Raw genomic sequence first — 144,179 nt, 5'->3', positions numbered from 1 at the left:
GCTGCACTGTTAAAGCCTGGGGCCATGGTGGGAGCTGGCAGGGATTTGAGAGCACTGTTTTCTTTCTTTCTCTTTTCTTTTTCTTTTTCTTTTCTTTTCTTTTCTTTTCTTTTCTTTTCTTTTCTTTTCTTTTCTTTTCTTTTCTTTCTTCTTTCTTTCTTTCTTTCTTTCTTTCTTTCTTTCTTTCTTTCTTTCTTTCTTTCTTTCTTTCTTTCTTTCTTTCTTTCTTTCTAAAAAAATATATAATGTGAAAACCTACCCTCAACACATTTTTAAGTGCATAGGACAGTATTGTTAACCACACACATAGAGTTGTATTGTAGATCTTTAGAGCTTTTCCATCTTGCATGACTAAAGCTCTGTATCTATTGATAGCAACCCTCCATACCTGCCCCACCACCTCACCAGGCCCTGGAAACCATCATTCTACTTTCTACTTCTATGAATTTGACTATGCTAGATACCTCACATAAGTGGAATCATTCAGTATTTGTCCTTCTGTGGCTGGCTCATTTCACTTAGCATAATGCCCTGTTTCCTTAGGTGGGGTTATGGTCAGGGCAGGTCTTTATGACCTCCATAGGATCCCTCTATTTGGCTAGTACTATAGGGCCCAAGTGGAGGAAAGCTGTATTAAGGGTTTATTTCTATGATAGAGGCTTTCTACACATTCCCTATTTTGAGTCTCTTAAAATCCTGAGACCTACATTTGATGATCAATGTTTGAGGACAAGGAAGAAACAGAACCCAGAAAGGCTGTGTTGCCTCATTGCAAGTCACATAGCCAGGAGGTGGTGAAGCAGATTTTCTATAGGTTTCTCTTACTCTGAAGTCTGTTTTATTTTTTAAAATTTTAAAGAGATTTATTTATTTATTTTAGAGAGAGATAGAGCACACAAGCAGGGGGAGGGGCAGAGGGGGAGAGAGAGAGAGAGAGCATCGTAAGCAGACTTCTCGCTGAGCATAGAGCCTGATTTGGGGCTTGATCTCAGAACCCTGAGATCATGACTGAGCCAAAATCAAGAGCTGGGTGCTCAGCTAACTGAGCTACCCAGGTACCCCTAACTCTGTGTTTTAAAACAGTATTCTCATGCTGCTTTTTGGTGGATGTCTGAGTCCTCTAGTTTCTAGCTATGAGAAAAAGACGTGCATGGTTTCTAAATTCATGTGTCTTGAGATGTGCCTTTGAAAGTCAATGATTTAAGGCACCACCCACAGCAACTGCCTCCCCCAGAGACCTAGGATTCCTATTTGACTCCTCTCTTTCTCCACATCCAGTCCATATCAAAACCAAGCAAGGGCTATTATTCACTTTGACAGACTAGGCTAATGTTGGATGGTTGACTTCACATGCTTCCTAAAGTTAAATTTCAGCTTTGTAAGTGAGACCATCCCAGGGGTAAAGTCAATGCTCTTCTGATCATGGATGGGAGGAAGCAGGCTATTCACAGGCCCACTCTTCACCCTCCCTCAAGCCCCCAGCCCTCTCCCAACCTGCCTGGCGTTTTCCTGACCACCAAGCTTCCTGGCCTGTGGAAGAATGGATCAGCTTGTCCTTGTAACGGGTGATGGCAAATTGCTTGGCCCCTTGTACATGAGCAATAGCAGATATGGTGGCTCATTACCTTTCCTTTTTATTTCCTGAAAATTTCTTCCATTAAGCATTCTGTTCTCCTGTCAAAATTCAAAGTATGCTCCAGCAGCCCCTGTGTAGCCAAATATACTCTGGGTCCATTCATTTAGCATATTGTCGTTTTCAGACTTTATGTCCTGTCAGAGAAAGACACTCACAGAAATAAAACAAAAGAACAGAAGTCTCCAAATGAATGGGCTTGCTTCATGGAGGAGAAAGTTGAAGTATTAAAATCGCTCATCAGATGTTCTGAAAAATCATTTCAGCTGCTCGAAAAAAAAAAAAAAAGAAACAAAATTTTATTTTGAAGGATGTGTTCCAAGAACTTCCCCTTTGATTTTTTTTTAAACCATCTGTCATGTTTGTTTCATTCCAGCCTTGAAGTAAATAGATTTAGAGAGTATACGGCGGCCATTGAAACCTTCCGCAGAAGAACAGAAACAGCCTGCTCTGTCAGTGCCCTTCTGGTATACTTTAATCAAAAGGCTTTGAAATTAGAAAAAAAAAATCCATAGACATTTTTGCTTGAGTTGGAATATGGTGTGCAGAACACAGAATGTTATTTTGACCTATTGTGGAATGTCTCAAAACTTTTTCTTTTACTTTGGGCAGCAAGGAGACACTAACACAGAGCGACTTTTTATTGGCACCAAGGAATTTGTTTTCCCCTTTTATACTCTGGTTGAGCCCTCGGAACATGCGACTTCATTTTCCAATAGAGGTGAACCTTAGGAGTGCAATTCTTCACCTAGAATGAAGAAGCTTGGCTTTTCAATTCATCTTGTCTACTTAACCTCATGATATAATTTTTACTTTTTCACTGACTCCACCACAATGAGCTTGTACTCCTCCATAAGAATCCCCAAGGTATTTGGACACTTTTCTTGATGATTTCTTTTGAACTCGATGCTTTTTGTTTCTTAAACACCACCTGGAAAGAAGACCCATGGACTGGGTATCACTGCCTCCTATAAGACAGAATAATTATTCCCTGGAATGAGGGGGCTTTCATAGATCAATAACTGCCTCAGAGCAGGAAAGACAACAAGAATGTGAGAAACTCATTATAATATAAAAATATTCTAGATAAATAAATGGCAAGTACTAACATGCTCAAAATAATAGTGTGGAAGTGACTGACAAAGTGCGAGCTTGTAAACTCAGATACATAGCTGTGCAAAAGCTCCGTGATGATTAAAAATGATGATTCTTATAGACTATTTCAGTGATAATTTGTTTAAAATAGATGGGCCAACTCTACCACTTATAAGTGTTGATAGAATGAAAATTAGCATACGCTGTAAGATGTGAAGTAACCTGATTAATACTTAAAAATAACAGGGATTCATTAAAATGTAAATGAAATGTAAAACCTAATGTGACAACACTGTAATATTTACTGAAGAAATGATATAATGTTTGGGATTAGCTGCAAAATAATCTAGCCTATGTGTTGGGGAGGGATTGGAGATTCGGATTCAGAAGAAACAAGATAGACTAAGCATTGCTAATCACTGGGAATGGGTGAAAGGTACACAGGGGTGCAATATATACTCATCCTACTTCTGTATATACTTGGAATCTTCCAGAAGAAAATTAAAGCATAAGGATTGGGGAAGAAATCAATGTGACAAATTGAGGGGTTTGGGGGTATTGGAGTGTTTCATCAAAGAGCTTGAGGTAGAAAAGCATAGTGTGTAGGCAGTTATAATTTATTTTATGATTTTCCCTTACATGTTGATAAATGAGAAGGTCGAGACATTCGAGAAGACAATAAGTGATTCTGGTGCCTTACTCAGATCAAAAAACTCAGGAAGGAAAGAGAAAGATGCTGCAAACAATTTTTTTTTTTAAAGAATGATGTCTTGTAATTTGGATATTTGAATGATTGGTTTTCCCCCCTAATAGAGGGGGTTACCTCATTTCATGAATAACTTTATACCTATACCAGGATTATGCACAGAGTGTTGTCTGCAATCAACCTTAGTAATGGTTTGGATATTAGCTGAATTATAACTTAAAAAATGTATATCTGGTTGAACATTTCAGATTCACAAGGTGTGCGTAGCTGCCTTATAACAAATAAATGTACCCAAACAATGTTAAAGCTGGATTACATGTCGTTGTTTTTATTGATAAGTAAGAAGAGATGAATGAAAAATTATATCTTTTTTTGCTATCCTCACTCCCCCACCCTTTTATTGGCTCTTGGAATGCCCTGTGCTTGGTTTACATCAGCCAATATATATAATTTAGAGATGCTTGACACAGCAAGTTCTCATTTTCAAGCTAAACTGAAGGGGATGGCTTATGTCACTGACAGATCCACGAGAGTTAGTTTTTCTAAAACAGTATTCTGTGAAGCCTTCAGATTTTTCAAAACGCTTTCAATTTGGTGATGTTGTTGGAAAAATATTTGCTTCCAAATCAGTGTGCAGCGTAAAACAGAAGGGCTCAGGCCTCGCTGCTTTGCATTAGCAGGAATGAGGAATATTATTACTGTCTCAATGCCATAGTAATTCCTGCTGCTTTGGAAGCTGAGTGGTTCCCTGAGAAAACTATTGCTAGTGTTTTTACAGCACTTGAAAATACCAAACCTGCATTGTCACAGTGGACACACTGATACTTTGATGAATATCTTGATTTTTTTGCATCATTTCTGGGGTAAGATTTGAAAAAAGAAATTTGCATATTTGTAATAATTCTATTATGATGACAGCACAAGGGATCCTCAACCCACAGCCAGGCACATGTTACTATTTCTGTAGAACCTCAGGGACCAGCTGTATCCTTGGAAGTCTGCTATTTGGCACCAAATAGAAGCCAACTACAATCTACTTTCTATTCTCAGGAGGAATATTCTGGAAGGATCAGAAAGGAAGAACTTTTATGAGTAGTCTTCTGAGCAACATTCAGAACAGGGGTTAAAATCAGGTATTTTTACTTCCTATTGTATCACCCTTCCATACTGAGCATCCTTGAAGAAGCTACCCAATTCTCAATCCCAGGCCAGGACAAGATCCTCAGAGGGAAGAACCAGAGGGAAGGGGATAGGACAGAGCATGGCCATTCTCTGCATAAGTCTCAGAAGTCAGCCTGGGGTTCTTGATGGCAACTGTTTTCAAAGGAAATACTTATGCTTCCTTTAAAAAGGATAAGACAGCAATGACTCAGGGAGTTTCACTTAAATTACATTTTAAAAGGATCCAATAGAATTTTTACTTTCTGTCTGGAGATAATTGTGGACCTGACTCATTTTCAGCAATTCAGGGAATTTCGACTTGTGAATCTAATTGCTCGGACTGGACTCAAGATCTTTAGGTCTGGAAAATTCCTCTCAGAAATAAATGTTTGGGAAGAAGAGGTAAAAGATGCTCTCCTTAGTTTCCTCTGGGAAGTAGGTGAGACTTATCTCTTGTGCTTCCCCAGTTTCCTCTTTCTAGACCTCATCGCATCTCTTTCCTCTCCTCTCAACAGCTCCCAGTCTTTTCTCTTTTTCCTTCTTCCCTCTCGCCCTTCCCCTTTTCTCACTCCCTCTTCCTGGCTTCCTTTCTCACACACAATCACATTCTTTGTTCTTCTTATCAAAACCTACTTCCTGATAAGGGTCTGATAAAATTTCACATGTAAACAAAAATGTTACCCCTCTTTGAAGCAAATATGCTTGAGTTATTTGAAAAGAAATCAAAATATCAAAAAAAAAAAAAAAGAAGAAAAAATGAAGCCTTAGAGTTTGAGCCATCGGTAGTAACAGGTGTGGGAGGATATTCTGGGGTGGAAGAGTTGTCCAGGAGGCAACCGCCTCCCCGAGAGAGCTTAGGGTGTTACACTGCTGTTGTCCATGGTTCCAACCTGGGAGATGCTTATGAACAGCTTAGGAGGAAGGGCAGCCTGAAGGGAAAGTTGAAAACCAAAAAAACCAGACTTGAGAACATGTCCTCAAATGACTGGCAAACCCTAATGTGTAAGGTGTCTTGTTTTGTTTTGTTTTTAAATGAAGCAATTTACAACTAGCTAGCAAAGAACAAGTGAAGTTTGAGTCCAAGTAGCTGAATGGCCCTTCCAAGTTTGCTCTGTGTTTGGCCACACCCTCTGGGATTTCCTACCCAAAAGCCTGGTGCTCAGAGTTTTAAACCTGTTGACAAATGCACCTCAGGGCCTGGTTAACACATCTGCTCAGTCTATAATTTGTAAGGCAAAATTAGAGCCAAGAGCACATTTGGTATTCTGCAAAACACAGATGAAAAACCCAGAGTTTCATCCCCAGCAAGTTGGGGTATGACAGCCCCTGATCCTCCTGTTGCCAGTACCGTAGTTTTGATTTTAGTTTCTAAGGCTGAAAAGGCTCCTTAACCAGTGGGAAGCAGGTAGCGCTGTTAATTGAGAACCACATCCATGCTCGTGCTTGGGAAAGGCTTTAGAGTCAACTCATTTCAGAGAAAACTCAAAATTTGGAAATTGAAAAAGAGGGAGTTGGGTGGTTTCCATAGCAACTTTGCCATCTGCCTAGAGCATCATGGGGTGGCCTTTCCCCACTTTTTACAAGAAGAAACTTAGGTATTCTTAGTGGAAATCCCTAGGCTTTAGCTTCAATTCAGGCAAATTCAGGTCTGGGTAGAGAAGGCGAAGTGGGCAGAGAAGGCAGACACGTGATCCACCGAGAAAGAGAGAGCAGAGGAGCTTTATTTAGACTGAGAAAGTACCGGTTTGAAGCAAGAACTGAGATCTACAAAATTCCACATTTAAATAGGCCTTCCTTTAAAAGCTAAGAGTTCCAATACCTGATTCACTATGACCTAAGGCAGAGTGGGAGGGTGCAAGGAACTCCGGAATTTTATCTTGAGCACTCTCTGACCATTTCTGACTCCGAAGGTTTCAGAAAAAGCAAAACTGATGCTCAGGGGGAAAAGGAGGACCAGGTGGAGGACCAGGAGGAGGAGGAGGAGGAGGACTCTGACACTTACTGAAGTCTTCCCGGTGGCAGCTCTAAGAACATAAAACCTCTGAAACCAAAGGATTGAGTGTGAGCAGATGTTTCACAAATTCCACCAAACTTGTTCTGTGGGTAAAGGGCAATTCTTGTAAGTTTTGGGGTCCCCCTTCTCTGATCATATTACCACTCATTTTGGTAGTAATGTTTAGACTATGGGTTTGTGATGTGCAAACTTTGCAATTAAAATATATTTCTGCTTTTATTTCTCCTTCCACTTGTGTTGAGATGCCTACGATCAGCATCTAGCCATGTCTATTAAGTCTGCCTTAGACTCTGCAACATATTTTTCTTAAAAGACAGTAGAGGGCCATTAATGGGCTTGCCAGTTACAAGGGGGAAAACAAGCTCAAGCCCTGGAATTAATCAATAAAGATTTCAGAATTTGTCTCTTTATACTAGCTAAGGAAAAGGAAGCTTTAGAATCTCATCCTAAGAATTCTAAAAAGAGGGAACCCTCTTACACTGTTGGTGGGAATGTGAACTGGTGCAGCCACTCTGGAAAGCTGTGTGGAGGTTCCTCAAAGAGTTAAAAATAGACCTGCCCTACGACCCAGCAATTGCATTGCTGGGGATTTACCCCAAAGATGCAGATGCAATGAAACGCCGGGACACCTGCACCCCAATGTTTATAGCAGCAATGTCCACAATAGCCACACTGTGGAAGGAGCCTCAGTGTCCATTGAAAGATGAATGGATAAAGATGATGTGGCCTATGTACATGACGGAATATTCCTCAGCCATTAGAAATGACAAATACCCATCATTTGCTTCAACATGGATGGAACTGGAGGGAATTATGCTGAGTGAAATGAGTCAATCGGAGAAGGACAAACATTATATGGTCTCATTCATTTGGGGAATATAAATAATAGTGAAAGGGAACAGAAGGGAAGGGAGAAGAAATGGGTAGGAAATATCAGAAAGGGAGACAGAACATGAAGACTCCTAACTCCGGGAAATGAACTAGGGGTGGTGGAAGGGGAGGAGGGCGGGGGGTGGGGGTGAATGGGTGACGGGCACTGAGGGGGGCACTTGACAGGATGAGCACTGGGTATTATTCTGTATGTTGGCAAATTGAACACCAATTAAAAATAAATTTATTATTAAGAAAAGAAAGAAAAAAAAAGAATTCTAAAAAGAATAAATCCAAAATTCTTATTACAAAAGGGATTGTAATAAAAAATAGTTACAAAAGAATTTATAATTGAAAGTCACATGTCAGTCTTTTACTTTCATCTTGATGAACCTTGTTTTGTTAGGTTGCTAGTGGGATCCTCAGACATGGTGTGGGGCATTTCCCTTTTTAATCCCAAACTTACCTCCTCCTATTAAAATGAGCCCCTCTATAATATAAGGTGGTATTTCACAAGGGAGAACCACAGAAACTGTATGGAAGAGGTGAGAACATCAAACAGCATGGAGATTAAAATCACCTATTTAAATTGTGGGATGGAGTTATTGCAAACATCAGCAATTTTTCTCCAAGGTAGAATGATCTATAATGGAAAAAAAAAAAAGGGTTGGGGGGTGGGTGGGAGAGACTGGTCAACCACATTCCCACCTAGAAATTTTTTTGCATGAAATGTGCTGGTAATCCTGGGGACCCCCAAGTGGAATAAAGGAGTTTGAGTCCCTGTTAACATAAGTCAAAAAGCCTAATGGATATTGTATGCTTATGAGAAATAAAATTGAATGAGTTATATACATTTACTCAGTGTAGTGATCTTGTTATTACGCTATGATCTAGTTATTAATGGTTGTCTGGGCCTGTAATAACTCAAATGTTGGAAAATGAGTTTGTTTTTGTTTTTTTGTTTTTTGGCTGAATAATTTTTTGGAAGGCTGTAATTTTAAAAACACAGGGTCCCTAGAATAAAACATAATTAAAAAGGAAAATGTGAGTTTCTGTATTCTAATAGGTCATTTTTCATTAAGATTTTTGGCTGTATAGTGCCCCAGCATTTATAGTTCTTTGACTTTTATGTCAAATAAAAACACAGATATCAGATTATATTCTCTAATTAAATAATTAAGATGGCTATCCAGTAACATTTGGAAGACAACCAACTAGTGGACCCAGCAAACCAGCCTGATTGCATAGTATGCAAATTTTAATCATCCAAATTTGCAATAGCATTATATAAAATATTAATGACTTTATGTACAGAAATAAACATAATGTGAATTCCAAGAAAGGTAAAAACCTTAAGAAATGCTTCTGTAATTTCAAAGCTGGGGGAGCTGAGTGATTTATAAACTGAATGATGCAGTTGCCACTTGGTAAACTCACTTGAGCTTGAGATACAGAGTCATTATGCTTTTTACCTTCTTAGCAACCTCTGTGAGTGATTCTAATGACAACTGTACTATTATTTTAACATTTGCCATTATTTAAAACATTATTTGATTTATTTATTCGTGAGAGACACAGAGAGAGGCAGAGACACAGGCAGAGGGAGAAGCAGGTTCCCTGTGAGGAGCCTGATGTGGGACTCGATCCCAGGACCCTGGGACTACGCCCTGAGCCAAAGGCAGATGCTCAACTGCTGAACCATCCCGGTGTCCCAATATTTGCCATTATTATAATTTAAAATCTTCTGCCTAGAACATGTCTGATTCATAGTTGGTGCTTAATAAATATTTGTAAATGAATAAACAAGTTAACATTTTACCTCCTATATGAGCATCATCCGAGCATTCATTAAATGGTGGTGGTACTGCTAGTCTCGAAAAGTACTGAAAAAATAATATGGTAGTGAATTTGTGATGAATACTATTATCGTGTATCTATGATTTTGATTGTATATGTATGAGAGAGAGAGGATAGAAGAACGAGAGAGGCCGTTTTAAAATTTGATATCAAAGCAAAAAGAAGATACAAGGGCTGTAGATTTTTGTATCTTCTCCTGTTTATTCTTACTTATGAAAGCCCAATCTTGACAAGTGTGAGTTTTGATTCCGTGAGGTCTTCAGCCACACATTCTTTTCATAAAATGTATTTGTCTGGCATATAAAGTTGTTTAGAAGAGTCTAGCTCTCCCAGGAGAGGATGTTTGGAACAGATGTTCACTCTGTTGAACTTAAGGCAGTTACCCCTTCCTTTGTGTACCTTTGAACTGATGTAGAGTTTTGAGCAAATTGCTGACTTGTACCCCAATTCCATGTTTACGGTACTTGGTGATCTTTTGTCATCTACTTCTTCCTTGATATTGTTATGTAAGATACAACCATGTTAGCAAAGCAGAACTGTAAATTTGGCAGCTCCTAAAATCCAAGATTATGTTTTTTAAGCATATGGAATAAATAGAAGAAAGAGGTCAGGCTTAAATGAAAAGCTTTTTCTTACATTGTTATTGAGGTCCCTGAGGATGCTGAAACAGTATCTGGCACCATTTTAAAACTAAACACTGAAACTGGGGTAGATGCTATTTGGAAGACAAACATCATTATTAAAGATAGCAAGGCAGAGCATGGATCTTTCTTTACAGTCTAAATGGAAATTCAACTAGTTCCATTTTCAGTAGCTGTCTATTTCTCTTTCAGGGAGGAGCATGCAACCCATCAGCCATTTGTCCATCTTCTTGGCTCCTCTTCGGGTTGAGGTATATAGGGCGTAAGGCCAAACTTGCAGACTTTCAAGATAACATTCAAGTTGGGAATTTGAGTCCATGGAGATAGTACAGGAGGCCATTTCACCCATTTCTGGGCGAGAGTTTGGAATGTCTTCATGGATATTGGCATAGATTAACAAAATAATTGATCCTAATTAGACCAAACTTTAGATCACTCATCTATGGTAACAACTCTATTCAGTGTCCATAGAATGGTCTGAGATCTAATCTGTGAGGCTGATTTAACTTATTAAGATAGTGTGTCTTCTGCAATGTGATAATTCTCCTTGTAAATTATTGTAAGTAATTTATTTAGGAATTTTAGTATTCAATTAGTAAACTACAAAGCTTAAAGCTGTCCTGTAAAAGAAGAGAATATTCATAACTCAGGTTTTCTTAATTCAACTGCTTCAAGAGCCCAGGAAATATGTACTTGCAAATCTGTTTAGCAAAATATATATGTGTATTTATTTAAATAGAACCTAGATTATAATAGTAAACATTCTTTAATATCACAGTCACATTAGAATTTTTGCAATGGGAACAGTGGTCAATTTTAATAATCCTCAATTCAAATGATTAGCTATCCACTTTCTGTGCTTGGCTATTTAGACTTTGTTTCATGCTGACTTTGTTGTCATCAGTGTGTTTGGATGATCATCAATTTTGCAGAGCTTAACCCTTCAAGATAAAAATCCTTTTGCCTCTCCCCTGCGTGGTTAAATGGGAAAATCTGCCAGGAGTGATGAGCAGCCCATCAACTATACATGGTGAGCCACAAAAAGACTATAGAAAAGATTATAAACATCTATAGTATTAGTTACAGGGACATTATCCATAAAGCATGTAATCCTATCCAAACCTTCCTATGACAGTTTCACAGTGTGCCAGAATTTTTAGGATATTTTCTATTTTCAACCCGTGATCCCGTGTAATACATAGTCTTGGCATTTCTTATCACTGCCAACCATGCATTTCTCATTTTTAAAAAATGTTTGTTCCAAATTTCAATACTGTGCATCCTTTTTGCCTTAGACCAAATGCCTATCACACATTCTCATCATTTTAATTAAACTCGGGCCAATCCAGGGCAAATGTTTGATTTTGACTCAAAAGGTGCATGCAAATCACAAATTCTATGCAATTCAGAATGGAAATACTTGCTGTAGCCTTCTTGCAGTGTGTGGAATGAAACAGTCTGCCGGATTTGTGATTGCACATCGACGGAGAAGACCTGCTGATTCAAAAATAGAAAAATAAACCCATGTCCACCTGATAAGTAAGCTTCATGTGTCTGTAGTTGAAAGATCATCAATCTAAAGAAAAGAAAAGCCTGGGCCTGGAATGAAGCAGTCCTCAATTTTTAACCCAGCATCAGGTGAGCAAAGAGCTAACTGGCCACACACATGAGAATCGCTGGGCCCTGGGAAATCATACATGAGATCAGCAATCAGGAGCTCTGGAGTTCCTTTTCCTCTTCCAGCACTCTCTACATGGACTCTGACAAGGAAATTATTCCTTTTCCTGGCTTACAAAGCAGAGGAAACACTAAGGAACCATGCCTATTACACATTTTTCACAGCTTGTATGGTCAATTAGAGCCTTCAAAGAGGCAGTTCTATAATTGCTGAATTCATTTTCATGAATCAAGATTTTATGTAAACATTGATAACTGGAAGCTCAACAAAGAGAAATTCATTAATAAAGAGTGTCATCAAAATAGGTGCCTTAAAATCCCTTTTGGTCTGTTTGTTGCCATAGTGAGTTACAGCAGCAATACAAAAATAGTCTTTTTTGTGTGGGGGGGACAAGGGTTCTGCACACATGAATTTGGGATATACTTGTCTGTTAAGCACATCCTACAATTCAAATTCTTACAAGCAAAGTTTTTGGGCTTTCTAGACTTTATCTATGTCTAAGAGGAGGGGTACTGTAAGATTTGTGGGGACCTGAGTTTGTAGCATGGGCTACAAATGTTAGAGCAAGGAAGAGGCGGGTGCTGTTAGTGTTCACAGAATAAACCCTTAGGGTGGTTACAGCTTTAGCAGTAATGAGGAGAACACTAGTCCTTGAGTTTACTTGAGCTTCCTTCTGACCCCATTCATCAGTACTGCTGAATACTTAAGTGTCTGTATGCCCTGAATGAAGTGCCAGTGTTAGCCACATTTACATAATACTATTATTTAGCAACTTGTAATCAACTGGCTCAACCTTCCATCTAGTGCAACAGTTAGTTCAATAACGTATTGTACCTGCTTTGTGTCATTACTAGTCACAACATATCTATGATGTAGATGCTATTATTGCCTCTGATTTTTAGATGAGAAAATCAAGACTTCTAATCACTCTGATAACCATCTTCATCTTCCTAAACAAGACAATTGTTCCATTATTAGGCAACTCAAATGAGAATATTAAGCTGAAATCTTCCTTCTTGGCCTTGTTCTGTACTTTACAGTAACAGAGGATTAAGCTAATCCTCTAACAAAGGATTAAGACCACTCCCATGCTTTCAGTGCTTCAACAACGCATCTTGGGCCTCTGCTATCTTCTGGGCCCACTGAAAATTTAAGTTTCTAAAATTATTGTCACGTGTTTTTAAAGGAGTTCTTTTGAGGGATAGCTGAGAAATAATAAACTACACATATTTAAAATGTAAGTTCAATAATTTTTGTGTATATCTGTGAAATCATCACCCGAATCAAGATAATGAACATTTCTACCACCCCCTACCAAAACTTTCTTGTTCTCCCTATATTTAATCTAATTTGAACTGTTTTGAGACTTATCCATGTTGTAGAGTATTGATAGCTCATTTTGTTTTATTCCTGAGTAGCAATTCGCTGTATGGATAGATCATACCTTTTTTATGGACATTTGGGTTGTTTCCAGTTTTTGCCTATTATGAATAAAGTTATATTAACATTAATGTTCAAGTCTTAGGATGGACATATGCTTTCATGTTTCTCTGATACAAACGTAGGAATTGTTGGATTGTATGGAAGGTGTATATTTAACTTGAAAAAACTGTCAATTGTCTTGACATGGTAGCATGTCTTCCAAAACATGCTACCATTTTGCATTCTCATCACCAGTGTGGTGTTGTTCTAGGCGCTTCACATCCTTGCCAACATTTGATACAGTCTTTTTAGTTTCTAATAAGTATATAGTCATATCACATTATGGTTTTACTTAGCATATTTCTTTTTTTTTTATTTTATTTTTTTTTTATTTTATAAATTAATTTTTATTGGTGTTCAATTTACCAACATACAGAATAACACCCAGTGCTCATCCCGTCAAGTGTCCCCCTCCGTGCCCGTCACCCATTCACCCCCACCCCCCGCCCTCCTCCCCTTCCACCACCCCTAGTTCGTTTCCCAGAGTTAGGAGTCTTTATGTTCTGTGTCCCTTTCTGATATCTCCCACACATTTCTTCTCCCTTCCCTTATATTCCCCTTCACTATTATTCATATTCCCCAAATGAGTGAGAACATACACTGTTTGTCCTTCTCCGATTGACTTACTTCACTCAGCATAATACCCTCCAGTTCCATCCACGTTGAAGCAAATGGTGGGTATTTGTTGTTTCTAATGGCTGAGTAATATTCCATTGTATACATAAACCACATCTTCTTTATCCATTCATCTTTCGATGGACACCGAGGCTCCTTCCACAGTTTGGCTATTGTGGACATGGCTGCTAGAAACATCGGGGTGCAGGTGCCCCGGCGTTTCATTGCATCTGAATCTTCGGGGTAAATCCCTAACAGTGCAATTGCTGGGTCGTAGGGTACTTAGCATATTTCTGAGATTAATTACACTGAGCATTTTAGCATGTGTGTATTTGCCATTGTATATCTTTTTGGGGTAAGGTATCTGTTCAAATCACTTACGTATTTAAAAACTTGGATTATTTTCTTATTGAGATTTAAGAATTATTTTTTTTAAAAAGATTTATGTATTTATTTTAAAGAGAGAGAGATCAAGTGAGAGAGAGCAGGGGGAATGAGCAAAGGGAGAGGGAGAGAAAAACTTCAGCAGACTCTATGCTGAGTGCAGAGCCCAACTGAGGACTCGACCTCAGAACCCTGATATCAAAAACTGAGCCAAAGCCAAGAGTTAGATGCTTAACCAATTGTGCTACCCACGTTCCCCGAGATTTAAGAATTCTTTATATATCCTAGATACAGGTCCTTTGTCAGATATATATACCACAGATATTTTTTTCCAGGCTATTGCTTAAAGGGCAGATGTTTTTAATGTTGATTAAGACCAGTTTTTTTTTTTCTTTTATGGATCATGGTTTGGTGTTATATCTAAGAAAACTTTGTTTAATCCAAAGTCACAAAGGTTCCCCCTATTTTTCATCCAGAAATTTTATAGATTTAGGTTTTACATTACCTTAATGATTTATTTTGAGTTAATTTGTGTAGATAGTATGATGTATTGATCAAAGTAAATTTGGGGGGTATATGAATATCCAGTGATTCCAAAAGCATTTGTTGAGAAATTTGTCCTGTCTCCACTGAAATGCCTTTGCGCCTTTGTCAGAAATCGGTTGTCCATATATATGGCTCTATTCCTGTACTCTTTATTCTGTTCCATTGTCTTGTTCTCTATTTTTACACAAAGAGCACATCATCTTCATTACAGTAGCTTTATAATAAGTCTTGAAATCAGACAGTGTTGTTCCTTGAAACTTGTTCTTTTTTAAAGTCATTTGGTGCATTTTCTATCCTTTGTATTTTCATATGAATTTTAGAATCAGCTCATCAATTTCTACAAAAAAGATTCCTAAGATTTTGGTTGGTATTGAATTAAATGTAGAAATTAATTTGCAGATATCTGACATCTTACAATATTGTCCTGATCCATAAACACAAATATTTTTCTTTTAAAAAATAATGTAATTTCTCTCAGAAGTATTCTTTAGTTTTCAGTGTACAAATCATTCATATTTTTGTGGTAATTTTTCTTGTTTATTTTATATTTTTGATGTTATTGTAGCTGATCTGTATTTTTAAATGTCAATTTCCCATTGTTCCTAGTGTGTAGAAATACAATGAGTTTTTTATCTGATTTTCTAAGATACAGCCTTCCTAAATTTATTTACTAGTTCTAAATTCTCTTGGATTTTCTACAAGGACTATCATGTCATCAGTAAATATAATTTTACGTTTATCCTTCTAATCTAAATTCTTTTTATTTCTTTTCCTTGCCTTATTGTATTGGCTGGCATCTGCAGTAAAACACTGAAGAGAATATGTGAAGGAAGAGGTCCTAGTCTTCCTTCTGATATTTGCATGTGTCTTTCTTGTTTTATGTTCTACAAGGTCAGCCTAAGTCTTTTGTGTTTCTAAGTGCAATATTTAGGACATAGCAGATAGTAGCAAAGGGTGATTAACAATTAATGAAAGAAGAATAGGATCCATTCCCTGCCCACAACTTAATGGGTGAGAGAAGAGAGATAGACATCGGCATGCAAAATTTTACTATAGCATGAAAGTGTTTTTGAGGATGATGATAAGGTGCAGAGAGGAAGACTTTTTGTCATCTGCTTGTGGCAGGGAGAGAAAGGGAAAAGGGGCTCCTGGAAGATTATCTGGAGAAGGTGATGGTGAGTTGGATTGGAGGAATCAATAGTCAGGAGAAGAAGAAAGAGAACCTTAAAGTAGAAGATATATTAATAGCTTATAGTATACTTGGGAAAAGAGAAGAAATGCAATATGGGGCGCCTGGGTGGCTCAGAGGTTGAGCGTCTGCCTTTGGCTCAGGTCATGGGCGTGGGGTCCTGGGATCGAGTCCTGCATCGGGCTCCCTGTATGGAGCCTGCTTTTCTCCCTCTGCCTGTGTCTCTGCCTCTTACTGTGTGTCTTTCATGGATAGATGAATGAAATCTTTAAAAAAAAGAAATGCAATATGGAAAGCTTTCAAAAATTTGAAATTTGGCTTTCATATTTCCTTTCTCCCCTATTCTGTCTCCAGACTTACAGTCCCAGTGCCCCCAACTCTGCTTCTCATGAAATAATTCCTGACTCACTCACCACTCTGGAGCCTTTCAGTTTATCTGCATGTCCTACCTCAAAAATATAGCCTCCAGAAATGAATCCAGTTCCAGGTGTGACTAACCAACCAAAGTGCAGGTACATATTGCTCTTTTGGTCTGAACGTTGTAATTATAGGATCCAAATGCAAGTGACCCACTTACCTACACCTGCTTTCTCCAAATATAATTTTAATGTTTTAAGGGAACTAAACCTGGCAGCAAACTCTGTGCCACTTTCATAACATTTGATTCAAAAACCCAAGGGGTCTTGTTCATCTTAATATTTCTTGTTATGCAATCTAGCCAGAGTCTAAGCATACATTTCTTCTCTCATTTAAAATAAACTGTTTTGACTTTTGGGGATGAAGAAGACTTTTACTTCAGTGGGAATTTCTGGGAGATATTTGCATGAAGAGGGGGCCAGGGAATTGTCCTGCTGTTTTTAGGGAACCTTGAATGGAGTCTGGTAGAGTCCTATATAATTGTTTTACTCCATACAATGAGAAACTGATATTAAATCCTTCTGATAGAAAATAATTACAAAAGATCAGCATCTAGCATTTGTCTCGATAATATAGTATCTAAGGGACCAAATATCTGCCCTATAAATTATTCTTGGCAAAACATACTTTTAAATTCTCAAAGCTAAGCAGGATGGATGATAAGGTCCTATTTCATTACTATTCATTATTTCTTACTTACTTTTTTTCTCTATGAAGCTTGCAACCCAGCAGGTAGTCCTTTAAAAAACTAACACCCATATACCTTCCCTGTATGCACATGTGCACATTCATGTGCATGCATATGCACTACACACATTCAGAGAAGTGCCTATTTATCTATTAGCATAAGCTAATAGGTCTTTTTAAAAAAGATTTATTTATTTATTTTAGAGAAAGAGAGAGAGAAAGAGAGGATGAGCAGGAGGGGCAGAGGGAGAAGGAAAGAACATCTCCAGCAGATTCCTCGCTGAGCCTGAGGTGGGGCTCAATCTCAGGACCCTGAGATTACAACCTGAGCCAAAAACCAAGAGCTGGACTGCTCCACCAACTGCTCCACTCAGGCACCCTTAAGCTAATGTGTCTTAAGAGAAGTGTGCTCTCTTATCTTTTCCTTGCCAGACACCTGGGTAGATTCTGAGGTGGGAGGAGTTTCTCATAAAGGGCCTCTGAAATAACATTTCAGAGGAGCTGCTTTGTTTTGTTTGAAGGGAGATAAATTTGTAAACATCAGCTCTTCATTGACATAAAGTCATGGAAACACATCTCAAGAGTCCATTGCAATGGAGAAAAATAGAGAAAAGTCAGTAGCTGACTAGTTGTGTGATGGTAGGTGGCGACCTCTACAATCCTTTCCACTGCTTAATTTATATAGGATATTTAACATGATCAACTATGTTTATGTATCCTGGCCTATCAGGACACAGCAAGGAAGCAAGGGTACTTAGGACAGCAAGACTGACCTTCAAATCAGGATCAGATAGGGGAGGCCCCATAAGCAGGCAAAGCTTTGACAAAGCTGTTAGTAGCCATATCACCCTATAGAGCAGTGAGCTATCTGTTCAGCCTTGAATGTTCTTACTTTCCTCTTCCCATTCTTCTCTAACCCTAAAAATTGAATCAAACTGTACCAAATCAAGTTGAAGACCTGTTGGCTGGTCTTGAACCAGCCTTTTTTTTTTTTTTTTTTTTTTTTTTTATTCCTCATGCTGTAAGTTTAGTAGGCCATGTGGAACTAGAACTTTTTTGGCCTACTCTCAGCCATTGCTTAACCTCATATTTCCTTTATAATAGTGGTTTCTCTGTCTTTTGGGGGGGACCTCAGGAATAGATGTCCCTTAAGTAGCTAGAGACTTGTGGAGCAAAGCTAAGGAGGAGATGTTCCTTAGCTATAATCTTCTTGGTATTGGGCTATCCCAAACCTATTGCATTTTTCATACTTGTGCTGTATTGTTGCCTTCTTCAGCCAGGTCTCGACCCTACTTTTTAGAGCTGCAGAAATGCCTGGATATAACCACTTTCCTTTCTGGTATACTTAAGATTCTTTTGTGTTCTCTGGGAACATATTTTCTCCAGCCATGTCTAAGAAGACAGTGTTCTACCCTGCTACACTATGGAATTTTCTCTGACTTTAATAGAACAAGAGTGGATTAATTCAGGAAGGAATTACAACTCTCTCACCTCCTGAGCCCTCTACTAAGTTACTACAGTCTTTGCTGAACACACATGGGATGCCTTGCCGACATTATTCTCATTCTTTTGCCAATTAACAAGAAGTGAAGGAATGTTATGAATCTAGGGATACTGTTTCTAACTCTTTAGCAAAGAAAAGCCCTAAATTCACTAGGGCAGTGATACAAACAAATGACAAGTGGTGACTTTCATGAACCTCAACCAACCACAGCTGCATTAAACTAATGACCCAAGAAGTCTGGTATTTTGTTATCATATAGGATACAGCCCAATATCAACACTCTGAAGGAAAAACATGTGTGAGAGAAGCAACCCAGCTTCTGCCAAACATTGGGATAAAGGCTAAATAAGCAGCTGGTGATTTAAAACAGAGATACAAAAAACACAAGTTTGATGATTCCTGACCATGCATCTCTTTGCAATAGGCAGAGTAAACTCAGAGACAATTCCTCATCACACAGAACTCTACCACCTTCTCCATTAAATTAGAGAGCAATGTATTTCACAATCAACTGAGAGGCAAAAGCTCCTGATTGGTGGCACATAGTTTAATTTGGGGGATCAAAGTCTGGTTTGGTTCAATTCAGTTCAGTTCAATATAAAGAAAAGCATTTATGGAACCCCTACCAGGAACTAGACTATGTATTATGAAGAATGTGGAGATGACTAAATTTCTGCTTTCAAAGAATTTAGCATATCTTAGGAAAGAGTATCTCAGGAAGAGATAGAAACATTTAATTATGAAAGGAGAGCTGTGTTATAGACCATCTGATGGATTGACAAAGTGCTGTGGATCCAGCAGAGAAAACTAGTATCTAGAAGGAGAAAAGTGAATTGGGACTTCATCACTGAGTAGAATTTGAGCCAGTGCAAGTGGGAGGAGGTGTGGAGGCATGGTAAGGAAGAGTGCTTGGGAATTAATTAATGGTTTGATAAAAAGCATTGAGTCGTGAAGTTCATTGTGTGTTTAAGAAATGGACTCATCTGACATGGCTTGTATAGAGTGTATTGGGAGATAAGCTACCATAACAGGCTAGGGCTAGTTGTGAGGGATTTTGGATTATATGCAATGAGTTTGGCTTTCTGATTGATTGAGAAATTCACTCATTTGATGAGCATTTCTTGGAAATCTACCATGTAAAGGTTTACATTGTTGATACAATGGTATATGAGAGACAAGCTCTTTTCTCCTACAGGGCTCCTATTCTAGAGGGGGCTAGGATGTTGAAAAGTAAGACAAATGAAGAAGATAATTTTATTTTTTTTATTTTTTTTAAGAAGATAATTTTAAAGGAATATAATTGCTGGGAAGGAAATAAGGCAGGGTGATGAGAGAGAGACAGAATGATGGTGGTCCAGGGTAACCTCTCTAAGGACATGATATTTGTGCTGAGACCTGATGAAAAGACATTAGTCATACAGAGATGAGGGAAGAGAGACAGTTTCATGAAGAGAAGTAGTAAACAAAATCTAAGAGAAGAATATGTTTGGGGAACAAAAAGATGAGGGTATTGAGATCATAGAAAGTGAAAGGATGTGGCAAGAGATGGGTTAGAGATGGGGGCAGAGCTTGTTCATTTAGGGCCTTGCAGGCCATATTAGAATGTGGGCTCTCTTCTGGGTGGAATAGGAAGCCTGGGTGGGGTTGAGGCAGGGGAGTAGCATATACTTGCTTATGATTTGCTCTGTCGTGAACTGATGGTAGTGGAAATGAAGAGAAATGCATGGAGAGGCTCCCAAAATTTGGGTGAGGTGTGATGGTGACTAGTATGAAGATGGTGCCACTGAGAAGAGGCAATGAACTTGGCATATATTTTAAAGTTAGTTCCAACAGGACTTGGTGTTGAATTAGATATGTTGGAGAGAGGTGAAGAACAATCAAAATGGCCCTGAGAGTTTTAGTTGGAACAGGTGGTTGTGTCATTTGCTGAGATGAAAGACTGGAGAAGAGATGGAGTGATTTGAGGGATACATCGGTATTTTTTGGCTAGATTATTAAGTTTGAGTTGCCTATCAATCATCAAAGTGGTGATGTCAAGTGAGTGGCTATCATGTGAGTTGTTATTCTGATATCAAGTTAAAGATCATGATTGGAAATAATAAACTTAGGCAGGTACTTAGCATAGAGGAGTACATAATGTGGACTGATTTCTAAAAAGCTGTGTGTTTTTTAGGTTTCTTACTAATAATACTAAAGGCTCTGCAAGTATTGATACCTCTGTGGAAAAGACTATTTAATCATTGACCAAATTTCCAAGCTTAAAAATACTGTTACGTCAGTAAGGAAAACATTAATAAAAATAAACATATTGACTAATTGTAAATTTTCAAGGCCTTGTGTAGTGTAAATGCCTGCATTTGCTGCTATGGATTCACTTTATCACAATGAGATATGGAATGGTGTCCAGTGGGTATTTTCTGGATCAGTAAATTTTTGTAAACTTGGACATTGAGAGAAATCTTATTGCTTATTCATGAAATATTTTAAGCTCATTAGGAAAAGTAAACATACTAGCCCAATCATGACACTGCTTAAAAAATTCAGAATTGAAGTTTTCTTTTAACAGTCTCTGAATACCTAATTTTTGGGTCACTAGATTCATGTAAGAAAATGATTAAGGAATATATTCAAGATGCCTTAGGAGAGAAGACAATACCATATAGAGGTTCTTTAAAGCTGAGGATATCATAGGAACACTTCATCCATGTTAAATAATAATTACATCAATAAGAACAAACTTTCTCAACAGAAATTTATTAGATCTTCCAACTCCATGTGAAATCTTTCAAAGGATTCTTTATTCAGCTGCAATACTGTCTTGCATGATGGGCAAATGAGGATGAAATAAAGCCTGAGAATGTGGTCAGGGAGACTGAAATGGAATAAACAGACCAAAAAATATTGAACCAAAAAGTAATGCATGAGCTGAAGTACATCTGGTGAGTATGCATACCGTTGCTGTACGCTAGAAACCATTACAAACCATTTGGAGTGATCAAAAAAAATTGCTGCCCAGGTGCAGCAGTTTATATTTTGAAAATGAAATAAATCTAGTGGATACTGTGGACGAAGAACTTGCAAAATCTTATTAGAAAAATAAATCTGTTTTGAGTTAGAAGAGTGAAAAAAATCCCAACAAATTACTGGAGAAGAAGTGTTGCAAAACTCAATATATTCATGTTTATTCAATAATCACACACATGTTCCATTAAGAAATGTAGAAAAAAGTGCAATAAATATTGACTTTCACAGCAAAATGTAGAAGTATATGTGCAAGGAATAATGAATCCTTTTCATGACAGTTTCAGAAAAAATAGAAACTTTGAGGCATTTACCCTGGTTGAAGAATAAGAAAGCTGTCCTCTTTAGTAGCAGGGGAAAAAAGCATTTCAAGTTAGTTGTAGAGATATGATTCATTTGACTTGATTCTTTATATATAGTAGAATGAATTTGTGTTTGGTTGTTTCTTGAATGTAGGAAATCATGGGAAGACCTGGACTTGGAGCCCCTTTGGTTTGGGAGGGGAGCAAAATCATGGGCGGACGTCCCCTCCTATGCTGTTGATTTTTCTGAAGTTCCCTACATCAAGACTCAAATTCAGTGTTGCTTGCCTTAATGGGTTTGGGGCTTTGGTGGAAACTGCTCTGTGTTCTAAATATCTCATGTCACCCCCTGGCAATATTTCTATCCAGAAAAAAATCATGTTAAACTGAATTTAAAAGCAAACTTGAGTATGAGGGGCGATGACTGTAGAACATTTTGGAAATACTTGTGCTTTGCTAACCAGAGCATAGTGTACAGTCTTTTAAAAGGGGGAAGTGACACACTAAGTAATGTGTATCAAAGACTTTTAAAATGTTCATAGCCTTAATCTATTAATTCCATGAGATCCAAAGAAAACAGTCAGAAATATATGTGTAGGACAGCTTCCATGCAAAGGCATTTAGCTGCATTGTTTATAATAGTAAAAACTTGGAATTGACTTAAATTTCAAAGTGAAATGATTTAATAAATTGGGTTATGATTCATGGTAGAGTACTGTGGAACTTTTGGAAATTATATGACAAAGAGGTATTTATTTACCTGCAGGACTATTCATGATGTATTGTTAACTGTGAAAGCCAAAACAATATATATCACAATATGGTTTAGCTTCTGTTGTGTTACATGTGTGATATTGTTTATATGTAAGCCATATAGAAAAAAGACTGGAAGAAAATACTTGAAGAATGTTAACTGCTTACTTGTAGGGGCTGGAATTATGTATGATTTAAATGTTCCTACCTTTGTGCTTTTGTCTATTTTCAAGATTTCTGTGCTGATAGTTGCTTTTATAGTTTTAGAAAAAACTTTGTGTTATTGAAGAGAAAACAAGCAAAAGGTTAAAGGCAGAGTTCTGCCCTAGTTACTGTGAGACAAAGGCAGAACCTCAAGTTTTGTCTTACTGAATCAGTGGGTGAAAGCAGTCCTGCCCACCCTGTCTCTACGTGGCCAACAGTAGAGTGGAGTCTTAGAATGGGTCCAATTTCAGCCAACAGTTCTAAAATGTGAAGTATTGGTTGGACCTGAAAAGAATATCCATTTATTCAACTGCAAGGAGCTAATCTCTGGAAGCATCCAATCTGCTGTGTGATTCCTGGTGGGACAACTGAACGGCAGGCTCCACCTCCAGAAAATCGCTTAACCCCTAACCCCCTACAGTGCAGAGCTCCCACTGGCCCCCTGCTGATTTCTCAAGAGTTCCCAGGGTTATCATCAGCTTGGTGGGGCATAACGCAATAAGAGAAATGGGCCCTGGGTTTTACAGCTCCATGTGCAAATGTGGACACAATCACTTGCCCTCAACATTATAAGATCATATAATGATGCTTGGTAAATTGCTTTGAGATCCACAGGCAAGACTGTAAAATTCCATTACCAGTCTTTAATCAGTATTTGTATTCACTCATGTAGGAACCATTGAAAATCATTGATCCTGAACTTGATGTAGTCATCAGCAAGTGAATCTGGGAAAGTTTAGGTGCCAAGATCTTAGCAAACTAACAAGATAAGCAACTATAATAGCATTAGGCAGATAAAGCCATGTAAACCATTATTTATTAAGATAGAGGAAAATTATTAAGGAAACAAATCTGCTGAAAAACAAGGCTCTGTGAGAGCGAATCAAAATTAATGGGAATGACCACTACTGATCTGGACTATCATTTCATGTCTCCTTCTATTGGAATGGTACCTGAGAGTTGATTTTATCATCAAGAACACTAATTTCCCATTTTGAAAGTTTTTAGCCAATATTTCATGCGACAGTGTGAGCATTTTAGCTAATTATTAATAACAGTTCAGAGGAATCCTTTCAATACTTTTTGTCTATGTCATATTAACATCTATGTGAGGGTGGCTTGTACTATCAATTTCATTGGTTCTACTCTGTTCATCAGAATGTCAAAGTCAGCCATCCATAGTGCTATTGGAGCTCTACTATGAGGGCATGGTGATACATTCTGTCAAGGGTTTCTGTTGGTTTTGTATGTAACTATTGATTTTTGAGAATTTTTCACTATTGCTATGTGCCTTATTTGTCAGTTAATATAGCACTGGAGCTATATTAGTGCTGTAGAGCTAGTTTTGTAGACATCCATCCATCCATCCACTCATCTACCTTTCTTATGTCTTGTGTCAGGGACAATTTCAGATGCCTTATAAAATATAAAATTAAGTAGTAATGGTTAAGAAAAATAGGACAAAGGCAGAATAGTAAGAAAGATTAAATAAAGGCAAGAGTGAATTTAGTAAGTCATGAGTTCTCTCTATTTTCTAGAAGTGGGCCAAACTTCTAGTGGCCAATGCAGAGAGAGAGGAAGAGAGTCAGAATCACCAACCCTTGTTTCACACAGCCCTTAGCTTCCCAGGAGGTAAACAGTGGCAGGTACAACAGATAAGTCTAGGGCAACAGTAAAGCTCCCTCCATCCTCCTGCTCAGCCAGAGGAATTCTGAGTTGATTTTATATGGTATGGGTTCTGTGCAAGCAAGATTTAAGATCAAAAGATTCTCTTCCACTAAAAGAGACACTCAACAACCACACAATTCATAGTGGTCCAAAGAGTAAAACTGACCGATGTACAGGTAATGCACATCCATTCTTGGTACCAAAGCTGAAGATGTATCTTCCATGGAAACTCATGGGCAAGATGATGATGTTTACAGTGAGCAATGTAGTCAATTACACCCTCAAAGAGAATTATGGAAGGCTAGTATATGTTCCTAGTTGAAAATTTAAGTATCACATTCATCCATTCGGCTATTTAACAAATATTTATCAAACACCTCCTATGTGAATTGCATGCAGCCTGAAGGAAGGAGGTAGGTGGGTGGTAGCTGGTACACTACTGAATATAAAGTATGTTTTCTGATTTTTTTTCTGATTTTGAGAAATAATTCTTTTTGGTATTAGCCATTTATGAAAAGTTAAACAATAATGTAGATAATAAGATTAGAACCATTAAAGTAAGACAGTGAGAGCTTTGTAAACAGAGAATAGAAAATGAGTTTTGCCAGTTATAGAATCTTCTTGGAATGAGGTCAGCCTGAAATTCTTTAAAAAATGTCAAGGGTTTCTATAAACAGAAATGAGAATGGCATGCAGGTATGTTGGGGTGCTGTACACATAGCTCACTAGAAAGAAAATAAAATTAAAACTATTAAGAAAAAGTGCTGAGCATGACTTTTTGATTGGAGAGAGACAATGAAGAAAGTGAGGAAAGTTTGCAACTTCTGTGTAAAAACCCAGAGGTTGGGATGCCTGAGTGGCTCAGTCAGGTAAGCATCTGCCTTCAACTCAGGTCATAATCCCAGGGTCCTGGGATGGAGTCCCACATCCAGCTCCATGCTCCATGCAGGGAGCATTCTTCTCCCTCTGCCTATGTCTCTGCCTCTCATTCTCTCTCTCTGTCTCTAAATAAATAAATAAATAAATAAATAAATAAATAAATAAAATCTTAACAAAAATTCTAGAGGTTTATTGATATTCTGCTGTGGATGATATTGGTATCTGCCAATGTGAAGGATTGTATTTTCTACCTTGGCATAGACCAGTGACATCTATTGTTGAATTTTTGACTAGAGAAGGCATGAAGACATTCTAGAGGGAAGCAAGGGTGAGAAAAAGAGAGCAGAAGGTGGCTTTTGAGATCAAGGCTATCCTTACCAATAAGTTTTGGTAAGTCATTCTCATTTTTCCAAAAAAATCCAGCATGATCCCATGTTTCATTAGATATATGATTTTTAAAAAGTCACCCTTCTGGAATTGGTGTACTGTGTAGGAGAGTAGGGATTGGAATTCTAGATATTAACTGTGTTACCTAGAGTAAATAACTTGGCTTTCTTTAGTTGTGTCATTTCCTTCATTTCCAAAATGGCGATGATAATCAGTCATCTCCCTGAGATGAAGATTAAGTCAGGGTTGTATTTATGAAAACTGGTAAGATTTTCATAGCTTTAGAATATCCTCAAAATTTGAGCAGTGCTTTTGAGCTAGCTACAAAGTCACAATGGCAGAGACAGTGTAGCTCCCAGAGCCTAAAATATTTACTATCTGGCCCTTCACAGAACTAGTTTGCTGACTCCTATTCTAGATGTTATACAACGCTTTATAGTATAAAGTTATCTTCTTCTCCTCTTTTGAACAAGTTACACTTTAACATCTTTATTTTCTCTCTCTCTTTCGAACTGAAGAGGGATTTTAATTGATACCTTTTACTACATACCTGTTCCATTTTATTGACTGTGTAAAGGTGACAGTTTGATGCGGGTATTGCAGTCAGCATGCAGAAAATCAAGAGACATCTATGTTCTGCTGAAAGACTGATCCAAAATATAATTAAAATAAGCATCATTTAGGCACAATATGGGCTGAGACAAATGGTAATTCCCAAGTTTTAAAGTGACAATGTTGGAGATTTTCCAGAGTTTTGTGGCTTTTGCTTTGCCCCCCCCTTCCTTCAGATTACAAATAACATCTTAGACAAAAAGAGATTGCTATCAAAATTTAATCTGTCCCTTTTGCCCCTTGCACCAAAAGAAGTTAGTAAAAGAAAGACACACAAAACCCAAAACCAGTAGGAGGAAGACAATAATAAAGATTAGAGTAGAAATGAATGAAATAGAAAACTTAAAAAACCAAACAAACAATAGAATGGATCAATGAAACCAAGAGCTGGTTCTTTAAAAAGATCAAGAAAATAAAAAAAAAAATCAAGAAAATTGACAAACCTTTAGCCCAATTCATTAAAAGAGAGAGAGAGCAAGAGGGAGAGAGAGAGAGAGAGAAGACTCAAATAAAATCAGAAATGAAAGAGTAGAAATAAAAACTGACACTATAGAAATACAAAGGATTATAAGAAAATATGAAAAATTATATGCCAACAAATTGGACAATGTAGAAGAAATGAATAACCTAGAAACATATAACCTCAAGAAGAAATAGATTCAGGAAGAAATAGAAAATTTAAGTGACTGATATCAGCAATGAAATTGAACCAGTAATAATAAGAAAAACCCAAAAAAACAAAAATCCAGGACCAGATGGCTTCACAGGTGAATTCTACCAAACATTCAAAGATGAGTTAATACCTATTCTTGGGACACCTGGGTGGCTTTGAGCATTGAGTGTCTGCCTTTGATCCCGGGATCAAGTCCCACGTGGGGCTCCCTGCATGGAGCCTGCCTTCTCCCCCTCCTTATGTCTCTGCCTCCCTCTCTCTCATGAATAAATAAATAAAATCTCTTTAATGCCTATTCTTCTCAAACTATTATAAAAAATAGAAGAGGAAAGAAAGCTTCTGAATTCATTCTATGAGGCCAGCATTATCCAGCATTATCCTGATACCAAAACCAGATAAAGACATGACAAAAAAGAGAACTAAAGTTCAATGTGTCAGATGAATATAAATGCAAAAAGTCCTCAACAAAATATTAGTAAACCAAATCCAACAACACATTAAAAAAAATCATTGACCACAATCAAGTGAGATTTCTTTCTGCAATGCAAGGGTAGTTCAATATTTTCAAATCAATGAATGAGATACATCAACAAGAGAAAAGATAAAACAACATGATCCTTTCAATAGAGGCAGAAAAAGCATTTGATAAAATACAACAGCTATTCATGATAAAAACCATCAACAAAGTAGGTTTAGAGGGGACATATCTTACCATAATAAAGGCAATATATGTAAAGCTCACAGCTAACATTACACTCAATGGTGAAAAATTGAGAGCTTTTAAGATCAGGAACAAGATAAGAATGTCCATTCTCATCACTTTATTCAACATAGTACTGGAAGTCTTAGCCACAGCAATTGGACAACAAAAAACAATAAAAAAAACATCCAAATGGGTAAAGAAGAAGTAAAACTTCCACTGTTTGCAGATGACATGGTATTATATACAGAAAACCCTAAAGACTCCACCAAAAAACTACTAGAACTGATAAATGAATTTGGTAAGGTTGCATGATACGGAACAATAAAAGGAAATTCTTTCTATACACTAATAATAAAGTAACAGAAAGAGAATTTAAGAAAAACAGTTCCATTTATGATTGCACCATAGGTAATAAAATAGGAATAAGCTTAACCAAGGAAGTGAAAGACCTGTACTCTGAAAAATATGAAAGAAACTGAAGATGACACAAACAAATGGAAAAATATTCCATGCTCATCGATTGGGAGAACAACTATTGTTAAAATGTCTGTATGACCCAAAGCACTCTACAGATTTAATGTGATCTTTATCAAAATGCCTTGTCAACACCATTTTTCACAGAACCAAAACAAATAAAAACAAACAAAAAAGAACTAAAAAAATTATTCTAAAATTTGTATGGAACCCCAAGACCCTGACTAGCCAACACAATCTTTAAAAAAAACAACAAAACTGGTAGTTTCACAATCTAGGATTTTAAGATATACTATAAAGCTGTCATAATCAAAACAGTATGGGACTGGCACAAAAAAAGACACAGATCAATGGAACAGCATAGACTGAGCCCAGAAATAAACCCATGATTATATGGTCAATTAATACATGACAAAAGAAGAAGAACGTACAATGAGGAAAAGACAAATCTCTGATAAATAGTGCTGGGAAGATCGGACAACTACTTGCAAAAGAATGAAATTGGACCACTTTCTTACCCCATTCACAAAAATAAACCCCAAATGGACTAAAGACCTCAGTGTGAGACCTGAAAGCACAAAAATCCTAAAAGAGAGCACAGGCAGTAATTTCTCTGGCATTGGCCATAGCAACGTTTTTCTAAATATGTCTCCTGAGGCAAGGGAAACAAAAGCAAAAATAAACTATTGAGGCTACATCAAAATAAAAAGCTTCTACACAGCAAAGGAAACAATCAACAAAACTAAAAGACAACCTACTAAATGGGAGAAGACATTTGCAAATGACAAATCTGATAGAGGGTTAGTATCCAAAAAATAAAAAATAATTTGTATCACTAAACACCCAAAAAACAAATAACCCAATTAAAAAATGGGCAGAAGACATGAACAGACATTTCTCTAAAGACAACATACAGGTGGCCAACAGACACATGGAAAGATGCTCAATATCACTCATCATCAGGGAAGTGCAAATCAAAACCACAATGAGATATCACCTCACACCTGTCAGAATGGTAAAAATGAAAAACACAAGACACAAAGTGCTGGTAAGGATGTGGAGAAAAGGAACACTCTTGCCCTGTTGGTAGGAATGTAGACTGGTGCAGCTACGGTGAAAAACAGTATGAAGGTTCCTACAAAAGTTTGAAATAGAACTATCCTATGATCCAATAATTCCACTACGGGGTATTTACCCAAAGAATATGAAAACCCTAACTCAAAAAAGGTATATGCACCATGTTTATTGCCGCATTATTTATAATAGCCAAATTATTAAAGCAACTCACGTATCCATCAATTGATGAATGGATAAAGACGATGTGGTATATATGCACAATGGAATACTACTTGGCCATAAAGAGAATGAAATCTTGCCATTTGCAATAATGGGGGTGGATCTAGAGCGCATAATGCTAAGTAAAATAACTCCTCAGAGAAAGACAAATATCATATGACTTCACTCAGGCGTGGAATTTAAGAAACAAAACAAAGGAAAAAAAAAAAAGAGACAAACCAAAAACAGACTCTTAACTTTAGAGAACAAACTGATGGTTACCAGAGAGGAAGGGGGTGAGGAGGATGGTTGAAATAGATGAAGGGGATTCAGAGTTCACTGATGATGAGCACTGAGTAACGTGTAGAATTGTTGATCCACTCTATTGTACACCCGAAATTAATAAACTAATATGACACTGTATGTTAAGTATACTGGAATTAAAATTTAAAAAAGAGACATTTAAATTCTTTTGCACCTTGCCTGCAAATTAGAGATGATACTATTTCCAGTTCATGTATACCACTCGGGGACTGGGGGAAAGGTAGGTTGGTTGGTTGGTTTGTTTATTTATTTATTTATTTATTTATTTATTTATTTATTTATTTATTTATTTCAAGGTTGTATTTCTCATTGCCATCTCAGCATCATCGTGATCAGCAACACCAGCAAAGCTTATCAATCCCTACCAGTTATTGAATGCTTGTGATCATGTATCAGGCATAAATATGGAGAGTCATCCAGAGAATGGTCATCCTTCCCTCCTTATCCTTTCCTTTCTCTCTTCAAAAAAAAAAAAAAAAAAAAAAATCATTCCAGGGACACCCGGGTGGCTCAGCGGTTGAGCGTCTGCCTTCAGCCCGGGGCGTGATCCTGGGGTCCTGGAATCGAGTCCTGCATTGGGTTCCCTTCAGGGAGCCTGCATCTCCCTCTGCCTGTGTCTCTGCCTCTCTCTGTGTCTCTCATGAATAAATAAATAAAATCTTAAAAAAAAATCATTCCGGGATCCCTGGGTGGCGCAGCGGTTTAGCGCCTGCCTTTGGCCCAGGGCGCGATCCTGGAGACCCGGGATCAAATCCCACATCGGGCTCCCAGTGCATGGAGCCTGCTTCTCCCTCTGCCTGTGTCTCTGCTTCTCTCTCTCTCTCTCTCTCTGTGACTATCATAAATAAATAAAAAATTAAAAAAAAATTAAAAAAAAAATCATTCCATTCCCAGTGTTTTTGGCAGCAGTTATTTCGTTTGAGGCATATTTCCTTAATGCTTTAGTAATGCCTGACCTGCAGTAGTGATTAATACAGGGTGGATATTATGTTTTTAGTAACTTAGATGAAAGGGATACTGATACTATATTCCCACTCAAATAAGCAGTCCATCTTCCAGTTTAGGATTTTTAGGCTATCATTACAGTAACTTAAGTCAATACGTTAAAAAAAAAATCAGCTAACAACATTTCCAATGTTACTACATGAGGAAAATCAGAATATCAAATACAATGTTTATTATTTCTTCATACAAAAGGGAAAAACACAAATTCTTTTAATTGTATTTTTAATAATAAAAAGGAACATAATCATTACTGGCAGAAGATGTATTACTTTCATGGGGCTCTGCACGCCAGCATTTTGTGCTATTCTCTCTTATAGTCACAGCATTAATTATTGGGGTCTAATTAAGCAAAATTACAATATAGACCCTAATGAAGTCTCTAGATTCCCAAAAAAAAAAACCCCAGCTATCTTTCTATATAATTTTAAAATTAGCATTAGTAATATAAGTCAGCCTAGCTGACTTTTTCTGCTCAGTTTATCTTTGAAATACTTTTTTTTTTTTTTTGGTCTACTGGTGGAAGTTTGGGAGTTGGTTTTTAATTTTGTTTTGTTTCTAAATCTATCTCAGTGTTTTTAAGGAACTATACACTAAAAAAGATTCTGAAGCAGAAACGAAAGGAATAGGGTGCTCGAGAGGGGACTCAGAAGGGTTTATTTATTTATTTTTTATGAGAAATTATTTGGGAAGCTGAAAGTAGAAAGATACCAAGAGACATTAAATATGGTGCATCTTCTCCTTTCTAAAGAAGAGGGGCGGCATATGTGATGGAGACACTTCATCATTCTCTTCTTTTTTTCACTTATCTACTGGCCTTCAGACCTCTGTGTGTTTGCTCATTCAGCCTTTCAACAGTCTGACTGGGGTGCCCCATGGGTCAGGCCTGCTGGGGTTTGTCTCCACCTGCAGCCACGCATAGGCTCAAGGGTAGGCATCCCCACACACTCTCTTAGCTCGTTCTGTGGGGTCTTCTGGCCCTTTCCTCTAGACAGGTTCTTTGATTAAAGGCAGTTACAAGTTTCTTCTCTTCTGGGAGGTACCAGCCCTGGATCATAACCATTTGTAGTCCTCTTATAAGCCTAAAATAGTCTTATATTCAATGTTGCCACTTGCCTGTCTCCTTTTCTGGATTCTTCTGAATGCCTTTTCCTTTCCCACACTTCCCAACAGGCTCATCCTTGATTGTCTGTGTGTCTCTCCTGGCTCTCTTTCCCTTGGTATTCACAGCATATCTGGCCATTAGTCCTGCACTGACAGTTCCAGATTTGATCTCCTTTTGGAGTGCTCTGCTTGCCCACAGGGCATCTCTTCTTGGAAATAGCTTCACAAAGCATAGATTTTATCTGCTTTATTTACTGATGTATGCCCAGCTCCTTCTTTTCCTTCCTCTCTTCCTCTTCTGTTCTCTCATTTCTAGCCCAGTTTAATCCTTGCCCTCCTTACTGCCCCTGAATTGATCTAGCCAGGGGCACAATGACATCCATCTTGTGAAATCTCTGACCCAACCTCTCCCCTGTTAAGACCTTTTCTTCAGAGCACCATGATTTCTAATGTATGTCATTCATTGCTCAATATCTCTTCCCACATTAGATCATGAACTTCATGAAGTCAGGACTAGATCTGCTTTGCTTACCAGTGCTGGACAAATAGTAGGTGCCCAACAAATATTTATTGAGTAAATAAATGCATAAACTCTCTATGTAATGGTTAAGTGAGTATATTTTAAGTTATTTATTTATTCTTGGTATTATAATCCATATGTGTACAATGGTCACAATTTTCGTAAGCCATCACATTCTTCACATGGCTTCTCTACTGAAAAAGCTCCAGTGACCTCATTTTACTAGTGAAATTAATGCATTCGATTACCGCCCCTGGCTTGTGAGGCACCCAGCCCAGAATAATCCTTTAAGAGTTTGGCCACAGGGTAGTCTATACTGTTGCACAAGGGAAATCTCACCTGACTGCAGATCATCATATAGACCCACTGACCCATTCCAGAGTTTGTTCCTATTCTCTGGGCTATCCAGCTGACTTCAGGTTTCACAGTAAGTGGTCATCTTGTCCCACCCCTTGGCTTAATGCCCATTCCTGTCTCTGGGTTCGAACATCAGCTGCCCTCTGACTAAGGGTTTGTGTTGTTTTAAAACCAAGCTCTCACAGTGGTCACTATCCAGGCTATCCCATGGTGGCCATCCATCCGAGCTTGTCCAATCTCTTTGGCACAAGTGCCTCCAGGGTTGGGACTGCATACCTAACTTGCCATTACTTTTGACATAGTTTCTGTGCTAAACAGAATATAGAAGAATCCATGCTCATTCCTGCACTTTTGTTCATTTTGACTCCCTCTTCCCTCCCAACACAAACTCCTCTCTTTTGTTTACCTCCCTGAATCCTCCCTGTTCCAGTTTTTTCATAAATATAGGTCCAGCTTCTCAGATCATTCTGAAAACTGTGCTTGACCTGTATGATCCATGCTGGTCTCCTGTTCAGTGGCCTGTGCTTTCATTTAGACACATCCTGCTTGTTATGTATAGTTACAATCTAAATGTCAAGTTAGGATCCTAACAATTCTCATTGTAAAGTTATGAACAACCCTTCCTACCCATCCCCCACATGCTGGAGATTACCCTATGTTGGGGGATATGCTGTGATGAAACTTCTTGATGAGGTGCATGAAACTTCAGAACCTAGATGTCATGTCTGGGTTTGGAAAAGTGGAGCTGAGGGAAGATGTGGTAGAGGACAGAGGGAGAACTGATCTGCTCTGGTACAGAGGTGGGGAGAAGGAGAGAAACTGCATTGGGGAGGAACAATTTGAACCAGAGAAGTGATAAGTAAGAAACTTCTTTGTGAAAGACTATTGGTTTATTCTTTCTTTCTTTCTTTCTTTCTTTCTTTCTTTCTTTCTTTCTTTCTTTCTTTCTTTCTCTTTCTTTCTGTCTTTCTTTCTTTCTTCTTTCTTTCTTTCTTTCTTTCTTCTTTTTCTTTCTTTTCTTTCTTCTTTCTTTCTTTTTCTTTCTTTTCTTTTCTTTCTTTCTTTCTTTCATTTATTCATGAGAGACAGAGAGAGAGAGAGAGAGAGAGAGAGAGAGAGAGAGAGTCAGCAACATAGGCAAAGGGAGAAGCAGGCTTCCCCGGGGGAGCCTGATGTGGGACTTGATCCCAGGACCCTAGGATCACACCCTGAGCTAAAGGCAGATGTTCATCCATTGAGCCACTCAGGCATCCCAGACTATTGGTTTCTTAATACACAATCTTTAATCAAGATTATTTCTAAAAATCTCACAATACTTAGTGTCATAACTTTCATGTGGTCTGAGTGCCATATAATGTGATACTTATAAAGAGTTATTTTAACTAAACACAGTGTTACCTCACACCTGTATGAGAGGTACTTAGTAAAACAGAAGGGAAGTGAGGCACGGGAGCAAGTTGCATGGACCATGTTTCATGCTGATGTGCTGGCAAACATCTTTAAAAATGAATGCACAAAACCTGTTAAAATCACACACAGAAGTTGTAGGAGAAAAAGATGGAATTTAGTTTATTTTCTCTCATCACGCCATTTATGCATATATATTATAATGCCAAACTAAGCTTTTTGTCAGAAGAATTAAAAGCATTATTTTCAATAATGCAATTTTCTTCTGTGCATGCTATGTTTAGTGAGAATGGCAATAAGAAAGCACGCATCCTATCCATGCCTATATTCACAGTCTTCACATCTTATTCCATCTAATCCCATCCACTTGGCTTCTCCGCTGAGACATCATTGTTCTTATCATAATGTTCTGGCCTCACCTATTCAACTACATGCATGATCTAGTCTCTTCTTGCTCCTTTGGATTCCTACCTTTACATCTCCTTGGCTCAGGATCCACTTAATTGCTTATGACACAACACCTTTCCTGTGTTGACTGGTTGCTAGGAACTTCCTTTCTTACATGCTACATCTGTGGGCAGCCCTCTACCTGGTCTATTGTTTTACAGACCCCATATCTTACTTGAGAGGGTGTTAACTGTTTCTGAAGGAGGATAACTGTAGTAGCAGGTCAGCCATGATGGGGGGGTAATGACTCTAATGCAGGGACCAAGACATTGGTGGTAAAGGAACTGGCACCCTCTTGAAAAAGTTTGTCACTGCTCATGAAATAGAGCAGTTTGAATCAAAGGGAGCAAATATGGAAAAAAATTTATGTATCAACCCTAAGTGAAGTGGAAAGAAAAGTTTTCTGGCTAGTGTGGGCAAAAACTTTTCTTTTTCATTAATATGGGGTCACCATCTATATTGCCACAGATATTCTCTCAACATTTGCTTTTTAATTGAAATCTTCTGAGTTATTATTATGTTTTTTTCCCTGCTTGGATTGCTAATAGCCCTAAATAATCACCTATATTGGGTTCATCTTGTCTTTTTTGGAGGCCTGTGTAAGCTCAGGCACCCAGAGATTTAATTACAGAGCTCTCAACCCTTCTTTGTTATTTTCATTGACTGGCCCCTGTAATCAAGCCAATCCTTGGCAACTCTTCACTGGAAACTCCTTTGACACCCATCAAGTCATTCTCTTCATTAATACCTTAATAAGTCTTCAGAATCAAAGAATAACTGAAAAATAAACATAATTTCAGAAACTAGAATAAAAATGAGCCTTAAATGACAGGGTGTTTGATATGCCACGAATGGGAACAAGAGAAGGATTGATTAGGGGTACAGGAAGGGATCAGTAAACCTCAAGGGATATTAGAGTGGTGGTGATCTCCACATTTTGGAACTTCTAATCCCATGAAAAATTGAAATTTGGGAGATTTGTGTAAACTTAAAGGTTAACCTCTAAACTACCTGGAATATTTTTACTACATTTAGATTTAGACATTTCTGGAAAAGCAGAAAATTTTGAGAGACCACCTTGCAATGTTTAGAATCTGAGTGATTGCTTGAAATTACATGGGCAGTGAAGTGTTGTAGTAATAATTGAAATGCTGCATGACATTGCCAAACCTCTTAACAAGACCCAGGAAGCTGTACCTTGAGTAATGTAGTCAGATCAGAAAGTTATTGATAGTGTATTTAAGCCCAGTCCTTCTGAAAATGTGATTTGAAATTGTGTTCATGTGGCTAAATGAGATTATTTTAGTAAACAAAAAACAAATGCTACCCAGACCCAAAACAAACTGATTGAATTCAGTGAAGCAAGCCTTTAAAAAAACTTATGTGATATTTAAAATACAGATTGACAAGGTTTTTCTTTTCTTGTTATGATCCTGAGAATATAAGCTTAGAGTTTTTGATCTCACAAGAAAGATATCCTCAAGTAAGAATTTACTTCTACTATTATTTTCACTTGCAAGTAAACTCGCCTTTTATTCCAAAAGAAAAGAAGCCATTTTAAAGGAGTTCCCCTACCCACATGCCCAGACCATCTTTTTCCTACCAGATGTACAACCTACTAGAATCTGCATCCATCCTTTCCTCTCAACCTTCTGTTGGAATAAGGAGTTATTCTTCCTCTTATCTAAAGCTACCTCCTCTTCTTGTGTTCTAGATCTCATCCACTCTTGCTTTTTCAGCACCTTTCCCTCTATAATCTCTCTTCTCTGTTGCCATGATTTACCTTTCCATTAGCATTTCACTACTCTAGTCTCATCCATCTTAAAATCACCCTCCCTCCCTCCCTTAACTATACCTTATCTTTTAGCTCCTGTTCAATCTCACTCATTCTCTTATAGTTAAATTTCTTGTTATTCATTTCTCAACCCGTTCCAATCTTCATTTAATTCCCCTAACTTTATTGAAATGACTCATTTAAGGTCATTCATGACCTTCATGTCAATAAATACAATGAACATTCTTCAAATTTCATCGTAGTATCTTTCATAAATGTTGACTGTTAGCACTTTGAAACATTTGCGTATCTTTTACCTCTTGATTTCTATTTTGTATCTTTGGCTAGTCCTTACCAACCCCTCATATTGGGTTATCCTCCTTTACCTGCCCTTTGGATTTTGAGGTCCCTCAGGTTTGGGTCTGCTCTTTTCACTGTACATTTTTTCCTTAGATGGTGTCTATCACATTTGAGACTTCAGTTACCACTTATGAGTCAAAGACTTCCAGATGTTCAGAAATCCTTTCTGACCTCCAAAGTATATAGATAACTGCAATCTTGTCACCTCCGCTGGGAGGTCCCAAAGGCATCTCAACCTCAGTATGGCTAAACCTATACTCATAATCCCATTCTGGAAGCCTGACTCTTCCCTAGTGTTCCCTTGTTCAATGAAAGTCACTGTCATCCACTCACTTGTCCAAGCTAGACACTTAGGAGCTCTCCTTCCTAACTTCCACTGCTGAATTCATCTTCAAATACTGTCAGAACTTCTGAGTATCTCTAAAATCTGCCCATTTCTCTCCATCTCCATTTTCTCCACTCTCATCAAAATATTGTGATTTCTTGCCTAATAGCCTCCTATCAGTGATCCTGTTGCCCTCTAAACCCTAGCCAGAGTCAAAATTTCGGAATACAGAATGGGTCATACCACTCTGTAGCTTAAAACTCTTCAGTGGCTAGTTGGAAGGACATTCCTAATCTGAGTTTGACATTTCCCTGGACTCCTTTTCCACCATCCTTTCCTTACTCTTTGCCCATCAAGTATAATGCTTTCTTCCATGGTTTTCTGTTCAACTCCTAGACATCCTTTGGATCGCTGCTCAAATACCACTTCCTCAACGGTGTCTTCTCTATGCTAGAGTCTATCTCTCCCACTCTATGCTTCCTTTAAAGGAATTGCTGCAGTTTGTAATGATGTATATGTTTGCATACTTATCAGTAAATGTCTCTCCTCCAGAGAATCTGCTCAATTAATATCTATTGAATAAAGAGGACTGAAACATACTTAGCAAACTATGTGTGTGGATGGGAAATTCTCTTTCCACTCATAGGTAGTGAGAGAAGCAGAAGGCAGGAGAAAGCACAGCCTGGACTCTGTAGCTTAGGACAGGAGTGAGCCAAGTCCTAGTCTTAGCTTAAGGTTGAAGGTTACACAGAAAAAGTTAATAGTTATACAGTCTGGAAATGTTCCAGGACCATTAGTTGGGAAGTCTCTGAGAGAATGCAGTGGTTAAATTTGTATGTGAAATGGGACACTGAAGAGCTGGTCACTCCATTGCAGCTGGACTCTCCCCCTACCCACCCCCTTGACTCTACAGTCAGTATGTCATCCCTTGTAGCCCCCACAGATCCATTTTGCAATCAGTTTATATCTCCTAGCTGGGACTCTTCTCTTGATACTGATCCTGAAGTGACTGATTGCAAATTACAAGCCCCCAAAGGTTTTTCAAATTTGGGCTAAAACAATTGAGCACAATTTAAGATGATTGAATGGTAAGGAAAGCATGTTCCATAGACTGTTAGAGCTGAAAGAGAATATTTAGTCCAATGTTATCATTTTGTAGATGAAGAACTAGGGCCAAGAATGATTAAGTAATTAGTTTAAGGTCTCATACTAGTTTTTGGAACTGGTAAATCCAGAATGCAAGTACACACTGGCTTTGCCTGCTGCCCTTGCTAACCTTCAGACTCATTTTCATAAGTGTTCAGGGGAAGAGCTTCAGGTTTCAATTCAGTTACGGCTAAAGTCTGGACTCTGGTCCTGTAACAAAGAAAAAAATAAATAAGGTATGAGAAAATTCATTAAATCAGATCTATTTAACGTCTATTTTCAGTTATAATTACTTGCCAGCTTTAAAGATAGTATCTTGTGTCTTTAGTTATTGTTAGTGGTAATGTATGCGAGTTGTACAAGAATGTGATCTTCATGCAACTACATCTTGTATTTAAAAAAAGGAATCAGGCTTGTTAAATATCTCCATTTTTTTCCAATGAATGTATGGATTTTTATGTAAGCTCAGAGAGATTTACCCTTCATAGTGTAAGTGAAAACTTGCCCTCAATTCATGAAATTGCTAATTGTTTGACTCTCCTTGTAGGCAAGGCCATACTTAAAAAGTGATAACCTATTTGGAGACACGTGTGCAGTGTCATGACAATTAGTTTCTACTACACCAGCAGTTAAGACCTTCTGTTTCAAACCTAGAAGGCAGCTGCCAGTGACTAATTGCTTGTTTTTTTCTTTTTGAAGTAAATGGACTCTATGATGGTCCCTGATAATCCCCTCCTCCTGGTATTTGTGTTCTTGTGTATTCCCATCACTTGCATGAGGGTGGGACCTCTAACCTGTTTCTAACTGAAAGATTACAACAAAGGTGGTAGGATTCCACTGCCATGAACATGTTATATGAAATTGTAACTTCCATCCTGCCCGTAGATTCTTTGTCTTGCTGGCTTTGGTGAAACATGCTGCCATATTGTGAGCTACCCTCTGGAGAATCCCAGTGGCAAGGAACTGTGGGGACCTCTGGCCAGCAGCCAGAAAGTAACTGAGCACTGTGAACAGTCACTTGAGCTTGGAGCAGATTCTGCTCCAGTCAAGCTTTCAGATGGGACTCCAGCCCTAGCTGACACCTTGAACGCAAGCTTACAAGATACCCTGGACCAGAGGATGCAGGTAAGCTGTGCTGAACTCCTGACCCACAGAAGCTGTGACGTATTGTATGCAGCTTTAACAGCTAAATTTGCTGTAAAATTATATATAGTGATAGAAAAGGAATATGATTTTCTTTTGGCTATAATTGCTATATCCTAATTTTTTTAACCACATAGTAGTAAAAATTAGGACAATTCATGTCACACACATAAGGGATCCTTATGTCCACCAGATCCTTATAATATCACAGCAAAGCTTCTTGGTTTAGCACGTAAAGCCCTTTACCATTAGTTTTTTTTTTTTTTAAGATTTTATTTATTTATTCATGAGAGACACAGAGAGAGAGAGACAGAGACAGAGACACAGGCAGAGGGAGAAGCAGGCTCCACGCAGGGAGCCCGATGTGTGACTCAATCCTGGGTCTCCAGGATCATGCCCTGGGCCGAAGGCAGGCGCTAAACCACTGAGCCACCCAGGAATCCCCCCACCATTAGTTATTGACTAATTTTTCCAGCTTCTTTTTTTTTTTCTGTTATGATTCTGTCCTTTCTCCGCCTTCCCTGCACACACATCCATATAACTTCTTCTTCCTTCTCATTCTTCCCACGATATTCCACAAAGCTTCTCCTTTCCCTGGAATGTCTTCTTTATGTATACCCTTCCTTACCTTCTAAGAATTAGCTCACTGATTGCCACTTCTCTAGATTACTGTGTCCTCACTTTTGTATATTTAATAGCACTTTATCAATGTACATGATACCATTTACCACTTTATATTATAGTTTATACAGGTAGCAAGGTGATCTTTTATGTTAACTTGGATTTTGTTTTCCAAACTTTCTCTTTCATTTTCTTTTTAAATAGATGGACACAATATTGGCATTCCTTTACTTTGGGGATTTTTCGCAGGGTGGAAAGCAGAAGATCTTTGAAGTTTTATGACTTTCCTGTTTGTCTTTCTTCAAAACCAAATGTGTTGAATAGATTGTGCTGGATATTTGGAAGAGGGAGGAGAAGAGGGCAGAGTGCCTTTGAAGTATTGAAGGGGAGCGTTCCTTGGAGTGGACAGAGGCATGACTCTGTTGCAGTGCTCCAGGGGCGAGGAACTGACCTTGGGAGGTAGGAGAAAATAATAGGCCTGGGGAGATAGGTCCCATCTTAGAGATAGGAGCTCAGGCACAGGACTGTGACTGGCCGAAGAGTCCCATGTGCCAGGCACAGACTGAAAGTAGCATTGGCTTTGAATAAGAGCGTTAGGTATCACCATGGCAACTAGGGCATGCCAATGACCCAAGACTGGAGAGGCCTCCCCATCTGTGTACCGCCCAGAGAACATCCCCTCTCCAGTGGGGGAAGGGAAAATAATGACTATGATTGAATTTCCCACAATGTGTTGGGGAAGGGTTGTCTCTGAGTTAAATTTAACTTGAGTTAAAAAATTTTTTTTTGATATTTCTTGCACACCTGTTTGTAGATTAAGATTCATACCAGTATGAATGAGCCCTAAGCACAAGAAACATGAAGAAAACTATAGCAAGGCACATCATAATCAATTTGTTCAAAACCAATGATAAAGGGAAAATCTTAGAAGCAGCCGGAGAAAAAACAAGCATTACGTACAGGAGCAAAGATAAGGATGACTGTAGATTTCTTGTCAGAAACAATGCAAGTGAGAAGGCAGCAGAGCCACATCTTTACGGTGCTGAAAGAATAAAACTATCAGCCTAAGATTTTCATTGGGGGTGGGGAAATCTCTCTCAAAAATGAAGGAAAAATAAAGGTTTTTATCCCCTTAGAAATACAAAGGCTGAAAGAATTTATCAGCTGCAAATCCACAGCATACAAAATGTTAAAGGAAGTCTTTCAAGAAGATAGAAATGACACCAGATGGAAATGTGGATCTGCACCAATGGTTCTCAACTGGAGATGGTTTGGCCCCTCCCCACCCCCTGGGACATTCAGCAATATCTGGAGACATTTTTGGTTGTCACAACATAAGGGAAAGGAGGGTGGAAGGCTCCTAGCATCCAGAGAATAGAGGCAAGGAATTCTAGTAAGCATTCTACAATGTATGAAGCTGCTCCCACCCCTCTTCCCTGCCCCCAGCAAAGAATCAGTTGTATGATGTTGAAAAAAATGCTTATCAAAACAAAGGAATTACATGGGTATGTGTAAATATTTTTCTTCCTATTTAAATCTTAAAAGACTATTAGTCATGTAAGCAAAAATAATAACAATGTAATGTGGGTTTTAGAACAAATAGGTAAGTAAAATATGAGGCTGACAGCTGGGAAAATCAAGTATATTATTGCACACTATGCATCGTACACCCTATGGGAAGTAGTACGCCATCCTTTGGAGGTAGACTGGGGTAAGTTAAATGTGTAACTATAAACCCTAACATAACTGCTAACATAACAAAAAAGAAAAGTGGTTGCTAGTAAGCTAGTGAAGGAAAGAAAATGAATCATAAAAAATAATCAATACAAAAGAAAGCAGAGAAAGAAAAAGGGGGTGAGGATAATGACAAAGAACAGATGAGAAAAAACATACCAAAAAACCCCCAAATAATATGATAGACTCAAACCCAACCATATCAATAATGATTTTAAATTTAAAGCCCAAATACATCAATTAAAAGGTAGATATTATCAGATTGGATTCCAAAAAGACCCAGGTATACACTACCTGCAAGAGACTCACTTTAAATAAAAACACAGGTAGAATGAGAGGTAATTAAAACATACAAAACGTGCCAACACAAATCAAAAAAAAGATTGATATTAACTATAGTAATATCAGAGAAAGTAGATATCATAGCAAAGAATATTATCAGGTAGAAATAAGACTCCCTCATAAAGATACAGTGTCGATTCTTCAGCAGGACTTACCAGTTCTAAGGGTTTACAATACTAATAATAGAACTTTCAAATGCATGAGCAAAAACTGGTAGCGTTTCAAGGAGAAATAAAGTCACTATTATAGTCAGAAATTTCTTTTTAAAGATTTTATTTATTCATGAGAGACATACAGAGAGAGAGGTAAGACACAGGCAGACAGAGAAGCAGACTCTTAGAGGGGAGCCTGATGCAGGACTTGATCCCAGGACGCCAAGACAATGCCCTGAGCCAAAGGCAGGCGCTCGACCATTGAGCCACCCAGGCGCCCCTATAGTCAGAGGTTTTTGATACTGTACTCTTAATAACAGATGGAGCAAGTAAGCTGAAAATCAGTAAGGATCACACGAAAAAAAAAAAAAGAAAGAAAATCAGTAAGGATATAGAAAACTTGGACACTTGCTCAACTGATGTGACCCAACTGACATTAGTCGTTTAAAGAACACTCTAACCCCCAGATTCAGAACACAAATTGTCCTCAGGTGCACACAGAACATTTATCATATTCTAGGTCATAAAACAAATTTCTAAACATTTAAAATGTATAAGTCATTCAAAGTGTGTTCTCTGGCCATGATGGAATTAAATTAGAAATCAATAATAGGAAGATCTCTGGAAACTCCCCAGATATTTTGAAATGAAATAGTGCACCCTGCCTGTCTTTGGGTCTAGTGGGAAGTAGCAGGTCACATTATTCTTCTGCTTGGGATTTGAATAGATAAGCCAGTAAAGACATCAGGATGATTTAGATTCAGTCTTGCCTTCCCAGGAACAGTGGAAAGAACAATTTGATCCCCAATGGTCTTTGTAGTCCTAGGTCTTTATGCACAGACAATAAAATCACATAAACTCTTAGAGAGGAAAAAGCTGATTTAAATTTCTAAAACATACTGTAATATAATAAAGACCAATATAATTTTATTGCCTTGGAATCTAATATATGGTTATTTAGCCAACCATTTTAGGTAGCACACTTTGAGAGGTTGTTTTTAAAAACATATAAAATATAAATATAAAAATATTTTTAATGCTTTATAATTAGTATGGTCTTCATAAGTTTGCTTTAGGAAAAAAATATAAAAATGCTTTACAACCAGTATGGCATTCATAAGTTTGCTTTAGAGAGTAGACAAGAATGTTTATAGGTAAATGGATGCCTCCAATATGTTCATATTAATATATGAAGATTTATAGTATAAGCAATTTGTTCTTCTAAATTTAATACGCTAAAAAATATATTATGTTTCAAAAATGGCCACAATGATATTCCAGTCTCATTTATTTTTCCCCAGGACTTTGACCTCAGGAGGTGGAGTCTGATCCTCCTCCTCTTGAATATGGACGGGCTTTAAGTCACTTGCTTCTATTGACTAGATGGGGGTGGAAATAATTCTGTGAGCTTTCCAAAGCTAGGTTGGAAAGGTGATACAGCTTCCACCTGGCTTTCTCTCTCTCTCAGGTTGCTTGCTCTTAGAACCCAACCGCCATGCTGTAAGAAATCTGTGGAGGGACACCACGGGGGTGCTCATGTGGAAGGGACCTGAGGACCCAGCTCACAGCCAGCAGCAACTCCCAGACCTGAAAGTGATGGAGCTTTCAGGTGATTTCAGCCATCAGCCTCAAGTCTTCCAACTGTTCAAGGATAAGTTGTTTCCACTATGGTCTAACTTTGGACCCAAGAATTCATGGGTCAAAAGTGGTGGTTTTATGACACTAAATTTTGGGGTAATATATTACACAACCATAGTTATTGGAACACCAATACCATCTTATTTACTGTCCAGTTTGTTTAATAAGCCCACTTTAATTTCATGTTCTTCATAAATAATCACAAATTTTGAGTCTGAATTCTTAAGGTTTTAGTATACATGGTGGTTTCTGTATAGAATGTAAATACAGTAACTATATGGTTATACTTGTATAATTTGATACATTTCTGAATATCTTAATGAATGGAGAAATATTACACATGGATCTCGGAAAAGACCACAATCTCCTATGCAACCAGTGTGTGAGCAGATCACTTATCTCAGAAATAAGGCCAGATACACTGTGGAGTCTCCCCACCAGGATCCTGGAGCCAGCTGGGACTGGGTTTGAATCTCAGTTCTATTGCATAGCAACTGTGTGTACAAGAATAAGTTCTACAACATCTCTAAGCCTTAATTTCCTCATTTGGTTTTTTTGGAATAATAGAAGCATCAATCATATAGGATTGCTATGATGAATAAATGATGTAATGCACATGGGAAGATTCATTAAATGTTGGCCTCTAGGGTTATATGTATGAAATCTGTCCATTTAAATGCATGCCTTGTCGTACTACCTTAACTTCCAAATCTGGAAAATTTCCTCCAAGGACCCACTGCTGGGCAGAGCTTGTAAAATTGACTTTTACGGGGACTCACTGTGCTGTTAATTGGGGTGACTTTTCAGGGACTGATCACTACTGTTGTGCCCTCGGGACACCCCTGGAAAAGTGCAAAATGTCCCCATAGGACCCCGGGCTAATGTCCACTGGCTTCCAGGTAAGCTGATTTGTGTCTTTGTGGATTTCAATTTGGTCCAGAGATTCCCTTCTCCTGACTTGCCTCACCGAGAGAGACACAGGAACAACTTTGCAGGATGATAATTTCCTGCAGACTTTTTTGAGAAGTTCCACTGTTTGTTTTGGAAAACAGTGAGGGTAAAATAAAACCAAAAGATTTGCTTTTTCCTCTGACAGTCTGGCTGGGTTGACTTAGTGGCACTCACTTTGGGGACATGCCCCCGTCTCTCTCCCTCAGCCCTTCCAGGGAGAACAGTCTTGTGTGATTTTAATATGATCATGTCTTTACCATGTGGTCTATCAGCTGTCAGTGACAGTGTGCTTCAGAGTGTCTAGAAGGGGTTTTAATTGGCAAGATCTTTAGTAAATTTGCAAATTAGTGATCTGCCGGCTGATGTTATGACAATGTCTAAACACTATCAGTGCCATTTTAAAATAATCTTTCATCGATACAACATTCATCTTAATTAGCCAGAAAATGTTGGTCCCAGAGGAAGCTCTTTACAGTTTTGTGGATTCGGCGTGGGGCTTGGGGATGAGGTTTGCTGAACTTGATCTTTTTGGAAAAAAGAGATTTATTGCAGTTATTTGTATTTTATTCAACTTATGAGGTGCTGGGCAGTATTCTGAATTATTGGAATGTAGACCCAGGGATGGGCCTAGATGTTCTCATCTATATAATGAAGCAGTTGGACTAGATGATCTTTTGCTTATAGTTTAGAGAGCTATGTAGCTTACACACCTGGATTTCTGCGTTGTTGAGTTCCTTCTATTGTGGCTTATATTCTCATGAAACCTGGCGGGTCCTTGTAGTACCCTTAGGAGGGTACCAAATTAACGCCCTGGTACTGATTAAGTGGATTATCAGCCTTACAAGGACCACTTGTCTTCAGGTTAATACTGGACTGGACATGACAACTTTTCTCATTAGCTTGTAGACATGATTCATGTCAGCCAAAAAGGCCACCATTTTCTTTCATTTCAGGGATATCAGCAAGTTCCTGGTAGTGCTCAGCGCCCTCCAGGTGCCCTATCAGTGATTACTAAGTCCACCTGATTAATATCCTTCATAGTATCAGCATAAGGGTCATTTAATTTAAATCTGAACAAATTCTTGGTTCTATCCAGCTGCACAAAAATGCATTAGGGAATATTTTTCTGGTATGAGTTTCTGCCCCAAACCATGAAATTTAGTACAAACTCAGCCCAGGTTACAGGATAAAGATGCCAGATGGCTGTGAAAATGGACCTTTGCTTGGCCTCTTCTCTTATAAAAATAATTTATGACCTGCCGCTCTGAACTTCCGATAGTGGGCTTTGTAGGCACCCTGACATTTTTCTCCCACATTGGTAACTACCCTACACTGCCTCTAGGATAACGTTGTTCTTGGCAGCAGCCTTAAAATATCATGAGAGAGGATCATCAAGATCACTTGGCATTCCAGCCTCCTCATTTTACACAGTGTTGTTATTATTTAGAGACAACTCCAGGAGATGGACTGTCAGAACTCAGGACTTCAGGTTTCTGTAGGGTTCAAGGCATGAGTTGAAGGCTTTATTTGTAAAGTGGGAATGGTCATGCCTGCTTTTCAGATACTTGATGGATTACATGAAATGGGTTTTCTGGCTGTATTAGTTTCCTAAGGCTCTGTAACAAATTACCACAAATTTGATGGCTTTATTGGCACACAATCTGGAGGCTAGAAGTCCAAAATCAAGGCGTTGGCAGAGACATGCTCCCTCTGAAGGCTCTAGGGACGAATCCTTCCCTGCATCTTGGCATCCCTTGGCTTGTGGCTACAAAAAGTCTCTCTGCCTCTGTTGTTGCATGGCCTTCTTCCCTGTAAGTGTGTGTCTGTGTCCAAATTTCCCTCTCTTCTCTCTCATAAGGATTACAGTCATTAGACTTAGGGCCCATTCTAAATCCAGGATGATTTCATTTTAAGATCCTTAACTGATTATATAGCTGCAAAGAACCTATCTCCAAGTAAGGTCACATTCTGAGGTTCTGGATGGACATGGATTTGGGGGTTGGGGGACACTGGTAAATCCACAATACTGGTTTCTTCTTGGGAAACCTTGAAGTTTCCCGAATAGAGTGAGAATGCTAAAAATATGCTGGGCAACCAAAAAAGCTTGATAAACAGATAAGTTAAGGGAAGAGAGGGTAATGCAGGGGGCAGGTGGTGGTCGGTATCCTATAGCATCTGTGTCAGAGAAAGCTTTTCTGCAGAGGTAATAAGTGAGAAAATGTTGGATGCAGTGGAGGAGTGAGCATTCTGAAATGCTTTGAAGAGAGCTTTTCAGGTGGACAGAGCCACGAATATCAAGATGCTGAGAAGGGAACCAGGTGATATGTTTTGAAGAACAGCCAGGAGGCCAGAATGGTTGGAGTTGGCATGAGATGAGAGGAGATGAGGTTGGAACAGTAAATGGTGGTCTGGCCATTTGTAGGCCATTGTAAGACTTTGGGCTTCATTTTAAGGGTAATGAAACACCAGTGGGAGTTTCTGAGCATGAAAACAGGCTAATCTGATTTACATTTTCAAAAAAGTCACTTGGGTTGCAGTGTAGAGATTAGACACAGGGAAAGTGTAGGATCAGGTCAGTGAGCCTGAGGACATGCCAGTCATTGAGGCAAGAGATAGCGGTGCTTCAGAAAGTGCTTGTCAGGGTGAGTTGTTTCAAAATTGAGGCCAGCAAGATTTCTCGAAGGCCTATACCCCTGCTGGTAATCCTTGGAGCCCCCTCTACTTCATCTCCTCATTCCTGCTTATCTTTGCAAGATTATTCTTCGTGGCCCTGGTAGTTTCAGTGTCTTGGGTTTGAGATCAGCTATCCGGCCAAAAATTCATCGGTTGTCTTTCTCTTATATTTCTGAAGGCTTTGGAACAGGAAGCAGGTTCCTCCTGGAAAGTCCCATCTGCTATGTTCTTGTTCTCTACTTGTGGATTTGCTCTGTGTACCTGGAGACAAATGAGGCACGGATGGCTGAACGGGCCTGTCTTCTCTGATTCACAGTCTCGTTCCTCCTCCTGCATCCCGTGTCTGCTCAGGACATATGGCTGGAGCAGCCACCACACCTGCGCAAGCACTTGCTTTCACAGACCCAGCTGTCTGGGGCTCACCTGAGCACACCTGTTACCCTTTCCTTTGAAAAGCTGGCCATTGATTTCTGACTTCAAAGCTTCAAATCATATAGGGGAAAACTAACGTATTTATCTGCCCCCAAGTGCTCACATTCCAAAAGGCCTTAGTCGGCCTGGATTCTATCTTTTGCTTTTGGATAATTTGCAATTCGGTGGCATGAGAGAGTTTGGGAAGCAGGCGTGCCTGGGGAGGGGTGCTGAGATGCCTGACTCCACTAACCATGGACTCCGCTGCTACCACCTGATCCCGTTATGGGAACTGAAACCAGACCTATTGAAAGTCTTGATGGATGCGGCATGTGGGGCAGGTGGGAACTGGTTAGAAAAAAAGGAAAAGGGGAACAATGCACATTCAAGTGTGACCCACCACACATTTAGTGTTGTAAATGCTTCATCAGATTCCTCTTACCCATTTTTGGAAAACTTGGCTCACTTCCCATTGTAGCAAAGATGTATGTTTCTCTTGGACACACATGTCCGCGTGCGCACGCGTGCACACACAAACACAGAGCTTTGCTTCATACCAGGTCTGTGCCAGCAATAACTTCTTATTAAGTACTTCAGATTTAGGATAAAAGAATATGTAAGAACAGGAACATTTTTTCCCCCTGAGCTTGAAAGAACTTTGTGCCTGTAGAATATGTACTGGCTTGCATTCAAACATAAATATGTACCACAACACAATTCCCTCCAGCTCAGAGCTGGGTTGCAAGAGAACCTTGGATCTGAATGAGCCGGTGCCTGAATTTTTATCCCATTACCCAATGAAATCCCATCCCAACTCAGTCTTATTCCCTGTATAAAGCAGCTTAGATAACTCCTGAGTTTCCCTCTGAAGCAGTAGATTTTGGCAGATAACTAATTCCTCTGGTTTTGTTATCAAAGCCGCTCCCCTCCATCTCTTACTCATTCTCCAACAGCTAATCTTTCTCCATAAACTGCCATTTTTCACTCTTTAATCTGCCTATTCTTCCTTTCTGTGTTTAAAATGCAAAGATCTGTCCTAGCTGGGTGACAATAACCTCCTTTCTGTTCCCCGACTCCTCCCTTCCCCTGCTGTGAGTACAACAGGCCCAGGTTTCTTTTGTCTGCCTCGTGCAATAATGACTGTCGCTATTGGCCACTTGAGCTTTTCCAAGCGTAGAGGAAAATCCAGCCTCAACCCCAGTCCGGAGTGCTGGGGACCCCCAGGTAGTGACTAGAGACTCAGGTAGTGACTAGAGATTTATAGTCATTGCCTCCAGGGAGACACCTAAAGAGACCAAAGAAGATACTCCCCTTAGCAGGCACCTCAAGCCCCTGAGAGTCTGTGTCTGTGCCGGTGTGCATCTGTGTCCTTGGCCCCTCTGGGCCAACCCTGCTGAGCCATCGTGGAGGTCCTCACCAGGCCCTTCTGTGTGTTCCTATAGCTCCACACTATTCCCCACTTGCATTACTTATCAGACATGGGTCTGGGAATCATCTGTTGTTTCCCTGGACCCTCTGTCAGGGTTGGGGCTCATTGAGTCACTGCTGCATTCTAGCGTCTAGAACAAAGACTTGCACATTCAGGCACTTAAGCTACATTTGCTAAATTCATTCATTTATTTGGTCAGTCATTTGTAAATATTTTTTCCTGTTCTATGCCAGACACTGTTCTAAGTGTGGAATAAATGAACAAATGAGTAAAAGCGGGTAGGATTCCCACTGTCCCCTCAGGCTGCTGCCCCTTTGGGTTCCTCTGGAAGTTTATTTTAAAATTATTTCACTTGGCTAGTTAACAAACAAATGAACTGTAGCAGGGTATTGCGCTGGTGAGAGGTGAAAATCGTCTATGTCGGGAAGGGGTGTCCAGGGGCCTCCCTCCCCAGGACTCTGCTCCATCCCCATTTTTATAACTGTCTTCCCTGAACCTAGTCAATCATTTTTGTTGGAAAAAGAATTTGTGCCATATTTATGATTAGGAGATGGACATATACTGGCATGTCTGGTGACCAGGCAGGGTAGGAGTAGAAAAGGCCAGAAACCAGAATACATTGAGACAGTGGGGAGTCCTGGAGAGAATGTGTCCCAATGAGAAGACTTGAGGCCAGCTCCACAGGGGCAGGGCCTTAGGGACATCTCTCTAAGCTCGGTACCCATTGAAATCTGCAGCTCGGCTAAGGGATCTCTCTAATAGAGTATTATGGGCTAAGTATTTGTGTCCTTCCAAAATCCGTATGTGGAACCCTAACATCCAAGGTGATGGCATTAGGAGGTGGGGCATTTGGGAGGTGATTAGGTCATGAGGGTGGAGCCCTCAGGAATGAGATTGGTGCCATCCCGAAAGAGACCCCAGAGAACTCTCCTGTTCCTTCTGTAATATGAGGACACAGTAGGAGGAAAAGTCACCATCTATGAATGAGAAAGTATGCTCCCAGCAGACATCAAATGTGCCTCCACTTTTATCTGGGAATTTCAGCTTCCAGAACTGTGAGAAGTAAATTCCTTTTGTGATCAGCAGCCACCCAGCCGGTGGTATTCAGTTAGAGCAGACTGAACGGACTCAGACACAGAAGTAACTATTTATTTATTTATTTATTTATTTATTTATTTATTTATTTAATCTCAGAAGTAACTTTTGGGGCTGTTGGGTCACAAGGATAAAAGTATCCCCCTGTGGGACAATGGACCCAAGAATGGAGCAAGAAGCAATCTGACTCCTCAGGAGACTCCTTAGGAGACTCCAGGTAGCAACTCGGGTCTAAGGTGGAGAAAGTCCTCAGAGAGATGTAGGCCTTGGAGCCACACTGTCAGGGTTTATGAATAATAGAAATAATTTTTGGGGGACTGTGACCCTTTGCATACCTGCATGCAGGTGGACACTCAGGACATTCTTGTTTCTGGCCTTTTAGATTAATTTTGCTCATAACCTCCATGGACAGGCCCCAATGGCAACTACAGCTTGTGTCTCCAGCCCTGGCCCTTTTTGGTTTTGCACTTGCCCATGTCAACCTGCCGTGTCTCACTTTTATTCTCACAACCTCCTGGACTTGATTCTTTGGCTCTCAGGCCCTCCTGGATGCGGCCACCTATTTGGGAAGATTGTTTTTCAACTGTTGAAAATCTGCCGCTGTAGGGACTCTGTCTCCCACATCTGGATCTAGATAGCACGGGGCGGGCGGTGCCATCCTCATGCCAGGAGACTCCCATCTGCACATTCTTCTGGCATGCCCAAAGCATCAACTCCTTCTTTTCTTCCCTTTGCAAAAGAGCAGATGAGTTCATTTGGACATCTCAGTCCTAGGAGCAGATTTGCCTTAATATATTGTTCCTTTAGAGTGAATTTGCTATTTAAAGATGAAAAAAGCATGGGTAACCCCTGTCCCATGGATCTTGACAATAGGCATTTTGGGCAGGAGTGACAGGTCGGCGGGGGAAGGCTTTGTGGTGTGGAGAGAGGCCTCTCATAGGATGCTTATGATCAATATCAATGTGTACATGAATCTCTGGGGATCCTGTTCAAATGGAGATCCTGATTCGGTGGCTCTGGAGCAAACACTGAGATTCTCTTTTTCTAACCAGCTCCTAGACGGTACCCTGAGGCCACACTTGGAGTAACAGGGCCTTAAATCACAGGCACCACCCAGGCAAAGTTCACTCTTCTACACCTGCGGTGTCTTGGGGTCTAGGCAATGACATCCCTACTCAAAATGTTGAATGAGCTTTTTCGGTTGGCTAACTAGAAAGAGGAAGGGAAGTTTCTTATAACTGAAAAGGAACTCCTTACAAACTGGAATTCAGTTACATAAACAAAGTTCTGTGAATGATGTTCGTGTTCTCTTACAACTGGTATTAATACTGTTTCAAAAATCCCACAAAGAGGGTCAGGGAAGCTGCTGTGTGTGTGGAGGGGTGGGTGGCTATCATTAAGGCCAACCATACACCGGGTAGAAATTATCCCTTTAATCAGAGAAGCTTCAAAACACGCTGGGTCTCTAATGTGGAGCCAGGTTAGGAGACTCGACAGATGTAAAAAAGTAAGTCCCTTGCACAATCAGAGGGGGGATTACCTGCTCCCATCTCTCCATTCTGCCGAGGGCTTCCAGGGGCATGTGCCAGCTTGCCAGAGAGCCTGGGGGAGGGGGTGGGGGAGGGGCTTGCCCCACCTCCTGCAGATGGCTCTCCTTCAGGGCAGGAGTGGAAAGGGGGTGGAAGGACTTTGGGTTTCTTTTCTTCCATCTGTGTTTGTTGCCTAGGGTGTCCTCTGGGTGATGCTAGAAGATAAGTTCTTGTCATTACTGGAGCACTGTGATTATCCCCCTGCAGTACCAGCGGGGAGCCCAGCCACAGCAGCCCCCCAACCCCCACCCCGGCACTGAGCTAGGCCCAAGGGGGGAGGCGGATAGCAGAAAGAGCTGCTTCTTGCCACTGAGGATCTTAGAAGGTAGCTGGGAATGGAAGAGCCACATTTTAAAGATCACTAACCACATTCAGCAGGAAATCGTAAGTTCCAAACGAGTGACACGCACAATAAGGATGTGGGCTGATGAGGGCATGGGGAAACTTTTAAATGAGGTGATCAGAAAGGCTTCATCGAGAAGGTAGTAATTGACTGAGTCTTGGAAGGGAAGGAGGAATTGAATAGTGCCTGGGAGGTCTGAGACAGTGCAGTTTCCAAAAACATCCTCTTGCCCGGATCCCTTTTTGGCAATGGCTTGGGGAGAAGAGGAAAGCTGTGCATTGATAGAGTTTGATGGTAGAAGGTGCCAGTGGCCCTAATGGTGGCCGACCTGAGTGTTGTCAGCCAGGGAATGCACAGAGCACCTTGCTAGGTCTCTATCTCCTGCTTGATGCTACCTCGAATCTCTGGCAGATTAGGCTACAGTTAAATTCTATCTTCTTCGTTATTTTCTTAAAAACATGCTTTATGGGGAGAGGCTCTAATCGGGCACTCCAAATATCTCTCTGTATTTCAGAAAACCCTTTAGCACCTGGTTTTCAGCTTTAAAAATTTTCATTTACATTTTAAATCCCAAAGCATTCCTTTTTTAAAAAAATTGGCAAATATAGATTAATAATGTCAGGGCTAGAAAAAGTCTATAATAATCTTAAAAAAAAAAACAAACAAACAAACCAAAACTCCAACAATACTAAAGCTATTTTTTTTTTAATTTTAGAGTTTAGGCTTCACATTTCAAAGTTTTATCAAACTAACCCCCCCCCAATAATTTAAACCATTGTTTTCCAAGGGAAATTTAATAATAAGAGCCGCCATGTGTTTCTGCTTAATTTTGGAAGCCTGTGTTATGCAGTCAAAGATTCTCATTTGAAAATAATTCCTGTCCTTATTCTAAAACTGCCAGGGGAATAAAATTTAAAAAACATGTTGCAGCTCTCAAGTTTATGTTTTGCCTAAAGCCAAGCAGTGCTGAAAGATCAAAGTTTGGAGTGCAGTTCTAAAGTTAGAACCACAGCCTTGCAAGGCGCTCGCAAACTGAGAGCCGGGGCCCAGCAGCTGCCTGTCTAGGTCCTCCAGTAATTAGCTCTGGTGCAAACAGAGGCCCCTGCTCCTCCCCTGGGCAGGCCCTGGCCTCAGGGCCCCGGTGGCCTGGGAAGTGGATCCCCAGAGAGATGGGACAGGCAGGGTATTTTTAGACCACATGTGTGCACTATACAGGCCTCGTGCATTCCACGATTTGCATTTGTGAGGAGCGGGAGCAAACACTCTGCCCATGCTTGCTGGCTGCTGGGTTTGCGCTTAGTGGGGGCTATTTGTCAACATGACAGATTCATCTAATAATATTTAAGGATGGGCAAACTGGGGCATGTTTGCTATTCTCAAGCTGTCTCTTGTTCTCTCTCAAAAAATGAACATAGGTGTGTGTGTGTGTGTGTGTGTGTGTGTGTGTGTTTTCTCCCTAAGCCCCAAAGATCTGTTTTCCTGCTCCCTTATCAAATCCCTAACTTGACACTTTTGAGACCCTGTAGAATTGAGGATCAATTTAGGATTTCTTAAAACACCAGAATGACTCTCAGGGACAACAGGAGACCCTCCAAAGGCTGTCCACTTGTCTCTATTCACCTCCCCTGGGGAAGTCCTACTTATGAGCGGTGAGCCAGGCTGAAGGGTCCAATGGCCACTTCAAGTGTTACGGTTCTAAAATTGTAGGTGTTCAAGTAGATACGTGAATTGGGCATAAATGTGGCTCTTTACGGAAAAGGTGCCCAACCTGGTCCCCCTGAAAATGAACTTGACCCACAAACACACCTTTGGGTAGCTAGAAATGGCAGTGAACTTTGGAAGACTGTCGAAAGACTCTGGGAAGCCCAAGCTTTCCTCCTCCGGGTGGAATGTGCTGGAATGCCGTTGGCGGCACGTATCCCTGGTGCATTCCCTGACGTGCTCCTCGTACCACCGAGGCTTCCCGTGCACTGCCATTCCCCTGGCAGCTGTGCAAGGAGGAGCCTGCGAAGCAGCTATTTCCAATCCGAGCGAGCTCCCCACCACTTCTCAATTTCAGATAGGCGGTTTTTACACAGAGCCTTGGTTTTACAATGGCTTCTAACTTTGCAGTCCTTGATGCGTCCCCGTGTGCAGTTGATAATAGGAAAAACAGGTGAAGTGCTAAGTCTCACTCAAGCTGTCCACTTAGCTATTTTTACCCTCAGTGAGCTGAATCAGCTCTCCCTGTGTTCCTTTCCTAGAACAGAGGAAATCAGCACCTTTTGAACAAGAGGCCAGAGGAGATGCATTCTCCTTCACCACAGAGGCCTACCCACTTCATCCCTCTAGTTTTGTGCAGTGGTCTTGGGAGACACACACTTCCTTCTCCCAGAGGAGTTGCTCTGAGCTGTGGAAGCGCCTTGGAGAGCCTCACGCCTCTCCTGACATAGCCCAAGTAGCCAAAGCTGCTCTCCTTGGCCTATAAACCAGTTTTAGGTGAGAATGACGGATTATTTTAATCCCTCTTCACCTCTTCACATTCCAGCCCTAAAAGCGGCTAGAGGTAGAGGCCTTGGAGTTGATGGTGGAAGGGTTATGACATTTAGGGCTGTTGGGATGGAGAGAATGTATTTTGCATGCAAGGAGACACAGATTTGGTGGGGAGGATGTTGGGTGTTATGGGCTGAATTTGGCCTACCCCTCAGCACCTCATAATCTGACTGTATTTGGAGATGGGGGGGGTCTTTAAAGGGATAATTAAGTTAAATAAGGTCATTAGGAGGGGTCTGGATCCAATATGACCAATTTCCTTATAGAAAGGGAAAATTTGGACACAAAGATGGGTAGAGGAAAGATGATATGTGAAGACACAGGGAGGAGACGGTGGCCGTCTCCAAGCCCAAGAGAGAGGCCTCAGAGGAAACCAGCCCTGCTGATGCCTTGATCTTGGACTTTAAGCCTCTGGAACTCTGAGACAATAAATATCTGTTCTTTAAGCCACCTGGTCTGTGGTATTTTATTACAGCAGCCCGAGCCAACTAAAACAGTTTTCCGTACAGCACAAGTGTGGTACAAGGTCACACCAGAGAGAACTATTGGACAAACCACTCTCTAAAAATGTACCTGGACAGGTGTCCCTACAATGATAGGGAATAAATACAGCCTATTTTTATTGGGTGTATTTTATAAACCTAACTCTTCGGAGGATTCATTAAAGACTAAGGAAAGGAGACTGATGTACCCTAAGGACATGACATTGTGCAGTTTTTATTGTGGGGGAAAAAAGCACGACACCACCAAACTGGCAATTTCTCACAATACCAGGTGCGTTACAGATTGGTGTGTGGGCTTTTGTGAATTGGTTGCATATAAATGAGGAACATTTAAATAAAAAGGAGATCTAGAAACTTTCACTAGTTTGGGGCTTTTATTTATAGCTACTTCTGCACAGTGCTTATTTCCCTTAGCCTGTGAGTCTTGAGCCATGGCAATCCAAGAGGCTTTTGCATGAAGTGCTATTGGTTTCAGTGTTCAGATAGGGAGCTGCAAGCCCCTCCTTTATGTGGAAAACAGAGAGAATGGCCTGAGAAAGTGGGGATGCTGGGAAATCTGGTTTGCAGAGGGTATGATTTAGTGGAAAGAGAATGGAACCCCATGAAAGCCCGTGCTGAATCCAGCCCAAGTAGGACGATCACGGTATGTTAAAGCATTCTTTAGCTTTCTAGAACCACTGTGTCTTTGGCTTCAAAGTGAAGGGCTGGACTAGGAGAAGGCTAAGGTCGCCTCCCACTCTGATTCTAGGGATTCAGGAGGTCAAGAGTCAGTGCTAGCCATGGCTTTTGGAGTGGGAGAACAGAGCCCCAAACTGCCCTATCCTAACCTCCCCATTTGACCAAGTGATATTGTCTTCTCCTTAAATGGTCTCAGGGGACATCTCTCTCAGGGCACTTGCCAGCGTGGTGCTGTCTGCATGCAGTTCCCAAGCCCACTGTCCCCCTTCTGAGCCGTACCACTCCTTTGCCTTCTTTACTGCTCTGCTCAGATATTTGCTGTTCGGTGCCCTCTTTTTGGCTCTGGGAACCAGTCACAGGGGAAGATTTTAATCCTGCAGTTTTGTTTTTGGGTCTTTTCCTCCCATGTTCTAGGAAGATCAGACTGAGAGTATGTACTACCATCTTGCATTAACTCATTTCTCTCATCTCTGAATGGATCGGATCGTGATATGATGATCAAACTGCTGGATAGTGTAAAGGAGATGGTGCAGATACTATCAGTGCGGTGAGCACCTAGTAAGCACTCATATGTTATGTTTCTTTCTCCTTTGCAAAACTTCTGTACTCATTATCTGCCCCACATATTAGTAGGTCTTATGTTGCCAATACACGTTTAACAACTAGATAGTAAACTCCAGGTTAGGCTCATGTCAGACTTGTTTATATTGTGACTCCACGACAAGTTACTGTTTTGCATCACCTAGAGTAGGTCCTGATTGATTAATTCTTGGTTTGTGATCTTCATCTAAGGGCTATTCCTTCAATGAATCCTTGGTTTCAGGGACTGTCAAGATTTAGACACTCATCATTCATTCTCACTGTTGGTTCAGATTTGCCTCTGAGCCTTCTGAGCACCTCCCTTTGCCATGGAAATTTTAGACTCACTTCTAAGATGTTCACACCTATTGATGGTACTTACTTATTTTTAAATAGATGTGACAGTGTTTAACATGCATCTGAAATCAAACACTGAGTGTTGGTTGTAGACAAAATCAGCCCATATCCAAACAACCCATTGTTAATGATGTTAGGAAGGAAACTGGGATCCTTGGGATTGTTACGAGGAGGCAGAGATTTTCTAGGGGCGTATAGACCCAAACAAGTAGAATCACAGGAACATGATTGAATTTGTATTTTCCCAAAGGTACATAAAAAATAAGCCATGAAAAGTAGTGCTCTTCAATGGAAATTTATAGAACACATGGATTTGGGGAGAAGTTTGGGGCTACTAGGATTCAGTGAGACTGCTCTATTTCCAAGGGCTTATTTAGGAGAGGGATGCTCGGACCCATGAGTTGACTTGGACTCAGGCTCCTTGATTTAAAGCTGAGGGAACTGGGGATGGTTAGCATGGGGAAGAGAAAATTCTGGGTTACAAGGTAGTAGTCTTAAAATATCTGAGAGCCTGTCTTGTGAAAGAGGAAATGTGTTTGTTCTGCATCCCCGTGACAATCACAGGGGGTTCACTTTGCCATCTCAAGCAGCCTGGCTTCCTTTCTTTTTTTTTTAATTTTTATTTATTTATGATAGTCACACACACACACACACACAGAGAGAGAGAGAGAGAGAGGCAGAGACACAGGCAGAAGGAGAAGCAGGCTCCATGCACCGGGAGCCCGACATGGGATTCGATCCCGGGTCTCCAGTATGGCGCCCTGGGCCAAAGGCAGGCTCTAAACCGCTGCACCACCCAGGGATCCCCCTGGCTTCCTTTATCACATCATTAACAATAGATTGTTTTGATATGGACTGGTTTTTGTCTGCAATTTATGTTCAGCACCCATCAGCAGAACTACAACCTATGGGTGAAAGGGGCAAGAAGAAAGATTTTTGTACTGCTTTAGGCAGAGCTTTCTAACCATGAGCTGAGGCGTAGATGGAGTCATTGGACAGGGTGAGTGGAGAAGAGGAGTTTGGAGTCGGAATACCACCAGGGCTCCTTCTGGTCCTGGGATCATGATTCTTTATATCTGAGTCTGTAATTTTAAAGAATGGACTCAATCATAAGTTCAAAATTTCAAGGGCAAGCGTCTGAGATGATTTGAAATAGAACAAAACTAGGACTGTTAGCGGAGTTGGTTGTAAAGTTTTTTTTGGTTTCTCTTTAGTTCTTGGACTAGAAAAATGTCCAAGAATCAATCACATCCCCAAAGGTAAGCTAAGTCTGTTGAAGATCTCAGAGTTCTCTTTGTGGAAGACCATGGACTGAGAGTATCATGACTCACCCAAATAACATAGAGAGGTCTCTACAAACACACCAGTAGGAGGGCAGGAGGCAATTATTTGAAGAATGAGGCAAGAAAGTGGTAGCTTAGCCTTGAGGGAGCCAAAAATTATTCTTCATATGGCACTGAGTGAAGTTATCTGCACCTTGCGTAGTCTTTGAAAATTCATTTACTGTTTTCTGTTCCATCTGTGACATGGGGACAGTAAAATCTTTTACAAAACCACTAGGAGGATGGTATTGAGGGTTTATTACCTGGTAATTCTATACCTTGTGGCATGAAAATGGCTATCAAAGTAATATAAGGGAACAACAAGATCTTACCCGTGAGAGCATACATGCGGCAGTAGCTAGTGAAGTTGAATTGTTTGCCCTCGTAATGGAAAACAAACAAATAAGCAAAAAATAGTATGGTAGGGCCAGGGATGTGGTTCTCCTCTGTTTGCACAAATACAGCTTGGTATTTTGATAAGATTCCTTCTCTTGGGAAAATATCAATGATTTGGTCCCTTGGAGATTTAACACAAAATGGAATGCATGCAAGTAAGGTGGGTGCAGCCTTTATTTGTTATGAAACAGCTCACTCAAAGCACCAATTAGAATTAATTCAGCTGAATCTACTTAGCTGCTCACAGTCCATTCATGAAAAACCACACTTTGTCTCACTGCTTGCAACTTCAGACTTCTCCGTTTAGATAAGACGGTGTTCTAGTTCCAGCTACCCAGGGACATGGATGGAGAAATGAAATCTCTTTGACTCTTCACTTTTAAGATGGATCTATCAGGATGTGTTTTGCTGCAAGCGACAAGAACCCCAACTCAATGCATCATAAACATGAAGGTAATTTGTTGTCTCACATAAAGAGAAGCCTTGAGATAGTGTTAACTCTGTACTCCACGATGTGCTCCATGGAGAGACCCTTTTCATCTTTTGGATTGGCATCCTTGTGGGGTGGCCTTGTGCCTGGGCAGGCTGGCCTCATGCCTACAGCATAGCTTCGGCAATGCCGGGCTTCATATCTGGTTATTCTTTCATATGAGCAAATAAACCTCATAAGCGACTAGGAGAACTTCCCTTTTATCTGACTGGTCAGACTGACACCATCTTTAAACCAATTACCGGCAGGGTGAACAGGATGAAGATGATTGATGTAGAACCGACATTGGAAGACTTTTCCTTAAAGGGCCAGATGGTAAATATTTTAGGCTTTGCTGGTCATGAGGCAAAATTGAGGACATTACGTGGGTGATTATATAACCATTTAAAATATAAACATTTTAAAATTTAAAAACCATTTAAATTTTCCAGAGAAACAGAATTTCTCTGTTTTCCAGAGAAACAGAATCACTGGGAAGGTGCATGTGTGTGTATATCTCTCTCTCTCTCTCTCTCTCTCTCTCTCTCTGTGTGTGTGTGTGTGTGTCTATGTATCTATCTATACAGAGATTTATCTTAAGGAATTAGCTCATATATTTATGGAGGCTGGCAAGTCCAAAATCTGCAGGGTGGGCCAGCAGCCTAGCAACCCAGAGAAGAGCTGATGTTGCAGTTCAGAGCCAAAGGCTATCTGCTGGCGTAATTCCTTCATGCTCAGGGGAAGTCAGTTTTTTTATTTTTTTCAGGTCTTCAACTGACTGGATGACGCCCACTCACATTATGGAGGGCAATCAGTTGTATTCAAAGTCTACCAATTTACATAGAAATCCCATATAAAAACACCCTCATAGAAACATGTGCAATAATATCTGGGCCCTGTGGCCTAGCCAAACTGACACATCAATTAGCCATCACACATGCTTGGCTCCAGGCCAGGGAAAAATGGGTAGCAGGGTGGATTTGGTCTTGGCTACCCTTTGCCAAACTCTGGCTTCAGCTGACACCTGAGATGGGAGTAGGATCATTTTTCTTAAGAGTGGGAATCTGAACAAAACAGCAGTCAGTTAACAAAGAACAAAGATGATGGGTAAACAACCAATCCTGCTATGCTGGTCCTACCTATTTAGCCTAGATTTTGATAGAATAAGAAAGAAATGCATTAAGAAACTTGAAAACATTGCATTAGAATGTAAAGCAGAATTCCTGATCCAGCACTTTTCCTCCTCAAGTTTTTTTTTTAATGGGTGACTCAATATTTCTATTTGTCAGTACATGTGTTGCCCTGTTCTTCTCTTCCTGTGCAGGAGGCAGGCCATCCTGCTCTCCAGGCATAAGAGAAAGGCAACCTGTGACTGCTTGTGGAAGGAGTGGGACGGGCTGTGAATATTGTTTCTGTAGGTGGTAAGTACACCCATTGGGTGCAGGCAGATGCCCTCCATGTAAGAGGAGCATTTCAAGGATAACGCGCTGTGGGTTTTGGCAGAGGTGAGTTGCATGGTTCTCTCCCAGCAGTTGAGGTGGGAGCAAACTCCAGTCACCCATTAGGCCAATTAGCATCCTGATGTGCTAACTGTCCTGCCCAGTCTTGCAGGGCTCTTTTTCAATTCAGAGCAAATGACTCTAGTCATTCTAGTGCTGGGTACTGTGCTGGGCATTGGGAATGTAGATTTGTGTAAGAAAAGGTGCTGGCCTTCCTGAGGAGGGAAGTTAGGAGGTGGAAACAGATACCAACTATTGTATGATCCTTGACTGTGATGGGGTGGGGAGGGGACACTAGCTTCTGAGTGCACATTTGCAAATGTGGGAGGGATGATTTTGGTTTCCACAAAAACTGGGGGATATCTGTGACATTTGGTGCCTGGTTGCTGGGGTGTCAAATGTCCCACAGTGCATGGGATGGTCACATGTGACAAAGGATTTGACACACTTAAAGTACCAGTAGTCCGTGGAAATGAACTAAGGGATTGGGTGATGATCTTTCATTTGAGGGAAGTAAAAGGAAGCTGTAACAGCAGCCCCTTTCCTCCTTCCTACCTGAGGGGCATGACACCCACAGGACAAGAAAGCTGGAATCTGCTGGGCTTCTTACTTTGGATAAAGCTCATGTTTCTGCTGAAATTCAGGAAAGACCTAGGAATAGCTTTGGTGAAATAGGGACTCCACTTGTAAATTGTGAATTGCACAACTCCAGGGGGAGCCATTCATGTTTCAATCACTATTGATTCATGTAGCTATTACCAGCTTTTCCTGGCTGCTGGCAATAGAGTATCTTAAGAAAGGGATCCTTACTAATTTTCACCGAGCCAGTGGCCGGGCTGGGCTGTTGGGTGGAAGAGAGAGGGACATGTAGGCAGCTTCCCGTGTGGAGAAGACCAGGTGGTAGGACTCGGGCAGCCAACCATAGTAGTGACAGGGGCCAGGGAAGGATTCTGGTCTCTGGTCCACCTGTCGTGGGCGCAGTGAAGCGGCAGGCCTCCATCAGGGTTCAGTGGTCAGGGGCAAATTCAACTTTCCACTCACAGTGAGAGAGATGCCCAAGGGTCTTTGCTCTCCTTCACTGACTGGTATGGGAGGGATTGTGGTCTCGAGGGGAGGAAAACACATTGTTCTGACAACTTGTAGAGGCAGATGGGCCTTCACCCAAATCTGGTGCCCTACGCACATCAAAAGGGGATGAAAAGGTGTGTTAACTCCCCTGGCACGCCAGCTTACGTATACAACTCTCCCCAGAGCCTGATTCACTTATGCTCAGGATTTGTCCACCACAAAAATGGGTTCAAGCTTTTGAGCTTCAGTTTGGCACTTCATGCTTTTCTGAGTCTCAGGGGGATAGCAGGGCAGGTCCCTAATAACCTCCCATGACATTGGGAAGGAGCACGCTGTGGTGACAGCCCCTGGGCACGGAGGCTTGCAGTATTTGAATCTCTTCCAGTGCCAAATGAGAGAGTACTCAGAAAGTACTCAGGATCTCCTGACCATCTTGCCCCATGTGGGGCACCACTAGAAGAGGGAGGGGTGAGACTTAATAGCTGTTGGCATTCAAAACAGTGGACTCAGAAGGTGGGAAACTGAGGCGAGCTTAGCTTAGGGAGGCATGGGGTCCGGTGACTCTCATGAAGTTGGGTAACACAGGACTCACCAGGGCATGTTTGAGCCAGAATCATTGAAACTGATAGAAGATCTGCTTTAGCTCTTGAGGCCTAGAACATTTGCTGTGGTCAATTCCTTGGGCAGATCCTTTAACGAGAGCTGAACATTTTCTGGCGACAGGATCAGGGTGATGTGCTTAACCAGGGTCCATATTAAGAAGTGCTGTGCTGAGGCTTGCTTTCCACACTTTCCCAAAACGAAAAGTGGTACCGCTCTTAGCTTTCCTCCGGAGGCTGGAAAATAAAATGATGAATTGAACTCTAAATGTATTGCAAGCTAAATACACTCGGGGATAGAAGCGAACAAGAAAAGAAAGGAGGCAGAGTTATTGAGGCAACAATTCAGATTTAATTGCATTTGATATAGACCACCCTTTAAAAATAGTTTGGTCGGTTAAAGGCTGCAGTAATTTATGGAACTATCTTACTGCTTCCAGGGAAGTTGACAAGTCTGGACTGAATCAGGAGAATCAGCATAAATCTCAGCCGATGCCTAATTTTAGAGATGTCTGGTCCTTGAAGGAGTCTTGCCACAGCCAGATGGGGTGGGAGACAACATTTGAGGAGGGAAAAGCATGAGGTGCCAAACTGAAGCTCAAAAGGTTAAACCCATTTTTGTGGCTGATAAATCCTGAGCAAAAATAAATCGGATTTTGGGGAGAGTTGTGTATGTAAGCTGGAGTGCCTGGGGGAGGATGAGGGAGTCTTGAAGGATCACAGGGAGTTTTGAAAATTCCTCCAGGCCTGGATGTTTTTCATCTGGAAAAAACCGAGCTCATTCTCCCCAGGAGCTGCCCCAAACACGGTAGCGGGGTGACCGTGGGCTCGCCAGGACTTTGCTTCCTTCTGTGTCCAGTACAGAAATGCCCTTCTCCTCTGTTAGCAAAACTTTGATGTCCTGCTGAGGTTCCTCCTGGTCGCTAAGATGCTTTCCTTTTCACGGCCTGGAGAAATGAGGCCCCTCTTCTGGACCATTCTTCCACTCTTGTGTTCTCTGTTGCATGGTGTTACATGTCAATGTGTTTCCATCTCTGCTTCTAAAAGTTTTCAAAGGAAAGTCTGTGTCCCATTCATCTGTGAAGAGCCTGCTGTATCACAGCACGTGGTACTTGCGAAGAGTTCCATTAAGATAGGAATTGGAGCTGGACCCAAAGGATTAGGCTGCTGGTCTTAATGGTAAATTATAGCTCTTAGGCTCTATGATTTTAAATCCAACTCACTGAGGCTGTATGGAGAAGGGTATGTGAGTGTTGACATGGCCTTTGTACTTCTCAGAACATTGGTTTTACTGCACTTGTTATTAGGATTGTTTATTATTATTATCATTATATTATTCAGAGGAAGGGACAACAGGAGCAGAGAGACTTTCTGTAGTGGTTGAACAACTGCTTATTCATTTAGGGGATTGTATTGCCAGGAACCAAATCACTGAGGATCATATTATCATACATTTGAAGTTTAAGATTGTGATGGATTAGGGGAGTGTTTTTCGAGAGTTTGTTCCCAGACCATCTACATCAGAATCTTTGGCTCAATGGATATCCCTGGGTTCTGGTCCTAGACCTACTGAATAAGAATCTCTTCGGGGGTGCTGAGGAATCTTCACTTTAAACAAATTCCCTGGGTGACACCAATGTACACTAAAGTTGTAAAATAACTTTGGTGGGCTTGGGGATGGGGGAAATTTAGCCCAAGCAGCACAATCAGGTGTGGATTTGTTGTGGTACCAGGAACAGAGCAGTCTTTGAAGTCTGAAACTTCTTTTTTTTTTAAAAGATTTTATTTATTTATTCATGATAGACATAGAGAGCGAGAGAGAGAGAGGCAGAGATACAGGCAGAGGGAGAAGCAGGCTCCATGCTGGGAGCCCGATGCGGGACTCGATCCTGGGACTCCAGGACCACGCCCTGGGCCGAAGGCAGGCGCCAAACCACTGAGCCACCCAGGGATCCCTTGAAGTCTGAAATTTCTGCATGGAAATCCTCAGTGGAATGCTTGTTAGTTTCATAGCCACCAGCAAGTGATGTCATCTGTCTTGGCTTCTCTTTCTCCATCTGTGAAATGGGGATACTAATGTCTTCCTTGTTGTAAAGATTAAATCAAATATATGTAAGGGACCTGGTTGTAGAAGGTGTTTAATCGGTGGTACGAGATATAACTTTCGGTAATATCCATCAGAATGATGTCATCCTAGTTTTAATGGGCATTTACCTGTTGGGAGAAGAAAGAGATCTTCCTAGTAAGATTCTTTACAGGACGAAGATGGATGGGGATGAGATGTGTAGAATAGAGAGAGATTTAACTATTTTGATGACGTTGCTAAGACTCTCAGAGAATGTTTCTCAGCGGATGCTTCTGGCACATTTTCATCAGAATGATTGCTACAGTGTTTCTAGTATGTCAAGAAATTAAGGAACATCCATTCCTTCTTTTAATTTTATTCATTTTTAAGTTTTGGAAAACATTTCATCATATAAAATTTCAAGTTTTATGTGAAATTAGATGAGTATAACAAACTCCTACATGCCCATTGCTCATGTTCAATGATTTTCAACTCTTGGCTAATCTCACTATACCCACTGCCTCCCCTGAATGGATTATCTTGAAGCAAATCCCTAACATCACATCATCGCATCCATAAACATTTTAGGATGTAACTCTAAAAGAGACAAACTGTTTTTTTTAAAAAGCAACAGTAATACTATTATTAATCTAAGAATTAAAAATGTCTTTAATATCATCAAACATCTGCCAGTGTTCAAATTTCTCCAGTTGTCTATAATCTTTTTAATATTGTTACTTTTTGCTAGTATCAAGGTCCAACTGAAGTTCCTATATTATAATCAACTCATGTCTTTTAAATGATCTTTAAAGATTTATTTATTTGAGAGAGAGAGAGAGTACATTTGAGTCTGGGGGAGGGGTAGGGGGGAGAGGGAGAGAAAAGCCCAAGCAGACTCTGGGCCACCTAGGCACCCCTGTCTTTTAAATTTTTAAAAAATACATTAAGTTTCTCCTCCATATCATTTTGTTCGCTTTTTTTGTTTTCCACAATCGGGATTTTGCTGATTACATCCCTATGGGCTGTATTCTGCATTTTCTAGAACTAGCAGTGAGATCTAGAAGCTTGATTGAATTTAGGTTAGATTATTTGGCAAGAATACTTCATAAATAGTAGAATTTCTTCTATTGGTAGGCATAGAATGTCTCTTTTTTTTTGTGATGTGAACAGACATTGATAATCATTACCTAGATCCATTAATTTACTAGGGTACTATTATAAGTTTATTTTATATTGTTAATTAATTATCTAAAATACATCTTCAGAGTGAAACTTCACTTTATCAACTACTTAGTCATTCAGATGTATAGTTTCTATAGGAAAGTCAGTATAAATGCTCTATTTTTTATATATATTATTTTTCAGAATAATTTATTGGTTCTTTAGCATTCTACAGTTATTGACTTTTAAAAAATATAAACTCATGGTTTTAAACATTTTTTATGTGTTTCAATCCATTGGAATTACTACTAATATTCTGATTGTGTTATGCTTGGCCAGTGGTAGCCTCTTCAAACTGGCCCTTAAGAGCTTCTAGTATGACACTAATAGATTTTGCTTCTTTACTTCAGACCTGAAATCAACTATTTTCACAGAAAATGGCATTTAGTGGCCATAATCTGGGGGTTAAGAGTGCTCATTGCTGCTATGTTGGTTATTTTTTCCAGGCTTTTTCAGTGGATAGAACTAGAAAATAAATATTTTTTAGCATTTCATGATTCTATACTGATTTTTGGTTCATATTCAGGACTAAAGGATTTTTCCTTACCTTCTTCTGTATCTCTTTCCCTAATGTCTAAGTCTTGAATCTCAATGATGGCAAGTAATTATTTGTTTTATCCTTATACAAAAGAGTTTTGAAATAAAATACCAGGAAAATCATCAAAAATATCTGGAAAGAGTTTAAGATTGTTTTTCAGCTCTTTTGTCCTAAGGATGTTTTCCATTAGGCTGTAGAGTCAATATCTGTGTTTTAAAGTCACGGACTACTGTTTGTATGGTTATATTACCTCATCAAAACACAGATTCACGTGTTTAATTTTGCTTGTAAATGTCAGGATTTTCTTTTTTACACTTAATTTTCTTGATAATTATGTAAATACTTACATAGTTTCAAACTTAAATCTTCAAAGCCAGGTATAATCATATAAGTCTTGTTTCTATTCTTATTTCCTCCACCCTATTTCCTTCATCTACCAAAGATAATCCATTTTATGTATTTTAATGGTTTATATTTCTATTTTTTAAATAGAGGAAGATTCATGCACACACACACACACACACATGCACATAGACATATATCTATATTAGTGTTTCTTAACCCAGATGGGACTGACATTTTGGACTGGATAATTTTTTGTTGTGGAGGGTCACTCACTCTACGTATTATAGTATGTTTAGCAGCATTGCTGTTCTCTACCCATTAGACACCAGTAACATATCTTCAATCGTGACAATTAAAAATGTCTTTAAAAATTTATTTATGTATTTATTTGGGGCAGGGTGGAGAAAGAGAAAGAGAGAGAGGGGGAGAGAGGGGGAGAGAGAATCTCACCTAGATTCTGCTCTGAGTGTAGAGCCTGACACAGACTCAATCTTAGGACCCTGTGATCATGACCTGAGAAAAAATCAAGAGTTGGATGCTTAACCAACTGAGCCACCCAGGTTCCCCCAGAATGTCTTTAGACATTGCCTAATGTCTAAAGGGGCAAAGTTTTGATTGAGATTTACATTTACATTTATGTGCATTTGTAAATATGCTTATGTATATATTTATTTTCCCCTCCAACTTCTTAGATATACAGCAGCAAATTACATCCATTTTCTTCACCTTACTTTTAAAAATTTTATTTTTAGAAAATTTTCTTTTTTTAAAAAATTTTTATTTATTTATGATAGTCACAGAGAGAGAGAGAGAGAGAGAGAGAGAGAGGCAGAGACACAGGCAGAGGGAGAAGCAGGCTCCATGCACCGAGAGCCCGACGTGGGATTCGATCCCGGGTCTCCAGGATCGTGCCCTGAGCCAAAGGCAGGTGCTAAACCACTGCACCACCCAGGGATCCCAATTTTTAGAAAATTTTCAACAAATTTCAATATCCAGATGAAAATCAACAAAAATATTTTTTACTTAAAGGTGTTTCAGAATACATGGTTCTAAATGATATATATAAAACATTCTATCCAAGAAAAATAGAATACACATTTTCCTCAAGTACACATAGAAACCCCTGGTTTGCAACATTCGTTGCAAAAAAGAGACAACGAATATTACAAATTTAAGAAGACTGAAATCATACCTAGTATACTTTCCAACCAAAAAGGTACAAAACTGAAGATCAACAATAAAACAAAGTTGGAAAATCTACAATGTAAGTATTAAATATTTAATATGTAAATACTAAACAACACATTATAGTACAAGCAATGGGACAAATAAGAAATCAAATGGCAAATCAAAATATTCTCAAAAGAAAACATAATATTCTAAAATCTATGGGATGTAGCAGAAGCAGATGTTAGAGTGAAATTTATGCTATAATGCTTGTATTAAGAAAAAAAGTTCAAATAAACAACATTACACCACAAGGAACTATAAAAAGAAGAATCTTAGCTGAAAAATTCAGTAAAGGAAAGAAATAACAGAAAAATCAGAAATAAATAAAATGGAGACCAAAATAAACAGTAACATAACATTGAAAACAATGATCAGTTTTTTCAAAAAACAAAAACAAAATTGGCAATGCTTTAACTACATTAACAAAAAAAGAAGACTCAAAAACTGAAATGAGAAATGGAAGAGAAAAAAATACAACAGCTAACCACAGAAATACAGAGCATGACAACAGATTACTATGAACAATTACATATTAATGAATCAGATAATTCAGGGGGAAAATCAGATAATTCCTAAAAATGCACAGGTTACCAAGATTGAATCATGAAATCTTGAATTCAAGAACTAGGAAATCTTCTTAGACCAATAACAAGAATGAGAGTTGAATTGGGAATCCACCTGACTTTTTTTGCTCAACAAAATATATCCTGGGGATTACTCCTGAGTAGTATATAGAAATAGTTTTCTTTCCTTTTCCCAGTTGTATAGTATTCCACTGTCCCATTCCTTCCTATATTTTAGCATTTTTTCAGCTTTTACACACAGGTATGCAGAATAGGTCCATAACTATTTGGGCTAGTGCCCAGAGAGAGATTCAGGTGTCCAAGTGTTGAGAAAAATTGGACAACACACTTTATTTTTTTAAAGATTTTATTTATTTATTTGAGAGAGAGCACAGAGTGAGAGAGAACTTGAGCAGAGGAAAAGGCAGAGGGAGAGAGAAGCAGGCTCATCCCTGAGCAGGGAGCCTGCCATGGGGCTCCATCCCAGGACCCGGGGATCATGACCTAAGCTGAAGGCAGATGCTTAACCGACTGAGCCACCCAGGTGCCCCTGGACAACACACTTTAAAAAACAGAGTAATTACCTTCCTCTTGCTCCATTAGCATTTTGTTTAGTGTGACAACAAGTAGCACCTTCCCCATCAAAGACTATTAAAAAAAATTGGGGCACCTGCGTGGCTCAGTCGGTTTAGGGTCTGCCTTTGGTTCAGGTCATGATCTCTGGGTCCTGGGATCAAGCCATGTGTCAGGCTCCCTGCTCAGGGGGGAGTCGGCTTCTTCCGCCTCACACCCTCTACCCCCCCACTCATGCTCTCTCCCTCTCCCTTTCAAATACATAAATACATAAAATCTTTAAAAAATTCTATTCTTAAAGCTCAAAGTTTTTCAAATTTAAGAGAAGTACATTTCTGGCATCTCTTAATTATTATCATTGTCTTATCATTTCTGAACCTGGATCTAGTTATGTTCTTGTTTGCTAATCTGCAATTTGGACTTCTAAGCTGCCCAAAGCTTTATCATTTTATTTTTCAATTTTTCCTTTTCACAATGTTTTGGACTTTTATCTCATTGTACCAAGGAGAGTGCTCTGTTCGCTATGGTGGTCCTCAATCCCTCTCACCAACTGCAAGGATCAAAGAATTATTCCAAATTACTAAATGGGATTAAATTTAGGAATTTGGAATTCCCAGTCACTGCTATCAAATAGCAACTCAAAATGTTGGTTTCCTCTGAAGATCAGTGGGCAGAAGAATGTTACAGGATATGAGGTGGGACAAGGAGCTCCCTTGGTGCCCAAACAATCCTCAGAATGAGGATTCTGAGGCCAGCCTGAATGGAGTCCCCAGCTGGGCCAGAGGAAATTAGACCTCAGCTTCGATCGGGGGAGAGAGAGGAGCCCTGAGATTTTCAGGGATGCTGGGCTGATTCTTTTACCATTTCACAGCAGCCTTGGACTACAGCAACCTGTTCTCCCTGACAAATGAGAAGGCCAGGCTCAAATTAATTATTTTGGCACTATTATTATACAGACCAATTCAGTACATTTATTTAAAGCTGAATATTAAAACCTATTTATTTTCTCTTCTAGCTCATAAGCTGCCCCCCTGCCCCTGCCCCAAATGGGTTACATTATGAAAGCTGAAACTTCAGGAAATTCCTCATTTCCATATGAATATCTCATTCTGCAGTTTGAAAAAGTACAAAAGTATAAAATGTACCTCATTTTGATGTGGCCCCCGGGAGAAAGAGTTAACGGAGGTTTTGCTAAGGGGTGTGTGTGTGTGTGTGTGCTGAGTCGGCAGAAAGGAGACCATGCAATAAAGAAGGTGATCTTTCCTATTTTTAAAAGGAAATACTTTGTAAGATCGAGGCACGCAATCTGCTAACTCACTTTAGGATGTCGTTTTCCCAATGATCCTCAAATTGATTCATCAAAATCTTTTCCCATTTAATCAATAAACCCACCTCTCTGAACAATTTCTTATAGAATTGCAAATTTCTTAACTTTCGTTTTTAGGATTATTCCTTGTCTACTAATAATGGGCCAATGATAACACATGCTCAAGAGCAAAATCCAAAATACGATTTTGTATAATGAAAAGAAGAGACAGATTTTTTTTTGGCCAGTTAAAATACCAGCTCGAACAAATTATTTGCCCTTCAGTATTTTTTTAAATCTTTTATTTCTCTGTTCTTGGGCTCAAGACGAACATATCTGCTTACTGCTGTTTTTTGCTTGTCTTTAATCATACAAATAGCATCTAGCCTCTTCCATCTCCTTACTGCTCCCCCACCCTCCTTCATTAGAAGGTTCCCTCTGTTCTCATTTCCTCCCTTACTTCATTGTGAGCAGCTGGGCTATGTGCTTACAGCAAATTAGCTGTAAAATAAAGCAGCCTTTTTTTTCCCTTTTATTTTTTTTCCAGGGTGTTGTGGGAGAAAAGGTGGTTAGAGAAATTATCCCACAATAAGCAAGTGTGGACAAGGATCAAATAAGCAGAAGAAATCAGCCTGTTGGAGGGTTCACTCACACTGATGAACCATAGTTTAGTACATTCCCCTCCTGGGGGGTCTCTCCTGCGTCATTCTGGATGCTTCCCCTCAAGTCCTTTATGCGAAGGCATTTTCCCCACTGTTCTTGATTGCCACAGACATTCACCAAATGAAGTCCCGGTTGGAATGTGTGTTCTTTAAAATATTGAAATCCAACTGCAGTCTTAATGTTGTTGGCCTCACTTTTTGTGTATGTTTAAAAATGCAACAGCAATTGTCACAGCCATTCATCAATTTAAAAAGGCAGGCAGGCACTGAAATTGTGTATGGTCTCGGGAGGAAAATTAGTTCTAAAGGTAAGGAAGTCGAAATAAGCTGGATGAGAGAGAAAGCACGCGACAGACGTGGTTAAAGCCCTAGCGACTACTCCCTGGCTTCTGGGTTCAACGTCTTCAAGGTGGGCTTTGTGGTTCATCAGGGTCTGCAGGTAATGGGCAAGCACCCCCCGTAAAGATAAAGGTGCGGGTGACCACACTCAGGATGATTCTTTGTAAGGTCAAGTAAAATCCTCTCTGCTTGGTTTTGAGCACATTGACTAGAAGATGCTAAGTATCCTCACTTGGCCTCTCTCCTGGTGGCAGGTTCAAATGTAACATGTTGTCACTTTTCTCTCTATCCTAGCTTAAGTAGCACAGACCTACCTCAAGGGGGATGAGTGGAAAGAACACTTAGTTGGAGGCATAAGGTCACCCTACACCTTGCTGGACACTTCATTATTATATGCGGTGAGTGTCAAACTTTTTTTCTGAAGCAGTGAAATATTTTCTTTCCCAAAGGAAGCATTACTTGGCATTTAAGTATGCAAAGCAGCAAACGGAACATTTGAGTACCTTAAGCTTATATTGCAATTTACTAATTTATGCATCTGTGATTTTAACCTTTATTTATTTTAAAGGCACTCAAAGAGAATTTTTTTTTTTCAAAGAGAATTCTGACGCTGTTTGGTTGAATGCAAAAAATTGAAATTGGGGATTAGGGGTAACTCTTGCCATTATAACAGCCTCAACTTCCTAATTCTACTCTGCTTATTTATGATTTTTTTTTCTTTTGGTTACAGAGTAGGGAGGCAATTTTGATGCAGACATTTAAGTAGAGAGATATGGTAAGATTTTTGTTTTTTTTTTTATTACATTTCCTTTGTGACCTCGGAACATTCCCCATTTCCTAGGAGATGATTGCAGAGGCAGGATTGCAAAGTTGGCAGAAAAACAAGTCAACCTGATAGTACCAGGTTACACTGAGTGATCTCACATTTGTTCAGATCACTTGAGTGTTTTAAATTACTGTTTAAGAGTGGTTAAACATATTTACAAATGCAACCCTAATTAAATGTTTGCAGAATCTCTGAAGCACCGTGGCAAACTCAAGAGTAAAGAATGTGGTTTGGAAACCATTGCATTGAGAGCATTTCCAGAGATTTCAGATCGCCAGCAACAGCAGCAGCATTTTGAGAGTAAAGTCACCAAAGTTGGTGAGTCAGGAGTGTGTGTGCCTCCTTAAGAGCCATAAACGCTCTAGAGGGGACGTGTCATCTCTTTTGGATTGTTGGAACAACTTTTCAGCCCCAAGTTTTGTTAAAGCGGAATTTCTCTAGTTGGTTCCATGCAAATGAGAGGATGCTAGAGACAGGAGCCTGGAAGCCCTTCCTGATTCTAGAGCTTTCTTTGGATCTCACTTTCTCCTCCATGGGGGCAGTGTGGTAGTCATCAGCCACATGGGGCTGCTTACATTTAAATCCTTATCCTCAACTAAACTTACATAAAATTAAAAACTCATTTCTGCAGCCTCACCAGCCACATTTCAAGTATATCATATTGGATAGGACACATTTGGACTTTCTTGCAATCACAGAAAGCTTTATGGGAAAATACTGCTCTAGAATGTGAGCAACTCATCAGTCTGATGGCCATTTTGAGGTTGGTCTTGAAAATAGCTTATAAATCTGCATAGGATCATCTTTCTAGTCAAAGCAAGCATCCCCTTCATTTTGCTGAAACCCATTTAAATGAAAGATGAAGGGGAAAACACCTGGCAACATCCTCTGATCCCTCTGACAGTCCTCTTTCCTAATGGCCATGACAGAGTTAGAGGGGGAGTACATTGAGGCTTAGATTCGGGAATTCCCACGAAAGACCATAAAGGGCAAACAGAGTGATTCAGAGAGAGAACTCTGGAGTCAGGCTACAGGTTCTGAATCCACACAACCGCTTACAGGCTATGCCATCTCGAAGAAGTTAGCCTCTCTGTGACTCAGTTTCTTCTTTTAGGATAATGCCAGTACATACCTCATTAGATTATTGTGAAATTAAATGAGATATTGCTCAGTGCCTTACTCCTAGTGAGCATTTGATAGGTGTTGGTTACTTTTATTACTATCACCACCTGCCCAAACTAGAAATTCCATTATGGAAGTCATTCTTTGAATAATAATAATATGTTTGAAACTTCAAACACATGAAACACAAGGAAACTGATTCTAAAAAATCGTCCAGAGAAGAGAGTAGTAGTCAAAATGTGACCTGTGTGAAGGGTGTCTGGATAGGGCTAGGAAACCAGCAAACGTCACAAATTCTCCATTCTAGAGTTTCCTTGATCCCTCCCTTTAAAAGCTAGAGGTAGTCTTCAACTAATACTTGAAAGAAGAGAGTTTTCTGAACTCTTGCCTAGTTGGGAAAGTCTGTAATTGTCATATAAATGACAACTTGGCTGAGCTTTAAATTCATGGGCCCCAGATTACTTGTTTTAAATCTGGATAAACTTGGTACCATGGTTTTCTGATATTCAGTATTTGAAAGCAATCTGGCCTAATTTTTAGTTTTTCGTTGCAGATGTGTTTTGAGTTCCCTCAGTGATAAACTTGGAGGCAAGGATTCAAATGCGAATTCATTTGACAGGTGAAGGAGGGAGGGTGGAGATGCAAGACAGACAAAGGGCATGTCTTAGAGTGGGTTAGCAAGACAGATACCACTGTATACACTGGGAGCTTAATTGTGCTGCATTAATTGTGGAAGTCAGTGAAAAACACATTTCCCAAAGTTACACTCTCAGAGAAGTGAGGAACCTGGGGTACTTAGTCACCAAATCCTGTCTCTTACTGCTTGAACACAGCTTTCAGAAGTGACTGATCCCCCAGACTTGAAGACCTCTGCAAGAGCAGAGAAGGGCAGGGTCAGAAAAAGACTGGAGGAAATCCCAGGGGTTGGCAGTTCAGTGGTCAGGCTGCCCATGCTGATGTACTAGGGATGAGAGCCCGTGTGCAGGCACACAAGGTCCACCACGGGGAGCAGCCTCGTTCTTCCATGGGGATGCTTGATGCTTGAATGACTGATTGATTGTAATTACACATTTTTTGTCCTGTGTCCTCTTTCACTTTCTTTGGATCTCACTTTCTCCTAGTTTCTCTGTCTCTTATTCTTCATCTCTCATCTCTCTCTTTCTCTGATGCTCAATCACTTTTTAAATTCTTTTTTTTTTACTAGATTAGCCTCTTTAGCATGCAAACTTAGTCCTGAAAAATTTTCTTTAATTTTATCTTTTCTTATTTCTTTGGCATTGGTTCATTTTTTTCTCTTATTTTCATGCAATATCTATATTCCTAAGTTCTAGCTGTATGTTTTGCCCAATAATCATATTATCTCTCATCATTTTTATCTTTATGCCTTTTATTCGCAGTGAAAACAAATTTTCTGGTTTGTCCTCCTCATTACTGCTTTTATTTTTGACATTGTTGGATCTGCTCTCTATTCTCTCTAAATTAGATTTTATTTTGCCATTGCAAACTTAACTTTCTTCCAATTCTTCCTCAAGGGTCCAGCTCAATTGTCATGTCAGTTTATTCCAGATTTCTCCACTGTTTCATAGATACTATAACTTTTCCAATTCTATCAAAAATATTGAAGAGTTTTCTATTTTTTTTCTTGCCCTTATAGTAAATCATCTTCACATTTTCCTCTTAGTCTTTAGGATACTGTCCATTTCTTTTTCTTTTTTAAAATGTTTTATTTATTTATTCATGAGAGAGAGAGAGAGAGAGAGAGACAGACAGAGACAGAGACAGAGAGACAGAGATGCAGAAACACAGGCAGAGGGAGAAGCAGGCTCCACGCAGGGAGCCTGACGTGGGACTGGATCCTGGTACTCCAGGATCACGCCCTAGGCCAAAGGCAGCACTAAACCGCTGAGCCCCCAGGACTGCCCAATGTCCATTTCTTTAATCTTCCATATTTTCTTTCATCTGTATGTACGTATAATTTTTACTGAATCTTAAAGAAGCCCACATCAACTCAGACTGACCATTTGCCAAACAAAAAAGCCTGTGGATTTTGTCCTGATTCTACTTGTTGTCTACTGCTGACTGAAATGTAAGTAGGAGGGCAGTTTGATGTTTATACCTCTCAGCTCAGGCTCCACTCCTCTCCATCAAGAGAAGCTTTGATGGGCCAAAGAGAGACTTTCCTCTACTCTTGGAACCCAGTTCTCTTGCCCTCTGAACCCATGGAGTAGAGGAAAATGTAGACTTGCAAGCATGTGCTAAAACCTAGACTATTTGTATTCCCTCCATTGTCCATATTCCTTTACTTGTAGGGGCTATGCTTTTCACAATGCAATTTGCATCACAAGTTCTATGTGCTTTCTTATATAATTAAAAAAAATATTTATTCTCTGTTTCGGTATTGAAATATGAGGAATGATTGGAATAACTGAGTCGTGTATAGCGATTTGAAACCCAAGTTCTACAGCTAGACTGCTCAGGTTCAAATTCTGATTTTCCATTTATTAGCTGCAAGACCCTGATAAAGTCACTTCACTTCCCTAGGCCTTTGTTTCCTTGACTTTGAAATGAGGGTAAGAATGGAGCATCTACTCTAATAGGTTGTTGTGGATATTAATTCCATTAACATATGTGAAATGCTTGGCAGAGTGCCTGCCACAAAGTTACTAATCGATAAATGTTAGCTCAAATTATTATGTCACAAACACCACCTGTGCAGTGAGAGAAATAGCCACCATTGTTTTTGGTTATGGGTGGGTAGGCAAGAGAGAGAAGGTCCTGGGGGAAAATGAAGAATTTTCAGATCTACTTTTGGCTGCTCTATCCAGTTCATGAGACCAATATGGTAGACACTAATGGTTTTTCTACTTCCAGTTCCATCAGTCTTTAATTAGTAGAAATCCATAATTAGTAGAATTAGAATTCTCACCACAGGTCATCTGCTGAGTTTTACTTTTGGTTTTGTAGTGAGTTTTCCTTTTATTATGTATTTCATGTGTATTTTAGTGGGATATTGGGAGAAATTGCATTAGGTGACTTGGCAGATACCACTTTAAATTGGTATGATGTAGAGAGTTTTTACCTGCTGATCTTGCAAATTACTCCTATCCTGCCTTGGTTCAAACAATAAAGGAGAGGCAGTAGCAGTCATGGAGTACAGCCTTTATCTATGTCATGGGAGGAAAGGAAGTCCATCCTGAGGCTTCTCAGTCTGGGAGTATGTGACATTGACCATCTGACCACATGGGTAGTGAGGTGCAGGTAGTAACACATGTTCAAAATGGGTACTGGTGTTATGCTGTGATTCCATTAGGAAAAGAGGGAGCTATTTCTGGCTGACTTGTGGAGTGTTTAAGGGAATGTCTGGCAAACAGGAAGTGCTATAAGGGTTTTTGAATCAAACAACTCTATGAAGTAGAGTAGTATTATTATACCTCTTATACAGATGAGAAAATTGAGGTTATATACTTTTCCCAAGGTCACCCATCTAGTAGAAGGTAGAGTCTGGGTCCAACCCCAAGCAACTTGGTTCTAGATTTCCCATTCTTGACAACTGGACAACTACCATACTTGACAATCATTTGGAATTCTTCCATGGGCTTCATTGAGACCACATTGCTCACCCCTAGATGGAAAACAAATCAGGAAAGTTGCTGTTGTTCCCATCAAACAAAGTTTACCAGAGAATGTTTTCAAGTCTTGATTATACCATTAATAGTGTCATCTTCTTCTTCTTCTTTTTTTTTAAAGAGTTTATTTATTTATTCATGAGAGACACACAGAGAGAGAAAGGCAGAGACACAGGCAGAGGGAGAAGCAGGCTCCATGCAGGGAGCCCGATGCAGGACTCCAGGATCATGCCCTGGGCCGAAGGCAGGTGCCCAACTGCTGAGCCCCCCAGGGATCCCAATAGTGTCATCCTCTAAACCCCAAACACCAACTCTTCATTTCTCCCCAGGTGCAACTGTTATTCCCTGGAACAGAATAAAAAGTAAACACGTATGCCATGAGCCTCTGTCAAGGTCCATGGATATGTGATATATATATATATATATGTGTGTGTATATATATATACACACACATATATATATCAGTTTATTTGTGGATGCCCTCCTTCTTTAGAATATTAATATTCTGAGGACCTTAAATCAATTTTTTTTTTACTTGGCAAAGTTTTTTTTGTGTGTGTGTGTGGAGTTAAACGAAGCCCTTAGCCACTCTCTTTCCCACTTATTAAGTGTAGCTACACCACCATTTGGTGCTTATGTAGGTAAAATGTCAGCACAGGTCTGAGAGGTCTATCTATGGAGACATCTGCTACCTGAAGCCCCATGAGTAATAGCCTGGCCATGGAGTGAGTGGGAGAAACATCTGCTCAGCACACAGAAACTGACTGCTGTGCACGCAGAACCAGGCCATTGGGAAAGAGGGAGCAGACCAGTGACAATGGGGCTGCAGGCGGCCAGAGGCAATATGCTAGCAGGCGGCTTCTCTCTTCCTCACTCCTTCCCTAATAGGAGTGGGATCCATGCTGTGATAGGTGAGATAGCACACAGGCAGATTGTCCACCAGATGGTACAATCTTCTATTTAAGAAATATTTGAAAGGGCAACAAAATACAGCAGAAACCATCCGACAGTCCACATGGCTAATGCAAAATTAGCCAAAATGATGGCGGCAGCAGTGGTGGGGGTGTTGTGGGGTGAGATGTAGGAAAGGCTAAGGGGAGACAAGCACCATGATGTCTGGTGAGCCAGATGTCGGTACAGTTGAGATGCTTCTCCAACATTGTACTGTGGTGCTTTGATGTGCTTCTGTGAACCCTGCTCTGTAGCCTGTGTTTGAGAATTGCCAAGGCCAAGGGTGATGGACACAACCATGATGATCCAACCTGGCTTATGTCTCATGAGCCAGGGAGGTCTCTTGTGTTCTCCCTCTGGGTAGAGTGGAACTCTGGTTGTCATTGTTGTTCTGTGGCTCTTTTCTCATTTCTCTATCACTGTTGAGTGTTTTTTCCTTACTAGTGTTCCATTACAGCGCTATTTGAACACATCTCTACGTATTACCATCAGCATCGTCATAGATATTGTTAGTCGAACTTTTGTTTTGTTCCTGGTACTGTGCTAAGCACCCTACCTAGTAGTAGCTAATACACATTCAGCGGTTACTATATATCAACACTGGTTTATATATATTGCCTTTTTTAATCCCCACAACAAACTAATGAGGCAAGTACTATTATTATCATTTTATACACACGGGGAAGAGAGGTTTGGAGTCCTTAAATACCTTGCCCAAGGCTACAAGATTATCAAGGAGATAACCTTAATGGGGAAAGAATGTGTCTGATCCAGAATCCACGCTTTTAAATGTTGTGCTCTACTATCTCTGAGATGTACATTTTCTATTTTCATCCTTAAGACCACCATATGAAGATGTTGTCATTCCTAATGCATAGTTGAGTTAACTACAGCTCAGAGAGTTAACAGCAATTCCTGGGGTCATGTGTCTAAGAGTCAAGTCTGTCTTATTCTCCAGCTGGTGACTGGCCTCCATGCTAGACAACCTCCTCTCTACCAGCTTCTGTAGCCCCCTTTCTTCCCTGCATCGGCTTCCTCAGCATTCATACTCGAAACCCGCACGATATACATTATGCAGTTGACCCTTGAATAATGCAGTGGGTAGGGGTGCCAATCCTCATGCAGTTGGAAATGTACCTATAACTTCTAAACTTCTAACCCCCCAAAAAACTTAACTACTACTAATCCACTGTGGCCCAGAAGCCTTGCTGATAACATAAACTGTCGATTAACATGTATTTTGTATGTTTATGTATTATATACTGTATTTCTACAATAAAGTAAGCCAGAGGAAAGAAAATGTTATCAAGAAAATACATTTCTATTACTGTACTGTGAAAAATCCACACATAAGTGGACCTGCACAGTTTAAACCCATTGTGTTTAAGGGTCAACTGTATTTACTTTTCAAGTCTTATCTCTTCCTCTTTCAGCATCTCCCTTTCTGTTCCTTTCTTCTCCATCCCCATTGCTACTGTCTAGTCCAGAAGAAGTTCCTTGGCCCTCACAGTGTTATTAGAATATTTGCCATCGATTGTCACAGGCCTTCCCTCGAAAGGTGTGCCATGACTTCTAGGCATGGGCCTCAGAGACACACGCTACCATCCTACATTCTAGAGGTAGGCAATGATAGAATGGCTTTCTCTATCAACGAGTCCCTAAAACTACAAAAGAAGAGATATCTGTGTGTACATACATTTGCCACAGTGTAAAAATGTAAAATTTGGGCATGTTTTCCATTCACGTATATAAATACATTTATATAAGAGGATGAAACTGTGAGCAGAGATAAATGCCCTGTGTTGTGGTGGCTCCATGGAGATTACTACTGTCTGTAGGGTCAAGCCAGTTTTCTGGGGAACTTTTCTCGATGACCATCATAGCAAAAGTATCAGGAATCTGGATGTCGAATTTTTGGAATGCAGTGAGGCTTCATTATTCAAAGAAGGTTCTTCCTGGGAGTTACAGCAGACAATGGAACAGAAATGGGGTTGACTAACCCATTGACCTTGTATCACAAGTGCAAAAAGAAATAAAAACTGAACAGACCCCTGTGTTTTCCATCCCCCCGAGGTCTCTGTCTGTTCTCAGGCCTGGGCCTCTTTCTGTTTTCCCCTCTGGAGGGTTCCAGTATCAAGCCTCTCTGTGTTAATTAACTCAGCATGTGGCACATAAAGGCCTGACAGCAGATAGCTAATGTTTTGGATATGCACACAGTTTAAGGATTAGCTCAATTCCAAAGGACAACTTAACGTTGTCACAGTACAGTTGACACTTGGTGATCCGAGGCAAATTTTGGGTTCTGGGCAATCTTCCTTCTGCCACCATCACACATGTAGGCCTCCACTCCTTACTCTTAGCTCCTAGACATTCAGACAAAGCAAGCCAATTTTAATATTTTAATTCAACCTAAATAAAATCTTGTAGTAATTGCCAATAAAAATCAATAATAAAAAAGCCTTACAATGCATTGGGTTATCTGTGTCAATGTTTGTCTCTCACACTATGGGAATTTCACAGAATATATTAAGAATACGTATAATAGATAAAATAAACCTATAATGTAGGTTCACATACAAGGTAATCCCAAAGCCAAATTCCTTAGAGAAGGTGTGTGATGAGAATCCAGTGTGGTCTGAAAGTCCTTTGGACCAATTTCCAGCATTTTTGAACATGGAGTAGCGTAAAATGTGCAGAGTGGCAGCCCACAGGCCACATCTGGCCTCTTGACATGCTTAATTTGGCTTGTGTAGTGTTCTTAAGAAGTCATAATTGAAAATGTGGGGAGCTTTTTTTTAATTTGTATTTTTGGGTTTTCTTGCTCTAGGTTTATGTTCCCTGATGGCAAAAATTCACAGAAGTAGAGCAACTGTCTCTGCGTTGGTTGGGGCACATGTGACATGGTGTCAACTTCAGCCCAAGTACACAATGTTTGAAGTGCTAGTTCCTAAGCCCCAAGTCTTACTTTCCTGTTGTCCTGCCAACCCTGTTTGTTAAATCTCCCACTTAGTTCCTAATCATTTCTTGCCTATTTTGCTCAAGGTAAGCTGTTGAAGTAGGACTCACTGGCTGGTGAGTCTAAGTTCATCTTAGCTTTTTACTTAGCTTTTTTTACTTAGCTTTTACAAAGTGGCATTCTCATTAATATTGACCAATTGCCCAGAATTCACCTAGTGAGCTCCTGGTTAAAAATCAAAATAAACAAGCAAATATAAAATATGTGGAAAGGGTGACAAATTTAGCCATTCAGCATGGCATTTAAAAATGGATATAGAAACGTTTTTAATGTACTCTTTCAAATGTCATGACAGCTGTCCAAATTTGTAATTTTAAAATATATTTTATGTTATCACATACATTTGCTATACACTCTATCAAATATATGACTAATATGTGAAAACAAATATGTTTGCCACCCGGCTGACTCATGCTCCTTGGGATGCAGGAGACTTCTTGAAGAATAAACAAAAAGCCCCTTGTGGCTGGGAAGAGGGACCCCAAAGCTAACAGTTTTTCTCTAGGGGATTTGTTCAGGGTTCAGCTTTTGTTTCTCCTTGGGATGGAAGGCATATATCATACGAGTTCTGCAGAGTCATTAGGCCCAAGAAAGGGAGACGTGTCTTATTTTCAGGACCTCGGGATAGTTCTTTCAATCATTCATTCATGCGTGCAGCCATTCCTTCATCTGTTCATTCACTCAGTGAGTGTTTGTAGAATACCTACTATGGGACCACTGTAATGTTTGATGCTGTAGGGGATAAATACGTGAACAAAAATTCTGTTTTTTTTTTTAATTTTGTTTTGTTTGTTTGTTTGAAGGAGCTGTATTTGTTTCCTTGGGCTGCCATAACAAAGTACCACAGATGGGTGGCTTAAACAACAGAAATTTGTTGTCTCACGGTCCTGGAGGCTAAAAATCTGATGGTGTCAGCAGGGTTGTTTCCTTTTGAGGGCTTTGAAGGAAGGCTCTGTTCCAGGCCTCTCTCCACGGCTTGTAGATGCCCATCTCCTTCCTGTGTCTTCGTGTCATCTCACCTCTGTGTGTGTCTGTGTCCAAATGATCTCTTCTTATAAGGGCACAAGTGATACTGGATTAGGGCCCATCCTACTGACTTCCTTTTACCCAAATTACATCTGTAAAGGCCCTATCTCCAAATGTGCTCACATTCTGAGGTAATGGGGATTAGGACTTCAACATGAAATTTTTGCGTGGGAGGAGGCGGCTGTTTCCGGAAGTTTGAGTGCTTCTATTCTCATTGGTTCCGCTACTTTTACTAGCAAAGGGGTTCTTTTACTGTTGTTAATGGCCACCTTCCTGATTACTAAACTGGGCTGGCCTAGATAATATTAAAAGGTAGTAAGGTGACAATAAACAGAACTTGATTCTACAAACACGAAATTTTAGTAACTGGACATAAAACTGAGGATATAGGTAAAAGGGGCTGGATTTCAAATGCACTGTGTGTAACCTGAAGGGCCAGTTTGTGGCCAGGAGTGGGAATAAAAGGTCTCCATGGTTTTTTCCTGAAGGATCAGATGCATGAAATATGGGTGAATAGAGAGCAGAGAGCTGGTCCAGATAAGTAAGCCAGAGAGGAAAGTTCTGGAGAGTTGAAATCTGAATAATGCAAAGGCTGTCACCTGACCCTATCAGTCTTCCTGAGTAAAAACAAAGGGAGAAAGAACCAAAAAGGGGAGAAAGATCCAGCACTAACATGGAGTTTGAAGGACATGTGTCATGAGACACAGCACTGTTAAAAGGACCTGGGTGACATCCTTGGACAAGTTCATGCTGGAGCCCAGAGAGAAAGCAATGTGGGGACCAGCCCTGCGACACAACTGTGAGATAGAAGATCATCTTCATTATACTCTTTCTCCTACCCTTTTCCCTCCTTGGTCTTTCTCTTCAGTGTCTTCCTTATTTCACTTTTCCAGCATCTAAGCTGGCACGGTGTAAAATGAGAGCTGAGAAAAACCTTAATCTCTCAACAGTGTGCACATTGTGTTATGAAACTCTCACAGGCAGAAGTGCTCCTGCTCCTTTGCAGGAATAAGTGATAGGCACCGAAGGTCATGGGTTTTGCTATGGGTGCCTTTCTAGCACACTCTAAATCACACCACTGATTCCATGATTTCACCTTCATTTAGGTTCAAGCCAATTCTGGACCCCTTCTTCCCAGCAGCATTTCTTGAACTTTCATGCTTAAGCTCATCACTTGGGGACCTTGTTAAAATGCAGATTGTGATGTAGAGGGTCCGAGGTGGGCCCAGGCTGGTTCACACTTCATGTAGAAAGGGCCTGTGGGATGACAGCCCATGGAGATACAGTGGAAGTGTCACTCTGTCCTTCGGGAGCTCTGGGCTCGGTGGGATTCCCAGGTTAAGAGGAGAAGATGCTTCTCTTGGCTACTGCCGTCACCTTAACTTTCACTAGCCCCTGTGTTCATTAGTAAGGGTTAGCGAGAGAAGAAAAATAACAATAGTGTTCTTAATTGGATCTCTGAAAGAGATACTGCATTTCTACTGATTAAGGCAATTAAAGGTGCAGACGCTGCTGCTCAAAAGCTGACATCTTCAGGTGTCTCATAACAAAAATTAATACCACTGCTAGCTGTGCCACCTAGTCATGCTGTAAAGTAAATTAATTACTGCAACCAAACTAATAATAACGGTGCAGGCAGACTTGTAGCAATCTTGTGGCTTACCATTGGAGACTGAGCAGGGACTTTTGCCTCTCTGCTACCCATGAGCGCAACCCAGCAATTGCTGACTGTAACATTTCTATTGTATGGTTTATGCTAAATATGCATATCTTAATTGCATTAGTCAAAATAATTAGCTAATATATTTTTGCATAATGACGAGGTAAGCAAATATCACCATAGCTCAGTGGTTCTTGCATGAGTAAATTTGGAAAATTAATAGACTCCCAATTTCCTAATTATCTGTCTTTTATTCCATGCTCAAACAAAGAAATGCTACTGCACACTCCTGGGCATCGTGTAATTTAGTTTGCACCTTGAAAATTTAAAGCACCTGTGTTTGTTTTCTCCCCCCTTTGCAGGAAAGTGATATAAAGAAAACTACAGCTCCTTCCTTTTATCACCCTTAAATTGAAATGTAAAGGAAACAATGGATCAATACATTTTAATTTTTATATGGCAGTGGGGCCTCGAGTTACGAGGCCTTTTTAATACATTGCAAAGTTATTATAAAGTTGAAACAATTGTCAAAATTATTTCCAAAGTGGCAGTGCAGAGCAGGTGCCTGAGCTCCGGGTGCATGGTGGCATTTCTTCATACTGTCCTTCCCCTGGCTACCAACCAGGGGAAGGTAGCCAACCTTCCTACCAACCTACCTACCAACCTTCCCATTTGTATCTCTGATGACTTTCCAGTTCAACTTAGCTCTTTCTCATGTATTTACACCTACATGGCAATGGTACCTTTCTTGCTACTGGACATAACAGTCTCCATGGGGGACAGTGTGGTTGGAGTAGAAAGCTCACTGTTTTGATTAAAATGCTCAGTGGCTGACGTGGGCGCTTGATGGGATGAGCTTGATGGGATGAGTGTTATTCTATATGTTGGCAAATTGAACACCAATAAAAAATAAATTTATAAAAGAAATAAATTAAAAAAATAAAATGCGTAGTGGACCACAGCATTAGATGGATTCCTTTGGGTTCCATCTAATTTCTTTGGGCTTATGATTATAAACAAGAGTAGTCTGCTGAGTTACCCTACAGAGCATCCTAATTTAGCAGAACCTGGCCATTTCTGCCAAAGGGGACAGCTCTTCCTCACTGTTTATGAGAGAGTATAGCCTTAGTATGCTAATCTAATGCATAAGGAAAACAGAAATCTGTCCAAGAGGACATTTGGGCAATACGCTAATATCCTCTAAAGAGCTTAAAAGCACTCTTGCCTATGTCTTCCGGTGGTAAGTTTCAATCCACCACTTAAAAGGAAAAATGTTCGAGAGCCTGAAGCCCACCACATCTGGACAAAAACCTCACGCCAAGCTCTAAGCCACCAGTCTCATGATAGGCAAGTCCCGTAGGGGAGAAAGCTGCTGGGTAAGGATCTCCTTTAAGTTTCAGTTGAGTCTAGATTTCTGATGGGTTAAGGGAAAGCAATCTGCCACCTAATAAGTGAGGAGATCTTCACTGATGTCACTTTGCTGCTCAACAAGCTCTGATTGGATCAATTCCCCTGACGGGTGCAGAGCTTATCAGAATTCTAGCCTTGAGACGGCACCTCTTGGACTGCCTGTCAGCAAACCTTGTGCAGGAATCGAGAGTAGGTAGTGGGCTGTAGGTTGTAACATCCTCAGGTATTGTACTCCCTTCCATGTTCACATGCAAATCGCCAGGAATTATAAAGGAAGTGTATGTAAAATGTGTTTTAATTTGTACATGTGAATGTAACATAACAGGCTTTAATTAAGATGAGGAAAGAGATGAAGGCATGCTAAAAGGTATTGAGGAGGCCATGAAAACATAACATCCAATTTTATAGAACAAGAGCTGGTACAAGAGGAACAAACTCAAAAGCCAAGCTCGCAGCACACATCTTGGCCACTTAGGAAAGGCTGTTCACTGTCCCCCATGCACCACATTACCATAAGGACAGTTGAACACAGAGGGCAAAAGGAGAGAGAGCTAGGATTGAAGGCCTAGAAGAAACACTAATGAAGAGAAACAAGGGCCACAGATGAATATTCTGAGAAAAAAAAAAAAGTTCTCATGCTAGAAAATGTAGTGAGAAGTTAGACTAGAGGATGGAGGAACTTCACCAAAGCTGGATGTAGCCAGTGCGCAGATGGAAACAAAATGGGAAAGAGAGGATGAGAACTTGAGGGATGAAGGGAGGCCCAATCCTCAGTCTACATGGTTCAGCTTCTCGTTGCCTCTGGTCCCAGGAGGGGCCATGCTTGCATCTGAGTTATGGAGAGCGTTTGATCCAGGCTAGAAGTCAAGGACGAAAGAAATGGAACATATTTCCCAGCCTTTCCTTAACTCTCCAGAGTCCCCAGGGGAGACACCTTCTTGCATTCTAATCAGGCGTTTCTAGGAGCCCCTCAAGGAATAAGGAAACTTCCCTTATGTGATGGCAGGGCTCAGAGCAGAAGGTGGGGGCCCAGCAGATCAGGCTACAGAGGGAACAGGGGCCAGGTCACACTCTTTCAATATGATCTGAGGGGTTTGAACTGAATCCTGGGGATCACTGACAGCCAGTAAAGGGCTGAAAAACAGTATGAACCATAAGATCAGCAAATCTTGGCATAAGCCATCAGTTACTGGGTAGCTAGCCTTCATGTGGAGGGTACAAGGATGTGGAAAGCATATTCTTTTTCAAAGATCTAATATCTTCGAGTTATATAAATAACTAAATGATTTTTTAAAAAATCCCCAATACTAGATTAATAATAGAGAAGACATGTCTCAGGAAAAGTAGGATATAATTAACATGCAGATCCCGGCTACTCAAAGTAGAGTCCATAGACAAACAGCATGGAACTTGTTAGAAAGCAGAAACTCAGGCCCCACCTCATACTTACTTGACTCAGAATTTGAAAAATAACAAGATTTCCAGGTGATTCCCAAAGTAGTGGCCAGAAAGACTTGCAAAAATATTAGGTGCAAAGCCTTCAGTGGAGAACAAAGATTTTATGAAGGAAGAGTAACATTTTGTTCATAGGGATTGGTTTCATTGGAGTCTGGGACTTACAGCATAAAGGCATAGGACAGGTCCCCTACAAAAATATAGAGCCGATACAATATAATAACTGTTAGGTTCTCCAGGCACTCACCCTGGAAAAACTTAGAATCTTGGGAAAGGTGGAGGAGGACCCTGCATTTCCTGAGAAAGGGGACTTGTATTAAAATTTGGACAGGCTTGTTTCTTGCACACCTGGGTTGGAGAAATAGTTCCTACTTGCTGCATGACTCAGCTGAATGGAGTAAGCTTTTGAAAGGCAGAATAAGGGAAATGGAGGCACCTCGTCCATGTTGCATACTTAAGTGATTTTCCAAAAATACAAGTCAACTAGAAGCTTTCTAGATTAACCAGATCTAGAATCTTAATTAAAATCTCTCAATGTCTACCAAACCATGAAACAAACCAAACGTCCTAGTAGACCTTTCCTGGCCTTATATGGACAGACTGTTGCCAACCTTTCTATTCTCCTGTATCTCAGTCCTCACCCCTGACCCACCTATCACAGCAAGACCACATGGAAACGTTATGTTGGGTTCTCACCCTCTGCTCACCTTTTTCTTCTTCACCCAGTGACTGATCACACAGTTCCTCCTACTTATAACAGTGCTTGTCACCTCATTTTGTATGTATTTGGTAAATCCTACTCAGACTTTGAACCGTAGCTCACACTTTACATCTCCTTTAGGGCAAAATTAGGCACAGTGTTCTCAATTGTCCCATGGTGCTCATACATTGCTCCATTCTATAATAGTTATTGTGTGTGCTTCATGCTAGACTCTCAGTTCCTTGGTGCAGATAACATATCTTATTCTTGTATTTCCACTCCTATCATTGCATGCAGACATAATAGATGCTTAATAAATACAAATTTAATGAAAACAATGAATAAGTGAACGTATGAATAAATTAATAATGAATGAATGCAGTCAGATTACAGAGGGCCTTGAGTGCCGGGCTGGGGAAATTGGAATTCATTCTGCAGCTGTTGGAAGGAAAATGTGGTGGTAGGGTGTGGGTAAGATGCACTGATTCAACTCACATGTTAAAAAGCAAAATTAGAAAAAAAAAAAAAAGTAAAAGAAAACACATGCATAGAGAGGAAAAAAGGAAATTCAGTGAGAAAAACAGCAATGAAAATCTGCAAACTCATTTTGTAATAAAAATGTCTCATCTCCGCATCTGGAGAATCAGGCACTTACAGATGACAGGAAGGTGACATACTCTCTCTTTTGTACACCCCTTGGCAGGATCTCCAAAAATCTCAGTCACTGGCAGAAAATTCATGAAGTCAGAGCACCTTACACTCCAGATTACCCACTCTTGTGTGCCCTGATGATTTACGGGTGTGATTTCAGACTGCTGTGCATTTCCTCGGTAATTTCCCAGATGATTCTCACTCAGGTTATCAGACACAGGGAGTGCAGAGATCTCCGGGGGGGGGGGGGGGGGCAGAAAATGTACACATTGTGTAGACTTCAAGTTGCCCTGGTTCTACTTTGAGCCAGTCTTCAAAGTATTTATTACAAGACAATTATTAGAGTAAGGAATAAAGTTAGGGTCTTTCATGATCAAATCCAAACTTTGAGAAGCATGCTGTGAATTTGGCAAAGGAGTTCTATGTGGGGGAATCTTGGAGAGTTCTCACGGCAGCATTCCTCATACAGGGCCTCGGTTCCCGCTACAGCTTAGCCTGGATGTGGGACTCTGAATTCAGGTCCCAATTTTTTTTCAGATTGTTATACTGGGCTGTTAAACAGCTGCTGTGTTTAACCACAGATGTGGGTGCATTTTATGGATGCGATTCCTGTGTGTATGTGCGTGTGTGCCAATAAACAAATATGTATACATTTAAAACCAATATTGACACAGTGTTAAGACTGAAATCTTTGCAGTCAAATCAGGAAATTCCAAAGCTACACGTCCTCTAACAGTATCCTTTTAGTCCTTCACACATCCTGCGTGTTGTACCACAGCCACTTAACTCCAAAAATATGTGGGGATAGATGACCCCAGGTCTACACAGGCCAAGGTACGGTAATTTTATGAATTATCTGCTTGTGAGGTATTTTAATTTTACATCTTAGCTTCATGAAACACATTGAACTTCGATTTAGAAAGCTAGAAATGAAGGACTCAGGAAAGATGTTTTCTTTTATAAGTCAAAAAAGAGACATGCCTAGTTTTATTCTCTGGTTAATAATCTTTATCCAAATGGAAACTAAAACAGCAGAGGGAATGTTCTTCATCTTAGGTTCAACACTCATTGTTTCAACCTTCTACACTCAAAAATAGGAAACCATTTTTCTTCAAAATTGGCTTTCATTCCCTTCCTTAATGAGGACTACAATCTTGCCAAATTTGAAGTTCACAGCTTCAGTCATTTTTGAATTGCAGAAGCACAGATAAAACATTTTGATATTTTTTTATGATGGAAAATATGCAATTTTCCCTGTCTAGGTGTATGGTAATATTCTCAGATATATCACATCTAAGTTTAGATTCGAATGAGTTCTCTGGTGTCTAAAGTGCCGGGTAACTAACATAAAGTGGCTTTTGTTTTATTACTGTGTGTTGGCTAACCTTCCATTTGGTTCCCTTTTATGGCCATTATCTGGTTGGAGTGGCTTGTCAACAGACATTGATGGGCCCAGAGACATGGTCTAGGAGTTGGGTAACTGACTCTCAAGTTGGTGCCCCCCTCATTCTCACTTCTTAATCTTACTGCTTGTTATGTTTCTGCCTTCTTTTTTCCTGCTTCCAAAATCTTCTGAGAGTTGCCAGATAATAAGAGACAAATTGTGCAAATTGAATGTCAGGAAGTGGTGCATTAGTAAGTGAGCTTTTTCCCATCAATGGTACAGCCGATTCCTTCTCTCTAAGCCAAATACTTCTCCAAATTGGATTAGGCTTGATGAATTTCTTTTTTTTTTTTTAAGTTAAAGTATGACAGCTGCTTATTTTCATTTCTGTTCATCTGGTGAAACCAGAAGGGCCCCAAAGAAGTCATTAATGTCCACTGTGTGAGGGCTCTAGGAAATGCGTTGAGGGTAGAATGCATGAACAGTATTGTTCACCATATGTAGACTAGAAACATCCTTATGTTCAGGGTCCATGGGTAAGAGAGGGAGTGTGTTATAATTAACTGTATAGTACATATGGTGGACTAGAAAGTTTACTCCTTGGAGACTAGTTTAGTTATAAAATCAAACAAACAATGAAAACAGAGTCAATTAACAATGGCTCTATCAAATGTTGTGGACTGCATAGCGATTATGTGAAAGACCTTGGGGTAGGAAAGCACAGGCATATTCTGACCCTGGGCCCCCACTCTTCTAGACAAGGTGAAACAGGTTGTATCAGATGAAGTTAACAGACCTAGTTCATAAGAGGGTGGCACTGAGAGAGAGGGAGAGAGATGAGCTTTATCTGCTACTAATCCCCCTTACATGGCTCCGCCAAGGACTACTAGAAAGTCTGTAAGTGAGTCCTTCCCTCAGAGACTGTGGTCATATGAGGGCCATTTGTCAATATTGTACTCTGTCCAACTGTGAGATCACCACAAACTGGGTTAGGACTCCGTAACCTGCTGCCCTGTGGCTCCATTTCCAGGGACTAAGTAGTTGTAAGTCTTGCTGACTGAATCTTTGATGGAAAAAGATAGGTCTGATTGGTAGCTTATGCTACGCAGGACAGTGAATATTTTAAGATTGATCAATCTGAACTTCCTCAAATCTAGACAAGCCTCTATACTTCTAAATCATGTTTTTTTTGCCAAGACAAAAGGCAGGGGGTGCCAGACACTGCAACTGCAACAGGGAATTTGGTTTCGTAGAGCAGTTGAGCAAGATGGCCTTTGATCATGCTCTTTTGCATCTGATGCCTTCCAGACATTTCTTGAGAAAATGTTGACAACTTTGAGGACTCCATATATGTTAATAGTTGTATTTACAAAATGCAGACTTCTCTTTTACTCTGATTGTGCTCATAGTCACATCTGATTACATCATTAGCTTGCTCAGAAGTTTTCAGTGGCTCCTGTGGCCCTTAGGATACAATCAAAACTCTTAACAAACTAATATGACCCTTCTTTCTCTAACAATTGTTTTTTAATCATATCTCTATTACACCTAACTTGAACTCAAGATACTAAGACTTACTGATGTTTTTAGTTCCTAAAGATTCTTGAAGGCCTTCCTTGACTTTTCCCATCATCCTTCACCTTCCCACTCCCATCTTTTGAATTTGGTTAGATGTCCCTGGCATGTCATTGTACAGACTTGAGTAGTTTTTTGCACTTCTATTATAAGATTTACTATATTTCTTATATTTGCTTAGTTGTCTGCCTCCCCAGCTAGACAAAAATAATCTCTATGAGATTAGAAATTGCTGTGTATACATTCTTCCCTTTTGGAATCCTTTACCCAACACAATGTTTAGCACATAGTAGGCAATCAATGGACATTTGTTAAGTGTTTGAATCAATCATTTCTATTTTAGATACAAAGATTAAATGAGCATTTCTGTGTATTAGCCTAGTGCTTTCTTCTTTTTTAAAAAATATTTTAACTCTAATTTATCTCCTTGCTAATCTATCTTAACTTTGTTCTGCTTTGAACTCCCTTATTTCTAAAGGTTGCAAAAAGCCTTGAGTCCAAATCATTAAAGCTATCACCTAAAAAAGGCATGAAATAAAAGTTTCTTGGTGCCCAAAGGACATTGTCTTGGGTCCCAAGATCTAGGGCTGCTTTGCAAGTAAATCCCGGTTCTAACAAAACTATTGGAGCACTTGAGTCTTTTAAACTGGTACTAGGATGTGCCTGCTTTAACTAAAATTCTATTGTATAATGAACATGGTTAAGTTCTGGTGCATAATGATATGTGCCTCTGACAGATTGGTAGGCAGGAGCACACACTCTGAGACACTCTATCTTGATCAATGTATGATGAAGTAGAGAAATTCAATAGGAAGGGCATAGACTCTTGAGGCTTATCCCAAACTAGCCCTTTCAAAAGGCGTAGGCAGCTACTGTGCCTTCAGAAGGTTTTACTGTTACCCAACCATAATACCTAAAATGCTTACCACTAGAGTCCTCTTAGATTTTCATTATTGCATTGAATAAGTGCCTTTTTACAGTAGAAACAGATTAGCCCAATAAATCCATTCTTGTGAATTGGTTTAGTCTAGGTCAAGTAGGCTACCTCTTAGAGGAGAGAGTATAGGACTTTGAAGAAATAAAATTGCAACAATAAATATCTGTCACCAAAAAGGAGAGATGGTAGGAACCCAAGAAAATGTTAAGCTTGTAAGGATATTATTTGGATGGAGGCCAGAAGCTGGGGGATGGGGTGGCAAGAGGGACATGATCTGGGCAACCACCAGGTGCTGTGTATTTGTGTGTGTGTGTGTATGTGTGTGTGTGTGTGTGTTTAAATCCTGGGGTCCCAAAAACAATCCTGCCTCCAAAAAGCTTTACCTCTTAGATTTTGTTCAGGTCCAGGTCCATCTTGTCTATGCTTCTCTAAGACAAGATGTGGGAGGGGCAAGACATAACTGTGATTCAGTTTCTCTAGCTGCCCGCTTGCTATTGAGTAAAGATCAGATGGTTATAAACTCTCAGGATAGATTGTGAGCATCATCTGGTTAACCTCGCGTTCTTTGACATGTCTGCCAAAAGATCTCACACAAATATCAGAGATTTCTCTGTGTCTGTGGAGCACATGTTTACTTGTTACCACTAAATTGAAACTAGTAATGTCCTTCTGATTGCTTGCTTTTAAAACAGAGAAAAAAACTGAATTTCTGGGCCACATTTGTCAAGTTTCCCCTTCTTCCTCTCTCTGTCCCAGTAGCTGCAGTATTTTTCCTATGATAGATGTATGAAGCATGCACAATTTCCAGGTGAAGAAAATCCAGGGGAAAAATTGGACAGAAGACTGGCTAATGACCAGAGTGGATTTAACCCATATTTGAAGTCTCACTTTCAGTAACTGGCGAGGGTGATACTTCTGGAGCGTATGAACCAGCTGGTATTAGCAAAAGTGTGAAGATCTGCTGATGGAGGAGGGGGCAGGGAAGGTTTGTGGGTGTGTTTCAAAGTCTGTTGGATGCAACTGGTTTAATTTCCTTTGTTCATCTGCTTCAGTGTTTGCAGTGATTTGAGAGGGTCGTTTTCTCCCCCCTCCAACACATTTGGTGAAGTCTGCTGATACTGTGTCACTCATTAGGCTGTCAGCAGTAGTAAATGTTGTACATTCCATTTACATCAGGAAATTTTCTCTTAAAGAACAATACAAATTAGAGTCTGGTTTCAACCAGGGTTCATGCTATGAGAAAAGGAGAAGTAGGGACAAAGAGAGTCAAAGAGCAGAGGAAAAAAAAAGAAACCTGGAAAAAGAGACAGAGAGACCTGAGAAAGAGTCAGCGAGAGATAGAGGAAGAAAGAAAGAGAGAGAGAGAGAAAGGGGGGCAGAGAGAGAAATAGAGATACCCAGAGAAGACAGACACACTAAGAGACAGACAGCCAGAGCCAGACATAAAGATGGATGGAAGAGCATATTATATACATGATAGAGAGAATCAGAGAGACAAGGGGGAGTAGGGAGGGAGAGATAGGAAGGGCAAATAGAGTCAGAGGGACTAGAGAAGAAGAGAAAAAGAAGAGAAGCAAATAAGGAGGAGGAGAGAAAGGAAAAGAATATTCCATGAAGATCCAGTCTTACACCCTGAGCCCGCCATGATGTTTTGATGTTAGGAATGACCTATATGTGCACAAGATTTTCCTACCAAACCAAATCTAGGAAGAAGTGAGGAGAAAGGGACTACAACCAACTCAAAAAGTCCTCAGTGCAATTGTATTCATCAAGGCAAGAAGGTGAGGGAGAAAAGTGATTAAAAAAAAAAAAAAAACACTTCACCAAACTCTCTGAAAAAGTTGATAAGCAAGTCGATCTTGTTTTATGCAACAATTTCTCTACTGAACAATTGTCAGGAGAGTGAATTTCACATTTTATATTCAGATTTCCCACAGTTGCATCAGTGGGAAAATTTTCCTCTGGAAGAAATTCAAGACCTCTTTTTAAGAACTCATCTGTGTTGTGTCTGGCTCATGTAGGCACTGTTTGGACACTGTGAGGTACCCAAGTTGTGGGTATGTTCGAGTGGAGGCAGTTTTGGTTAGAGGGGAGTGAAATCCATTCAAGGGAACCAAGTAATGAGAGTCATCCTAGTTCTAATCTGCTGCTGGTATCAGATAGAGAGAGCTACCCTTGTTGAGCTCTTGCTATGGGTCAGGAACAATGGCAAGCCCTTTACATGTATTGTCTCATTAGAGCCCTCTGAAGTAACTGTATTTGACAGATGAGGAATAGAGATGCAGAGAAGTGAAGTGATTCACCAAAATCACCCAGAGTTCTCTGGAGTCTGATGTCAAGCAGCAAGGTTGCACTTCATCTGATATTGTGCTTCATCTGATACAGATAATAATAGCTCTGAAAAGATGTATATATATCTCATGGAGAACAAACTGATCATTTTCTCTCCAAGGCAGTTAGTTCTAAAGAAAGGAGTCAATATCTGTCAGCTTCTCCTTATTGTTCCCAGGGCTTAGAGTAGTGTCGTAGCTATTAAAAAGATATCATCATACATCCACCCTGATATCATATAAAAGAATCCAAATATCTTGGAAGACTGGTCAGTCTATATGTTTTATCCAAACGGGCTTAAGGTAATGAGTTACTTCGTATCTGAGCTGGCCAATGAGCCTGGCAGGAGAGAAGCCCTTGGCTAAAATGACTGAGGAATCGGATTTCAATGTTCAAAGCTGGAACTTGACAGCATTTCCCAAAGTGTGCCCTGTTGAACACTTGTTCAGGAGATTTTGTCAACAAAATATTATGTAAAGAAAAGTTTCCAGGATCAGAGAGGTTTGATAAGTACTGGGTCAATCACATTTTGGTAGGTCTCTTTAATGAAGAATTTCTTGTTAGGGACACCTGGGTGGCTCAGTGGTTGAGCATCTGCCTTTGGCTTAGGTCGTGATCCCCTTGGGACATGATTCCGGGGTCCCAAGATCGAGTCCCACAGTGGGCTCCCTGTATGGAGCCTGCTTCTCCCTCTGCCTATATCTCTGCCTCTCTCTCTGTGTGTCTCTCATGAATAAATAAATAAAATCTTTAAACAAATTTCTTGTTAGAGACCATGTATATCTACATTTATGTCATTCCAATAGGATTGTTCTTGCCCTTTCATCCCATCTACCCAAAGCCATGCATTATACAACTTTCATTTTTTAAAAATATTATTTATTTCTTTATTCATGAGAGATGAGAGAGAGAGAGGCAGAGAGAGAAGCAGGCTGCATGCAGGGAGCCTGATGTAGGACTCAATCCCGGAACTCCAGGATCCCGCCCTGGGCCAAAGGCAGGTGCTCAACCGCTGAGTCACCCAGGTGTCCTGAACTTTTCTTAGAAGGTTTATTTTGTACTCATCACACACTGCCTGGTTTGTTGTTTAATATTGATGAATCCATGTTTTACTTGCCCCCCCCCCACCTAGATTTTGAGTTCTTTGCTACTGGGGACTTAAACTTGCTTGTTTAAATCTAGAACGGTGTGATGTAGGTAACAGATACTCAGTAAATATTTATTCGTTGACACATCCACATGTGAAATAGTGATGGGTCTTAGTTTGGTTTCCCCCCAAGTAGCTCCTGAGACAACAATGCAGGTACAAGTTTTTTCTTAGGGAGGTGATCCCCGGAAGCCCAGACAGAGTGGTCGATTGAGACAGGGTGAGGAAAGGCAATAAAAGTTACATTATGATGGGATCACAGCTGTGGCCCACTGAGGCCTAAGACTGCTGGGGACTCTGGCAGACTGTAGTGCACACATCAGGGTTGTATCACTGTGGTGAGATGAATCTGGATTAACTTCTACCAATTTGATGGAGGATTGGTCCTGGGGTGTTAACTTCCGGCCTGTAAGACAGAATGGATGGAAAACCTTTTAGGCAGAGAGGCTCAGGAGGCTATCAGAATGCACCAGGCCACACTCTGGGAACGTTGGCAGAGTGTTAGTGACGACCTGTCACATTATCTAAGAACAGCATTATTTAACTGGCCTCCCCCATTCCCAGCAGTTGAATGATATGTACTCATTCGGCCTTGTACCAATAAATGAACAGGGTTCTTTTGTTTTGTTTTGTTGTTGTTTTGTACCAGGCTAACAATTGACTTAGGCTTTTCCGGCTTTTAGGAACCCTTTACTGCATTTCTCCCTACTACCTCAGTGGAAAATTGTCCTATCAGCAATATTATAATGTGATTTCTTTATCAAAAGATCCTTAAGAATTATTTCAGAAAGAACTGATTCTTCAGTAAGTATCTTTTTTCGTGTAGGTCATTTATATTTCATTATTGTCATGTTATGGTCTCTCTGCCTATGAAAAGGCCTGTAGTAAAACCAACTTTGCCTTAGCCCATGTTTCATTTGCTATTTTATTTACTGTTCTGAAGAAGATCATAGTTGGTTAAGGTGCTTGATAAATGAGCACATGGAGATATAAGCAAACATATGCATGGGACCCTGCCCAACTCTTCGGCTGGCCCGAATGCCTCATGCTAACAGCAGGAGATGACAGTTTCCATCAGCGATGTCATAACCACCCTCAGCATAACTAGCTCCTAGTGGAAGTCTGCTTGATTTTTAATACTGGTTGTGCTTCTCCCAGTGGCCAAGCCCCAGAGCTTCATGTTTTATCACCTCCTCCCATAGTGACCAGAGCTGATTCGCTTGTTTCATGCTGCCTTGACCGGTGCTTTGAGTAGGAATTCACCTCTTCTAGCTCTGCAAACATTTTGTGGCAGTTCTCTTATGCCTCTTGGCACTTACGAATTTGTCCTTCTTAGACTTAAAAATTCCTGGAGGCCCCAGCCTGTGTGTCACTCTTCACCTTTCCTTTTCCCAGAGCACTCAGTACCGTGCCTGCCAAATATAGGCATGAACTGACCTGGAATATGGACAAAGAAAATCTTCTCTTGTCTCTTTTCTTTATTGACTGCAGAATTGGAAGGCGGAGTGCCCGGATGTCTTCGTGGGCTTTCAGGAGTATCACAGCACCTCTACACCAGACACAAGTCATTTTCACTATTCAAGGGCATCAGTGTTTAAAGAAGCTTTTTGCAAAAAGAAGTTTTTTTTTTAAAAAGTATCCGGAGTAGGGGTAGTACCGTAATTGCTACCCATTATATTAGTTTTAACAATAGGACATTGCCATTGTTAAGGTCACATGTGGTGTTTGCTATCTAATGGCTTAATACGAATTAGTAGATTTAGGGGCATGATAAGAAATCGGACATGGTAGTTGTGATGTGGAAAGAAGAAAGCAAAGAATACTATTGAAAGGGGTTTTGGGATCCCTGGGTGGCGCAGCGGTTTGGCGCCTGCCTTTGGCCCAGGGCGTGATCCTGGAGACCCGGGATCGAATCCCACGTCGGGCTCCCAGTGCATGGAGCCTGCTTCTCCCTCTGCCTGTGTCTCTGCCTCTCTCTCTCTCTCTCTCTCTGACTATCATGAATAAATAAATTTAAAAAAAATTTAAAAAAAGGGGGTTTTAGGTAGAGGCATCAGGCAATGATGTTAATTGGAGGAAGGGGAGTAACAATGATGGGGGGGTACATTACCAACTGAGTCCCCCTGAGCCCTATAAAGTTGCCCAAGGCCACTTCTATCACAACAGACCAGTGCCTCCAAAAGTTTGCTACATTATATTATGTGAGGTCAGCCCTTCTTTCTTTCTGTGTTTGTTTCTTAGTATGCATACCTCAGGAGCGTGAGGCCATGGAGAGTGGTTTTTCTCAAACAGAGACTGTATCTACAAGCCCTTACTCATCACAGATAATTTTTGGCCCAAACTAAATGCTTTTTACCCATGAATTTTTGCTAGTTGGCATCATAAACCAAAACCAAAATCAGATTAACAATACCGCTCCTATACTCTCTATTCACACATGGGAATACCTTGAGTTATCGTCAAGATGAAAGGTCCCAAACTCTGCGGTCAATTTTTAAAAATGAGAAGTGTAGCCAGAGCCACAGGCTCAACTGCTCCAGTGAGTCAAAATCCAACTGGCTGAGGCTTTAACTTTCCATCATATTAATGTACAATAATGCCTGGAGATCTTGCTATAACCCATACTCTGTGTGTCTCTTAGATATTCAAGGGCACGTAAAATGAGATCCTGCTGAGCAAAAGAAGAGGTGTCAGCATTTATGTTAGGAGCCAATAAAGGGTGCATCCACTTAATGAGGTGGGGCGGGAAGAGGAAGATGTGGGAATTATACGTTTTAAACAGGGTAAGGAAGAAATAGCCCTTTTTTTGTATCCTAGGAAGGTGTAACCCCCCCAAGATGAAATCTATAAATCAAGATATTTTAATGTTTCCTCTGGAAACTTGCTCTTTCAGAAGGCCATCAAGCAATTTTCATGAACTTGTCTATTCTCCCTCACACCTACATTGACAAGTGAAACTTTCCTGTTCTATCATAAGCAAGACACAGAAAATGGAGGTGTTAAGGGCCATCTGGTAATTCAGTAACACATATATTGATGTATGTGTGTTACACTTAAAGGCACAGTATAGTAGATCAGCAAAAGACGACTACTTCTAGATTCAGCTCTAACACTAACGAGGCGATGAGAACCTGGATAAATTCCTTAACTTTTGGAGTTTGGATTTCTCACCTGTAAAATAATTACATTGAACTTGACAATCTCTATTGAAAGGGCTATCCAGTTGTGCTGTTCCATGACTCTGGATTAAGTTACTGGTGCTAGACATAGATTTCTTTTCATCTTCAGAAAGTATCATTGTTTAATCTATCTATGGTCACCTTGTGAATAAAGGCAAACATTTACAAGGAAACTATTAACCGAGAAATAATCAAATATTTATTCTCTTTGGCTTCCTGTGTTCCTTATTTATTTTCCCCTCCACTGCTATTCAAAACGCGTGGAAGTGAATCAGTTAGGATGTAGGAGTCCTCATACCTTAAAGCCACCTGTATTTTATTTTATGAGAAGGAAGGGACGATAAGGGGAAAATACATAGACATGGCATAAAAGAACAAAAAGACCAGATTGTTGTGCTGCGGGAAGGGAGCCACGGTTCTTGGAGCTTCAATAAAGACTTTCAGAGGAAAATGTCCCTAAAGGAAGCTTTTTCCCCTTAGAATACCTAGATTAGTGTTAATTTTTTCCCATTGTCTTCATATTCCTTCTCTACGTTATATCAGAATTGATTCAGAGAAAGGACTGCACCCAGGGTACAAAATAAACATCTCCAGGAGAGGTGGGGAGGACGGGCAGAGGCAGGAAGGAGATGAAGGAAAATCAATTGCTCGGTGCTGACAACTTCTTCTTGTAATAACAGAACTCTGTCACATTGCATTAGCGGCACTTTGCAATTGTATGTGTTTTTGCTAACAGGCTGTAAAAGTGTAATCATATGAGCACTGAATACATTGTATTAGTGGGAATGATTCAAGGGGATGTGCGCTTTATTACACCAGTATGGTGCATAATGTGTTGCTTACTGAAGTGAGACTTATCATTTTAGTAAAAGAATATTTATTATTTATATGTTTGTTTGTTGTGGTGTTAGTGCCTTCCAGGGAAAGCTGCACACTTCTGTTGGGGGAAGATTTTCTCCCACTCATCTTCCTCTCCCCACTTTGTATATCCGAGCAGCGTGACCCTGAAATTGGGATGAAAAAAATCACTTGGAGTACCAAATTCCCCACCACCGGAGAAAGCAATGGCTCTGCTTGGGTTTCCAAACAGCATTTGTAAAGCTAATGGGATTGTTGCTGTGAAGCATCTTTTGCAAGGAAAGTTGAAGGAACAAAAGGGGAGGAATTGCACATGTGTGTGAGAGCGACTGTGGGTTGGAGAGATACACCCCAAAGGATGTGCTGAGAAAGGCGCAGCTAGAATTAGAGACAGTGTGGAAAGGGGCATGCAAGATCCTTGAGGATGGATTTCTTGGCTTTAGGAAAGTTTGTAGGAATTTAACTATTTCTACCCAAGTGCTGGAATGCGTTTGGGACCTTACTAGATAGAGCCTTTTTTTGACTATTTAGTTCTGAGCTCTTGGAACACTGATTGTCCTATGGCTCGTTGGACATTGATTATACAATGGTGTGTGTGTATGTGTGTGTGTGTGTGTGTGTGTGTGTGTGTGTGCATGCGCAGGCATGCCTCCTCAGTGACATTGTTGGTCCTGAACACAGACAGAGATTGTGCCTTAGACAGCCCCTCCCCTGCTAACACAGCACAGTTGTCCTGGGGTGCTCAACGAGCAGCTCTTCCTTGGCTGACCTCATCCCAAATTGACATCTGGATCTGTGTCTCTATTTGTTTGCTATGGCTGCCGTAACAAAGTACCACAAATTTGGTGATTTAAACAACAGAAATCTATTGTCTCCTGGTTCTGGAGGTTAGCAATCTGTTCATTGGCCATGCTGGTTCCTTCTGAGGACTGCCCCATGCCCTATTCCTAGCTTCTGTGGTTTGTTGGCGATCTTTGGTGCTCTTAAGTTTTTAGGAGTATCACCCTATTCTCTACATTCATCTTCACATGACATCCTCCCTTTGTATGTGTCTGCAAATTTCCCCTTTTTATAACAACACGAGTCATGCTGGGTTAGGAGCCCACCCTGCTCAGGTACGACTTCACAGCAAATACCAGCTAACTACATTTTCAAATAAGGCACATTCTAAGGTACTGGAGGTTAGGACTCAGACATATGGATATTGAGGAGGACACAGTTGAACTCATAACAGACCCCGCCCCTGAGAATTGTCTATACTGCACAATTTGGGATTGGTATGAATTCCCTCTAAATCTGATGATGTCCATCAACTGAAAACTGCCTCTGCAGTTAGGAGTACCAGGCAACACTACCACTCACCATGTGGCGAGCATGGTTTCACGTGCTTTAAATGCATTAATTTATTTAATACTAACAACATCATTATGAGGTAGGTGCTATTACTATCCTCATTTTACAGATGAGGAAATTGAGGCACAGAGGGATTAAGCAAATGGTCCCAAATGACACAACAGTTTCAGGTTTCAAACCTACACAGCTTGGCTCATAAATAGCTGCACTTAACCATGGATTTTTATAGCGTCTCTTAATGAGACAGAGTTTGGATGGCTTCTTATGTAACTGTTTCCTCTCCTTATATAATATTTATATTTATTTTTTTCTGACTAGGGCTTTTTAATACAACAAAACAATGTAATAAAGGACTTTTAGACTTTAAGTCAAATGATGCAAATGAGATGCATATTTTCTTTCTCTAGCCTTGAAATGGATCTCTCACTGAAGACTCTCTAGGAAGCTGCTCTGGGACTTGGGCATGGTTCAGTGGCAGGGGAAGTGAAGTTGGGTGTGGCTGGGGTAGGATGGTGTTGGCTAGAACTCCAAATTACAGTTCCTCAAAGTAATGTGCTGATTTTGAACTATATTTGGGCTTGCATCCATTGAAATGAGTCCGGTCTGGTGGACAGAGAATGTCAGCAGGTAACTTCAGGCTGGGGTGGCATTTGGAGGCAGGGTAATAAGTGGATCTTGGTTCCTGTGGTTAGTGATTTAGGGCAGGAGTCCTTCTAGTGGTAGACGCTATGGACATAGGGGTCCAGCTCCTAGGGGCAGAGGCCTGGCGAGGATGGCCAAGGGGAATTAACATGTATTGAGCACCTGTTGGACCTTCAAAAAAAAAAAAAAACAGTGAGAATTTATTATTATTTCCATTTCAAAGCTCAGGCTTAGGTGTCACCCAACCTTCCTTTGTACTCACAGCTAGCAGAGGAAGGACCTGGAATTTAAACCCAACTCTGTCCAATCCAAAAGCGTGGACTCGTCCACTGCATTACTTTATCCAACAGGTTTACATAGGGGGAAGTAAGTGGAGCTGAGCATGTAGGCTGCAGGTCCTCAGCGTCTATCAATGAGTGGGGATGGGGGGAAGAAAGGAGCTGATACCATTCGTGCAGATGGAACTTTCATGTGCACACTTGCTAATGCATTGACCACTTAGGTGTGTTGGCCAGCTAACTGAAATGATGGACATAAGTGGGATCTAAGTGAGGATCAAGTCAGAATTGTCCTAAAAGGAGGGTGCCTTTCTAAACTTGCAGTCTATTTAAAAGCTTCCACATTGGCCTCTATTTTTATTTAATAGTTTTATTTCTGGTTGATACTAATAAACTTATCCTGGAAATAAATAGCAGATCAAGTCCAAAAAAAGTCACCCTGGTTTTCTCCTTATGTGTTTCCAGCACATGCTTCATTTCCACAGGAATCCAGATGTGGGACTCTTATGGTCTGATTGCCGAGCAGGGGGATCAGGAGCATGGATCGTGTGTCCTGCAGAAAGACAATGCCGGCATTCAAAAATGTTCACTACGGAAATATTTTTGATGTTGATCCTGAGCACTTCATCGGGCTCCTCTGCTGACTTTTCAGTGCATTAATCCCGAGTTCTTCAGGCCCCATGGGGTATTATCATTTGCTTTTTTAAAAAATTAAAAATGGATTATACCTTGCCTTGATTTATGCTTTTTGTGTGGCTTCATATTCAATTATACTGAACTCCATTTGTGTGGCAGCACCATGTGCTGTATAAAGTCACTCTCTTGGTTCAGTGATTCTTCTACCACCATTCTTGCTAATCAAGTAGTAGGTACGTATTGTATACCTACCTATTCTGTGATAGGTTCTGTGGGTGAAGCAGAAGCACAGTAACCAAGGTCCTAACCTCACGTCTTATATTCTTACCAGGAGTAAAAAGTCATTGATATATGTGAAAGTGGAATACCAGTGGGAGAAGTGAGCAATAGTTCCACGGAATGGTTCTAGAGAGGTTGACAAAGTAGTAATGAATGGTGCAAACATCTGCGCTAGGAACTCAGAGAAGGGGGTCTTATGGTGAGTGGTGCTGTCCTGGGAAGACACCAGCCGGCAGGTGGAGTAGAGAAAGACTGTATTCCTCACGTTCAAGTGTCCCCCTGGAGCATTTTGACCTGAGGTTAGTATGGAGAAACACTTTAGGACAGTTGTTTTTACTATCCCTTCAGCTTTTTATGAATTTTTTTCCAGTGATAAAATCCTCCAGAGAGGTTGCATGGGTTATTAGTCCATCTTTACAGGGGTTCTTTTTGGGCCTGGTGGTGCATCCAGGGAAGAGCGTACAGTAGCTCTTAGGTCTCTGCTCCGAGTTCTGTCCTCCGCCAGCCCGTGTGAGTGTGGCATTCCTCTGTCCACCCAGAATGGGGCTCTCAGCAGAGCAGAAGTGGAAGAGACACTGGGAGTGGGTGGGTCTGACAAGGACAGCTCTGAGTGACAGCCTCACAGAATGTCTAGAAATAATTTAATTTGGGGATGAGCCTATTTTAATGCTAATAATTATGTTTCTCAATAATAGGAACAATGGTATTTTAATTCCAATTCAATTATCCGACGTAAGTAGCATCGATGCCCTTTATCAAAACAAATCTCCAATGTGAAATGTCTAATAAGAAGTGACAGGTGGTTGTACTCTGTGAGCCTCACCATCTTTTGCTGGTACTTGCTGTGCCAGGTTAAATAAACCACCCTTCAGTGTGGGAAGCTCCTGAGGTGGCCCTCGAGGGCACTGAAGGTAGTGAGTATCCTAGGACCAAATGGTGACGTCTTTGGCAAAAAGACAAAGCTACTAGAGACAGCTGATTGATTGCTGGCTGTGACTTGAGGCTCTTGACTGTCGTTTCCTAATTATCAAGGCTGGAAAACTCAGGTGAGTAAAGAGCAATAGTGCCTTGTGTAGGTTTAGTCCTAGTTATTCTTAATTCTCAGTCATTTTTTTCTAAGTGATAGGATTAGGCAGTGAGGTAAGAATGGATAGATAGATCATTTCAATTCCCTTATTGCTACTGGGAAAAAAGTAGTTCAAAAGAAATATCTACCAACAATTAACTAATAAAGTCAATATTTACCAACAATTGACTAATAAAGTAAAGACGTTTTTAAAGAAAGAATGTCTTATTATGGGAGAATGTCTCTTGAAAAAAATTATGATTTTTTTTTCTGGATAAAAGGCTGTTGAATAGTTCTCTTGGCAGCGAGAAAGATGTGTACTGCTGCTTTTCTCTGTGTGTAACCATCGATCCCACATTTCCTTGACCCTTTTTGGACACAGAATCCCCAGAGCTGACTCTCCTCACGTCTTCCTTGGAAGTATGCAGCCTTAATTGGGATTAATGGAAGAAAAAAAAGACATGAGGAAACTCAGGAAAGCCTTCAATACGTGTGTCCCAGGTAAAGGCCTGTGGGCTTGCTTGGCATCTTGGTAGCCTGGTTGGAAATGGCCCTTCCATGGGTGTGGATGACCTCAGAGCTTAATTATAAAGGAACAATATCGCTCAAAGTTTAAAAGAAAATTGAAGTGGAAACAAAGTCTAATGATAAAAATCTGGATGTTAGATCAATATTTTTTTGTGTTTTTGCCATGGCAGAAAGGTCACTGAAGTCCCAGGTCCTGGCTCATATGGCCAAGAGACATAGCAAGGCAATAATGAAAACCAGTGGGATTGGAGAGTCTGCCTTCTGAGATCCCATTGTGCTGTATTTTGAATGAATATGTGACACTTAAGGTACATTTGGGAGAGAAAATTCTATTTTTCATATTTTCTTTCACTAAACTCTTCACTAATATTTTTCTAGTTATTACCACTTGCATTTTAACATTCTTACTGATCCAGCCCATCTTCTTAACCTTCTCACTGCTTGCCTCTCTCATTACTTCTGAACGCCCTCACCCTTGCCTTATCTTTCAAGGCACAGAACAAATAAAACCTCCACTGTTTCCCTAGATCATTTAGTTTGTACTTGTTGTAGGGACCCTGAGTTAGGACATATTCTGTGTTCCTGTTACTTTTGTACAAGCCCTTTCCTGATTCATCTTTGCAACCCACACAGCTTCTTGCATATTTGAAATGTTAAATAAAAGTTTTTGAATGAATAAGCGATTGGGGATAAAGACTCATTTGGATCTGTGAGAAGCCTGAGCTTCAGAAATTTATTTCAAATTATAGAGATCCTGTGAGTCTACTTTAATGATGGCATTTACCTAAGCCCTTAAAAATATTTATTCTCTGAAGGAGGTTAAATATCCCCTTCAAATCCCTTTCCTCCAAATTTGTCTCATTGACTCAGTAAACACTTTCTTTACAGATACTATGAAATGTTTTAGACCAGTTTTTGTCCGGATGATAAGAAAATATCAAAGAGTGTGAATTAAAGAGTATTGCATCTGTCCAATATATCCTCAAGTCATTTGGATTTTCCCTCCAAAGTATATCTTAAATACAATTACTTCTCTCGATCTGCATTGCCATCACCCCTAGTTTGACCCAGTACTCAATATCTTTTCCCTGGTCCTCTGCTCTAGCATCTTAATTGGTCTCCCAATTATTTGCTATTCCCGCATTTACTCATAAGGCCTCAGCAACATTGCTTTCCAATTCCTTAAACTGTTAAACAAAACAGGAATAATATAAAACAAAAATGAAATCAAAACAAATAATTTCCTAAAACCTCAGGGAAATCTGACTACACCTTCTGCTTGTCCTTCAAAGCCTTTTTTATACCTTAAATCATAATTTCTTGTTTGATGCCAATATCCATATTAAATATTAAGTTCTGGTGTTTGGGTGGCTTAGTTGGTTAAGTGACTGATACTTAACACACTTGGTTTCAGCTCAGGTCATGGTCTCAGGGTCGTGAGATCAAGCTCTCCACCACACCCCTGGCTGGGTTCCATGCTCAGTGCGAGTCTGTTGGAGATTCTTTCCCCCTCTGCTCCTCACCCCACTCACATGTGCACATGCTCTCTTTATCTCTGTCTCTATAAAATACATTTAAATAAATAAATAAAATCTTAAAAAAAGATAAATCGTAAGTTCCATAAGGGCTGAGACTGTGTACTTTGTTCAGCACAGTATAGCTAGTACCAAGGTAATGAGTGGTTGAAGATAGGTTCTAGCTCAATAGTTTGTTAATAGAAAGCCTATAGATTACATCCATGGGTCTTAGTCTTTCCTCTCCTGGGAGAGATTTAATAGTCACCTTCTTTCTGATGATAACTGTTCAGAAGTTTGAAGGCTGCCTTCTTTCACCATGCGGTCTGCTCTAAGTTTGTAATTTTGCAGGTTATTCATCCCATACCTTTTGAGGCACTTTGCCATTCTGGTCCCTACCAATATGTACTCTAGTTTGTGTGTTGCTATTGAAAAGTGGCATGCAGAGGAGAGTGTGATATTCCATCTGTGGTTTGACTGGAGAAGGACCAGCATCTTCTTCAAACATTATACCTTCATTAATGTAGCCTAAGTTTCATGAATTCCTGTGTACATTCATCGTCTTGCTCTTGATGCTTGAGCCCACAACTGAGGAACACTCCTAGATTTCTTTTTTTTTTTTAGATTTTATTTATTTATTCATAGAGACAGAGAGAGAGAGAGGCAGAGACACAGGCAGAGGGAGAAGCAGGCATCATACAGAGAGCCTGACGTGGGACTTGATCCAGGACCTCCAGGATCACGCCCTGGATTGCAGGTGGCGCTAAACCACTGCACCACCGGGGCTTCCCCCTAGATTTCTTTGTTCAACATGCTCCTAAGATGTATTGTTGGTGTTTTGGACTCATTTCCAGAAATTTTCATTTGTTACTATAAAACAAAATCATTTTACCATGCTAACTCCTAATTCTCTCATTCTTCAAAATCTTTCTTGGATTCTTTTTATCTGCAAAAATCTATGTTTTCAATCACTTAACAATTTTTTTTTACCACACACCTACTCTCTGCTAAACTTTGTGATAAATGTGGCATTTTATAAGGTGGTCATGATACCAACTTTCATGGAACATTCTCATCATTGACAAGACTTTTGAACGCCTCAGCAATGAAGGCACATTTGGAATCCATTCTAGGTATCTATCAATAAACCTTATTTCCTCGATATGTTTTTTCAACCAATTAATAGCCCATCTGATGTATTGTCATTTGGCTCATTATTAGTACATTAGCCAAAACATAAGTATATGATTAGAGACTCATTTTAGGCCTTATTAGAGTATAAGTAATAGAAAACTTATTCAAAGTGGCTTAAGTGAAAATAGACTCATAAGGATACAAGGAATCTCATAAACTTAATTGTAGGAAATATTGCTGGGCCCTATGGAATTGGAAAATCATTAGTCATCTTCTTTCTCTGTTTTTCTCCCAAGCACCCATCCACACGCCAGAGCTCCTGCACTCTTCACACTATAGGTTGACTGATTTTGGGAGATTCCTAGCTTCACCTCCCTTTCTTCACCTCCCTTTAACTTTGACTTTCCATGGCACCAACCTGGGCACCATTTCTACATGGGCATTCTTATCCTGGGACCCAGTACCATCTGCCTGATTTTCCTTTCTTTCTTTTGTCTTTTTTATTGGTTCGAATCCTAGAAGGAGATAATCTGATTGGCCATTGGCTGATGGCAGATTGATTTTTCTTGGTCTTGCTTGTTAAATCAACTATGGGAGAGAAGGAGGGGAATTAAATCATTTTGTCAAAGATCTGTGTCTTACAGGGCTGATTAAGGTGATGAAATTGGAAAGGGAGATTGGGATGGCAAGCACATAGTCTAGCATGCCACTCTGATGAGAGCATCTTCATAAATTTTCTAAAATTTAGACATACTCTAACAAGTTTTCCAAAGGACTAATTTGATAATATTATCAAATGAGTGAGAGTAATCTGGCAGCATTTGTTCTTGGGGAACTTGTTCTTAAATTTTATCACATTTTCTAAGAGACCACAAGCCATTGCTTTAACAATCAATTCTACAATCTTCCCCAGGATCAGCTTTCAGATCATAGATCTATATTGCATAGAATCAAAATTAAGACCAATATTTGCTCCTCCCTAATAATTACAATTCTCAGTGATACTCAGATAAAGGTTAAACAATCTCATTTCAAGTATTTTTAGTATATGAGTATAGTGGACATGGAGATACGTTGTCCTGATTCCTCTTTGAAAGATATTGTCAATACTCATGATATTGTCAACAGTTAGCTCTCAGCTCCTGTGGGGATATCTTTGTTTCAGAGCAATGACTAGCCCTTGGCTATGCCCTTCCAGGAGGCTCATATCCAGTGACTGACCAAGATGAGAGTGCAAAGGCTCTGCCACTTTAGTCCGATGGGCCATTTTAGCTTCAGAGTGATCTGAATGCTTGGCTGAGGCTGCCAGGCCTACAGTGTGGTTTGACTCCTTATACCCAACCCTGATTCCTTCCTTTTCTTTCTTTTTTTTATGGATTTATTATTTTTTTTAAGATTTATTTATTTATTCATGATAGACATAGAGAGAGAGAGAGAGGCAGAGACACAGGAGGAGGGAGAAGCAGACTCCATGCCGGGAGCCCGATGCGGGACTCGATCCCGGGACTCAGGATCGTGCCCTGGGCCAAAGGCAGGTGCTAAACCGCTGAGCCACCCAGGGATCCCCTGATTCCTTCCTTTTCAAGGGTACTTCTCCCTACACATAAAACTCACAGACTCATTATAGTCTGTTTCACAAAGAAACTATCATATTACTATCATATTTTTGACTGGGATTTAATCATCTACTGCTATTTTGACATCTTTCCCCTTGTTGTCTTGTAGCACATGTAATTTCCTTTGTGTCCATCTTGTGTTTTTAACCTGAATGTGGACTCTTTCATGGCAACATTCCACGTACTGTACTTGTTTGTGTCCTCACTGCATTCTTATCCAAGTTTCTTCTCACTGAGGCCATTTTTGGCCACCAGATATAGAACTGCACTACATGCCTCTCAAACCCTGCCACTCCCTAGTTCCTTTGCTTGCTTTATATTTTCTTCATAGCATTTATCACTTGCTAGTATATAGTTTGCTTATTTATCTATTTATTTATTTTAAAGATTTTATTTATTTATTCATGAGAGACACACACACACATAGAGAGGCAGAGACACAGGCAGAGGGAGAAGCAGGCTCCACACAGGAGGCCCGATGTGGGACTCAATCCCGGGTCTCCAGGATCACGCCCTGGGCTGTCAGCACTAAACTGCTGAGCCACCCGGGATGCCCTAGTTTGCTTATTTATTTTAAAAATTATTTATCTCCCCCCCAGTTAGAGTGTAACCTCTATGAAGATAGGAATTTTTCGGTTTTGTTCACTGCTAAAACTCCAGTATAGAGTACAGGACCTGACACAAGTATACACTTAGCTGATATTTGTTATATTAAATTGAGTTAAATTAGCAGAAATCTTCCATTGTAGTGTTGTAAGAGTCTTTTATATCAGGCAAGGTCCTGACAGGAAATCGATGGCACATTCAAACTGGGTATTTGAAGAGACATTAACCAAGGGAACATTTACAAAGTCATAGGAAAATTTGGGGGAATCCAAGGAGTGATACTGCACTACTCTGGGGTTAGTAATAGTAGGGAGCCATTACCACCTCTAGATCCGAATGGGCAAGCAACTATGCGGATCCAGAGAGAATAGTTACAAGGAGAGGGTCTTCTAACAAGAATTGTAACCAATAGTAGAAGGAGGCATTCAAATTGCAGTGCTTGACAGGAAGGGAACTGGGACTTCACTCTCTTCCAACCCTCTACTGCCTCCTAGAAACTCCTAATGGCCAAACTCCCATTGCCAGCAGGCAAAGAAGCTCACTGGTGCAGTCCTTGAGAAAAAGCCTCTCAAAGCATAGAGAGAGGTAGAAAAGGATAGAAATCCAAGGCTAACAGGAAATATCTGGACCATACCTTATAGCAAATGAGCTGTTGCCATTTGGTCACAAAGTTGTCCATAAGACCTGGGAGATTTGCTTAAATGGCTTGAGATTGAGAGAGAGAAAATTTGGAGGGGTTATGTGGATATCATGCAGTAGTCAGTATAGGAGGAGAGAAATCTTCCTGTCTCAAGAAAAGAAAGGAGACTTTCTGAGAATGGGAGCTAGAGCTGGAGAGGAGGACTTCTGAATCTGTATGCTCCACAAACTTAAAAAAGGATAAGATGCTACTTCAGCTCTCTGATTCCTAGACTGAAGGTGGCTTCTGAGAAGCTCCCTTTACATTAGTATTCAAGCCACTCTGAGAAGATTCCAAGAGTGTGGAGAATGACAGGAGGGTTCAGCATCCAAGATTCTGGCTGTTGTTGACAGTTTTAGGCTGCAACTGTGGGTGCCAATCTGGTGCCCCCATTCCCTGCCTGCTGGGAGTGCCCAGCAGTGTCATCGCCCTCCCTTGGCCTGGCCACCTGCCAGTTGGCATTCAGCAGTACACTGGGGCCAAAGTGGTCCACCTTCCTTCTGGGTGAAAGAAGAGGGCTGCAAAATGTCCTGGGAGCCACCTCTAGTGCCAGACATGCAAACAAAACTGGCCGAGTGGAAACAAGCTGAGAACTAATGCAAATGGGGTGTGGGAGACTGAGCACACAGGGCCAGGGAAATGGCACTCTTCATTTCTGCTTGGTCGAGGAGGTGCTATTCTTTCTGAACCTGGGGCAGAGTGGCAGAAACAGCTGTTCAAAACTGTCTCTGTCAACTCCAGCATAAGAGTGTGAGCTTGTTGGGGTAAGAGAGTACTTCTATAGTGGAACACTGCAGAGCATCCATCGACAATCTGTAAAGGCAATGGAGCTTATGTGTCATGCAATTAAAAGAAGAAAAAGAGGAATAAAATTCTGAGAATAGAATTTGTTTAAGGCATGGTGGCAATCATCAGATGGTGGCTGAGGAAGGAGAGAGCTGGGGAAGGAAGACAGGATGCCACTGTGAAATTGCAAAGAGCAGTGAAGTCCTCCAGGAGGGAGAAACCAAGAAAGCAGATGGGAAGCATTCCCTAACTGTAAGATAAAGTCCAAACTGTGTAGCCTGGGGGGTCACAGTCATTTCCATGGCTTCCATGTAACTTTCCTTTCAGCTGATGACTTAACAAGTCAGACTGATGGAAACTGACGATTTCCATTTCAGATCTGAACCCTGAGATTTCAGACTTGAATACTTTTTATTCAACAGGACATTCGCATCTAAATGCCTAGTAATTCCTTCAAATTTAACCCATCCAAAATAGAAATCAATATTCTCATCCCTACAATCACCATCTTCCTTAATTTCTTTTAATTCTTTTACATTCTCTCAAGTTATTCAAATCAGATCCCTAACCACCATCATTACTCCCTTCCTTCCCCTATCTTTCTATCCAACCTATTACCAGGTCCAGTTGGCTTGAGTAGTCTCTCTCCTCTTCAATGTCATTATCACATTGTTTGTTTCCACCTCCGTTATTTCTTATCTGGGTCATGGCATCCTCTTCCAAGAGTTCTGTTCTCCAGGAGTCCAATTTCTATGCTACAGTAAGAGTGATCTTTTTGAAATTTGGAACAGATTATGTTGCTCCCCTGATTAAATTTTTCCTCCATTGTTTCAGGATATGCTTAAAATTGCCCAGCATAGCTTACCAGTGTTAGCTGAAATATTGCTTCCTCAGAGAAGACTCGCCTGATTTGTAGAGTTAGCTAGGTTCCCCCTACCTATACATTCTCATACCTCCCCATGACAGAGCCAGACATCTGACTTATAAGTGGTGTTCCCTTCTCTTAAGTAGAATTTCTATTGATAAATGGCTCTCCACTCAGGAACTTCATTTCTTACCCTTTGCCCGATGTAGAATGACATGGCTCATTTCTACCAATGAAACAAGAGCCCAAGTGATGTTTATCACATCCAGGAGTGGCTAAGTATCAGACCTATCTACTACCTTCCAGGCTGTTACTATCTCATTGACTAATTGGATGAAGAGAATTTAGAAAAATATTTTGGGAAATTCCTGGAGGGTAGAAGGAGCCAGAAGAAGGAAGGAATCTGAATCCTGTCACCCTTGGGAAAGAGAGCTATCCAATCTGCAGCTATAATGTGAGTAAGAAATAGACACTTGCTGTGGTAAGCCATTGAAATCTGGGGATTGTTGGTTACATCAGGTAACATAAGTTATACTAATACCTTTATCAACTTCCTTATCAGTTCTGATGGAATCTTAGTGTTCCTGCTTTTAAAAAAATATATCTCATTCACTAGGTTAAATCTTGAGAGGACAAGGGAAGTGTCTTTCTTGCTTATAACTGTATTCATAGTGTGGCACGTAATTATTTCATTGTTAGGTAATAATAGCTCACATATATAGCTCTTACCATATACCAGGTTCTATTGTAAGCAATTTAATAATACCAGTTCAATAAAAAGATGCTCTAAAAATATTTTTGTGTAAATAAATAAATGAATAAATGCATGCTTTGCCCCCCCACCTCATTTCTCCATCATTTTTGCTAACCTCTCCCCCAAACATTTTCTTGGACCCTAGCTTCCCTGGCCTATTTGCCTTTACCTGGTCAACATCTATTTGTCCTTTAAGATTGTATTCATATGTCTCTGCCAAGGTCCTCTCAGACATGTGTGGGTTTATTGGATGGCCTCCTCTGCCTCGTGCTCCCACAGCCCCTGGGCAGCCTGTCATGGTATTTATTTCAGTTCTAAGTGGTTGTTCTCCTTATAGTTCTCTCTAGATGCTGAAATTCTTATGCATAGTGGCAAGGTCTTTTGTCTTGTGCATCCCCGGTGTGCAGATACTCCATTAATGTGATTGGATAAATAAATGTGATCTAAGTACTTCACAGTGAGACCATGACTGGCTTTTCAAGCTAGGTGTTTTTTTCACTCTGCCTTCCCAAAATGGAGAGTTTAGGAACTCTCCATTTCGGCTTATTTAACCACCATTTCACAGTAGACTTTTAGGCTTGGCTCATTGCATGGTTAGAGAACAAGCTAAGCTACTGTTAGAAAGAGATCACAAAATACAGTGCCACAAGACAGTTTGAAGTTTCTTTCTATCATACCATGGTGGGAAGAGTATCTGCTTTGTGAGGTCCAAGAACCCAGGTCCTTCTATCTTGTGTTCTGTTGCCTTTACAGTATTGTTCTCACAGCATAATTATAACAGGCTCATGTGGCCCTAGCGGTAAGGGAGTCCGGGAAATTTAATCTCTAGCTGGGCAACCAAGACCCAACTAAACCTATTCAAAGGAAGAATAGGAGAACTTTCTGATGGAACATTGAGAGTCTTTAGTCAATGCACCTCCGACCCACTAAAATCATAGCCCATCCCAGAGGGGATCTGGGGTGGGCTATGCTGACCACTGTTCTTACTGCCTTCTACAAATGACAGCATTATTTTTTAGAAGATTTTATTCATTTATTCATGAGAGACACACAGAGAGAAGCAGAGATACAGGCAAAGGAAGAAGCAGGCTCCGCAGGAAGCCCAATGTGGGACTCAATCCCCAGTCTGGGGATTAAGGCCGAGTCGAAAACACACTCAACCACTGAGCCACCCAGGTATCCCGAAATGACAGCATTTTGAATGGCACCACCTACTTGGAACTTGGACTGGTCCTGGGTCTTTGGCTATCTTTTTGTGAGTCTTTTCTTCTCTGCTGAAGCATAATTTCCTCAAGAGCAGGGGCTTGGGCACATGAAGTATAGTGTAGTGAAAAGAACAGAGGCTTTTGTGTCAAGCTGAACTTGGTTCAGAGAGGCACTAACACTCACTAGCTTTGGGAAGTTGAAGTTAGTGGGTTGTTCCATCTCTCTTAGCTCCAGTTGTCAAACAGGACCAATAATTCCAGCCTCCTGGTTATGGTAAAGAGAGCCTATGTAAGAGTCTAGATGGGATTGGTATTCACTGAATAGTATCTGTTATTATGATGATGATCCTGAGGATAATATTAACGTTTTATTTCTTCTATGGAGTCAGATTATATCAAACCTTAAATCAAACACTTAATAAACATTCACTAAAGTTTTCCAATGAAAAATTCCACCAGCAAAATTGCATCCTGAGTGGGCAAGAATTTCTAGATTAGGCTAATAATTAGGTCCTCTCTTGGCTCTAGAACATAGTTTTTACTGCTTGAGTGGAATTCAGTTTCCTGGAGCTGGGGACAAGAGACATGAGCTTCTTATCTGGTGAACTGCTACCTCTTACCCAGACTCCACTATTCCCTTCTTCTTCCAGCATCCAGATATTTCTGGTAAGAACCAAAGAAGGTCATGATACTAGTGTTGTGCTAAGAAGAAGTAGTGTCACCAAGGGCTGTTTAAGTGACTTAAGTCAAGCCATTCCTTTGATGGATATTTGAATGTCTTTTAGAGTTATCACAAGAACAAAATAAGGTAATATAGGTTATATACTTAGAAAATTATAAATGTTCAATATTACCAGTGATTCATAGCTGAAGAGCAATTAATTACCTATTCTATAAAATTCTACTATAGGTACAGTGGAGGCTGTAGAAGTGCATACATACAGTATTCACACAACCAGAAGGGTCTTAAAATTCTGAGATCTTCCAGTCTTGACCTTTACCTAGGCCAGTGTTTCTGAATGATTTGGTTTATTTGAAGATATCTGTAGGCCAGGTGCTAGTCTGATTCTGTGTCCCAGAGAAGCTAGCTCTGCCTCTCCCTTTCGAAAGAAAGAATGTTAAGATCAGATGAGATGGTGTCTATGAAATGCCTTGGTAACTGGGGTGCCACACAGTCCTGCAGAGGGGATGTGGGCGCTGTCTAGCTATGCGGCCTGAGTGGAGGATGATGTCATTGCCAGGAGCTCACCAGCCAGCCAGAAGCTGATTTGTGATCTTTGCACTTTTCAAAGACTACTTTCCCTTTAAAGCTGTTTCATTAATTGCTGTTTCCTGCCTAGTAGAGCCTTGTATCTGGTTTCACTTGTAGAACAAAGATGATTGATGTCCTCCGAGCCCAACGAATGGTTACATCTTTCAGCCTAAGTCATTCGCGTTTCCTCCAGGTCAAGTAGTCTCATGTGACCCACAAGTACCTCCAATATCTTTTCTAAAGTCTTTTAATTATATCCTTACAATACATTTTTAAGTTATGAAAACTATACAGTACATAATTCCAACCCCATCCCAACACCACCACCCCCAAAAAAAATTAAGAAAAGGGCAAGTCTATTACAAATGAAGATGTTTTACTTATGTATCAAAGGCTTCTGAAGTCTGATTCTGGGAAGGCAAGTCTATCTGTGCTTGATAATAGAGGTTTTTTTTTTTAATCTGTTAATCTTCATGCTTTATTCTATTGCTCTAAGCTTGAAAAGTTCTTCCTCCTCTGGAGATTTAATTCTTTTTTTTGTATATTTTTTTATTGGAGTTCGATTTGCCAACATATAGTATAACATCCAATGCTCATCCCATCAAGTGCCCCCATCAGTGCCCGTCACCCAGTCACCCCATCCCCCTGCCCATCTCCCCTTCCACTACCCCTTGTTCATTTCCCAGAGTTAGGAGTCTCTCATGTTCTGTCTCCCTGTCTGATATTTCCCACTCATTTTCTCTCCTTTCCCCATTAATCCTTTTCACTACTGATAATCGAGTCTTGTATGCAGGTTCTTCAGAGGAATGATCATCAACTCCATACATAAGAGGAAATCAGCCTTGTCCTGTGTTACTTGGAAAATTGAAGAAAAGGGGGTTTGGAACTTGGGTTATTCAGATCATTACCTATTCCCTGACATCACTCAATGCTTTTCAGACCTGAACTTCAACTCCTTTGTGGTTTTTTACCAGCTTTAAAACTTGAACAAATTCATCTACTTGGATTTTTTTTTTCTATTTGATTCAGATATTTGTTCCCAGCCTGGGAAATTGCATGCCAATTTCCTGCCAGGAGCACCTTTCCACAGCTGTGTTATAAATATCTAGGAAAAAATAGGGGAGGATTAAATAGAAGATTGCAATGCAATTCCTCCCAGTGCCAAGGCAGTCCTGGGAGGTTCAGATAATAATATCTCACATTTACAATTTAGATCTTGAGCCCACCGAGCTAGGAGTGGATCCAGCTTATTATACTTTCCACGGGGCTGATGGCATTTAAAGACTTGCATGTCTATGTAGTGATAACATCTATTATTAATTAAATTATTCTATATTAGAAAGTATTGTGATAAAATAAAATAACTTTATTCTTGGATCACACATAGGTGACTGGTAAAAGTGCTTTGTAATTATTTAGCATATTTTTGTCATCTGAGTTTTAGAAGTCAGAAAGCGACAATGATTCTGCCCAAGGGTTCCTGTTTTGCAGACAACAAGATTGTTCTGATTTTATGCATAAACAAGTAGACTAGGGCAATTTGTATGAGCTTTTTGGATACTACCCTGAAAGTGGGTTTTCATGAGAGGCAAGTGAGTAAGGTCATGAGTGCAAGGGTATGGGCAGAGTGTACCCTATGGAGGCTTCAGCAGCCTACCATCCCTCAACCAGGAGAGTGGAGCAGGAGAGGATGAGAGCACAAGATGAGGAGAGCACGTGAACCCTCCAAAGAGGAGAGAGAGCACAAAAAGAGAGACCAAGAATAGCAGTTGTAGTCTCTTGCCCTTTGCCAACTTTCAGTTAGGCCAGTCTTGTGTAGCAAGGACAGCAAAACTGACTTGTGTAGGAAGCTTATTTGTGGTAAGACCAGGACTGTAGGCCAGCTCTACTGACTTCTAGACTTGAATGACAACTATATACACCACTGCCTGGTGGAGCAACCTCACTGTTTAACAGAGAAAATTAGCTGATCTAATTCCAAAACTTTCTCAAGAGGCAATGAATCATTTGCTTAATCATATGAAGAAAACCATCTCTTCTAAAACAGACTCATTCATTCATTCGTTCATTCACTCACTGTGTATTTTTTGAACATCTACCATATGGCAGTTACTGCCCTGGGTACTGGAAATGGCTTTGAACATAAACAATTCAAGAACCTGTCCTTGTGCAGATGACTTTCTGGCAGAGAAACCAAAATAACAAGTAAGTAGGCAAATATGTCAATGAAACGATTTCATATAGAAGGTTACAAAGAAAGTTTAAAAATAATACAGAATGTTGGAATGAAGTGGGTGGGAAGTAATAGATGAACATAGTAATAGAGGGTAGAGAGTACTTTAGGGCTTTCCATTTAATAATAACCGAATGTTAACTTCTGGTAAATGTCCTTATAAAGACCTCGTGAAAAGAAGCCATTAAAAATAAAACAGTAAACTCAGGAGATGGAAACATTAAAGAAAATACTAATGACTACTTTTCTATTGTTTTAAAAAATTACACATTTATTATAGAAGTAGCACATTTATTGAAAATAATTAGAACATATAGAAGACCAAGACATAAAATTACTGTGATAAAAACCACTCCTAAAATTTTGATATTTTTTCTTCAATTTTTTTCTACGCATATGAAGATATGACTTTTACGTATGCTGCTTTGAAACCAACTTTTCTGAACTAGCAGCAGCATATCATGAACATCTTTTGATAATTGCATAATTACATTATCCATAATTTTTATGTACCCTTGTTGGGTGATATTCCATCAAAAAAGTGTACCAAAATTTATGAAACCAGTTCCCTGTTTTTGAACATTTGGTTCTAGTTTTCATTCTTGTAAGCAATGCTTGATGAATAATTTTGTATCTATATCATTGCATGTTTATTTAATAGTTTCTGTAGAGAAAATATCTGAAAAGTGGAATTGCTAGGTCAGAAAATCTGCAATTTTATAGACTTTGAATTATATTGCATACATTTTTATGAGAGAGAATTTATTAATCTCTACCAGCAATTGATGAGTGCTCTTTTCCCTATATATTGGCCAATTCAGAGCAGTAGGAAATGAAGGAAGAGGTGAAAAGTGACAAACTGCTATTATGTTTTTAAAGATTTATTTTATTTTAGAAAAATTTTATTTCACTGTGCAGAGAGAAGGGGCAGAGGGAGAGAAGAGACTCTCAGGCAGACTCCCTACTAAGTGTGGAGCACGACACAGGACTTGATCCTACAACCCGGAGATCATGACCTGAGCCAAAATTAAGAGTCAGATGCTTAACTGACTGAGTCATCCAAGTTATTTTAATGTTGCATTAAAATGTTATTTTAATTTGCATTTATCTTATTACTAGTGAATAATTTATTAAGTTTTCATACAAACTTTTTAACTGACTTTTTACATTTCTTCTTTATGACTCATGTCTTTTGTTATTTTTTAAAACTGAGATGCTCATTTTTTTTCCCTTAGTGACTTGTAAGACATCTTTATGCAAACATTTATTCAAGTGCTTACTATGTGCCAGGCACTGTTGCAGGATCTAGGGATAGATTGATGAATAAGAAAGTAGTAGCTTAAAAAAAAAAAACCTTTTGTAGTTTATTCTTTGTTTCTTTAATTTTTGCCAGTAGAATTTTTTTGGAGGTCACAATATCTTTATTTTCTTAACATGGTTTCATCTTGCAGTGTCAGGTTTAGAAAGCTCTTTGTAGCTTCAAGATTATAAAAACCAGTCGACATATTTTCTGCAGCTATTAATTGAATAATTTATCTTTTCCCCACAGATTTAAAATGCCATCTTTATCATACACTAAATTCTTAAATATACATAGGGCTGCTTTGGGATTTTCTACTTGATTTCACCTCATATGTCTATGTTGGCACCAATGTCAAGTTATTCTAACTATTGTGGTTTTATAACACATTTGGCTATCTTTTAAGGAAAATCTCAATTCATCACTCTTTTTCAAAACATTTTTGCATATTTATTCTACCAGAATTTTATCAAACTCCAAAAAGAAACTTCATTGGATTTTCCAAAGGATCAAGTTACATTTATAGATTAATTTCCAGAGAATCTATACAGTATTCCTATAATAAGAATACAGCTTCTCTGTATTCAATAATTCGAGGTTTTTTTTTTCTTCTTCTTTTCCAGTATGGTAGGTTTTGTTTTTCTTGTGTAATTTTTCTTAATTAACACCTCCCTCACGATGTTGAGTGAATGGTAAATATGGACATTCTTGTCTTGTTCACAAACTTTTGGAGTCTTTCCATATTCTTGAGGTCCTGAGTCTTTCCATATTCATAAGGAAGTAAGTTTCTATGTGACCCTCAGCAAAATTTGTTTTCATTAAAAAGATCTCGTATATTCCTTGAGTCCAGTTTGTTTCTATATATTTTACATCTTTGGTTACTACTGTGCCATTTTTTTTAACTGATTATAATTGGTTAGTAGGAACCCTGACTTACTTCTAAATGATATATTTTATTACCAGCTACAACTCAAAATACTAGATCAGTGGTTCAGCGTGAGAACCAACCAATCAACATGGATACTGGGTATGAATGGTTTGCACACACTTTGCATGGCATAGCAGCTGAATACAAACGTCGATTGTCAGTTCTAATACTTTTTCAGATACATCTTCTTTTTCCAATATCTTTCATAGTTAAGCAACCATAGCATCTATAATTCCTGCCTGTTTTTCTTCCACCTTTACAATATTTTGTTTTTATGTTTAATTGCATTGACCAGAATTGCAGGAAAATCTTACATAGAAGTGGTGATGATGGAAATCCTTGTCTTATTTCTGATTTTATTAGAAGAGTTGGTCAGGGATAGATACCTCTGTAAATAATATTAAGGAAAAATCTATTCCATTTTATTAATAGTTTTTTTTTATTAGAAATTGAGAGTCAGTTTTATTACATACTGTACCTCCACCCTTTATCAAGATGCTTATATGGGTTATCTCCTTTGTCCTATTAATATAACTTCTATGAGTCCATTTCCAAGTTGAACCATCACAGCAATCCTGAAATTGAGCCTCGTTAGTCATGATGCATGACCTTGTGTTATACATCTGAATTTTATTTTTTCATGTTTTTGTTTTTGTTTTTGTTTTTTTTTTTAGTTCTTTTATATCTAATAGGCATTAGTGTGATTGGTTACAGGTTTTTTTGTTTCCCCTTGTGCTTTGACAGGTTTGGTAAAAGATTGTCTTCATTTTGTACATGAATTGATACATTTCTATTTTTTTTTATGCTTGGAAAAGTATAAAAAAAAGTCCCTAAATAACATTATGGGCTTTTTGTGGAGATTATGCTTTAAAGTTGTTTTTCATTTTTTTTTAGTAGTTTTGGTTTATTAAGGTTTTCTAACTATTCTTGAGTAAGATTTTGGAATTTACACTTTCTTAGAAAATAATCCATTTCATTGAGATTTTCAATATCATAGCATAGAGTAACATGTAGTTCTTTTATAATTTTAAATATAATAATATCTGTTTTTACATGTTTTCTTGTCATTAATGTTGTTCATTTTTTTCCCTCCTTTATCCTCGAACTAATTAGAAGTTGATTTATTTTATTGATCTTTTCAAAGAGCCCACATTGGTTAGTAATAAATATGTTTTGAGTATTCACCAGGTGTTAGAGATTTCATAAGAATTTTACATATATGGGGTGCCTGCCGGGGGTCAGTGTGTTAAGCCTCTGCCTTGGGCTCAGGTCATGACCTGACGGTTCTGGGATCAAAACTCTCATCAGGCTCCCTGCTCAGTGGAGAATGCTTCTCCCTCTCCCTCTGTCTGGTGCTCCTCCTGCTTGTGCTCATTCTCTCTGTTAAATAAATAAATAAAATCTTAAACAACACACACACACACACACACACACACACAGAACTTTATGTATATTATCTCACTTAATCCCCCAACAACCTTCTGGCTTTCTTCACAGTGCAGATAAGAACATGGAGGCTCCCAGAGTTTAAGTAGTTCCTGATCTCAGTTACTAGTTAATACCAGTCAGGCGGATGTTGAACCCAGTCTGTCAGACTCAAAAGAACATCCTTTTTAGCCTTTCATTTATCAGTTTTATTTAAGAAAACCAATTTCTCAACTCCTGTTTTTATCCTTATTACCCTTTCCCCCCTTCTGTGCTTAAAATTGGAGATGTTAGTCTTGTTATCAGTGATCTATACGAGACCCTAAGTTCAGTTTGAGTCTTGTACCTCATGATATATATAGAAAATATAGGAAAACAGGGTAAAGCTGCTCAAGGCCAACAACTTTGAACTCAGAGGACTCCACTGGTCGCACACCCAGCCCAATTGCCCTGGGGACTGAGAAGATTGAAGTGACGGGAACACTGTGCATATACTGATGTACTCCAGTTGGGTAGGAGGTGTTTTCATCTTATTTATTTATTCTACTTCCAAGTGGCCATAATTGAAAAGAGAAAAGTGTTGGTTTTTAAGTGTATTTTTTAATACTTTTATTAAATTGCAGTCAGAGAATATGTTCTATTTGATTTTTGCTTCAGGAAATCTATTTTCATCATCGACTAATATATGATCACCTTTTTGGTAAATAATTCATGAGCACTGACACAGAAGCTATATTCTCTGTTCATTTGAACCATGGGGTTCTAAGTTGAGTGTTTATCCATTAAATCAATCCACTTCTAGATTTACTTTTCAAATCCTCTTCATCTGTAAGTACTATTTACCTTCATCTTTCAGGAAGTGAAGGAAGAATTGTATTATGTCTATCAGTTCCTACTTTTAATTCAATTAGTTTTGCTTTATGTATTTTGATACTTTTTCATTTAGTACATGTAATATAGTACTATGATATCTTTATTTTACACTGAAAACCATATGAAAATAAAATGATCTTCTTTGTCCCATTTAATATCTTACTTTGAATTCCCCTTCTGTGACATTGATATTACAACCTCTGAATTACATTTTCCTTGTATTACTGATCTATCTTTATCTAATTTTTTAACTTTTGTGAGTTGTCTTCCTTTGAATGACATTTTGTTTTATTTTTAATGCACTTTATTCTCTATTTTAAGAGATTTAGCTCTTATGAAAGACTCTTCTGAAAAATATTTTATATTAATTTTCATTATTAGATTGATAGATGTGATGGTTGCTGAGATTTTCCCAAATGGTTGCATAAATAAAGTGGCAAATGAATTGTGCTTGTGAATCTTAGATGAAGAGGTTTGTGCAGACAGGTGTCAGGCAGACGTGGTAGGCAGTCTTTGATATACCAATACCAATGACTCCACCTCCTGGTTCACACCCTGTATAATCTCGTTTCCCATAGTGTATGTAGGCTGGATCAAGTGATGGCTTTTAATCAATAGAATATGGCAAAAATAATGGGATGTCACTTCTGAGATTTGATTATAAAGAAACTGTGCTTCTGTCTTGCATGCCCTCTCTTGTTCTCCTGCTGGCTTGCTTTGAGGAAAACTAGCACCATGTCATGAGCTGCCAAGGAAAGGGCCTCACGGCACAGCATTTGAGGAACTCTAACTTGTCAGCAACTTCTTGAGTGATCTTGGAAGCAGATTCTCCCCAGACAAGCCTTCAGATGGGACCACATGGCCCATACCCAGCTAATACCTTGATTTCAGCCTTGTGAGACACTGATTTCACCCTGCTCAACTATGCCTGAATTCCTAACCCACAGAGACTGGGAGATAGTAAGTGCTTTCTGTTTTAAGCTGCTAGGTTTTGGAGTAATTTGTTATTAAGCAATAAATAACTAATGTAATAGGTGGTTAGATTTCTGGAACATTTGTTAGCCCCTTCTCTTTGATTTGTATAGACAGGCACTAGGACAGGCACCTGAGCTCTGTTGTTACAGAGAAATAGAGCAACTAAGAGTGGTTAAGTAAACAAAATGGGCAAAGTGGAGGTTAGAGCCTCTTGGTGATACACACACACAAACACACACACACACTTCTTAATTTGCATAATGTCATCATTTTATAAGTTGTTCCAAAGTGATAGAATATAATTTTAGAGATGCAAAAATATTCATGTGATCCATGGAAATGTAAAGTATTTCACGGCAGAAATGAGTATTAGGGATGGAGAAGAGGAGGCAGCCAGCACTTACAAGATAGAAGACCCTTCTGTTCAGTCCCATGGGTTTTCTGTTACCATGTGGATTCTTATTGCATTATCTTGCATTATTTCAGTTTATTTGATTCATTTCCCCCTTTGCTTTATTTTATTTGGTACTAAAAATTGACAAAGTTATGGCAAAAATAGATGACCACTTTGAAAGCGTAAAAAGAGGGACTCCTGAGTGGCTCAGTGGTTGAGCGTCTGCCTTTGGCTCAGGGCGTGATCCTGGGATCCAGGAATTGTGTCCCACATTAGGCTCCCTGCAGGGACCCTGCTCCTCCCTCTGCCTATGTCTCTGCCTCTCTGTGTCTCTCATGAATAAAAAAAAAAGTGTAAAAAGATGAGTATATAATCAAAAATGAAAATATGAAGGCACTTAGTCTTCATTGTCCATGTATCTTATTTGACCTATTTGTTATGTCAAACTGTAGTTTGAATGATGATGCACCTTTAAAACCCATGGTGCTAACACAGACAGATTCGGAAGGAAGAGTTACCCAAGGAAATGGAGGATTTACTTGTAAGAATGGTGAATCAGAGTTTAAAATGCACATCACTTAACCTAATGGCCATTTAAGTAAAGTCTTAAAGTTGGAGGAAGGAAAGAGGAAGCACAGTGATCTCTTGCAGAATGGGGCTGTTCAAGGGTGGGTCATGTAGGAACTTAAATGACAAAAAATGGGGGAGGAGTGGTGCCATGGTGAGAATAGACAGGAAAGCAACAAAAGTATATGCAGGGATATTCAGAAAAATACAGAAGGATATTACACAACTTAGGAAGTCTTTTCATGAACAAAATCAGACTGACTTTGGAGAAAACATGTCACCAAGAGTAGACATTTTCCAGAGTTAAAATCAACTCTAGGACCAAAGGCTTGGGGCTAATGTAGTGGGAAATTGCAAATAGAAACTGTTGTCTGTTTATCACTCCAGCAGTCCCCTGGTAACGTAAAGGCATTAGGCACATGTATTTTCAGCGTATACTGATTCCCACATTGCCAGGCTTTCTTGAAAAGGACATTGATGTAATTTGAGGAGTATCTGGGACAATTATAAACCTTTCCTTCAAGGAGTTCATATTTGGTGGTGAAGGATGTGCTCAATGGAGGACTTCTCCAATATGAACCCAGCCTCTGGCATGGAGGGGTCCTCACTGTGTGTTTGGCTGCAAAGACCATCTTCTTGCCCACAGCATAAGAACTGGGAGGGGGGGAGTGGAAATCCAGGTTTTATATGTAGTTTTAAAACAATGACTCCATCTCCCAGAGATAGGAATTATTATCCTCATTTTATAGCTGAGGAAATCCAGGCACTGAGAAAGACATCATTTGCCCAAGGTCATGTAGCTAGTGAGTGACTGATGGGGCTGGGATCAGAACCCTGGTGGTGTGAAAGCAAACCCATGTCCTTGATCCCTCTGTCCTGGCGTTCCCTCTAATCTCTGCCCATGCCCATCTCCCAAAGATTTAGTGGGTGTTCATTGCTCCTGACAAGAGTGAACTCTTTTTTTTTTTTTTTTAAAGATTTCTTTATTCCTGAGAGACAGAGAGAGAGAGAGGGAGGCAGAGACACAGGCAGAGGGAGAAGCAGGCTTCCTGCGAGGAGGCCGATGCAGGACTCGATCCCAGGATCCCAGGATCACGCCCTGGGCCGAAGGCAGGTGCTTAACCACTGAGCCATGCAGGCATCCCCAAGAATGAACTCTTCAGCTTGGGACTGGAATCTCCAGCTTATTTAGTGTGTGTTGACTGTGTTTTACTAACTAGATCACAGGCCTCTTGAAAGCATTGTCTCTTGTTTTTCTCCCTTTCTCATACTCCAATATATTTTATTTTTCCCTTATTGTTTCCTACATATTTTAATATGGGATACACACACCCACCTAATCAATAGTTAAGCCACTTGACTACACATGTATTCAGGTGTTCTGTTTTTGTTAGTGGCTGTTGAAGGTGCCATGCCTTTGATGGTTTGAAGGCTGCCACTAAGCAGGTCAGGTTATGCCTACAAGACTGTTTACAAGAACCGCAGAAGATTCAAGAGGCTTCTGTTCAAACATAGGAGACTCTTTACAAGAACTCTGGTGCACTCTCTAGTACTTCGAGAACACATCATTGGAGCTTTTACTTGCTGCAAGGATTGTCTAGTAGAACTTGAAATTATACACCGAAAATTTGTGGAATGAATAAAGGAAAACATAAAATATTGAATGCAGGGTGTTTAGAAACTCAAAATATAGAAGGAAACTTTATTTTTCTTCCTGTCGTAATTTTTGCATGGTGGTGAGAACAGAGGCTAGAAAGAAAGATGAAGGGAAGGGAAATAAAATATTTTGCACCCAGTGCTTATTTAATAATTTTATACTGATTCACACTGAGGATTAAAAAAGGATTTTTTTTTTTTTTGTCCATTTAGCTAACAATGATCAAGGTCTTACTCTGAGCTAAGTCTATATACCTTACATAGCCCATTAGTCCACTGGTTCTCAAATCTGGCTGCACATTGGGCTCCCCTGAGAAAATTTAAAATTATTGACACCTGATGCCCACCCCCAGGGATTCTTATTAAATTGGTCTGGAGTATGACACAAAGGGTTTTTAAAAGTTCCTCAGGTGATTCTAATGTATAGCTAACTTTGAGAACTTACCTAATACTCCTTTTGTCCAGGGTTGTCAAACTTTTTCTGTAAAACCCCAGATAGTAAGTATTTTAGTTTTCTCTGGCCATGTGGTCTCTGTCACAAATACTCAATCTTGCTGTTGTGGCAGTTAACACAGCCACGGACAATATGTAAGTGAATAAGTGTAGCTGTGTTCCAATAAAACTTTATTTATGGACACTGAAATTTGAATGCCATAAAATTTTCACATGTCACAAAATAGTATGGTTGTTTTGATTTTTTTCTCGCTATTTAATAATCCAGGTTTGGGGCTATACAGAGAAACAGGCAGTTGGCTGGATTTGGCTATAGTTTGCAGACTCCTGCTTTCTTTTTCTTTTTTTTTAAGATTTTATTTATTTATTTGAGAGAGAGAGAGAGAGAGAGAGAAAACATGAGCAGGGGGAAAGGGCAAAGGGAGAGGAAGAAGCAGGCTCCCCCCTGAGCAAGGAGCCTGATTGGGGCTCAATCCCAGGACCCTGGGATCATGACCTGAGCCAAAGGCAGATGCTTAACAGACTGAACCACCCAGGCACCCCAGACTCCTACATCTATATAACTCCAAGGAGGCAAACATAACTATTATTCTCATTTTTACAGCTGAGGAAAGTGAGACAAGATGTGATGTCTGCTAGTGGTTGAGTCAGGATTTGACCGTGAGGCTAAGCTTCTCTTTTAGGAAGTATCAACATTTTTCCCCAAATTACACTTTGGGCTATATTTGAGTTTAGTTACGAGGATAGGTGATGTGGGGAAGCTCTCCTTCCAAACCCTATTATTTATAAAATAAATTGCCAACAAATTAAAACTTAAGCAGTACTCATTTCAATTAAAAAAATTTTTAAAGCATTGCTCACCTGTCTCCTTCCCACAATGTGGGGCAGACCTGGCCTTTTACATATTCTTTGAAGGATTTACTCAATTTAATGGAAGTTACAGTTTTTTCTTGTTCCCCATGTACCACCAAATCAAGCAAATAGTGTTAAAATATTATGGTCAATTATACATATAAATCTTGCAGCGTTAATGAACATATTCTGTAGATTGTGGAACAGACTGGACACTTATCTTACTCTTTAAGATAAAATACCACATCTATATAATGCATTGCTAAGCTTTCTTCTTCCTACACATTTTGCCTAGAATCCCATTTTCCATTAAATAATAATCACTGTAATTAATAGACTGGTTATTTTATCTCCCTAATCAGGTTACAGTAATTTATCAAAGGCATGTAAAGGAATGCTAGAAAAGTAGTTCACCCTTCTTTTTATAAGAAGGTAAAAAATATAAAATCTAATAATTCCCTAGGGGAACGTAAGTATACGTGACTTCTTGTAACTCACTGCAGGAAATACATAGAATATTTACCATTGTTTTAAGGGCATTTGATCAGTTTAACTTCTCACAGCTAGTGATTGTGGGTAAGTTGAGGGGTGACTTGAATGTTTTCTGCATATCCTCCCAAGGGCCCTGGGACTGAGCAGCAGGAGTCATTCTTGGCTCTACATCCTGCATTCCTCAGTACTGATGAGCGAGCGGGAATGTGCAACACCCCCAGGTGGTGCTGAGGACAATTCGGAGCTTGGATGTTCTTGAGAAGGGCTTAGAAAACTCTTTACCTCACCTTAAATCTCCCGGGAGGATTTGATATCACCTCTACCATCCCACCCCCTTGTCCTCTGGCACTGACAATTTATTCAGGCAAGAAAAAGGAGGAGAATGAAGGGGACCCACCAGGTAGGTGACTGGGCTCTTATACAAGATCTGTTGCAGTTCTTCAGTTGAGCCCATCTGCCTGGCCCTTAATGCTAAGGCAGCCTCCTCCTCTGCACCCACACCTGTCCAGCCTGATCCGTGGGACTCCCCCAAGGCTTGACCAGATATATCTACCATGCACGATGAAACATCCATGGCCAAGTCTGGATGGGCACCTAGCTTCGGTGCATTGGGTTTGAAGCATGACCTTTGGTGCCAGTCAGGCCTGGATTCAAATCTCAGTGACATTCGTTCTTAGCTGACAACTTTGAGGATGTTCCAAGACCTCTGGAAAATGATGTGTATCCTCATCCTGTTCTCCTCCTCATCTTTCCCTTTCTTTTTCAATAGGCTGTAATGATCCATGTGGGACAAGGAACCACCCACCTTTCCAGCAGCCCACCCAGTCCTTTGGAATGTTCATTCAGAAAGAGGAAAAGAGCAAAGAACAAAAATAAAAGCCCCAAAGAGAAAACAAAATCTGATTGTGTCATTATCTTCCTCATCCCTTTTGTGGCTTCTCATTGTTTGTTCTCAGGGTAAAGAGCATTTTTTGCCACTGACCCCAGGGCCTTGTGTAGTGTGCTGCCTCCCACAATGCCAGCCTTTTCTGTCACCAGGCTCTGGCACTATTAATTTCAATGGCTGCACAACAAATTGCCACTAACACTGCAGCTTTAAATCAACACTCATTTAGTATCTCCTAGTTTGGTAGGTCTGAGTTCAGGCATGGTGTGCCTGGCTTCTCTGCTCGGGATATCACAAGGCAGTCATCTGGTTGGCTAGACTGAGAGCTCGTCTGGAATCTCTGAGAGAAAATCCACTTTCTAAGCTCTATGGGTTGAATTGTGTCTTTCTTCTCCCCTACCCCAAACCCAGTACCTCAGAATGTGACCTTATTTGGACATAGGGTCTTTACAGATGTGATCAAGTTAAAATGAGGTCACAAGGTGGATCCTACTCCTATACGACCGGTGTCCTTGTAAAAGAAAGAAATGATATCACAGAGACAGACATGTTAGAGGGAGGAAGAGGTAAAGACACAAGGAGGAGACAAGGCCATCTATAAGCCAAGAAGAGAGAATTGGAGCAGAGCTGTCCTTCACAGCCCGCAGAAGGAACCAACCCTGCCGTGCTCAGTCCTGGACTTCCAGGCTTCTGAAACATGAAAGTTAAATGTCTATGTAATGGCAGCCCTAGAAAATTAACATGCAAGCTCATTGTTGCTGTTGGCAGAGTCCAATGTCTTACGTGTGTAGGACCAAGTTCCCATTTCCTGGCTGGCTGACAACCGGGACTGCTGTCTGCTGCAGGAGGTCATCCACATTCCTTGTTAGGGGGCCTGTTCCATCCTCAAGACAGAAATCGTGTATTGAATCCTGCTCATGATTTGAATGTCTGGCTGCCTCTGTCTCTGACTTCTCCATGTAGATTTAAAAGGCTCATGTGATTAGATCAGATCTGCTTAGTCTTTCTAAAAGTTAACTGTATCATATAATCTAACCTAATCATGTGAGCAAAATCCATCAGCCACAGCCTCAAAAATTCCGCAGGCTGTGTGTACCCCGGGAATGACAACCTCGGGGGCATCTTAGGATTTTGCCTACAGGGGCCCAGTTTCTGGTTTTGGCCCCACTTTCTCTTCCCACCACACTTTGTGCCTGCTGTTCCTTCTCTATGAAAACTCTTCCTTGCACCCCATTTTCCGAGACAGATCTTTATTCATACTTCCGATCAGAGTATGTTTGTTCATTTATATGGATACATAACATTTTCTTCTGAAGAACTAACTACTCACAGTTACGATTTTGCCTTTTTGTTTTTAAATTGCCATTTGGTTCATTTCTCCCCCATTCACCCTATAAAGTCTTGAGAGCAAGGGCTGTGCCAGTTTCTGGTAGTCATTGTATGATACTAACACAGCACCTCACAGGCCATACAATATCCACTGAGTGAATAAATAAATGATAACAATACCCTCCCCCTCATTTTTCCAATCTTTGGCATAGATTGAGATGATCAGAGACCCCAACTTGCGGTATGTAGGGAATTTTCTTTTCAGAGCATTGTGCTGGCTCCTGGAGTGAGAATTTGATATGGACCAAATGGCTCCCTGCTTGAATTATCAACCTGATACCTGAACATTTTATGTTAATTTTTAGAGTTTAGGTGATGAGAGTATAAAGGCCACCATCATTGTCCCTGACAACTTAACCTAGAATGATGTATGCTACTCCCAGTGGCCTTGAAGGAACACAGTAAAGGACGGGTCTTCTCAATGAAAGTAGAGACGAAGGAAAAATGCGCCCTGGAAGTCCATCTGGAATGGACATCATACCGTGGATTTGGGGTAGCTAGGAAGGTATTGGGGTGAAATAGTGTGAGGCAGAAAGAGAAGGTGCTGCCCTCCAGCTCTGTGTAAGTGCCAGATGGACTATAGTTGGTTCAGTGAAATCCATTAATGGGTTAAACCATGGTGAGACAACAGCTTGTGTTGCTGTGCCTTCTATCCAGGGTGGCTATTTGGTGGAGGCGCAGGAGAGTGGGGGAGATGAAGATGATGGGGGAAACATTTCTCTTCTCTGAAACATCAGAACAGTTACCTTAATGGCCACTTCTGTCGGGGTTCCAAGGTTTTCATTCAAAATGATAATAAAAAGACACCTTAAACCCATAGGGAAAGCCCATTCACATAGAGCAGCTTTGAGCCAAGCCTCTGGAGTCACCAAGCTGAAAAGAACCTGATTAATGACAGCACCTGAGATAAGTGGCACTTTAACCAACCTTAACTGTTGATGTATGATGACATAATGTCCCCTCCAATTAATGACAAGGATATAAAACACCTGTATTTAGCAGAGCAGATGCTGCTTTTATGGTTAGATGCGCAGATGAAATTGACTTCTAAAGGACCATCTATAACTTACTTCTCTATTATTTGTTTCTATATTTGTTTCATTATGTGTGTTACAGGTACAAGAGGAAATTTAACCTCAGATTCTACACCTGTGCAGCAAAAGGGTATAAGTTATACTGTAATTTACCTTCAAACTTGCAGCCCATGATTGAGCAGGTTGGCACTGGTGATCTGCCTCATTTACTGAGGGCCTTTCATGCTGTATGAACCCCAAGTTTATATATATATATATATACATATATATGAGCAATCCTTTAATGAATCATCCAATCAATCAATATACAGAAGCCACCTGTTTAAATCCTCTATAAGATAAACAAGGTATATGTAGTTTTTAAAATAAAAATGGTTATTGCATACTAAATATGTGCAAGGGGCTGGTTAGGTGTTTTCAGCTTACTGAGGACTTCTTTATGGAGTTATAATTTATCAGGGGAAGCAAGGCATAGACACATGACCCTAAGCGCTAAATCTCAGGGAGAGCTACTGTGATAGTGTGATTTATAGTAAGAAATATGTATTTGGTCTTCCTCCCCATTTCTGGCACAGAGCTCCTAAAACCCCTGAAACTTCCTAAGTGCTGGGAGTTACCAATGTGTCTTTTGTTATGTTAATGAGGTAACTTCTCAAAAACACTTAGGTTTCCTAAGGATTGGGGCTGGTTGCCAGGGGGCCCAACCATGTCCTTAGAGGGTTGAAACTTTGAGTCCACCACCCACCCTGCCCTGCTCCAATCTTAGAGGAGATAGACTGAAGGTTGAATCAATCTCCAATGGCCCATGACTTAATCAATCATGGCCATCCAATGAAGCCTCCATAAAACCCACAGGGATGGGGTTTGGATGGGGAACACAGAGAGATTCCAGAAAAATGGCCCCTGGAGAGGGCTTAGAAGCTCTGCGCCCTTTCCCCATACTTTGCCCTGAGCATCTCTTCAATCTGGCTGTTCCTGAGTTATGTCTTTTTATAATAAACTGGTGATCTAGCAACAAAAATATTTCTCTGAGAACTATGAGCCATTCTAGCAAACGAACTGAACCTGAGGAGGAAGTCATGGGAAGTTTTTGTCTGTAACCGGTTGGTCAGAAGTATGGGTGACAACCTGAATTCATAAGTGGCATCTAAAGTGGGGAGTGGGGCAGTCTTGTGGACACAAGACCTTCGCCTGTGGGATCTGAAATCTCCAGACAGGTAGTATCAGAAGTAAGTTAAATTGTAGGGTACCAAGCTGGTGGTGGAGACTGGCCTGTTGGATGTGTGGGGGAAAACCTATGTACCCACACATTAGCATTGGATCCAGAATGCTTTTAGCTACAAATAATGGACATTCTGTGAGTTCGGAGAAAGGAGAGTGCCATGGGCTGAGGTTGGCTGGAGAAAGCTACATGGGAGAGTTGGGGTGGGAGAAGGAGCTGTGTAATAATGTGGGGAAGAAACAAATGTAATAAATTAATTAATAAATAACTTAATTAATTAATTAACTTAGCAAATCTCTTAAAAAAGTATGGGGAAGGGATCTCTGGGTGACTCAGTGGTTTAGTGCCTGCCTTCGGCCCAGGGCATGATCCTGGAGTCCGGGGATCCAGTTCCACATTGGACTCCCTGGCGGGATGAATCATGAATAAATAAATAAAATCTTTAGAAACAAAATGTGGGGAAGAGAGAGGACATGTTGGATGGGAGATCATGCTTTTGAAGCAAAGGCAAAGGAATACACAGATTGAGCTAGGGTCTGGAGCGAACAAGAAAACGGCAAGTACAAAATGTACTTTGGATAAACTGCAGCTCATGATCAAAAAGATAGATTGAGTCAAGATCATAAGTGGTGTTGAAGGCCAACTTAACTTCTTCTATATGACGAGTTGGGAATCTAAAGGAAAATAATGGGGAATCTTCTACTTTCTATCTCAAGTTGAAGTATTTTATGTTACTGACTGTGTTATTTTTTTTTATTTTTAAATTTTTTTTTTTATTTATGATAGTCACAGAGAGAGAGAGAGAGAGGCAGAGACACAGGCAGAGGGAGAAGCAGGCTCCATGCACTGGGAGCCCGACGTGGGATTCGATCCCGGGTCTCCAGGATCGCGCCCTGGGCCAAAGGCAGGCGCCAAACTGCTGCGCCACCCAGGGATCCCCCACTGACCGTGTTATTTGAGTGCTGACCTTGGAGACTGGGTAACAGTTTTAGAACATTTAAATGGTCACTGCCTAGAGGTTTCGGTGCCCTCGTTGTGTGGGGTTAGGGTCCTAGTATGCATGAGTGTGGATTCTTATTGATCTCTCTTGGGTTCCTGAGGCCAGAGAAGACACCAGATCTCGGGCTCCTGCTGGGGGGGGGGGGTGTTAAAGCCCATCAGCAGCCCCATCTCTGCATCTCCAGGTTATTGCCAGGAAGTGGCAGCTTCCTTCCCTCCTCCTTGTTGGGACAGGTGGCCTTCACCAGTTCTGCTTTCGTTGTGAGGGCAAACGTTCTGCCTCTTTCACTTTCTCTTGTTTGCCATTAAGAATGGCAGGTGCAGCCATTCTCACATCTCAGGGTGGTCTCTGAGATGGCAGGAGGCAGGATAGACAGCTTGGCTGACAATCTGAGGTCACGCTTTTCTTGATAAATTTGGAGATGGAATGTAAATCCCATGAGAACAGGACTTTATTTTGTCCATTGCTGTATCCCTAGCACCTGTGCCCTACACACAGGGAGTGTATAATATAAGTTCATGGAATGTGTCACTTAGCCTTGCTTTCCTTTTGCACACATATTTCCTTTAAGGACCCAGATGGTTGATTGAGAGCAACATCAGCTGTTTGGGGTCCCATTCCCTAGACCTCCATGTTTCCATGTTTGAATACCTGTTTATAGCTATAAAATGGGGCACCTTGTTTTAATATACTCAACAGTGGCCACTAACAGTTTGGAACAAGTTTTTCCTTTGCTTCTGGAGAAGCTGTTGGTGGGGTCACTAAAGCCTCCCAAAGATGGTTTTCAGTTTTCTATGCCTGTTACCTGAAGATTCCAGTCTGAGAAGTGAACCAGCTGAGACCATGTGGAACTCATGTTCTCACTTCTTTGTAAAAAAAAAAAAAGGTGCCCTTCCTTCTCGTCAAGATTCTTCTCCATCCCATCCCCTCCTATCTAAGGAGGACCAGACTAACGTTTTATACATTATCCTTCCCCATCACCTGGTATTTCCAATCTCTTACTATCAACAGGTTACTTCTCAGCAAGCTAAGGACCTATTTATTAATCTTTAAACAGATCTCCCTTCATCTCTATGTTCCAGTTGTTGCCACTGGCCCTCCCTCCTTTCCCTCATAGCCTAGCTTCTTGGGAAAAACAAATACACATGTTTATAGCCTCTACTTTCTCCCTTCCCTTTGTGGTTCCCTAACACCTTCTTCGGCGGCTGGCTCAGGACTCAGCCTGTGCTTTCTGGTCTCTTGCGTATTATTAAGGACCCTTTGTGCTGTCATAGATCCCTGGCTATCTGTGCTGGTTCCTTTTTGGTGATGTTCAGCCATTGAATAGAATTCTAGGAATCCTTATACCTGTGAACTAATTTTATATTAAAATGATACTGGAGGAATGGGGACCATGTGCAATTTTCTTGTTTGTTCTGATGCTTGTATTTTTTATGGAAGATTTTTATTTCTGGAAAAAGGACAAATCATGGCTCCATGCTCCCTTATGTAATCTTAACAAGAATTTAAGACCAAGGAATGTTAAGGGAGGGGGAATGGGTGGGTAATGGAAGATTCTCTGTGCCCCACCAGCTCTCCAAGAATCATAAGCTAGAACCACACTTTATAGAACAGAAGAGACCTCAGGGACCACCACTGGGTGAGGTGAGGCAGAAAGGCCTGGGGGTTGAAGGTGGGGAGAGAGAAGAAGGGTGGTGTGGTGGGTCAAAGCCGTATCTTCTGGAATCTGGTTTCCTGGATTTAAATCCTAACTCTGCCACTTAAGAACCAGTTGCTTTCTCTCTGTGTCCCAGTTTCCTCACCTGTAGGTTGGAACAATAATAACTGCTACCGTTTAGCACTGTCGTGAGGATTAAACAAGTTAATATTTGCAAGAGCCTTGGTACAGTGCCTGGCAGATAATACACATGTATGAAGTGTTGCTTTTCATTATTATTCATTAAACAGATACTGACTACTCGCCTCATGGCCAAAACTGTACCAAGTGCTGGCGTTGTAACGTGATGAAGTCACAGGGACAGAAGTCATATGCAATGTGCGTAAGTTACTGGGGGAATGCAGAATCCAGGCTCCAGTGGGCTCTGGGATCGCCTTACCACCAGCACCCAGTTCCACATAACCTTGACAAGAAGAGCTGTGTTCCCCGTTGCCTCACGTATTGGAACGAGGGGAATGCACCCCGGTGTGTGGGCAAGCACTGCCTGCTGACAGCCCTGCTCACACATTCAGAAAGGGAGGATGTGAACTAAGGTAGCGTTCAGCGGCAGGCTTTTATAAGAACTGGAATGTGCGTGGCTTGGTCAATGGAAATAATGATCTTTTTGCCTGAAACCATAAGCTTCTTTGTCCTTCTTATTTGTCATGGATTTGTTTAGTCTTCAGAATGGCATTTAGGAACACGTGTAGCATTTCTAAGAGAAGAGAAGTAATTACTGGACCAAAAAGAGGTGCGACTTCCATATAAGCCAAAGTGTAGCATAGTTGGAAGTGAGATACTCTGCTTTTCGCCTGTTGTGTTTGTTTGGGTACTTATTTACTCATTTATTTTTAATGGCAGAAATATATATATGAAAGTTGTCTCCTAAGCAAAAAATAAACAAAAGCCCACTCTCAGACATTTGTGCTCATAACAGAATTTTTGGTCTGTGAATTGGGTCCTAAGAGATTAAAGACAGCTGGTGCATACCACAGCAGCCGAGAAGGAGCGCATTTCTGGGTAAGTGTGTTGAATGAAATCTAAACAATGCTAACTGGTCACAGACACTAATTAAGGAGCATGCCAGTAGCTGTAGGCCGCTCCAAATGAAACACTATCTTTTCTTCCCTCTGTTGACATAGAGATACAAATAAGGTTCTGGAAAGATTGAAAAGAAGAGTGTGGGCACTGTAATCTTGTCTTCCCGGTAAATTTGCCAGAATCAGATAACACTAAGAAGGAACTGGTTCGACACCACCAAGAGACATTGTTAAATGAGGGCTACATTGTTTTTTCCTTAAGAAAAAAAAAAGTCAAGAAGCTCAAATCCCTTAAATCCTCAATTCTCTACCATATAATTTTGTATTAATTGGAAAGCAAATAGTTCCACTGAGAATTGTTTGCCATGTTTTATGTAGTTTCAAGGATGGCTGTTTATTAAAAAGGACACTTTAAAAAAATCTAATGACTTTATAAGGTAGGCAAAAGAATTTAAGGAAAATAAAGTTTTAAAAGATATTATCCATTTTCAAAACACTGTATGCAAATTCCTCATTTCAGAAAGTCTAGGGGTGTCCTTGAAGGCCGAGGAGAGAGTAGTTCTCCTGGTCAGTTGGGGGAAAGCATTTTGGCCTCTTTATGGTATTTTTGACTTATCAGGACCCCCTGGGAGAGACTGGTGAGTCAGGAAAACAGAATAAACCAAGATGGAGCAGAGACAACTGAAATGAGTAAACCATCTTCAACTCCGAGGAACTCTACTTTCAAGAAGACATTTCTGTTGCCCTCTGGGATTCTAAGAAGAGAACAAGACCTACTTGATACAAAGCTATTTTAAATTAAAGGGATGAGAAAGGAGGATGATAAATATCTTTGCACCCAAAGCTATCTCCTTATCATGAAATAGGACCTTGGTTTTGGGGTGATGGTTAGGAAGTCAGTACTCAATCTAGGCTTCTGTCTACCTATCTCCTCAAATGGCAGAGTTTTCCCTTGTCAAGCTCTTCATGAATTCCATATTTTCCCTTTTGGAATGAAATTACAGTCATAATTTGAATGAATTCAAATTTATTTTGAATTTACTGTTAGAGGAGTCACTACACATCACACTTTAAAAGTTTATATACATTATTTTGTTCAATCCTTATGACAACTCTACAAGATTATTCTCATTTTTGTAGGTTAGAAAATCGAGACACTGAGAGATTCAATATACCTCCCAAAGCCAAAGGATGCATACGTGGTAAAGTCAGAATTAAAACTGTATGATCTTGAAGAGGACCAAAGTTGGAATCTTCCTAAGGGTTACAGGAAATCCATAAAGTTGCATGGCAGGAGTAGAGAGGCCCATTCAGCCTGAGACCTTGATCTGTAGATCAGGGATGGAAAATAGCTTCAGTGGGTGTGGGTGAGGTGAAGCTCAAGTCCAAGCCTATCTAGGAATATTCATTGACTATGTATTCATTACAGGTATAATGAGCAAGTTTAATATTTAACATATGTGTTGCATAGAGTTTTACTGTCAATTAAATGCAATTTATCCTGTACCATATTTAAAATCATCCAAGGAGGCTAAGGGAAGTGTGCATATTGGACAAGGAGGAGGGGTGGGAGGTAAATACTCTATTTGGGATATAGCTAGCTATATCACTTAGGGTTTAAATTTCTATGGTATTTACAACTGACAGAAAATCCAAGTAACATGGGTTTAACCAAGATAAGAATATATTTTTCTTTTATCTACATAAAAAGGTTTGGATGCCCAGGGCTAGCAGAGCAGCCTCAGGGACTCAGGCACCTTTTCTCTTGATGCTCCACTATTCTCAGTCTGTGATTTCCAACTTATGGCACAAGATGGCTGCTTGAACTCCAGCCATCATATCGATAATCCACTCTGCAAGAAGGAGGAGAAAATGGAACTGGTATGCAGCAAATCTGCTTATATGACATTAGCCAGAACTTAACATTTGTGACTATGTTACGCCACTATTATGACAAAGGAATCCAAATGAAAGTGTTAATACTAACAGATATTAACATACAATAAATTACTCTCTCCAAGTACCATTTTGTGTTTTCAAGAGGCTGCCTTCACTCCAGAATTTTACTTTTATGTAGACACCATACAAATAGGTAGCTGAATTTGGGGGGAGTTTTCTGTAAAGTATAAAGCAAATAAGAAAGGGACCCTGGCTTGAAATTTTGGACCATATCTCTAGTCACTTATTCCTAAAAAGGGTGTGTGTGTGGGGGAAGTGCTAAATAAAGGAAAGATTGGTTATCAGATAAATTGCAGGGTACATTGCTTTATTCCAATCCTGGGGTTTATAATTTAAAAAACTCCACACAGGTAGAGAAAAATAAATTCCATATTAAGTAGCAAAATCTACATCTTAATTAATGGAGGGTAGTCATATTTAGTAACATAGCAAAGAGCCTTTGAAGCACAAAATATTAAAGCCTTAAGTAAATTAAGCTAGTTAGTCAAGAGGCAAGATTTTATCAGTTAAGTTTATTTGTTTGTTTTAATTGCAAGTAACCGACACTGACTTGTGCCGACATAAGCAAGGAAAATTAAAAATAATTTGTTAGAAGATCATGGAGAGCTTACTGACTCTAAGAAGAAGTGAAAATTGGGCAGCATCGTATTTACAGAAAACTCCCCTACAATTCTTGGTCTCAGAAAAGACATTGACCATGAAACATGCTGGGGAACCAGCTTTAACCACTTTTCATTTTTGGGTCACTGCTCTCTAGATTCAAGTTCCCAGGAAGTCCGACTGGCTAAGCTGGAGTCTCGTGCTACCTCTGGGCCAGGAGAGGCTGTGACACTTTAATTGACAGAGCTACCAAGACTGGATGCAGGGGGGGTGGGGTGGTTCTCACAGAAAAATGAGGCCACTCTTAGCAAGAGAAGAGGGGGGAATGCTGGCAGGCAGAAATAACAGATGGCCTGCTACCTACATGCGCACAGAGAGTAGCTCAACTTGAATCTCAAAGGATGAGAAAAAGCATTGAAACTTGGGTTAAAAAGTAGTAAGATCATGAGCGAGCCCGACTAGGTCGTGTAAATATTCCTTATTTAATTAAACAGAACCCTACAGCTGGAGAGTCAGGAAAATCCCTTTGGTCCCTCGGAGATGGAAAAGGGCAGGGGGAGAGTTGAAATGAGCAGGCCCAGAGAGAGAGAGAACGGTAATGACCCAAGGCCCATGCCATGGCCCGACTGGCTTGGCCTGCAAACCTGCAACACGGGCCAGTGCTCTCGTGTTTTCATGGAAGGTGCAATGCTCTTGACTAACACAACATGGTCAACAAATGAGGCCACCTGAACACACACCACTGCAGGGATTTGGTGACGCATTGACGCGGGAACAGCATCACTAGGGGCCAGGCTTCACTGGAGTAGCTCACTGGCTGAGCTGATAAAAACCTGGGTCTTGAAGGCAAAGAAGCTTGAAGTCAAATCTCACTTGTTGCAACCTGGGAAAGTTATTTAGCGGCTCAGTCCACCCCCCACCCCCACCCCGTGCCTCTGTAAATTGGGGTTTCCTACCTAATAGCACACGGGATCGTCTCAATTGCAGGTGAGACCGGCCAGCTGCCCGCCCTGATCCCACCTGCTTCCCGCCCTTTGTGGTTTGGCTGCAGCCGGGCTGCCGCAGGTGCTCCCCAGGTACGATCCCTAGAAGAAGCCATCACCCAGGTGAGCAGCGTGGCTGGGGCTGGTTCATGTTGGGTCATCCGAAAGCATCAGCTTACCTCATACCCCCCCCCGCCCCGCCCCCAGGCCTGCCTGACCAGCCTCGGGAAGTTTCTGTAGCTCAGCTTTGGGTGGTTTCCTATGCGGCTGTACAGGTGCCACCCCAAACTCCGCCAAGTCTCCCTGGGCCACAGTCAAGGTGTGCGCAGGGCTGCATTCCTTCCTGGAGGTTCTAGGGGAGAACTTGTTCAAAGCAGTTTCTGGAGGCTGCCGGGCTCGCTGGCACACCATCCCTCCCTCCACCTTCAAGTCCAACGCTGTCCAGACAGGTCCTTCCCAGTTGGGTCTCTCTGGTTCTCATCTGCCTCCCTCTTGGCATTTTAAAGACCCCTGATGATGACACTGGGCCCAACCCCCCAAACCAGGGTAATCTGCCCATTTGGAAGTCCGCTGATTAGGAACTTTAATCCTACTCTAATTTTTTTTTTTTTTTTTAAATTTTTTTTTTATTTATTTCTGATAGTCACAGAGAGAGAGAGGCAGAGACACAGGCAGAGGGAGAAGCAGGCTCCATGCACCGGGAGCCCGACATGGGATTCGATCCCGGGTCTCCAGGATCGCGCCCTGGGCCAAAGGCAGGCGCCAAACCGCTGCGCCACCCAGAGATCCCTAATTTTAATCGTCCCTGCCTCATTAAGTATCACATTGTCTGCTCCCTGGGACTGGGACACAGACACCCTGGGGGGGTCATGGTTCTACGTGACCCCAAAAATAATATGCAATTCTCATTTTTTCTTAAATTCTGGAGACTCTTCCAATAAATTTTCTTTATTTTCCCTGTTTATGTTAATCCAAGTCGGTGGTGGGCCCCTCTGCCTATATTCCTCTTCTTCCAAGGTACACCATGGCTCGCCCCCTTGTTCTCCTGTTTGTCACCGTGTACCTTCCTGATGGGATCTTCATGCTCACTCCCTGCTTCACTCCGGGATTCCTGAACCCCTCTCTCCTCATCAAGTATTCCCACAGCTCTTATCACCTCCTACCTCACTATGTGATTTATTTATTCATCCTGTTTATTTCGTGTCCTCCTTCCCCTAGAATAGTGTCTGGGACACAACAGGCTCACAACAAACAGATGTTTGATGAATGAATGAAAAAAAGTCATAGTTAGGGTTAAATAAATTTAACTGAGATGATTTCTGTGCTACAGGTAGCAAGTGCTCATGGGATGGTCATTCTTAGTTTCAAATCCCAAAAGTCTCTGGCTTCTAGACTTCTTCACGGTACATGCCTCAGCCCCAACTGGAGGACAAATGTTGCTAAAAAGCCCTAAGAAACTTCCCTTGTAGCATTTCTGTGACTGGTAAATACAATTTTCATTCTTTGAAAGCCACACAAATCTTTTAAATAAGGCAGTTACCATACTGGTAACTGGTTTTGTCTTTGTGGGACTGTTGGAATGGAGGGACAAATTCATGCACCCACAGCTCCATTTACTTTCCCTCGAGGGTGACGGACCTCGGTGAGAACCTGAGAGACCCTGCCCATCTCCTCAAGATTCCAGGCAACTGCTCTGGCTGCCACAGGGACGGGGCTGTGGCCCTGAGAAGTGTGGTCAGAAAGCCACCAAGTGAGAAAAGGCCAGAAGGAGGGAACAGGCCTCAGTGCCGCGTAGCAGGCTTTTTCAAATCAGCCTCTGAAGTGCCACTTCCCTGAATGTGCCAAAAATGTGAAGCTTTGACCCTGCAAACCAGAGAAGTTCAGGTTTACACTCTAGGTAAAGAAGATTTCCTTAAAGCAGGGCAGCAGCTGCAGAACTCCAAAGAAAAAGAGGAAGACAATGTGTTTTCTTGCTCGGTCTGCGGTGGCAGGTGCACGACGAGGGTCATGACCTCCAGGAGGAACTGGGGCCTGGCTGGAGAACCATCAATTAATCATCCAGGAGAAAGCCCCTGACAGCAGGGAGCCGACTCCCATTCATTTGCTCGGGATTGGGCTGCAGCCACACACCCAAGAATTCATTCGCAGCGTCTAGGCTCTGGGCGTCATTTGTTTGCTCCTGCTCATCCTAGAGCACGGGCTCCTTTGCAGCTGGACGGGCCTTGCTGACGTCCCCTAAACACACGTGTGCCTTCCTGTCCCTGGTTTGCCTGTCATTGGGAACGCACCCCCTCTTCTCTGCCCACGTAAATGCCACCCAGCCTGGATGTCCCACCAAGTCCCAATTCCTCTCCCAGCCATTTCTGTTGACCCTTGTACCCACTTTATCCTGTTTGGTGGTTTGAATGATCATGAATCGCATTTATAATAATAATAATAAAATAATAATAATAAAATAAATAAATAATCATAAAATAATCATATTTATTGGTTTAGAAAATCGTCCACTTTCCCATTTATTATCTACATGGCCTAGAGCAAGTCACTTTACATCTCTAGGCCTCCGGCTCCCTGCCTATAAAAATGGGGCGGCCAACTAACTAGGAGTTGCTGTGAGGGTGGCGGGGTGACCTGGGAGCATGTTAGTAATTGCTCAGTAAATGGCAGTTGAATCTGAAAGTCCTGTCTGTCCTCAGGATGGCTCAGATGCTAAACTAGAGTCTCTGACATGGAACATTCTGTGGCCGCGCCTTTGTGGGATTCCTCAAGATCCCAGGCCCAAGTCCTCCTCCTCTTCCTCCCTTCTCCCTGCCTTCACCTCTTTGTCTTTTTTCTCTTCCTCCTTCTCCTTCTTTTTTCTTTCTTCACTGTTCTGACCGGTCTCTGCTGTGTCAAGGCCTTTCCGTAGCCACATCTCCCCAGCCGCCAGCATCCCCGTCTAAAGGCATGTCTCGTCGGGAGACGCTCATCCTGCAGAGGGCTCACAAATCGAATTTCCAAGGTAGTGGCAGTGTGCCTTGAGGCAGCTCACACAGCATGCTCCAGAGTCCTGGGCCAGGTTGCTACTCTAAAAAAAATGTATTCATTGCAGGGGGAGCTCTTCCCTAGCCTGCGGTTTCATGCCACTCACCTGGCTCAGCTCTTTCTTTTCTGTAAGCAGATTTATCCCCCAGAGGAGTTCATCTCCTGGACAACCTCACCTATTTCTAGTCCCTGAGTGCGGTGGGTTTTCTGCTTCCTCCCTGCTTATTACTGTGTTTTCTTTTTGTGGTTCCATTTTTGATACATGGAGTATTCATCTTGTTTGCTTTTTTTTTTTTTTTTTTTAAGATTTATTTATTTGAGAGAGAACAAGCAGAAGAGGTAGGGGAGGCAGGGCACTGGGAGAGCCAGAATCCCAAGCAGATTCCCTGCTGAGCTCGGAGCCTAACCTGGGGCTGGATCTCACATCCCTGAGATCATGACCTGAGCCAAAATCATGAGTCAGAAGCTTAACTGACTGAGCTACCCAGGCCCCTCTCATTTTGTTTTTGAGGATGGCTATGCCCTTTATTATTATATTCCCCAACCTTATTTTTTTTCTAATTTTAAATCTACTGAAAATTTAATTAATTTTAATTTAATTAAACATCTGGTAATAAAATTAACACCTGAGATTCACCTAGTATCACCAATTATTAATACGTTGCCAGATTTACTTTCTCCCTCTCTCTTTTCTTTTCTTAACCATTTAAGAGTTAATTGTAGACATCATTATCTGGAATTTCATCCATAAATACTTTATCTTCTACATGGGTAGGGAGTTCTGCATGGAGTCCTGGCACCATGTTCAATGGAACCTTTGATAAGCTTTTCCTGTTGCACTAGGATTGCATTTTATTAATACGTTGATGAAAGTCATTTTGAAAATGCACTAGGATTGCATAAAAATAATAAATAATTTATTAATAAATTTATTATTAATTTATTAATACATCGATGAAAGCCATTTTGAAAATGTTACACCATTGTCTTCTTGGATCCAGGGATAGCAATGAGAAATCAAATGTTGATTCCTTTTTTGTTCTTGTTCTTTTTTTCTTGTGCAGGGAAGTTCTTTCAGCCTTTCTACTTACAACTTTCTATCGCTTTATAATATATTTTTGAAAGACCTTTGACTCCGCCTTCCATGTTACGAATCATGACCCTGTCCATTACACCTCCACACCCCAGTGGTGTGCTCACTTTTCTCCTTACTTTGGTTCATTTTTGATCCTTGCAAACACTTTTCCTTGCCCCTTCTCTCACTTTGTTAGTTATTTGGCAAACTCAAACCCTTCATTAAACTCAATTACCAACACACTTTGCCCCTCAACCCAGATAGCTGAACATTGTTAGAAAAAAACACTCCTGTGGTGACAATTCTTATTAAAAATTTCCCACAGGAGGATCCCTGGGTGGCTCAGCAGTTTAGTGCCAGCCTTCCACCCAGGACGTGATCCTGGGGGTCCTGGGATCAAGTCCCGCGTCGGGCTCCCTGCATAGAGCCTGCTTCTCCCTCTGCCTGTGTCTCTGCCTCTTTCTCTCTGTGTTTCTCATAAATAAATTAAAAAAAAAATCCCTATAGCAAACCTCCAGTGGACACGCAGTTGGCATTCCTATGACACTTCCCTGGTGTATATGCTATACTATTCTCCAGAACAACTCCTTCCCTCCCTCCTGCTCTGCTTCTCCATTGACTTGTGGCTTCACCACTTAACTTTACTCAGAAAACTGAGTCAGGCAGTAGGTGAGTTACCTACTAAACAACTAGAATCCATGTCTTTGCTTCCTTCCTTGTCCTTCTTTCCTACCTCCAGAGCTAGATCAAGTGTGTTCCTGCTCCCATGCTGCTACTGTGGGTCTTTGTGTTCTTTCCCAGAAATCTTCCCTGTGGTCATTATCATGGCTAACTTACCCCCCCCCCCATCAGCTCTCTTCCTTACCTCTCTCACCAACTGCTGTTGACAATATCCACAATAATTTTAATATTATGAATCTATCTGCCATTTTGTCTTCATCTTACCTGCTATGTCAGCCACATTTTTAAAAAAGATTTTATTTATTTATTAATGAATGACAGAGAGGGAGGCAGAATCATAGACAGAACGAGAAGTAAGCTCTCTGTGGGAAGCTTGATGCAAGACTCTATCCTGGGACCCCAGCATCATGACCTGAGCTAAAGGCAGACGTTCAACCATTGAGCCACTCAGGTGTCCTATTTCAGACACATATGACACAGTGACTTTTTTTTTTTTTCCTTCTTGAAAGATTTTTTTTTTCCTCTTGGAGACCACACACATGCTGATTTTCCTACTACCTCTCTGGTACTCCAAAATTTCAAACCCTGCAGAGGAGGATCTCAGGATTCAGTCTTGGGTTCTCTTCTCTTCTCGATAGAACCTCTTCTAAGTATCTCACCCAGGCCCCAGTACTTTAAACACCATCTTTGTATTGACCACGTGCACACACATGCCCATACAGGTATGAAAATACATGCACATGCTCACGTGTACACATAAATATCTACTTCTGACCTCTTTCCTGATCTTCACAGTCGAGTATCCAACTGGCTATTGAACATCCTCACGGGGACATCTCAAATGTAATATATTTGAGAAAAAGCCTTTGCTGTTGACCCTGCCCAAGCTTGTTATCTTCTTAGACATCAGTATTTTATGAAATGGGACCACCGACTCAGTTTCTAAGGTTCAAAGCCTAGAAGAACTTCTTGTCACCTTTCTTTCTCTCCTTCCCTACATCTAGCCCACCATCAAGTTCTCTTGAATCTACCCTGAAAACAACTCAAATCTGTCTATTTCTCTCCATTTCCACTGTTATTACACTGTACCTGTGATTCTCCACCCTGGATAGTCACTAGTGTTTCCTGGCCAGCTTTTAAGATGTATTTAGGTCTTACTCCAGAACAATTAGACTGCAGTCACTGCAGCAGGGGGCAAGCCACGGTCATGTCTTACTTACAGCACAGTAGTAGA

At 40.4% G+C, this 144,179-nt stretch overlaps 1 long non-coding RNA gene across 1 annotated transcript; it reads left to right on the top strand.

The window, feature by feature from the left end:
* The first annotated feature begins 58,995 nt into the window (after positions 1-58,995).
* LOC129495613 (uncharacterized) lies at positions 58,996-101,928 on the top strand. Its single transcript, XR_008661560.1, has 5 exons — positions 58,996-59,137; positions 71,456-71,559; positions 71,892-71,936; positions 72,174-72,305; positions 101,754-101,928. It is a non-coding gene; the product is annotated as an uncharacterized LOC129495613 (long non-coding RNA).
* Positions 101,929-144,179: the final 42,251 nt, after the last annotated feature.

This window comes from Nyctereutes procyonoides, unplaced genomic scaffold (genome assembly GCF_905146905.1).
Source record: "Nyctereutes procyonoides isolate TBG_1078 unplaced genomic scaffold, NYPRO_anot_genome, whole genome shotgun sequence".
Lineage (NCBI taxonomy): Eukaryota > Metazoa > Chordata > Mammalia > Carnivora > Canidae > Nyctereutes > Nyctereutes procyonoides.
Note: the sequence above shows the minus strand (reverse complement) of the source record. Positions and strands in the feature narration are given on the sequence as shown.